A 144,179-nucleotide genomic window follows, 5' to 3' on the forward strand; every position below is an offset into this window, starting at 1 on the left:
GAATGTGTGTGTTCCCCTAAAATTCATATTTTGAAGACCTACTCTCCAATGGAATGATATTAGGATATGTGCCTATGGAAAATAACTAAAATTAGATGAGGTCATGAAAAGTAGAGCCCTCAGGAATGGGATTAGTGCCCTTAGAGGAGTCACAAGAGCATTTGCTTCTTCTCTCTCTGCTGCCATGTTGAGGACACAGCAAGAAGATGGCCATCTAAGAACCAGGTAGCTGGCCCTCACCAGACACCGTATCTTCTGGTGCCTTCATCTGGAGTTTCAGCTTCTAGGACTACGAGAAATACCATTTGGTTGTTAAGTCACCAGTTTTGGCATTTTGTTATAGTACCCTGACCTGACTAAACAAAGATAATCAACATTTGCCATCTGTTGTCTCTTTGTTACTCTAGAAGAACAGTGGTTGCTAGATGAGGATGTATTTTTCTCCCTGTCCCTCCTCCTGAGAAAATGGGGTGAGGAATATATACCAATTTATTCCACTATCTAGAAATACATGTAAATGGAATTGAAATAAGAGTGTTTCAAAGTTAGTGATAAGTCCTCTGACTAGAGAAAAATGAGAAAACAATGGGAATTAAGTGGGGTCATAGGTGGGTCTAGATTGTTAAGGGCTTTTAGAGTCAAACAAAGAAGTTTGAATATAAGCACCTGGGCAACAACCAGAGCTACTACCACTTCAGAGATGGTATATTTAGAAGGCCCTGACTTCCAGGCTCAATTTCTAGAAAAATGTTCTACAGGAAAATACTCTCTGTCTTGCCAACATACCTGTTCTCTTAAACCCAACTCATTCCTTGCTCAGCTCTGTGACAAGAGTCATTAACGGCAGAGTTCAGTCCATTCAGTTAAACTGTATCCTCTGTCATATACTCTTAACAAGGAGGAATTGTCATCTGCCTAAGATTCTCTGGTTGTGGTCTTGGAGTCCTGGGATCGAGCCCCGCATCGGGCTCTCTGCTCAGTGGGGAGTCTGCTTCTCCCTCTCCTTCTGTGCTCTCGCTATCTCTCACTCTCTCTCAAGGAAATAAAATCCTAAAAAAAAAAAAAAAAAAAGTAGGAACCAAGACAAAGGCTAGAAACTTTGGAAAACTGGAAGACCTTTATGTCAACGAACAGCTTTATCTGCCACAGATAAATCTTCGACTCATCTATTATGGAGACAGTAATACTCACTCTACAAAACTGTTGTAGGGATTAGTTAAGGGGAAAATCCCCCTTTTGTTCTTTCCATTGCCTTTAAAGTCAAAGGGAAAAAGAAAATTTAAAACAAAACAAAGAGAGCCTAGTTGGCACATAAACACATTTTATCTACTTAAATGCACGTCAAATCTTCCCATGTAACTATGTCACTCTTCTTTGTTTGTTTCATTTTGCTGTCATAATAGAGCTCAAAATTTCCCCTCAGCCAATATATACAGCACAATGCATTCCCAGGGGACATTTTCTTCAAGCAATTATAGACGTTTTAATATGATATGCTTTTAGTTTGTACAACATGTTTCATGCAAATCACATCCCAAAATGCTATGCAGAGTTAAATAATTCACTTGGAGAATTCAATAATACATATAGGGAAGTGGAAGAAGAAATTAGGAGATGTTGGTGAGACAGAGAATTGAAAACCTAAGGTTGTTAATAAAAGAATTAACTCTGGTGAAGCAAAGAATTAACAGTGAACAAAGCAATTGCTGCAGAATATGCAAAGTGCATGGAGATGCAAGATGCTCTCATAAATTTAATATTCCTTATCTGGATGACAACAGGGCCAAAGTAACGTAAAATAAAATACCATGAACATTAAAAGAAGAGAAGAGATTCCAGAGGCAGAAATGAAAAAGTCTGTGGGACTTAAAAGGAAACAACAGAAACTCCTTTATCCATCTCTCTGAACCCTGGACATGTTGTATTTATAAGATACTTGGGAGTAGTAAAGAATTTGCCTCCTCAGAAGGAAATGAATGGTTGAGAACAGTAATTCCTGTAGCTGCTTGAGATACTGTCATAATTCATAGACAAGTAGAGGATTCGGGTCCAAAATAAATCTGACCATGGGCTTGTAGACCACCATGTATTACTTTTTGCTTGTCTATCTCTGTGCGAGGGACTTAGCTCTATGTTTCAGATTTTCTCATTGGCAAAATGTTGCTTATACAAATGCACAGAGGGGAAGATCTAAGCACTTTGAATTGTGGAATAATCTTAAACAAACATTACTTGATAGCTATTCTAGTGCCCTCTCCTCACTGGTTCCTTTGGGGCTGGACATTCTCCACTCACTCGTACTTGCATTTATTAAACTGATGTTTACTGAGCTGTTATGTTATTGCCAGGACTGGTATCATTGCTTCAAACAGTGTTGAACAAGAAAGACACAGATGTTCCCTTCATAGAGTGCATAGTCCAATGGGGCAAGAAAGACATACAAGTAAATAAACAAATTATATAAGTCCAATGTGGAATTTCATAAATGTTATAAAGAAAACAAAGGTAATGTGAAAAAAATTTAATAGAAGCTGACCTGAAAGTCAGAATATCCAAAATGTCTTTCTTTTGAGGTGACATTCAAGCTGAAACATGAATAATTAGTAGGAGTCCAATCATATGGACAGCAGAAAAAGTATGTTCTGGGCACAGGAAGCACATGTGTGGAGGCCTTGAGGTGGGAAAGTCTCCGGTGTGTATGAGGGAAGAGAGCACATGGAGACAGCTGGGCTTCCTCTGGGCTCTGGAACCTCTGGGCTTCCTTCTATCCCAGTGTGTCTTTCACACTGTAGTATAATTTTTTTTTTGTTTCCTGGTGGACCTCTTCTACAGGACTGAAGTATTAAAATTAGGACCTGGGTCTTTCTTGTCTGTAAATCCATCTTGTCTACTAGAGACCTTAACACACTGTAGGTATTCCATAAATGTTTGTTTAACCAGTGAAAGGATACCAGCCCCTGGTCTAAGCTACTAGCAAAATAAATATTTAATTGGTGGAAAAATATAAAAGTTGAGTTAAATCCCTGTCTTTCAATTATATACCTCCATTCAATATATCAAAAACCTATAATCAAATTGGCAGCATATAGCCCTAAGGCACAGACAAGAAATAGGTAGAGTCCCTGTCACCTATGATCTCAGACTTTGTGGAGAGCAGAGTAAGTAAATGAACAATTAGAGAAGTGAGTATCAGGTTTTATGACAGATGCCACGGCGACAGTCACAAAAATCAGCCAAGGGTAGCTTTGAAGGATTTCTTGGGCTCATTTCTTCTTTTTTCTATAATGTTTGTTTCTTAAACTAAACTTAATTTAAGAAATTAGTTTAAGAAATAGTAATTGCACTTATAAAATGTGCAGAGGCTTGTTAAAAAAGAGGAATAAAATTAAAAATGACGGAGACTGCCCTCAACATTTGGTGGGGGTGTACATAAAGACCTCTGGAACAAGTCATTAATTGGAGGTATGATTGAAATCTCATTGGATTACTAATAGGAAAGAATACGTTAGGATAACATAGAAATCTTCAGGAAAGGGGTACAACATGGGCTGGTCACGAAACAGGGAAGGAATTTTAGAAAGAGTAAAGAGTAACAGGAAGATAGAGGACACACGTAAAAATAGTAGTAGTTATACTACCAGTAGTTTGTGTTCAAGCAGGGATAGTACCTTATTATTCCTATTTACAGATTGGAAAACTGAAGCTCAGATTGGTCAGAAGTAAGTTTTCCAAGGCCACAGAGTAAATAACAAAATTAAAATATGCAACACAAAGTCCAATGCTATTTTCACATGGCTGGTTGAGAATTTTTGGTGTATTACTCCAGACAGATGGATGTATAAGGGGGAATCAGCAAAAGTTCCAAACCATAGATCCAAACAGTTCTGGGATCTACAAATAACTTAATCGAGAAACTCCTGCTAATTCTATCTTTCCTCAAGCATCTTTCCCATGGAGCCCACAGGTACCAAGGAGACTGAATAGATGATGGGAGTAATGAGCTTAATTGTGCTCCCCGACCAAATTCTCATGTTGAAGCCTTAACCCTCGATGTGGCTATATTTAGAGAGAAAGCCTTTAGGGAGGTATTAAGGTTAAATGAGGTCATAAGTGTGGGGCCCGAATCTGATAGAAATGGTAACCTTATCAGAGGAAGAGACACTGGAGAACTCTGTGTGCATGCACAGAGAAAAGACCAGGAGAAAACACAGGGAGAAGGGACCATCTACAACCTACAGAGAGAAGCTTCACCAGGGGCCAACCCTGCGGGCACTTTGATTTTGGACTTCAAGCCTCAAGAACTGTGCTAAAATAAATTTCCGTTGTTTAAGCCACCCAATCTGGCATTTTGTTATGGCAGCCAGGGCAGACCAAAATAGTCAGGTAAGGAGACAGGTGGTAATTAGTTTTTGTAAAATTCCATACCCAGTCACAGAGGGACTGCTGCAACCCAGCATGATGATGTCGGTCCACCAGGTAGATCAGAGTCACTGTGGTGAAATAAATCTATGACATTCCAAGATGCAGAAGAAGAATTCCTCTGAGCAGCCTCATCTTCCATTATGAATCTTTTCATGAATCTTTTCATGAGCCCTTTATCCTCCTCTGCCATAACTGTGAATATTGCATCTTCTTTCTTTTATAGACTCAGACTCTTTAAGTCTTTCTAGAAAACTTTGATGGAAAGAATGGAAAATTCTACTTTACAAATAAACTAAAGACGAGGAGTAAGGTGTCCAAGATCACAGAGCCAGTATGTAGTAGACACCTCATTTATTTCCTGCAGTTTTCTAGCCTGTTAGGTCCTATTGACATATTCCTAATGTTGGCTCATAGGCTACTGGCTGTGGGTTGACATTATTCTCTAATATTTCTCACTCAATATAAGAATCTATGCCCTTTCATCAGATACCAAGTCCTAACCAGACTGGGACAATCACAGGGAAGCCCAAACACCCATTTTCCAGTCTGAATTCATTTTAAACTGAAGTAAGCAAAAGAAAATGGATTTGGATTCAAGCAGAAAGGAGTCAAGTAGAAGAAAACTTAATATTAAGTTGCCAAATCCTTCCTCCCCCAAATATGGAAACTGAGCCCAGTGATTATGACTGTCCTAAGATCACATAGCTATCTAAAGACATTATATTTATGTGCATGTGTCTTACAGGAAAGGAATCTCAGGTTGGAAAAGGGAAAGAAGTATGAAACTATTGTTTTGTTTAGCTTTCAGTTTGGAAATCATGAGGAAAATTCAGTTCATATACTACAGGAAACAAAAATGCATTATGGATTTTCTGTATACTACACAAAGTATTTCACATTAGGGAAGCTATGGCTAAGCAAGCAATTTTAGTCCAAGCCCAAATACAGGAATAAAGCTAACTGAAATACAGCAATAATAATCCTAGGTGTTCTGCAGACACATCCACAGACCTCCCTTCTCCACCTCCAAAATCCTCACACTCCCTCCCAGGCTTATAGCCACACTGCAATCTAAATCAACTGTTTGTTTTTGCAAATCTCATTTCATAAACTGTTATACCCAACATTGACCTCAGTTTGAAGTGTATGACATCTATACTTCCCTGTACCTTCCAATTTTGCAATTCTTTCCAAAATAGCAATCACATTTTTCAAGCAGGATGTATTTTCTTACAAACTCCTGTTGTTTATTGTCCATTCTCCATTTCAGCCAATGCACATGCAGAGCTTCTTGTATTACTTCTTTATTTGTGAGCTGAAACACTGAGAGGTGAATTTACTACTCAGTCAGCCATGAATCCTCCTGAGTATGGAAGAAAAAATCTACTTACCCAGAAACGCTCCATCTTCCAGAGCCTCTGGGGATAATTCCTACACTTTCTTTCCAGGAAAGAGTTGGGGGAGGGAAAAACCAGTGGCCGTCTACTTTTGGAAATTATAGCAAGAAGCCTGGCATTATAAATTTTTGCTTGTCCTGCTTCGTGGAGAAAACCTGACCTCATATAGCCCCAACTTTCACCCTAGGTGAACTCTAATGTCCGCCACTGTGTGAGTCACTCCAGGGGAGCTTAAGTTGGTGGGATGCAATTTAGTGTTACCCAGCAGGAAAAAAAATAACCCTCTCTTTGTGTCAACACACCAGTCCCCTAACAAAGAACTCAGTCAATCAACCAGTCAAGAAGTTTTGCCATAAAAAAAATTAACTAAATAGATTGTGTGTGTGTGTATGTGTGTATGTGTCTGTGTGTGTATGTTTTTCATTTGATCAAACTCTTCCCAATTTTTTATTGTTACCTGTGATTAACTGAAACCAAATGCTCTGAATAGATCAACAAAAGGAAATCACATTAACTGAAGTGCTACTATGAGCTGGTCACTGAGCTTGGATACTTCCATGTGCAATATCTTATTTAATCCTTAGTAGGAATATTCTGAGAAAACTTACTAAATCCTTTATCTGCCTACATAAAATTTGGCTCCCTAAACAGCTGGGGCTGTTAGCCTGCATCAATTAAGTTATCTTGAAATAATCCTAAATAAATTTGATAATTTTTATCTATTGTCCACGGATCACTTTATTTTTTTGTTTTTGGGGGTTTTTTTTGTTTTGTTTTGTTTTGTTTTGTTTTGTTGTGCTTTGCAAAAGCTGGCAGTTCATGTTTACAGTTTGGATAATTTAAAAATATGTACTCTTGATAGTGGTTCTCAGCTTGGGGTGATTCTGCACACCCATGCCCACTGCCCCACCCCCGGTGGGAATATTTAACACTGTCTGGAGAAATTTTTGGTTTCCACAACTTTGAGAAGAGCTGGCATCGGGTGGGTGGAGACCAGGGATGCTGATGAACATCCTACTGAATGGCCCTCCACAAGAAAGAACCGCATAGCCCAAATGTCCATAGTGACTAGGTTGAGAAATCCTGCTACAGATATTTTCTTCCAGGTTTTATTCATTTAACACACATTTATTTAACGTCTGTTATGCACCCGGTAATTTGTTATAAACTAAGGGAAAAAAATCTAAGACAGAGTCTCTCAAAGACTAAAGGACTTCACAATCCACAGAGAAGAAAGAATAAAGACAATACACAGTGGTTGGGGCCTCATAAATGCCAGGCACAGTGCCGGAAGGCAGTAACACACCAGAGACCAGTATAGATCTGGCCCTAACCTCACTGAGTTTATAATTTCATAAGGAAGATAAACACCAAAACATCTGTATTTCAAAGGAGAGGGGTAGGCTGCTTTTAGACTCTTTAACCCGAGGACCAGAAAATGTTGCCCCAGGGGACTGGCATTTAGAGAAAGATCTAAAGGATGAAGAGGGATTCACAGTCTTCAAGAAAGGCATCACAGAATGTATGAAGGTGCATGGACTGAAGAAACCAAAGGAAAGGTAGAAAAGCATGAGGTGTGGCTGCTGAGTTTAGACAGGGGCCATGTGCTTAGACAGTTGCTACTCTGCCATCCTAAAGTATTCTTAACCTAGAATCATTTCAAAGAGGAATTAATATCAGAGCCAGGATGTGAGAGTTGGGTTGCGGCAACTTAGGTCAGAAAAAAATCCGGGCAAAGGAAACAGAGGTTAGAGGTGACGTAGCTCCCTGGAAGGCGGCAAGGGTGCACAGGGTCGGAGCAGGTGAGCGCGCCAGAGCCAGGAATGGAATGTCAGGATTGAAAGTAACTGGGCCTCCTGCTTCCTTCTGTTTCCTGTCTAGATACGTGAATGGTTTAAAATGACTTACTTCTCTTGAATATATGTGTAGGATTCCTAACAGGCTCTTTTTTATAAGCTTTATGAACTTCAAGGTAGACCCTGTCCCAGTAGGAGATTAAATCTGATGGATGAAATGGAATCTTAGCAAGACCTTTTCCAATCCCCTCTGCCCTGCCTTTCTCTAAACTACCCTTTGTAACTGATTGTACTTCCTTAGTTTCAAGGTCTATTTCAGGAAAAAGTCCCAGTTCACCTCGGCCTTGTGCCTTTGCACCTTCACTCAATTCCAGGCTCTTCAGAGCCCAGTGGCTTTCTGATTGCTGGTGTTCTTACAACACTTTTGGCAAATCACTCAGCACCTCCCACACACAGCCAGCTCTTCACGAACAATAGGAGTGCGTGAAATTCAATTCACAACACTGCAGTTTACACATTCCAAACTCACTGAAGAGATAAGCCCTCCAATTAATGATCTCTCTGTGTAATTGCTTTCCCTAGCTTACCCAATTTGCTTTTGATCATGCTCTGTTACAAATTCCCTCACCTGCTTACACGGGGAGTTCCTTTCAAAGGAAACCAGTGGGGGCCGAAGGGAATGGGCTGGATAGTCGGATACACAGTGAGATGGTTTTAAGTGGACTGTTGACCTGTCAGCTTTCTGCTGAAGACTCCCTAAGTGTTGTTTCAGGACTACCTGAGGTCTTCTTCCTCGCACTTCTCACACTTCTCAATTTGAATGCCTCCTGCACATCCAGATCCAATAATAAGACTAATCAGCCTCATGGCTGATTTCCCCAGTGACAATGCAAGCTAGGATGTCAACTATTATAATTTATTCATCTGTCCTCGTATCTTGGGGCTCTGTGTGTGGCACATAGTAGGAGTTCAGTAAATATTTATTAACATAGCTATATGGATGGATATTTAATAATGGCATTAAGCTCAGTTTAAGGAATTTTTTTTTAAAGAAGTTGAAAGACATGAAGACACGACAAAGAAATATATACAGAAAGCAAAATGGGTTAGGAACAACAACAGAAGCCAGAGGTTCTGATTAAATAAGTCTGGTGTGGGCACGATTTTGCAGTTTACAAGTGCCCTGCTGGCCTTGATTTGATAATAGCAGATGGCTCTTTAAACTCTTTGAGAACACTTGGGTAAACAAAAGAGACTGGTCCTAGAGTAAGAAAATCAGGTCTCAAGGCTGGGCTTTCAGTTCAGCTCCACCATTTATTAGTTGAGAATGAACTTCCTGAGATTCCCACTTCCAGAGCCCCTGTCTATGCCAAAGGAGAATGCCAACAGCATCTACCTCCCAGGCTAAACACAAGGGGCAAATGAGAAAAGACTTAAGAAAATTATGTACAAACTGCAAAATTAGCTATAGTTATTTACCAAAACAGAATGGATTAGAGTTCATTAAGATGAGAGGAATACTTTAAAAGACATAGATGACAAAGAAACAGATTAAGAGCTGATGACTGGAACAACTTCTCTATTATTTCTATTTTATTTTATTTTATATTTAGAGAAAATGACTTCAGATGGTCTTAGAGGTCTATGGAAGATATTAGCATTAGAAAATACATGGCATGCCATAGTATTCTTGATATATTTATTTGATCTCACCTGTCATAATCTGAGCTACATTACACACCTAGGGTATGCAATGGTTGGTAGGGTATTCACTCAGCTAACACGTATACAGATGGGGTCTTTAAAGAATGAACCATGAGTAAGAAGAGGTCTTTGGAGTCAGAGCATAAAGGGTCCTAGTCTTACACTCATTTCCGTAACTTGAGTTTTTCTTTGCATGAGAATGATTATCCTTGAACAACCTTCTCCTAACGCTCTACTAAGGAAATGGAAGTAGACACAAGGTACCTTTATTTCCTCTTTGTCAAATTGGCTGCTGGATAGTCACAAGAGGGAACTGATACATTACACAAATGAATGGAGTTTTCTACAAAAATGCATGCAACAGTGGCTGAAGATCACATAGCAGCCACATGGAATAATTCAGTCCAATCATTTCATTTCTCTTTAACCAACACCCTACTGTATGTTTCTAATTATCCAGGAACTGTACAGGACGGCGGGGTGTGTGTGAGGGGAATCCGAACATGAGGGCCTCCCCCAATCTGACAAACAAACACAGTGGGAGACTTAAGATACATTTGTTTCCTGACCCAGGATAAATCCTTCCTCGGCTCTGTTAACATTGAAGAGACAGGCTGAATTTTCAAAAACTGAAGTAAGAGAGGTCAAAAAGAAGATCACCTCAGAGAGTATCTGAAGCAGAAAATTAATCTAACTCTCCAAGGGTTTCTAAACTTCTCACACTGAAGAAATTCTCTCTCTATTGCACCTCCTATATATGGATCAGAGAAATCTACACACAAGCCTCAACATTCAAGATCATTCACCTAGATTTCCTTTTTCAAGTTGCCTTAGACCGCCATTTTTTCGAAGCTAGTCCCTCTACATCTTGATGACCAAAAACCACCTTTCTCAATTCCATGCCATCCACCTCTATATCCATACTCATCACATTCATTCTTCACCCCTCCATCTCTCTCCAGTGTCCAACACAGTAGAGTAACAGAAGATGCAGAAGGTCGGGGAGGCTGCAGAAAAACAAAGTATATTTTAATCAGAACATTTCTGAATTCTCCTGCTTGAGGATGAGCCAGGAAATGGCCTTCCTTAGGCCTCTAGTGCATAGGAATTTCTCACGTCCTCCTATGAATCTAAGAGCACTGTATTTTTTTTTTCTCTCATTAGGCAATTGTGTTTATTACCTTCTGTTATAGATCACCTGCAATTTGTCTGTTATCTTTCCCTGAGCATATTTTAAACTTCTTGCAGTCTGGTTTATATTTTGATTCATCTCTGTTTTCTCCACATAGCCAAACACTGTGGTTTATACAGGGTGGCAGCCAGATTTATGGCTCTGTAAGGGGAGGGGGGTGGTGAATGATACTACAATAGCCTGAGAAAGCTTCATCTCATTAGTGGAGAAAATTCCATACCCGGAATCATCTCTGAAGAGTTCCTCATTTTATGACCTATGTAGAAACATTTCTACCTCCTCATGTCCATTATCATACGCCATTTGCTATTACAATGAAATGTCTAATCATGTGACCTCTGGAACTAATTTGGCCAAGTTTGCAATTCCAGATAACAGTTCACTGAAGCTTCATTACTATACCAGTAACCTAATAAAAAAAAAAAAAAGAATTAAGATCGACTGCAGGAGAACTTGAAGTAGTCTGTCACTTCAGATGAGTGATGCCATCATTAACCTTTAAGGTCACATTAGCTATTATTGAAGTGTCACATATCACTGTGTCAAGATTAAATTAAACAAACTATTACCTCATTATTATGCTAACAAATCTCAAGCTTATCTGAAATAATATTATACAGACTGGAGACCTCCTTAGGCAGTTTACTAATAGCGCACAGATTTAAACTATTTAGATGTAATGTATGAGATCAATTTCCTAGCTGGAAAAAATAATCATCTGAAGCTACTTTCAGTTATGGTAAAGTCATGAACAGATCTGGGACTAAATTACCAGTTGGCATTTAATTTTAAAGCAACATGTTGAAGGAAAGTTGATGCCTATTGATTTTATTCTGGAATCCTTTTTCCTTTAATGCCAGAATTCTCAGACATAATAAGTTTATACTTTATCTAAAGAGAATACATGGCTTTGAAAGCATCAAAGACAACTTGTGATATAAAAGAGCAGTGCACTAGATGTCTTGTTTTGAAAAGGTTATCATCCAATCAATACACCAAAATATGGTGTGTGAGATGTCAGAGACAGCTGGCTGGAGGTGTGGGTTAATTCCAGTTTTATGTAATGACTGGGAGAAAGCCAGGACTGTATCTTGCCTCAATCCAGTAAATATTAAATCTTATAACAATGGCTTTGGAAGGGACTTTAGAGATCAGCTAGTCAAACCCTTGCCATTTTGTGAATGAGGAAATAGGTTCAGAAGGTTCAAGTGATTTGCACAAAGTTACAGAGCCTAAAGCACCATCAGCAAGCAGAATCACTATTATACACAGAGGGCTGGAAGCGAGAAACTGAACAAGAAGGCTCCTTACTTTGTTATCTCTAAAATTTGTGAAAAAGCAAAACTTGTCAGTTGAGGAATAGATACGCTATGTGGTGGAGATTCAATTAGTTCATAAAAGTGCTCTCATCATAATCGAACCTATATGAACAGGCTTATCTTCCACAAGTACCCAGCCAATCCAAAATGAGACTTGTGCCTTTGACATACCAATAGATTATTTATAACTGTAATTAATTATAATGTAATAAGAATCCTTTGTTTTTCTCCCCATTTTTATAAAAATAATAAAGCAAAACAAAATAAAATTTAGTATTAAATTTACATAATTAAATATATCCCTGTGAGGTTTCCAAGGTAGAACTACTGACTGATAGCTAACAACACCATGGAATATTCTGAAATTTTCACTTGTCATTTGTTATAGCAAGGTTGAAACTCAGCATACGAAGGTCAATTTATAGGTGTCAATCTCTAATGTACACAATGAATAATCACTCAAGACTGGAAAGTATTACAGTTAAGAAAAAACTGATGTATGATAGAGAAAATGATAATAAACTAAGCAAAATATTATTGAAATGAAATTAAGGATATGATTACAAGGGGCTCTAGGAACTTTTTCAGGGCCAATGACCCAGAAGATAAAATGAATGGAAGAGAGAACAGATAGGATTTTTGCCTTCCCGCCCCCTCAGAAAATAAGAGATGGAAATCACAATGCCAACACTGAAATTCTAACATTTTTGATATACAGATGTACAAAGAATAAAGAATGATAATGACAGTATTTTAAAAGCATAGACCTGAGGCTATACAATGTCAAAAGTATACATTAAAGTGAAAAATTTCAGGGAAAACAATGGGTGCTTTCAAATATCTAGATGTTGAGGTATGTGGAGCCTGAGGTTGTGGTGAAGTAGCCTCCCTCGGTTGCCATGATGGACAAGGTAGACAAAAAGTAGGCAGAATCCTTGCTTTCCTATTAGCTCAATAATAGAGCAGCTTTGCTTTGTTTTTACCCATTATACCTCCAAGTAAAATTTTATTTGAAAGCAGTAATTCTACTGATCTAGACAAAATGTGCAATGTTTCTCTGGGTTTTTCATTTTCCATTTGGATGTTGGTAATCATGGAGACACCCAAGTTTTCTAATCAGATCAAGTTTAACCACAGGTATCTCACAGAATTCTTTTTTCAACAGTGTACCTGGTGGTAATTATGAACTATGAACACGTTTAAAACCCTGAAGATAATAATTTTCTCATGTAAAGCAGCATCAAGTATAGACTCTGAGAAGCATTTTTTTTTTCCATGATATGCTTTCATGCTCCAAAGTTATTCACTTCCTTAACCAAACCACTTGCTGATTAGATTGATAAGAGTAGATTTTTTTTCCCCTCAGGGTAACTACAGAAAGAAATAGCATTTGCAACATAAAAAATCCTATGGTGCCATATTCCCTCATGCTCTCAGGCCCACACTCAGCTTCCTTTGCCTACTCTGATCCCCTCTCCCTCTAGGTGCCCCAGTCCATCCCCACCCTTCACCAATCCTTGCATGATTCATTCTTCTAGATCAGAGGTTCCTAACATTTTTGTGTATGTTGTAAACCCCTTTGGCAGTCTAGTGAAGCTTATTTATTTCGTCTCAGAATAACCTTTAAAACTATTAGACAGATAGATAGATAGATAGATTAAAGGAATTTTTATATATATAAGCCAGTTATATATAAGTATATACATATAAAACAAAGGAAGCTAGTCATTGACATTTTTTAAAATAGATTTAAAATACATTTTTTCTTCTGTATTAACTTCTTAAATAGCAGGATCTTGCAGCAAATCTAATTACTCCTATAATTTTCAATTAGCGATGAGCTAAGTTATATTTTGCTATTTCCGTAAGAGCTATAATATGATTAAAAAAAATACTATGGCTTTTATCAGCCACAGAGTCACAGATCTGCCAGTACCACTGAGATCTGTTGTTCTCATTCATAGTGATGGGAATGCTAAATTTCAGTTAGATGCTGGTGGAATTAAAGATGTATATTTTTCCAGTCCAAATTAGTGGACTCCCGAATTAAACACCCAGATTAAATTCTAGATTCTATTTAGGAATCACCTTTTCAGAATAAGAAGTTTTTAAACTATTCTCTACCTCCATAACTATCCTTTCTCAGTATTCTGAAAGCAGGAGATATTTGCTTCTACCAGATAACTTGGCCCAGTGGCTTCCCATTTTATTATTAATTTCATTTCAAGAAGCATTTATTTTAAATGCAATGTATGACAGAAATAAAGGCAAAAACTCCGTGGACTAACTTACCCTCACCCCACTACTGCAAATTACTGGTTTTAAATCCTATTCCCTTCTTCTAAAGTAACAAACTATTATAATTTTTGTTTATATCCTTTCAGATCTACATTTCAGGCATATATAAAAACTGTTACTTATTGTTACAATATAAATTGTTGTTTGTATGTGTTTGAGAAGCTTTTAAAAATATTAAGAATAATATAGCAAATGTCTGTATCCCAAACACAGAATTAATAGCTATTAATGTTTTATGATATTTGTTCAAGGTTTTTCAGGCAGTGACACATTTCAGATAAAGGTAAATCCCCCTGAAGCTCTAAGATCCCTTCATTTCCCTGTATACTATCTGGACCATCGAGAAAAAATGCATAATGGATTTAGTGCATTTGTATATATTAATAGTTCATATATGTCCATTTTCATAAATTTATACATATAGATATACATAAAAATAGTTTTGATGTATGTTTAATTTCCATGGATTATATCATATTGCATAATCTTCTATTACTTTTTCACTCAGTTATGATGTTTTGTACATCCACCTATACTTGTATTTACAGATCTAGTTTATTTCAGTATTCACAGTATTTCACTATGACTATTACATATTTTATTCATCCATCCACCTAATGATGAATATTTTGCTAATTTAAACATCTTACCCATTATAGACAATGCTGCAGACGACCCCTCTAGATATTTCTGTGCAAATGCAGGAAAGTTTTCCTTTGCATAATTGGAATATATGAGCTCGCATATGCTTATTTTCAATTTTATCAGGATATGTCAAGTTATAAAATGTCTTTTTTATCTTTATTTTTTTAAGTTTTATTTATTTATAAAATGTGTCTATTTAAATTCTCAGTAGCTGAGGATGATGATCCTATTTCCCTAAATGTTTGTTACTGTCAGATTTTTTTTAAAACTCTGATGACATTATTGAGGTATCATTGAAGTAAATAGCATATATTTCAATAGTACAACTTGAATGGTTTTGACATTTGTATACACATATGAAATCAACCACAAAATCAAGATAATGAACGTTTCCATCATCACCTAAAGTTTCCTTGCACCCATATGCAATACATTCTCTACTCCACTACTGTCTCTAGGAAGCAACTGACGGGTTTTGTGACAGTATAAATTAGTTTATATGGTCTAGCATTTTATATTCATGGAATCATGAAGTATAAACTCTTGCCTTGTTTCTTTCACCCAGTGTATTTGTGAGAGTTATGTTCTATGTATCCATAGTTCATTCCTTTTAAAGGTTAAGTATCCATTCACATATTTGTGCACATTTGAGTCATTTTCATTTTGAATCCATTACAGATAAAACTTCTAGGAACATTCATTTAGAAGTCATTATTCATATACATGTTTTTGTTATCCTTATGTAAAACTGAGTCACAAGGAAGGTATACATTTAATGTTTTAAGAAATAGCCAAACTATTTTGCAAAGTGGTAGTACAATTTTATATTTCTACCAGTAATATTTGAGAGCTCCAGTTATTCCAAATCCTAGTCAATGCCTGGTGTGCTCATTCTTTTTCATTTTAGATCATCTAATGGATATATAGTGGTATCTCATTGTGATTTAATTTGCATTTACCTGATAATTAATGATATTGAGTATCATTTTACACACTTATTTGCCATTCTATCTCTTCTCTTGTAAAGTGTCCAATATTTTGCCCAATATACATTGAATGCTTTATCTTATTGAGTTGTAAACATTCTTTATGTATTCTGGCAACAAGTCTTTTGTCTCATATTTGTGGTAAATATTTTGTACCAGTATATAACCTTTCTTTTTTTATCTTAAATCTTTCAATAGCAATTCTTAAATTTTAGTGAGATCCAACAAATTATTTTTTATGTCATGTTCTATCTAAGAAATCTTTGCCAGTGTGGGGCTAGCAAAGATTTTAACCTCTGTTTTATTTTAGATGTTTTATTCTCTTAGATTTATAATTAGGTCTATGATTTGTAACTCAGATAAGGCCTTTAATTGTTCTGGCTATTCTAAATCCTTTGCATTTCCATACAGATTTTAGGACCAGCTTTTTCTTATAAAAGAAAAACAGGTGCTATAACTTTATCATTGTAATGATTCCTTAGAATAATTTAAAAATTTGACATCTTAATAATTATGAGCATTCCAATTCATGAGTACCATAGATCTATCATTTATGTCTACATTGATTTTATTCATGTTTTGTCATTTTAATAATTATGAGCATTCCAATTCATGAGTACCATAGATCTATCATTTATGTCTACATTGATTTTATTCATGTTTTGTCATTTTAATAATTATGAGCATTCCAATTCATGAGTACCATAGGGCTCTTATTTATGTCTACATTGATTTTATTCATGTTTTGTCATTTTCAGTATGGAGAATTTGGCTATGTTTTGTTAGAACTATCCTTCAGTATTTTGTGATTTTGGTGCTGTTGTCAAAGGGATTTTTAAAGTTTTATTTTCCAATTGTTTTCTCCTTCTAGTAAATACAAGTATACATTATATTTTATATTAACTTTGTATCTAAAACTTTGAAAAATTATTATTAGTTTTAGGAATTGTTATTAAGCTCCTTGGGATTTTCTGTGTAAACAATCATATCACTTGAAGATAGGAAGAATTTAACTTCTTTCTTTCCAAACTTTGCACTGAATTTTTTTCTTACCTTATTGCTATGCTTAGCATCTCCAGCATAATGTTAAATAATTATGGCAGTAGTAACATCCTTGTCTTGTTTCCTGTCTCAGGGGGAAGAGATTAAGTCTTTCACTAGTAAGTATAATATCAGTTGTGGAATTTTCACAGATGCCCTTTATCATTGAGAAAGTTTCATACTATTCCTAATTTACTGTTGGTTTTTATCTTGAATAGATGTTCAATTTTCTCAAATGGTTTTACTGCAACATCTAAAATAATTATATTCCATTTTCACATTTCAATCATATTTTTTAAATGTTCTCATCCTTTTTTGTTAATATGGTTAATTACATTGATTGATTTTCAAAGAATAAACCAATCTCACAAATTTAAGATAAACTCTACTTGTTCATGATGTATTATCTTATTGTTGGATCTGATTTGCTAATGTGTTTCTAAGAAATTAGCATATATGTTCATGAGGGATATGGATCTTTACTTCTCTAATTTTTTTTCAGTTATTAGGGTTATATTGGCCTCATAAAATGATTTGGGGACTGATCCTTCCTCCTCCACATTCTGAAAATGGGTGTGTAAAATTCGGTGTTATTTTATCATGATATGTTTGTTAAACTTCACTGGAGTTTCTGGTCCTGGAAATTTACTTTTGAGAATTTTTATAAATAACAAATCTGATTTATTTAATAGGTATAAAGAGACTTTGATTTTTCAAGGGAGGGTGTAGTTATTTTGATACATTATATTTTTGAAGAAATTTTATCATCCAAGTCATCAAATTTGTTCACATAAATTTATTCATAGTATTCTCTTATTATCTTCTTAATGTCTAGGACCTGAGATAATAACTTCTTTTCATTCTGGATATTTGTAATGTTTCTCCTCCCACCTCATCTCTCTCTGTTTCTCTTTTTAAATAGTCTATTAGAGGTTAATCAATTTTTTGATCTTTTAAAATAAGTACATATTGGCTTTGTAAATTTTTTTTTACATTGTTTGCTTTATATTTCTTTGATGTCTGTTCTTTATTATTGTTTTCCTTCTACTTCATTTGGTTAAGTTTGCCCTTCTTTTTCTAGATTTTAAGGTAAATTTGTCATTAATTTTCCATTTTCCTTCTTTTCTAATGTAGGCACTTAAAAACATATAGTTTTCCCTAAGCCCTGCCTTACCTTTAATCCACAAACCTTGATATGTTATATTCTTCATTGTCATTGATTTTCAAGTATTTAAAATGTTATATTACTTCTTCTCTGCCAATCTTTCTGATGTCATCTGCATCTTCCTGCTTCTTTTTCATTCCTCCTGATGATACTGGCCTATTTTCTATTGTTGAACACCAACGCAGAGAACACCACTCTCACCTTAATGCTTTTGTAATAATTGCCCCCTCCCTTGGACTGAAATCCTGCCCCCAGATCTCTACATTGGTGGGATTTTATTTTCTCCCCCCTGTACTTTATTTTCACCTCCCTATTCTGTCAATCTAATGCCCCAATCTCTCTCAGATCTATCATGGCATTTATTACTTGATATAATCATGCTTGTTTATTGGTACATTGGTTTAATATCTTTTTTCTCAACTAGTATGTTTAGCCAATTAAAGGATTAACCTTGCATGTATTATGTATCCACACAATGCTAGACAGTAGGAGCTCAGTAAATATTTACTAAGTGTATTATTTTTTTTACCCTTCAAAATAACCCTATGGATTAGCCACTATTATGTCTTATTTTTAAAGATGAGAGATGTGGTGTTTGGGAAGGCTAAATAGCATGTTAAAACAGCCTTAAGTAGATGTAGAGTCCAGATCTGAATGTACATCTATCTGGCTCTAGAGTCTGAATTTTTACCCATTAGGCTATGGGGCCTGGGATAAATTCCAGACATCTTGCTTGGACCGCCTAGTAGATGACAAGAAAATCTGGAGAAGGTGCTGTCTGATGGGAGGAAAAAAAATAGGATCCGTAGCAAAATGTTCCATTTCAGATGCTTGTGGAACACACAATTGCATGGTAGGTATGGAGTTGAATGGAGACACATTTAAAATGCCATCATTTGCAACCCTCTCTCAGAATGCCATGTGAGCATGAGAAAGTTCAGACCCTAGCATAGTAAAGAAATGTCAACACATTAGTAAACAGCATACTCTCAGCATTTCAATAACTGAACTACAGTAGTTCCAAATCAAAGTAATTTATTTCTAAATGGTTTAATATGAGCAAAGTACAGACAAATGCTTCTGTTTGTGTTCTTTCATTAGGAAGCAGTGCAGGTATAAGGAACACATCACAGTTTCAGTGGAGCAATTCTCCAGAGCTTAGCCACCATGGTGAAAAACAGACCAATCTCTTCCTCTTAAAATTAAATTTCCACTTGGTGTTTCGATAAAAGATATTTGCTTAATTTTTATTTCCTTGAGTGATTCACATTTTATGAGAAAATAAACACTGACCCTAAAAATAAGTTATTTAATTACCTTATATTTGCCTTTGAGATTTAGTTTCCAAAACTCTCTCAGTTCTCTAATGCCATATGTAATTTGTATTGCATAAAGAGAGGCTTTTGAGTTCTGCATCCTACTGCTTTGAGACTAAGCAAAAAAATAAAAATTAAAAAAAAAAATCCTGCCGTCTCCTCGAGGTGGGTTTTGGTTCGTCAAAACTTTTGACCTTTCCGCTAATGGATACAAAGGAAATTGCAAGTCAGGTAACAGTTGCTCCAAACCAGAATTAAAACTAACACATGGAATTAAATATGACCTGAGGCGCAGGCTGATGCAGTGTAGAGTTAGAAGTTAGGGCACAGCTCATGTAAAAGGTTGCAATAGATCTGATCCCAGCTCAGTCACTGTCTGGTGCCTTGGGCAAGGCACTTTCCTCTCTGACTTCAACTCCTTAATCTGTTTGGAACCTGTCTAGTCCCCATCAGGTATCACTCTAGGAAGTGAAATTCACAGGAATCAATGTGAATCTCTCTCTAGCTAGACTATCAATGAAAGATGTAGGTCTATTTTAATGCACATTCATCTATATAACAAAAGCGCTGCCAGCGCCTTTTGTATTGGAAGCTTCGTACCATGGATCAAGGTCAGATTGGCGGAATGTACAATGGAGCATTTGCCCTGTGACCTCAAATAAGACCCATGATTTTAATGATACTCTTGTATAAACTGTCACTCTCTTGACCCTCTCTGTGTTGTACATACCTGGCAAAGCTCCAGCTCCCCACCTACACTCATGCACTAAATTTGTTCAGATAAAACCATGCTAGGTAGATTTGCTTTAAATGCCTCAACTCTAACTTCACACAAGCCATTATGGATACCAAGAAATTTTAGTATAAATTTATTCTCTCTTCTATTTTCCTGGTAACTTTCATAGTTTCTCTCTCCTCAAACTCCAACACCTCCACCACACTCATTCTCAGCTTATGTCCTAGGATCACATTTCATTGACAAAATGGGAACAATTAGAAGGCATATCAACATGCTGTGACCAAAATACCTACAACAAAACTACTTTTGCATCTACATAGTCCTACTTCATTCCACTTATGATAGATGCACTGTCTATGTGCCAAGGCCAGCCCCAGCTGTGGTGCACTTGAATTCCTCTCCCACCCACTTGTAAATCATCAACCTTTTACTCTTTCTTGGATCGTGCTCGTTAGCATATAAAAGAAAATGTAATCACTCTCAAGTTAAAACAAACAGCAAACTCGCCTTTGACTCTTCAATGCCTTCTAGCTTATATTCTTCTATATAGAAAACCTCCTCAAGAAAGGCACATGTATGTTATGTTCCCAAGTATCTCCCACTCTTCTCTGAACCCAATCTGATCAAGCTTTCAACTCATCATCCACTGAAACTGCTCTTTCAATTATAAGCCCACATATTACTTTATCTACCAGCTATACCCGATATAATTTATCAATGTCTTCTTGAAACTCATTTATTCACTTACTTGCAGGGATAGCTCTCTCACTTGGTTCTCTTTCAACATCACTGGCAGCTTCTTTTCACTTACCTTTGTTTCTCAACATATCCTGATCTCTAAGCAATGGAGAGGGGTGGGTGTCAATACTCAGATTTCTATTCTATCTATACTCATTCGCTAAGTGATCTCTTCCAAACTCAAGTTTTTGAATAATATCCTCTCCAGTCTGACAGCTCCATCCAAGTCTCTCCATAGGACACTAGACTCATAAGACTTCAAACCAAATGTTTCTAAAAGTGGCAAGCTTATTTTTCTTCCCTTACCCAGCAGACTTGCTTCCCCTGCAGTCTTCTTCATCTCATTTAATGGCAGTTCAAACTTTCTAGTTGCTCAGGTCAAATCATCCATGGAAGAGAGGTATAGGTTGAGTTTCTTTTTCTTTTTCTTTTTTCTTTCTCTCCTTTTGTTGCAAATAAATGTCCAATTGTTTCAACATCATTTTTTGAAAAGGTTATTCTTTCTCTCTTCAATACTTTTTGCACCTTTGTCAAAAATCAATTGACCACATTTGGGTGGGACTATTTTGGGGCTTTCTATTCTGTTCCATTGTTCTATGTGTCAGTTCATTCATTTTTATCAACTTTATCTTCAGTACTTAAAGACTGGGAACACAGTACAATAGATAACAGAACTGTTTTCCTTATAAACAGCAGATCTCTTTGGCATGTAAAGGCCTGCTTAATGTTCTCTTAACTTGGTTACATAGCATAAATCCTCAAAGACATGAAAAGTCTCTTTAATCTCTATAAATGTTGTTATATACAAATACAGCTTTCAACAAAGATAAATATTAATATTAAAATTGCTGGAGTAAGTGCCTGATATCTAATTCCAAATACAGTGCTTAAATATTTGAAGAGTTTTGGATAATGAATCAAGCTGGGTAAAAATAAATGGAGTATTTTGAGGCAACTTATATCATCTTTTCTTGAATCATTAATCAAAATATACGATTTCTCTCCTTTAATCTTTTCTTCGCTAAACCAATCTAAAACCCTCTGAAATTATCTTAAATTTCAAGGGGTAGTTAAATTATTAGTGTGTTATTTGGCTGTGGCTTGTTTTGCAGGGAAGCTCTGTAGACTCTCTTAGGATAACCTAGAGCAGTGGCCTTTGAGCTGTCGGAAGACAAGATGGTAAGACCTTGTTTTGATTTGCAAGTATTATCTCCTAGTTTATAGTTTAGAACTTCCTTGATACTTTAAGACATGGGCAACCTAAGATGTAATAGACAGGACTAGAAATGGAAATAGAAGGAACAAAAAAATCTAATTAAAAAAAAAAAAAAAAGTTTGAAATGGCCCTAGTCCATGTCTGCTATCGCCTCCTGCCGAGTTTTTTGTTTGTTTCACATCCCTTGCAATGATGCCAGGCACTGTTCTAAGCCATTAACATATACAGATTCATTTTATCATTACAATAGCCCTAGGACGTAGGTGCAGCATTAATATGGCCTTTTCATAAATGAGCCAAATGAAGCGGAGAAAGTTTAAGTTCCTTGACAAAGACTATACTGCAAGTAGAAGAGACACAAAGCAAACTAGAAAATCTGCTTCCAGAGTCTATGTTCTTAACGTATCTTCACAGCTGCTAGATAGATAAGAGTAAGGAGAAAACATACTCATAATCATGAATCACTGAAATTATCATCCAAAATTTCTTATGGTATAATATGTGTTTGATGGAATTATGATGTATGCATTTAATGTTTAAACTGTTATAACATAAGCAATAATCTATGTGTGAAATATTTACATTATGCATGAAATATTGTATATACAGGTACCTATATCTAATTTAAAATTATTCTTATGTTCTTTGAATATTGTTTCCCCTCTTCCTGCTTGCCTCAACCCTCCTCATCCTTCAAGATCTCCTTGTCCCTTGAAATTTGAAAACTGATTGCTCTTTTCATATCCTAAGATAGAAACTTTAGAATATGATAATAGGGATGCCTGGGTGGCCCAGTCGGTTAAGCGTCTGCCTTTGGCTCAGGTCATGATCTCAGGGTCCTGGAATTGAGCCCCCCATCAGGCTCCTTGCTCAGGGGGGAGCCTACCTCTCCCTCTGCCTGACACTCCCCCCTGCTTGTGTTCACATTTGCTCTATCACTGACAAATAAATAAATAAAATCTTTTAAAAAATAGAATAAGATAATTAAAGCACATAATCTAGGGCAAATATAGGATACTTATGGTATGAAAGTTGAGGAAAAAGTTTGGCGGGTTGAATGGAGTAGATAGAAATAATATTTGATCTGAATCATGTCTAATTAGGATAGATATGATTGAAAAAATCTAGTGAGGTCAACAGGATATAGTGTCCAAATAACCTAACATCGGTATGCATCAGTGTTCCCAAAATAAGAATCTGCTAAATAAAGTCATTACGCAGAACATCTGTTCCTGGTGTACTACAGCCCTAGACACTTGGTTAGACTTTAGAGACAAAACTTGGCTCCCTATGAAGGGAGAATAAAGAGGAACAAAGAGTAGCACAATCCATGTGTTTCTATTTCTCTGAAACAGGTAAAAAGAGAGGGGAATCTGAGGGTTGAGTCTGCATGACAAGATAATTGAACATTTTCACTGAGGCTTGCAGTTTAGTTTTTTCACTGATTTTCCTCACCTGTGGGAGAGAAATGGAAATGTTGTCATGACCAAACTCACCCATCCCATAAACACATTTTTCCACTCTCAGTGAGGAATGAGATTCACATAATGGGATATTTCTAAGCACTGACATTCATACATTAAGAAATACACTTTTACCAGTGTGGAAATCATTCTGAAATAAAGAGTGTCAATAAAATGACTATAAAATTGAAGCCTACGGCCAGATAGAAAAATCTGAAAACAATAAAGAATCCAGTGAGGCAGTAAAAGCATAGGCTGAATCAAATCAAGAGGTGAAGAGAATCAGCTGCAACCTTAGTTGTAAATATTAAGTAATGGTGATAAATGAAAGACACCTAGAAGGGATATGTAATGCATTAGACTGCATAATTAATTGCAGCCAGAAGCCCTAGGAATGGAGAGGTCCAATTACACAGCAGCCAGAACTCAATTATAAGAAGAGGCTAAGTATATTCAACTGTGGCTCAAGTGGACTCAACTGGGTGTATGGAGCTGCTCAAGTTCTATGATACAATCTTGTAATACACTCAGACCAAGGGTATCAGTATGCAATATCAAAAATCTTCCATGAACCTTTTACAAATAGACAAACCAACAGATATAATACACAAAAGGCATGAACAGGTCACAGAATTCGAAATTTAAAAGGATATATATATAATTTTAGTTATAAATATATATATAATTAAATACAATAAAATATTATGTTTTGCCTGAATTATTATCATTTTTTAAGATTTTATTTATTTATTTGACAGAGAGAGAGGGAACACAAGCAGAGGGAGTGGGAGAGGGAGAAGCAGGCTCCTGGCTGAGCAGGGAGCCTGTCGCGGGGCTCGATCCCAGGAACCCGGGATCATGACCTGAGCCGAAGGCAGACACTTAACGAGTGAGCCACCCAGGCGCCCCGGTTTTGCCTGAATTATTAACGACAGTTCAAAGCTATATCCATGTGATACCCTTTTTAATGTTGCTATTAATATCTATAGTGAGGGAATGCCATTTACATTATTTCTGCATTTTATTTTTCTAGTATCCCTTGTATTTTATTTTTATGTGAGTCATCACTGTGTTATTGGATGCATGCATATTTAATAACTCATGTCTTTATTATTAAATATAGCCTTTAACATTATAAAGTGTTCTTATTGGTCTCTCTTTACGTTTCTTGGTCTCATTCAATTTTGTCAAATACCAAAATTATGACCCCGTTCTTTTTTTCTTTTTAATTTGCAATTGTCTAGTACACCTTTGTCCACTATTTCATTTTAAACAGTTCAGAACCTCTTTGTTACAGATGCATTTCTTGTATATGTCATACTGTATGACTTTCTTGGCTAACTGTGATGCTATGTTGTCAAGTCAGCATCATCTTGATCCCACTCCTCCCTGATGCATTTCCCAGAATCCCCTTCTCCACATGGTTCTAGGTAAAAGACCACCAACAAGAGGATGTTATACGAATTTAAAAGATCAAAATGAAAGAGAAGACATTCTTCTCTTAAGGCAGTTGCAGCTGGACCTATGGGCAATGAGAAATTCCTGGCAACTCTTAAGAGTTACCTGCATCTCCCCTACAGGTTGAGATATTTGGTGGGGAATTCTCAGATGCTCAAGAAAAGCAGCAGCTTCCAGTTTGAGAATGATCCACTTCGGTACCTCAGGTTAGGATGTCAGTGTTGACTCCTCTGACTTGCAGGAGACCCTCTGACTTTCAGTAGGAGCTTCCCTGATCTCTGTCCCTCTACCTCTTCCAACAGATATTTAAAACCCTATTCTACATTAAAACAATTAGATCTGAATACAGAGAGTAGCTTCTGTCTTCCTGATGAAAACTTGACGTTCAATAATTGATTCGGCCTTCTGATTTCTGTGATATTTTTCATATTATGTTTACCTCTAAATGTCCTTTTACTATAGTCTCTCTCCCCTCATCTCTGTCTCTCTCCCACCTCTCTCTCCTCTTTCATTCTATTCTCACTCTTGTTCTCTCTGCATATCTTTATTTTTTTTAATTTTATTTATTTACTTGACAGAGAGAGACACAGTGAGAGAGGGAACACAAGCAGGGGGAGTGGGAGAGGGAGAAGCAGGCTTCCCGCCAAGCAGGGAGCCCGATGTGGGGCTCGATCCCAGGATCCTGGGACCATGACCTGAGCCAAAGGCAGACGCTTAACGACTGAGCTACCCAGGCGCCCTCTGAATGTCTTTAGTATTTAAACAAGTCTGTATTATTTTGTAATAGTTACCTTTATACTACTTTCTTTACACTATACTCATTCTTTTTATCTCTTTTTGTTTTCTACTATAATGTAGTGTTGTCTGTTTTCTGCTATAAGCAAGTGTTTTAGGTAGAACTTCTTTCGCTCCCTTCTCTCTCCTTGTACTTAATTGGAGGAAATATACTTTAACTCCCAGTTTATATCCATAAGGCAATCCATAAACTCATTCGAATGCTTTCCTTTCTCTCCCCATTCTTCCGAAACTGATTTTAGTTCTATTGATAAAATTATATTCAATGCTTATGCTTACTGTAAATATTTATGAAAGTACTTCTTTAGACTTTTTCATTATCTTAAGATCCCTCTCTTTAGTATATTTCTTATGAAGGACTCACAAAATATTAACTGACATTATGCATGTTAATAAGAGGATGTGAGCATTATGTAAAATTTATTTACATTTTAACATCAGTTTGGATGCAACTGTTGGCTTATCTTTTCTTTTCTACAATGCCACCCATATTTTACTACATTGTCTTCTGGCACAAAATAAGACTTGCATAAAATTCTGATAACCATCTTATATTATTTTTCTTGTAAATGACTCCACCTTTTGGGGATGATGCCTAAAAAAAAAATGTTGTCTTTCTAAAGCCCATAATTATGCTAAAAATTAATCTTCATGGGTCAATTTTTAAAGGGATATAGTGTATTCTTTCAATATGTAGTTTCAAGTAATTTCTTATTCCAGGAAAATTCAGTTGAATTCTGCTTTCTAGTATTTGTTTCTTCTTCTCCTTCTACTGCTATTACTACCATTATATACATGTTGCCACCATTACCTATTTTTATACTATTATCTCAAAACCTTTTTTCTCTTTCTTTATATTTTCTCTCCTTTTTGTCTTTCCACTACCTATATCCCTATGACATGATGTGTAGTCTTCTTTCCTATTTAAACTTTGATTCTGAAAGTCTCTTTTTTCTTTCATTTCTAATTATTTTATGAATCCTTTTAGTTCTTCATTCGTATTTTCATTTGTTGAATGGATTATCACCAAGCTTTTCTAATTCTGATTTCCATTGTTTCCTTAATTCCTTTGTGGCTGATTTCAAATACTAACATAGGTTTTATCTGTTTTTGTGCATGTCTTTCTGGAAAGACTTAAATGTCTATAGGTATGTTATTTTGCTCATTTTACTCTTTTCTTATCAAAATGTAATAGAATTCCATTACAGTATATTTCAATAGCTGATTTCTAAGCGGAATAGGTTTCCCTGGACTCCTAGAAGGGGAGGGGAAGCTAAAATACCTTCTAATCACATAACTCTAGAGCAATTTTCTCCATTGTTATAAGATTCAAAAACATGACTTTATATTTTCTGAGATGTGCTGGCTCTGTTCCCTTTGCTGTCTTTTATATGAACTATCTCCATCCTTTGTGCTTAATATCTATGTTCCTCTGCTCAGTGTGGATTCTAGTCACTGCAATTTTACCTAAATCTGGTACTTCATTCTAAAAGTATTTCATTAACCATAAGGCTTCATAGTGATTAGACTACCTCAACTTTGTCTGAAATTCCTTCGGTCACCATTAATTTCCTTGCAAAGTTAAACCTCTGTAGACACTCTTCTAGTTCAGCTGCTTAAGATTTGCCCATCAGAATAAATAAATAAAATCTTTAAAAAAAAAAAAAAAAGATTTGCCCATCAGGTTTTCTACAACAAATGGGGCAATCTCTAGATTCTTCAGTGCTCAGGGACATTTGAAGATTATTCCCTGTTTCTGCTTTCTCTTGCAGATTTGTTGAAATCATACAGTTCTTATTGCTGTTTTTGGTGTGACCCCACAAAGGAATAGTTTTCATACAAGATGTTATCTGTAATATTACTGATTTATTATCTCAGTGGTTATATCTATTTTTGAAAAGAGATTCTGGGCTATTCAAACAGGTACACTATCAATTGCCATGCAAATAGGATATTTATATTTGTAACTACTACCCACATACAAAACTTAATTAAAAGTGAAAGAGAATAAAACCATTAGAAAAATATTCTTCAGGGGAGCCTGTGTGGTAGGTGTCTGCCTTCGGCTCAGGTCAGGATCCCAGGGTCCTGGGATCGTGCCCCACATTGGACTCTGCTCAGCGAGGAGTCTGCTCCTCCCTCTTCCTCTGCCCCGCCCCCCTCCCCCCCGGCTTGTGCTCTCTCTCTCTCTCTCTCTCTAATAAATAAAATCTTAAAAAAAAAGAAAAAATATATTTTTCAAATTTTATTTATCTTTGAGATATACAGAGCAACAATGTTATCCAGATTTTATTGTATTTGCATTTCTTTTAGTAATGCACATTGTTGTTATCAAGGGAAGGTTAAAACTTTAAAAAAGTTTTTAAAACTAAGTTTTTTAAAGTTTAAGAAACTTTAAAAAAAGCTAAACTTTAAAAAAAATATCTGATTGTTTTAAGTATAGGTGATTCCAGCGCAAAAGATGAGATTTTTATTGTCCATAAAACCGCTTGAAGTTCTGGAGCTTATTCTAATGTTTCTCTAACACAGAGCTAAATAGTCTACTAGCTCTTTCTCTTTTGGACTTCTAAGATTTCAGTACAATATAGCTTCCCGAGGTGTACCCAAGAAGACACAAACACATGTAATTTGTGTGAGAGACCATGAACTAATCCTATCCCTCTCCCTAGTGCATCAGTTTTTATGTTATGTAAAGTTTTCACTTGATATTAACAATGAGTGATAAAAATATTTAATTTTCAATTAATCTATAGCACTAATAATGTGGATTCTAACACAAAGTATTAAGCTATGTCACTAAAAAACAAAACTATCAACTCAAAGAACAAATCCTTAAACTAGTTTAATGTGTGTCACTCTCTGTATAATCCACTAGCATTAAGTAGAAAGCATTTTTCCAAAATGTTGGCTTTAGAATAGAACCTGGAATTTGCTCATTTTTAATCTTCAATTTTATAAATCTAAAATTCTCCTCCCTACTCACAAGAGAGGGTCATTTATCTATAAGATAACATGTGATTTAAGTCAGCTGTCTTCTGATCATGTGCACTGTGGTTAAATTACAGATCCAAAGTTATTTTTTAATCATGTGAAATGCTTTTAAATTCAGAGAATACAGTTGGAAGAAGATTATGCTGAATTCTAGGAAAAGCCTCTTCCTGGTACTTAGTGAAAAGCAAGGTGAATCAAATTTCAGTTTGAGTACCGTAAACCAAAATACGCAAACTGTATCTTGGCTTTCAAAAATCTTTGCTTGAAGAATCATAGTGTTCAAATTTGGAAAACCTGCTGAGTTTTCCCTATCTGGCATAAGTGGTCAATTTTGGCATTTGTCCCAGAGAAATGCTGCATGGAGGATTTGATAAAGGAGTTTCATATTGGGCTATTTCCCAAATGCTTAGAGAAGATATATTTCCATTCCAGACCAGAGAGGCACAGAGAAAGAACAAGGAAAAAATTAACTGTGTTTTGAAGAATCAGGATATAAAATCAAGAAATATAAACTGAACAACATCACATCATTCTGAACCACAAAAATGTGCTCAGTCCAAAATTCCATTTCTCTATCCAGAAACATGTGCATTATCCTTGAAAGATGCCCCAGAATCCCACAGCACATCCCTTCCTAACTCAACAAGCTCCCCTAAAGGTATTTTTTAAATTAACAACAATATGATAATTATAAATTGATTGAAAATAAGAGAAATGTTTTGCTTAAAATCGGGAACATATTCAGCATCACTACATGAGATATAACCCGTGAGCACAATAATAAAACAAAAGTGAATGGCATTATGTCAGAGATGTGCAGCTGTGAAAATTTCTGCCTCAATACAGCATTCAATTTCTTCCCAGGTTCTTGGGAGAAAAAATCAAAAATAGAGGGAAGCTGATTAGAATGCACATTGCTCTGTGGAACATAGACTACAACTCAGTCTTTTTGTATCTAGTAAAATTCTCTTGACATTACAAACTTAACCATCAATATTAGAAAATTTCAATAAGCAGGTTTGACAAGTTCCCAATATCTCAAGATATCTTTAACATTATCTTATCCTACTTTTGCCCCACTATATTGGTAGAGAGAAGACACAATTTCTTCAAGCTCACACAACTAAATGCAAGAGCACTGACTAGCATACTATTTCCCCCATTGATATGATCTTGAAGACAATAGCACTGGATTAAAGACGATGAACACATTTCTATCTCCAATTCACTTCTTTGAGTCCTCAGTCCTGTATTTCCAGCATCTTCATGAATTAACAATAGGCCTGCAGAGTCAACATATTCCAAAATTAAATTCATTTTTCCTTTCTCCCAAATAAAGCTCTTTCTCCTCCTCTCCTCTGGTAGAGAATGGTATCACCATTCATCCAGTCTTCAGTGGAACACCACAGAGGTTATACTAGACATTCTCTTTTCCTTTATCTCATATGATAATTTGCTCCTTTCTCCTGTCTCTCCTTTTCCCAAGTTTCTCATCAGATGATTAGGCTTCTATCCAATCCATAGCTGCTTCCGAGTTCAAGTCACCATTATTCTTAACCTTTTAATTGAAAATAACTCCTAATTGAATTTTTGTCTCTATTACCTCTTTGATCCATTATCCATTCAACCCTGAAAGTGTATACTTTTTAAAATGTAAGCCTTATTGTGCCATCCCTTGGTCTGGAATGTTCTATAGGGGCATCTCCTCACTGCTTTTCTACCAATTTCTCAATGTCCATTCAATGATCTTGAAGAGGAATTCACATAAAACAACTAGCCCATTATTTGGTGAAGCCATTCTGTTATTTTCTCAAAGCTTGTCCATAAACTATGTAATTTTTGCTTTAAGGAAAGCAAATTAAAATGTACAAATTAAATAGTATTTTTTTAAAATATTTTATTTATTTATTTGAGAGAGAGATGCAGCGAGAGACAGAACACAAGCAGGGGAAGTGGGAGGAGAAGCAGGCTTCCCGCGGAGCAGGGAGCCCAATGTGGGACTCGATCCCAGGACCCCTGGATCATGACCTGAGCCAAAGGCAGACGATCAACTACTGAGCCACCCAGGTGCCCCAAAATTAAATAGTATTAAGAGAGTAAAAGATATAAATGCACTGATTTTCCCAATTGTTGACTCTAATATGTTGGCTTTTGTTTACTGCATTTTTGTGTTATTTTATTTTTTTCATCATCCTGGAAATTATCTCCAAAACCATACATAAAATGTTCATATAGCTATTGCTGATTTTCCACTTGATACAATATTGTTTTCCTAATATAAAATATGGTGGTTATGATTCAATTACCTCCTGTTGTGCTTTTCATATTCCCCATTCTTCCCAAATTATGCCAAATTTTATTTCCAGCTTCCCTATTCATTATTTATATAAATTTGCATATTTACTAAAATTTTGTTTTATTACCTATCCACTGAAGACATTATTTCTTTATTTTTCATGATGTTAGCTAATACAATGCCCCATGTATGTCTATGTTTTATTCACCATTTTCCATAAATGCTTCTGACATTTATTCTTTTTGTTACTGTAAACTGAGTTCAATTAACAATTAACAAATATTTATTGAACATACTATGCAACACAAGGATAACAGTATTTCATCAAGTTTCAAGTTGCTGCTAAAATCCTATAATTCACAGGACAGCCCCCCACACTAAAGAATTATCCAACCCCAAATGTCAAGATTGAGAAAAACTGCACCAAGGTCATATAACTTCCATATTATTTTATTATTACAGTGAATCGACTTTCTTCTTTCATGTCTTTCATCTTTAAACTTTAGACTTGCTGTTCTACTTCAGTTCATTTATTTTCTAAGCCAATTGCACTGTTAACAGCTGGATTTTTTAAATTTTACTCAAGTTTTACATGATGTGTTTTGTATCCCATGTCTTCCTCTTTCCTGTATTTTGTCTTAAGTTTGCTGGAGTACATTCTAGAAAATCACTTTAGGAGGTTAGTGGTAAACTTTAGGAGTCCATGCATATCCAAATATGTGTCTCTGTTGTACTTGCCCTTAATATTTTGGCAAGGAATCGCCTTTTCCTTTGGAACTTAAAATGACTTTTTCCCCCCACTGTCACATTCAGTTTTGCGGACGAGAAGTCAAATACCATTCTAATTCTCATTTCTTTGTGAGTAACCAGCTTGTTGTTTGGTCTCTGTGTATTTTTGGAAACTTTTAAATCTCTTTTCTGCTCTGAAATTTTATGAGGGATGTGTCTAGCTGGGAATTTTCCATTCATCCTGCTTTGTCCTTCATGGACTCTTGTGTGTGGATGATTCACATCATAATTTAGCTCTAGGAAGTTTTGTTTTTCTATTCCTTCCCTTTCTTCCCCTTTGTTTTTTATTATCTTAAGAAAATCTGTTCAACTCCTATTAGAAATTAAATATTGAATCATATGGGCTCTTCAGCAAGGATGTCATTGAATCCCAATTATACCTCTTATTATCAGAGAGACGTTGTACAAGTTACTTTACCTCGGTGTGCTTCAGTTCTTCAATCTGTAAAATGGAGACCACAATAGCACCTACTTCATAAGGTAATTGTCAGGATTGTGTTGGCATGCATTAAAAAAAAAATTAAAAGGGTATCTGGCACAGAACACTTATTAAATGTTTTTTACCATTTTTAGGGTGCCTGGGTGGCTCAGTCAGTTAAGCATCTGACTCTTAATTTCTGCTCAAATCATGATCTCAGGGTCGTGGGATCAAATGCCTTGTTGGGCTCTATGCTGGGCATGGAGCATGCTTAAGATTCTTTCTTTCTCTCTTCCTCTGCCCCTGTCCCCTCACATGCACATATGCTCTCTTTCTCTCTTTCTATAAATAAATAAATAAATAAATAAATAAATAAATACATGTTTTCTACCATTATTTCTATATGTTTTGTATACTATACTATCTCCATAAATAAATAAATAAATAAATAAATAAATGTATGTTTTCTACCATTATTTCTATATGTTTTGTATACTATACTATCTCCATAGGTCAATCAAAAATATTTCTGGGCATTGCAAAATGATAATTACACAACTTTTCTCCCAGATAAGATTAGATAGCAATTGGCAAAAAGAATACACATGTAATTTACTTATTGGTTCTGTGTTTCTATAAATATCAGACTGTCAATATGATCACAGATCCATTTTAACTACTTCTTGGCAAAACCATTCCAGGGGATTGTGAAAAGAAAGCTGGGGTGAATGAATCTCTCCATTGACAGATGCAGATGAGCTAGCTACCAGATGCAGATGAGCTACACATACACATATGTGTGTGCATGTACACACACATACAAAGAACAAAAACTCACACAATTCAACAAACCTCAACAATACCATCCCTTCTACATCAACTGCATTAAGAATGTTCAACTGAACATTCCCTTTCCCCTTTGACACCCATTTATCAGAATGCTCCCCCATCTGAGTAAAGAGCAATCTTTGCATTAAAAGACTTAAGTTCCCATCTTACCTGCTTCATGTACTACCTACAAAGTCCTAAGTAAGTTACCTCCCAAGTATTCAGTTTTCCTGTAGTTTATGAAATGCAGTTAACCCAAATGGTGTAAATGAGATAGGCAGTACACACATGTGCATGGCAGATAGTAGATATGCAAGCTTACTCTCTTCTTTTCTAAGCCTTATTTCATGCCAATTACCTTATTAGAGAAAGAATGAGATGAAGAGTGATCATAGACTATAGCTGAACCTACACATAAACTTATCTAATTTGGTTCTACACCTATAATTCATAAGTGAATATGGTATAATCACATATTTTACATTTCTCTCTTTATATTTCACTTCAACCCACACTATTTAACATTTCTTTCATGTTTCCTCTCGTTAAGTTTTTTTTTTTTAAAGATTTTATTTATTTATTTGAGAGAGAGAGAATGAAAGACAGAGAGCATGAGAGGGAAGAGGGTCAGAGGGAGAAACAGACCGCCCGCTGAGCAGGGAGCCTGATGTGGGACTCGATCCCGGGACTCCAGGATCATGACCTGAGCCGAAGGCAGTCGCTTAACCAACTGAGCCACCCAGGTGCCCTCCTCTCGTTAAGTTTTAAATGCTCATGATAAGCAAGGTATATGGAATGTTTAGGTTCTAATGTCAAAATTTCTATCACTTTTAACCTGTCAGGAATATTTATTTTTCCACAGAATCATAATATTGAAAACATAGGTTTTCTGCTTAAAAGAACTGCTTTTTCTTTTCCTCAATAGGAATTCTTGATATTTTGGCACAAATATATGGAAAAAAATAAAATATATTTGGATGATTCCCAGAAGGAGAAATATTTGACAAGCTTATTCTGTTAATAGTAATTAACTTAAAATGCAAATTTTAAGATCACTCTCTATATAATAAAATCTCTTTGGCTAACCTTAAAGTATTAAGTGATTACAATTTTAATGGAAAATTTCTGGCAAAATATTCACCATTGGCTTGTATAACGTCCCAAAGAAGGTCTTTTAATACCACCAAAGGGAGAAAGTTAAAGTCAATTGAAAGTGCCCTTCATTTTCCTGGAACGGTGCCTAGCTCTTGGAAAGCAATTTACAAAAGGCCTTTCTTTCTACTATAATCTTTTTTTTTCTTCCTGATGACTCTTTTATTTTATTGCTTATATAGAGTGCCAGATAGCCACTTAATGCAATGTTCTGGTGCATTAGGCAGTGTTCATGAATGAGTGAAAAGATCTAAGATATGGAGAATGTGAAGATTGGGAAGGACACGGATACATGACCTAGTATCACTGCCAGTATCATTTATTAATAGCAGCTGAAGAGATCTGTTGCTTTTGCAAAGGGAGGCACTGACCACCTCATTTGTTAAAACAATTCCACTCAAAGTAACCACCAGTTAAGTAGGATGTTTTCACTCCATCTTCTCCCCCTCTTTTTTTAACCTATACCCACAGATCAGAGCATCACAACTATTATAAAATTCCTTAGTTGTCTTCTCTGAAAACTGTCAAATTCCAGATTTGTCATTTTCCTCAACTAACATTTTATTTAAAGAAGGTAGGACAAAAACATACAGAATTTCAGTTATTCACCACAGTGGTGTATTAGTTTCCTACTGCCATTGTAAAAAATAACCAAAATTTATTGGCTTAAAATAATACAAATACATTCTCATAGTTCTAGAGGTCAGAAGTCTAAAATCAATGTGCTGGCAGAACTATGCTCTTTCTGGAGGATTCAGAGGAGAATCCGTTTTATTGTTTTTTTGTTTTTTTATCTTCTAGAGGCTGCTTGCACTTCTTGACTCATGCCCCCTTCCTCCATCTTAAAATGTATCACTTCATCCTATGTTTCCATCATCCTCTCCTCTTTTCCTTCTATGGTCAAATCTCCCTCTGCCTCCCTCTACTAAGGGCACACGTGATTACATCAGACCCATCTAGATAGTCCAGGATAATCTTCATATCTCACAATCCTCATAATCACAACTGCAAGGTCCCTTTCATCACATAAGATAACATAGGTTGAGGGAATTAGGACACGGAACCCTTCGGCCGACCACTGTGCGGGCCACCACAAGTAGAAGTGAATATTTAGAGTCCACAAGGCATTCAGACAAGCTTCAAAAATTACATATTTGCCAGAGCATTAGACCTATTTATGTAGAAATATGAGAACTTACACTATCTACAAGATCTTCCCATAAAGAAAACTACTCATCAAAATGATTAAGCAAGATGAGTACAAAAACATTTAAAAACTTAAGAATAGAAATAAATCCAAAAAAAACTACATACTCACACTTGAAAAGGAAGGATTTCAATATGATTCATATAATTATTTCTTCCAAAGTTCCTTTTTTGTTATTTAAGAAAGTAGTTTGGGGGCACCTGGCTGGCTCAGTTGGTTAAGCTTCTGACTCTTGATTTCAGCTCAGGTCATGATCTCAGTTTTGTGAGATCGAGCCCTGCTTCGGGCTCTGCGCTGGGAGTGGAGCCTGCTTGGGATTCTTTCTCTCCCTCTCTTCGCCCCTCTCCAAATTCTCTCTCTCTCTAAAACAAACAAACAAACAAACAAACAAAAAATAGTTTTCACCTAAGGGCTAGGCTATTTATAATAAGTGATATATGTTAGGGCCTCCTGGGTGGCTCAGTTGGTTAAGCGTCTGCCTTAGGCTTAGGTCATGGCCTCAGGGTCCTGGGATCGAGCCCTGCATCGGGCTCCCTGCTCAGCGGGAAGCCAGCTTTTCCCTCTCCCACTCCCCCTGCTTGTGTTCCCTCTCTCACTGTCAAATAAATAAATAAAATCTTTAAAAAATAATAATTGATATATTTTAGCTGCTAAAATAAGTTATATGAGGGCACCTGGGTGGCTCAGATGGTTAAGCGTCTGCCTTCGGCTCAGGTCATGATCCCAGGGTCCTGGGATCGAGTCCTGCATCAGGCTCCCTGCTCCTTGGGAGCCTGCTTCTCCCTCTGCCTCTCTCTCTCTTTCTCTCTCTGTCTCTCATGAATAAATAAAATCTTTAAAATAAAATAAAATAAAATAAGTTATATGGATTCCATATAAAAATTTAAATATTTTATAACTATTTGAGAATGATTTTGTTAAGGTCTTTTTGGAGGAAATGTCTTAAATGGCTCAGGGTCCTATTTACAAATGTCTGGAAGATCAAATAACTTTTATCAGTCAGTCATATTTTTAAAAAAAATGTATTCAACTTAAAACCAAAACCAGATATTGTGATTGAGCTGAAAATGTTCTGATTTCCAGGAGAGTGCTATGTTTAAGGCCACTGAAATGAATTCTCCAGATAAACTTGGAATTTAAAGGTCAAAGGAAAGAGTTCATATTGAATAAATTACCAAGAGTGTTTCTCTTTTGGTTTGCACAAACTACTATGCTGAATAAAGGTTTAAATTAATAGTATCATAAAATGATAATGATGCTGATAACAATATTACTAGTTGGCATTTTATACATACACATGCACAAACACACACACATGTATATCCATGGAATTTTTAAAAAGATTTCCACATACAATATTGAATCTGGATATGGAAATAATGCCATAGATAAATGCAGTTCAGAGATAGCATATATCAAATTGCATAGTAAATGCAAAGACCAAAGTAACCAGTTGTATGCAGTCTTTTCATCTCTTATAGATCTAATTTGGAATACAAGTTTTTGCAATGTGCCTCCAGCAATTAACTGGAATTGATACATATCAGTATCATGAACACTAAGTTTGGTAGGAGCCTTACAAAAAAGCAGCATATTTGTTGAAAGATTTAAACACCAAAAGACACAGGTTCGGGTCCAATTCCTGTTCTTACTAGCTGTGAACTCAAGAAAATCACTCCCCTCTCTTCAAGTCAAATCTATAATTTCTGGGAGAATTTTATAACTTGACAATGGGTAGAAAAGAGGGAAACATATTAGTCCTTATATTCTTGGTTCAGAAATCATACACTCAAAGATGCAGAGTAACTCAAACATTCAACTGGAAACATAAGTAACTTTTTTCACTAGTCTGCATGCCTCAACTAAGACACCACACATCTACAAAAGTTGAATTCATTTTACTAGTTCAGACAGAATCTTCTGTATGTGTTATCATTATGCTATATATAAACCAGGCTCACTACCCTGATCTCAAGCAACTCGTAGCTATACAGGCAAGTCCAGGTGATGGTTTCTGCAATCTGATTTATACATCACATTGTACACGATTTATTTTAAAGGTTATTATCAGGTATGTGGTTTCTAGATACACAGGTCTCCTACTTCTGCTGTTTTTGTTATTTTCAGGATGGATGTCCCGTTCCACCCCATTTAGATTTAACCATACCCAGAGCATTAATACTTTCTATCTCTTCCTAGCCTCTTCCTATTCTCTCCTTGCACCTCTGTTCTAAAGAAAGTCAAAAGAAAAAAAGCTCCAGCTGAAAGATGCAGATATCACCCAAAATTTCTTCTTCAGTTCATGGCAAACACTATGTATAAAAAGAATCGCAGACATTTTCTGGATGAGATGAGCCTCTGAGCGATTTGCTTTGGATGGAAATTTATTGTACCCAGTCTGTCAACAAAAGTGACAAATTGATGCAGCTGGGAAAACTCGATTCTTTCTCTACCAACAATGTATTAGAGAGTCCAGGCATGGATTCATTCGTCTTTATTTCAAAGTTTCAAGCATACTGTTTATTGAAAGAAACTTCACTACTCTATATGTATATTTGTATATATGCAAATATGTAAACATATATGCAAAATACAGATCAATTGACAGATAAAAATTTTAATTATCTTTATAATAATTCAATTTTATTTTAAGGACTTTCTGACAGTGTTCTGGTAAGGGAATGGGAATACCAAAGTATCAAAAGACATGTTGCCTTTTCAGTCCTAGAATAACAGCTTGCTCTCTTTTGAGAGATATCATAATTTCATTTTAAAAAACTTATGATGAGTGAAGGTAATCTTGTCCAAAGCCCCTCTGATGTTCTTCTGAAGCCAGATATGGTAATATTTATTCTCAGAAGAGAACAGGTTGGGAAGAAATGCATATTTAATCACTTTAATTGAGATGTATCTATACTGAATAGTAATTCCAACCAAGTATTTTAGATCATAATAAGGGTCTTAAGATACCAGTTTTAATCACTGAGTGCATTCATCATGCTGGTTATTTCAAACCAACAAAATTTAGACAAAAGAAGTCAGCCACTTACAAATCTCTTTTGGAAACAATAAACGCTATGGTTCTCATTTATTCCTATTTATAAGCTTACATTTTCAACAAAGAATAAAGAAAGAAAGAAAAAATTATTTTCTTTTAGATGGGTACTAAATCACAAGTTAATCCGTCCCACGTAATGCATGTCTAGGTGTTGGGGCTGATACGAAACTAGATTTCAAGCTTTGCATGATAATAGAGTGTCCTCTCTTATCTGCTACCTTTGTTCTGGATAGAACAATAGCCTTCAGTACCACCAACCCACCACATCAAGTAACAAGGTAGGAATTGTGGTAATTTACTGAGTCAGTATTGAGTGTTTCCGGGATCGTAAACAAAATTGGCTAGAACTGTATGTCCTTTTGAATAAGTTCATGGTTCCTTGTCATAACAGCTGTCTTTGGTAAAAGCTACAGTATCCAATCTCCCAAGAAATCACATTTTTGCATTTAACAAATATTACAATATCCAAAAATCAAAATCTGCTTATAAAACTGAAAATATGAGGCAGAAATATTTGGACTATTTAAAATTCATTCTATTTGCAAAATTGAACTTTTTTTTGAGAGAGAGAGGGAGAGAGGGCTAGCGTGAGGGGAGAGGGGCTAAAGGAGAGAGAGGGGGAATCTTAAGCAGGCTCCATGCCCAGAGCAGAGCCTGATGGTTGCGGGGTGGTGGGCTCAATCTCACAACCCTGAAATCATGACCTGAACCAAAATCGAGTCAGATGGTTAACCGACTGAGCCATCGAGGCATCCCCCAAAACTGAACTTTTTTTTTTTTTTAAGATTTTAATTATTTCAGAAAGAGCCAGAGCAAGAGACAGAGATCACAGGAGAGGGAGAGGGAGAAGCAGACTCCCTGCTGAGCAGAGAGCCCAACGCGGGGCTCAATCCCAGGACCCTGATATCAGGACCAGAGCCAAAGGCAGACACTTAACCGCATGAGCCACCCAGGCACCCCCCCAAAATTGAACTTCTTAAATACAATTCCCAGTGTCCATGTCAAAATCTCAATTGTTAGCCTGTAGTTTATGGCAAAGATAGCCAAATAATGAAGCAAATTTGAAATTGTATGTACTTCTCTGTTGAGACTATCATTATTTGCCTTACAGAAGTGGAAATGACTTGAATTGGATGTCTGAAATATAACTTATGCAGGAATAGTTCTGTAAGTATATTTAAATAAACTGTAAAGATATTTTTAAAAATATAGTATTTATACCAAAACGTGATATTTATTACTTTTGTGCTTCAAATCAGAAACAGAAGAAATAACACATCCTCTAAATGCTGTCCTGAGGCAAACAATCTTGAATTTCTTTATTGACTTTGACACTCTCTTATGTTACTTGAAGACACAGCATAAAAAACAAAATGATATTTAGTTCCAAGATAATTCCTAGGCCACAACATTCAAAAACCATAGGCTTTTTTTTTTTTTTTTTTTTTTGAGAGAGAGAGAGAGAGTGCATACACATGCATGGGCATGAGCACACTTGAGGGGGGGAAGGGCAGAGGGAGAGAGAGAATCTTAAGCAGACTCCAAGCCAAAGTAGGACTCCATCTCACTACTCTGAGATCATGACCTGAGCCAAAATCAAGAGTCCGATGGTTAACCAACTGAGCCACCCAGGCACCCTGTAAATAACCACAGGCTTTCTTAAAACATTTTAACCTTTTTAATAATCAGTATTGTGATCTCTCCCAAATATGCATGTAAACAAGATTGGCATTAAATATAAGTACTCAAGGGGCGCCTGGAGGGTGCACTCAAGTTAAGTGTCCGACTCTTGGTTTTGGCTCAGGTCGTGATCTCAGGGTCCTGAGCTCAAGCCCCACGTGTGGCTTCACGCTAAGCACTGAGTTTGCTTGAGATTCTCTCTCCCTCTGCCCCTGCTGCTTGTGCTTGCACGCTCTCTTTCGATCTTTAAAATAGATAAATAAATCTTTAAAAAAAAATAAATACTCAATTATTTGATAGGAAGTACAAAATCTAATTTTGGTTTTAGCGATGATTTCGTAGTTTCCAGGAGGCTTTCTTACCCACTCAAATCTCTAATATGTTCACCCATTTGATTTAAAGAAAGGAAAGGAAAAAGGGAGGGAAGGGCAGGGAGGTAAAAGAAGGAAGGAAGGAAGGAAGGAAGAGAGGTTGGTTGTATGCCACAATCAGAAATAAGGTTTGATACTCACTAAAAATTGATTATAAATGGTTGTTGTATTTTTTACTTTAAGCATTTTTTTAAATATATGAAATGAATAAGAGAGTACTGGTACATGAAAGACTTTCATGAGCAGTTATAACTGACAGCATCAAATATTGATATCACCTACTCAACAGTTTTGCCTAGGCTCAGGAAGAGAAAAACATCAGCCAATTCTTGAGATTCTTAATAAGATGAAAAAGTAATAAAATTCATCAATTATTTTAAAATACCATTAGAAATTCAGAATAAGCTATTACATTTTTTAATTGCATAGGCATTTTTGGCTTTTAATTTAGAAAATACTTGTTAATGGTTTGCCCTATGTCAACCCAGTGGCCAGAATTGGCATCACATTCATTTGCAAGAATCTAGGATAGGAAGTCCACCTTTCCAGCAGAGCAGAATTAGACATTTCTCTTGAGTGAGAATGTTCACAGGAGAACAGGCAGCCATCCTCAGACCTGCACAGGAGTTACCCTCTTTGTCTCCAATAGATACCAGTTAAAATGTAAGGGCAGAGATTCACATTGGGCAAGTGTGGGAGCTACTTTGTCACAGAAGTCTCATTCTTCACAAAAGCCAATATCGCATTATAGCCCAAGGGATTCCCCCAAGAAATGTGCTCAATTACAAGATGTACTTACACTCAAGGGAACCCAAGGTATGGTTCCTATCACATATTTATAATGCACCCAGTCCACTGTCATGTACCAATCAGATGATGTCTTTACTATAAATACTAATAACTCATTATTATCAGATTTCCAGGTGAACTAGCAAAAGGCGAAAATGCGTTCTTAATCAAAAGCCTATACAGAAAAATATGCTTGGCCACTTGCTGGTATTTATTCTTAAAATCCTTTTGCTATTGATTATGATTGATTGTGTTTTTAAATCATAAAAATAACATATACTCACCTACACTCCAGGGAACCAAATATGTACCATATTTGGGAAGTGAGAGAAAAAAGAATGTATCTACAATCTACCAATTGGATCCACCACTGCTTGGATTTCTTATTTATTTCTTATTTCTTTTTCAGCCCTATTAAATGTATTTTACATAATGGAAACCATTATTCTCAGCATTTTCCAGCTTGTTAATATATTTTAGCTCATTATTACATCATAAATGACTTCTCTGACATTAAAATGAATTATAAATCATTTAATGGTTGCATATTTCATCATGTAGATATATAAAATCTGTTGATTCCTGTCAAATCTCTAACATGTAGGTGCTTTTCTACTATTTTCAATAAATATTTGCAAAATTTCACAAAATATATTCGAGTTCTGTGTTTCATTTTAATTTTGAAATAAATTAACACAAAACTCTTTATGTAACTGTATGTGTGTGTGTGTGTGTGTGTGTGTGTGTGTGTGTGTATTTAAAATCTATAGGTTTGGGCTTAAGGAATGATATTGAATAGATTACCAGTGTACCCACAAAGTAGAAAATCACCAATATACTTCCATCTTCTCCTTCCATACCAAAGGTAACCTCTGTCATTAATTCTGTGTTTATTATCATTTGCACTTTCTTATTGTCTTTGTCATGTTTGTATTCCCTAAAGAATGCATTGCGTAAGTTTGCATGTTTTAAACTTTATATTAAAAAAATAATGTTTTGGGGGTGCCTAGATGGCTCAGTCAATTAAGCATCCAACTCTTAATTTCAGCTCAGGTCATGATTTCAGGGTTGTGTGATTGAGCCCCACATCAAGTGCCCAGTCAGCGGGGAGTCCGCTTGATATTCTCACCCTCTCCTCCCCCTCCTGCTGCTCATGCATGCTCTCACGTGTGTGATCTCTCTCTAAAATAAATAAAATAGGGGTGCCTGGGTGGCTCAGTCAGTTAAGCGCCTGCCTTTGGCTTAGGTCGTGATCTCAGGGTCCTGGGATCGAGTCCCACGTCGGGCTCTCTGCTCAGCGGGGAATCTGCTTCTCTCTCTTCTCCTCCCTCTGCCCCTAACCCCACTTGTGCTCTCTCGCTCTCTCTCTAATAAATAAATAAAATCTTTAAAAAAAATAAAATAAATAAATCTTTAAAAAACAATAATTTTGGGGGGTGAGACTTGCTTTTAGGCTTGTCCTCATGATTTTTATATTCATCGTTATTGATATATGTGTCTAAATTCATTTGTTTTCACTCCTGTTTAGTATGAGCTGCATTATTTTATCATAATTTATTTATTCACTTTGTCATCATGAATATTTTTCCCCAGGTTTCTAGTATTACAACTTTTATTGCAAATAATGCTAAGCTATAAATATTTAAAAGAATTAGAAGTTTTTTAAGTATTAAAAAGTATTTGCTTAGTGTTATTTTCAATTCGTTTAGTTGTGAGCTCTCACTTTGTTATGCCTTTTGTAATTGCCTTGTAGCTGGATTTTTTTTTTTTTTAAGCCCTTACTCAATATCATTGTCTATTAACTGGAGATTACACTCATTTTGATTACTGATACATTTGCATTTAGTTCTATTTCCTGTTTTGCTTTCTATTTATTCTACATCTCCTATGGTTCTTTATCTTTCCTCTTTTTGAGCAAGCATTTGAATAACTAATATTAATTTTTTTCTTATGACTTTCTCCTCCCTTTATTAGATCAGAAAGTATTTCTTTTTATTTCCTCATTTTATCTCCATTGTAACATGTCAATTTTTTAAACAAAGACAACATTAATCAATATCTTTCTCCTGCTCCTCCTCAATATCTTTGACTATAGTCATCTTTTTTATTAAATGCATTCAACAAAGCACTCCAGTATTCTTTTAGCTTATAAAGATGAATAAGACATGGTCTATATCCTCTAAGAATGAGCAGTCTTCTGATAGAGTTATACAAAAAGGTCTTTCCTGTTCATAGAAATAAGCGAAATGAGAGTGGCATGGAAAGTGTCTTAGGAGAAGAATACCCAATCCACCCTGAAATATAAATAATTCCTGCAGGATTTGATGTCTGGGTTGGTTCCTTAAAATGATGGGGAAAAAATATACAGAAAAAGTTCACAAAGAGATGTTTCAAGCAAAAAAGAATGCATAAGAATGAGCTCAGACATCAAAAACTGCCATCTAGGAGTAGACAACATCCAAGTGTATTAAAGGTGCTGAAGCACAGAGAATAGATCATTAAGTGCCAGATTTTTCTAGAAGAAAGCAGAGAGGAAGTAAAGAGACTCCAGCAATTTAGAACACCTGATATATCCAGAGCACCTGGAATACTAGAAGGGAAATTGCTAGGTCAAAGGTATAAATGATGTTAATTAAGGTTTTTGATACATTTCAGACAGCTTTCAATAACTAGATTTTATAAATATATCTGCCATTTTCCTGATGTTCCTCCTACTCCCTTCCAACTCCCCCTTTAAGGCCAACTTTCCTGGCCTGTATTTAAAATATCAGCCTTCTCCGATTTAGTACCATATATTTTAGAGGTGTCAAAATGAATTCAAAATTCCTCCCCTTTCCTAGGAATTTCCCCATCCTCATTCCCTGGAGCAAGGAAGGCCAGCACACCACTTTATAATGCGTGACTCTGAGCACCAAGTCATGGTTGTTAAACTCAGCAAATCATCCAACACTGTCTAAACTGACCATCTTTCCTTTCCCAGAAATCTGGGGTTCAGAAGAATAATAATATGGGTCAGACTCAAATTCTGTGTGTACCTGGACCTATAACATACACATTCATTAACTGTGACACTGTCATATTACACAATGTAGAAGAAGGGGAGTAGGGTGGGGAAAGAATGTCTATTTGGGATGGACAGGCATTTCAGAGGACTCGGGTCTAGTACTATAGTAAGACTGGTAGGTCTAGAAAGCAGATACACAGAGGAACAGAGAACCTTGCCAGACTTAATCCTTTTCCAAGACCACTATCAATCTATTCTCCATAGTGTAGCCAGATTAATTTCCCTAAAACTCAAATGGCCATTTTCCTGCTTGGTAACTTGTCCATGATTCTCTACTGTTACCTTTAGGATAATCGCCAAGCTCCCAATATGTTATATATAGTCCTTCCTATCTTTTTCTTCCTTATTTCTTCCTTATTTCCCAGCCTCAACCCTCAAGGACACTCTCTTCACTCACTAAAATCCAGTCATGCTAAATGTGCCATGCATTCTTTCACTTCTAAAACATTACAGTTTCTGTTCTCTATGCATGTTTATTCATGACATCAATCTCAGTTTACTTTTCAGGACACTGCTCACAACCTCTCCTCCCAGAATCCTGTCCTTAAACACCAGACTGTGGTCTCAGAGAACTCTAAAAATTTCCTTTTGTGGTTACCATATTACACTTATATTTTCTATATGTGTGTACATGCATGTTGAGCTTCTACTAGCCTACAAAAAATCTGTAATACCTAATTTTACTAAATAGATGTAGTTCATACCAGGGTTTATGGATTGATGGGGTGGTGCACTGCATGGTCTTTAGGAACCCATTTGCATCTGAAACTGAGCACTTCATGTAGTGCACAACCTGCACAACCATGCATAAAGGAACTATTGGTCTATTTTTCTCCACATAACTGAGCCCCTTCCTCCCCCCAAAAATGGAAGATGATTTATTTAGTTTTGTAAAAGTAATACCTAGCAACAGTACCCAGCGAAAGCAGGGATTCAGTCTGTTTGTTGAATTACTGATGGGTGAAAATAAGATTACTATTCAGTCTACTTATTTTATTTAGTACGTCTTTGATTAGAAGTGATTTTCTGAAGTTGATAAAACATTTAATTAATTTCTGATGAATTATGGGACTTTTTCCTTTTTGATCAGTATGAACTTTATGTATAAATGATATTAACTTTTAATTTGTCATGTATGTTGCATGCAGTATTTTTCTAGTTTTCTGTTTGCATTTTAATTTTATGATCTTTTCACAGACAAAATATTTCAAAAGCATCGTATCTGGTATTTTCCCCCTGCTTTTATGATGAGAAAGTCTTCTCAACCCATCTTACAGATAAAAGTATATTTGTATCTGTTTCATTCCTTTTTATTTAATCCTGCAACTATCTGGGGTTTGTTTCATGCTGTGCTGCAACTTAAGGCGTAAAATTACTTTTGTTGTGGAGAAAATAATAACCAGTTTGTTTCAGAGTCAAACTAAGAGGGAGACCCTTTATTTGTCCAACCACCTAACTTCAGAATGCAAGTGAAGAGTATGTTTCGCTCTTCCAAAATTGTGTTTTTAAGTTATGAAAACCACCATTGGCTGGACCCTGAGGCTATGTGTTCAAAAACCCAACGTGTTGTACGCTCTTACTGTTTCCATATTCTTTTTAGCACTTTTATTTTTTGTTGTTGTTATTAGTGCTTCTAAATAATTGAATAAAGTAAATTATCATGTTCCTTTGCAAGAAAAAGAGCCTACGTGTGATGTCTGAGGTAGAGCCAAGAATAAAAAATTGTATTTCAGTTCCCTGCTCCTGCCAGGATCACATATTTTAATCTACAGACTGTTCTGCCTCACAACATAATGTTAAATGCTAATCCTTCTGAAATCAGGGGAAGGGCATAATCTTCTAAATTCCACTGAAGAAAAAAGAAATATTCCAGATAGATATTCCAGCTAGGTCAAATGAACATAACCAAACTCAAGAATAAATACTTCAAAATTGTGATTTTTTAAATTAGTTTTTGTGAACTAACATATCAAAATTGGAGTCAAACATTAAAATGTAAGTGACTACATTGGGCTGTTATTGTAAGCTTTTAAGGCTAATCTCTGCCATCAGGTGTGTGCCTGATATCTGGTGTCAGGCAGATTGGGCTTGCTGGTTTAAAATGGGTTCCTAGGTCCTATGTGATGACTGGGTCCTCTCTCCACCTGCCCGGTCATCCTCCAGCAGGCTAGCCCAGGCTAGTCCACGTGGGTAGTTCCAAAGGCATGAGGCTGGAAACTGCAAGACCTCTTGTGGTGTAGGCTTGAAACTGTTGCAATGTCACATTTGCACAATCTCCTGATCAAAGGTTTGACCAGATACAAGGCTCGGGGAAACTGAACCCACTCCTTGACTGGCAACACTGCAAAGTATGATGGCCATTTTGCAATTTACCACAAAGATATGTGGCTTCTGTTTCATCCCAGGAATCTCTTCCTTGTAGGTAGGATGGGGTGAGGAAGTCTTCGAGTGAAGCAGGAAGGATCTCATTATGACTTTGGAAGGCCCTATCCCACATTTCGCTTGTTGGCCCCTTCCTCCACTAAAAAAAAAATTTCTATTATTCTATTTGTGTAAAGATAGATATCAAGAGTATATTCTTCAGTGAGACTGCAGTAAAAATTATCATGGGCCTAAGACACTGTGTATAATGTGGCCTTTTGCTGGGGACAGAGAGAAGAGACTTCCAAATCATCCTCCTTTACTCTTTCACTAATCTCCTTTCTGTCTTTATGAATTTGTCTATTCTGACATTTCACATAAATGGAATCACACAATATGTATTTTGTATTTGTCTTCTTTCATTTAGCAGAACACTTTCAAGGATCATCTGTATTACAGCATGTTTAAGTGCTTTATTCCTTTTTATGGCTAAATAATATCCCATTGTATAAGTACACTGCATTTTGTTTATCCATTCATCATTGTTTATCATTCATCAGTTGGTAAGACATTTAGATTGTATCTACTTTTTCCCTAATTTAAGTCATGTTCAAATAAGCATGCATGTAGAAGTTTTTGTGTAGACATGTTTTCATATCTCTTAGAGATATATATATACAGACATAGACACACACACAGATACACATACACACCTTAGAATGGAATGTTTCACTGTTTTAGGAATTGCCAGACTATTGTCCAGAGGAGCTGCACTGTCTTACAGTCCCATGTGCAGTTTATGTGGGTTCTGATTTCCCCACATCACTTACAATTATTCTTCACCAATACTTATTATCTTTTTTACTACAGCCATCCTAGTGGGTAGACAGTAACTCACTGTGGTTTTAATTTCCATTTCCCTGATCAATAACCATGCCTAGCCTCTTTTCATGTGCTTCTTGCCATTTCTATATCTTCTTTGAGGAAACACCTATTTAAGTCCTTTGATCCTATTTAATTGGGTTATTTATATTTGTATAGTTAACTTATAAAAGATTTTATATATATATATGTATACACACACACACACACACACACACACACACACACACACACACACACACACACACACACACATATATATATTCTGTATATGAGTCCCTTACCAAAGATATAATTTGCAAATATCTTCACCCATGCATTGGTCGTCTTTTCATTTTCTTGGTTGTATCCTTTGAAGCACAAAAGTGTTTTAAATTTTCATTGAATCCAATTTATCCAATTTTACTTGTGGAGTCATATTTAAGAACCCATTGCCTACTTAAAGGTCAGGAAGACTTACTCCCATGTTTTCTTCTAGTTTCAGCTCTTACACTGTGTTTTTGATTCACTTTGAGTTAATTTTTATATATTGTAATGAGGTGGGGGTCCAATTTTATTTATTTGCACATGGATATCCAGTTGTTCCAGAACCAAATATTGAAAAAACTATTTTTTTAATTGAAGTATAGTTGACATACAGAGTTATATTAGTTTCAGGTATGCAAAATAGTGATTGGACAATTCTATACATTATACTATGCTCACCGGGGTAAGTGTAGTTACCATCTGTCACCGTGCAACGTTATTATAATAGCATTAACTGTGTTTCCTATGCTGTACTTTTCATTCTTGTGGCTTATTTATAACTGGATGTTTGCACCTTTAAAAACCATTCTTTCTCTCAGGTAATTGTCTTGAACCCTTATCAAAAACCAACTGACCATGAATGTAGGAGTTTATTTCTAGAATCTCAATTCCATTCCATTGTTATAAATCTCTACGGCAGTACCACACTAAACTGATTACTGTAGCTTTGTAATAAAATTTGAAATTGTATAGTGCTAGTCTCCTGACTTTGTTTCCTTTTTACAGAATTGTTTTGCCTCTTCTGGGTCCCGTACATTGTCATATGAATTTTGGAACAGCTTGTCAATTTCTGCAAAAAAAGGCAGCTAGGAATTGATAGGAATTACTTTGAATTTGTAGATTAATTTTGGGATTATTGCCATCTTAACAATATCAAATCTTTCAATCCATGAATATAATGTCTTTCTACTTATCTGGGTCCTTTAAAATTTCTTTCAATGATGTTTTATATTTTTCAATGTACAAGTCTTATACTTCTTTTATTCTAGTTTATTCTTAATGAATTTCTTCTTCTTTTTTTTTTTAAGATTTTATTTATTTATTTGAGAGAGAGAGAATGAGAGATAGAGAGCACGAGAGGGAAGAGGGTCAGAGGGAGAAGCAGACTCCCTGCCGAGCAGGGAGCCCGATGTGGGACTCGATCCCGGGACTCCAGGATCATGACCCGAGCCGAAGGCAGTCGCTTAACCAACTGAGCCACCCAGGCGCCCAATGAATTTATTCTTCTTGACGCTACTATAAATATTTTCTTATTTTCCTCATGTAGTTTTAAATCTTTTCTGACACTTAGCTGCTATCTAGAATCAGTTACAACATCAAGACAATTTAGTAAGTATCTAATATGTATATACTAACAACTTCTACACACAGTGAAATTTTGAGCTATCATGGAGAATACAGGGATAAATAAATAAAGTGTGAAATAATATGAAAAATATATGTTGATCTCTGGCCCCAGTTCTTTGAACAGAGCTCCTAAAACCCTTGTAATTTCCTGAAAAATAAGAAGAGTAGGAACATCTTTTGTTTGAATCTTTTGTTCTAATATTTTTCCTTGGCCCTGGTTCCTGATACAAAGCTCCTGAATTCCTTGGAATGCCCTGGGTGACAGGAGAATCTTTTGTTCTACTGAGGCAACTCTTGGTAGGCTCCTGGATTGCTTCAGGATGGGAGTTGGTCACCAGAAAGACCAACCATGATTAGAAGCTTAGAACTTTCCATCTTATCCCCCCACCTCCATGGGAGGGGAGTGGGACTGGAGACTGAGCTGACTGATCATACCGATGTGATGAGGACCTCATAAAAATCCCAAAAGCACAGGGTTCAGAGATCTTCCAGGTTGATGAACACATCCACGTGCTGTAACTCCCTGGGGACAGAAGCTCCTGTGCTAGAGACACCTCTGGACCTCACCCTATGCATCTCTTCGTCTCCCTGTTCATCTGTATCCTTTATTCTATCTTTTATAGTAAAATGATAAACATAATTTAGTGTTTCCTTGAATTCTTTGAGCCATTCTAACAAATTACTGAATCTATGGGGGGGTCATGGGAACCCCAAACTATAGCCAGTCAGTCAAAATTGAACTGAATTATAAGGACACCCAGCTGGTGTCACAGAGTATTAGTTGATGTGTAAAACATCCACACATCTGGTTTCAGCAGTATTGAGTATGAGAGTAAAAAAGAAACACAGGAATGTTTTTCCAAACTCCTCTAGGACAAACTCTTCTGTCACATTACATAGCAGAGCATCTGCTTTATAACAAATGTTTGTGAATAGTAAATAGATGAATGACATAATGATGGCAGTGGGGATAATGATGTTTGCTTTAATCAAAGACAGAATCCATAGCCTCTTAGTCTACTCATTAACCCTACTCCCTACTTCCTGTGTCCTCTCACTCTGTACTCCAAGAATTCCAACTACTTACATCCCCCACAATGTACCATTTCGTGCTTGCTTAAGGGCAACCGTACATCAAAGAATATGCCTGGAATACTTTTCTGTCCCCTGCCCAAAGCTCCCCATCTTTGCCTCTTTCTTACCCCTCTAGTCTTACCCCATCCAACTGCCACTTCCATTTAGAAGCCTTTCCGGACATTTTCAACTGGGGTTAGGGGCCCTCCACTGTACTCCCATGGTGACTCCCAATTATCCCCATGGTGGCACCATCGCAAATTTCTTTGGTTGTCATGCCCACTAGGCTGTCAGCTCCTTGAGGTCATGGAACTCTGTCTTCACCATCCAGAACAAAGTCTGGTACATAGCAAGTGTTCACAAATTAATCAAACACAAATGAGTAAAATTATCCAGAGCGGTCTGTGTCTATAGGGCACTGGATTTAATCAACATTTCTTCCTCCTGTCCCTCAATTTTCCTGGGTTTTTTGTTGTTGTTGTTCTTCCATTGCATTTCTATGCTTTTCTTACCCTATTTTAATTTTTATTGTCATGTAGCTATTGTCAAACATGGTCCTTGTTGAAAGCATCTTGAAAGATTCCCTCTGACCTTTAAATGGTCATAAAACCAATTAACTGTACATAAAACCATGAGAAACTACTCTGAAGAGCGATGTAAATCACATTTCCAGACCTACTCCCTATCCCCACAACACCGACATACCAACAGGGGTTGAAATAGTATCATGCATTTGGAAAAATATAATTTTTGACTTACTGGATGAAGTAGTATTTTGCTATTCTAAAACTATATATAAGATAAATATGTCTTCAAGCTAATCCATTGTTTTACTCTATTTTCTTCTTTTCACCAACATGTTCTCTGAATTGCATATCTGACCCAAAGTTTTCTGACCATGAGACATTAGGCATGTCCTTTTACCTCTCTGACTCATAGCAATGACATGTCACCATTAACACCCATTCCTCAGGTCATATGGAAGGAATGGAATTTAAAAAGACATGTAAGCTGTCTTTCCCTATTCCTGGCATGCTGAGTATGTACAATGAATTAGCTCCTTTCTCCATCCTCTCCACTTCCTATACAGACACAGCTATGGTCTTCAGTTAAATGTCTGACTGATAGAAACCCTATTTTTTAGTAAGCATGTGGTTGATGGTCACTTTGGACCATTTGTCAATAAAAAAAAATTAAGCATACTACAAGGAAAATAAAAATAAATTGATTTCTTACATTCCTTTTCTTTGCTAGTTCTATAAGTGTTATTTAAATCTAAACTAAGAAATTATGACATTCTCTTGGGATTGGCTCTGGTTACTCCTCAATATATGTACCTCCCTTTAGAATGTCAGTGTTGTTCATTGACACTTCCATATTTTGCTCAAAGAGTTGAGTATTTTCCAAAACACTGCAACCCATTTCCCCTATAAATTATTCTTATTAATGCTGCTATACTAAAATGCCTACATATTGCATTTTTTTTAGTGCAGGGGGCAATTTCAATATTTCAAAGACCCCTATAAATCAAACATAGTGTTGTAAAAACGAAGCAATTTGGCTAGAAAAGCAAAGACATGGTTCCTGTCTGACATTTGCATCAGAAAGTCAGCCAAGCTTCTGAGTGCATTAGTCCATGGAAACAAGAGTCCTCTTATGATAAACAAGCGCTCTGGGAGACAGGGTATTATCACAAAGAGGATTATTTATGCTAGTTCCAGAAACAAGAAAAGGGGGAAAATGTAATCCCCTTCAGATCTTGAGGCTGCTGATCAAATAAAAATTTCAAAGTAAAATTTTTGAAAATTGGCTCTGAGGGTGCTTATAGTTTTAGTCAGAAAATAAGTGGGCAGAGGGACCTGGGGATGGGAGAATATTGACAAATAGAAGAGCTAATGTTAAATTCTCTTGAAGCAGGATTTTAATTCTCTTAAATATCAGACACTACCCCAAATTCATTACAGACCTCATTGGAAATAAAACCATCTCTGCAGGGAAAAAAAATAGACTTGCATATACTCATACAGAAATGCATACTCATTTGGGAATACAGATATGAAGCTCAGACTAGAAAACATATCCCCCCAAAAAAACACCCAAGTATGCCCATTCACAATATTTGCAGGGATCCTGAGGTCGTAGACAGGCCTAGGGATGAAAAGCAGGACCAGGGGTTTAAGCCAAATCCCTAACATTCAAGAGCATAAAGTGTCATTAAAGTTAAAATGCCAAACAAAAATTAATACCTTCTATTTTTTCTTTAACATGGTTCAGGAAACTTCTAACCTGGATTTGTCTCTGGTATTCTTTTATTCAAGACAAGGAAAACTTCTTCTAATATTATATACAAAGGAGGCATGATTTTTACTTATATCACAAACATATAAAGCAATTTGGGTGTTATAGAAAATAGATGAAAAAGTGAGAACAAATAAATCTTTTATATACAGCAGGATAAAAACTGACTCTAGTGGCTGTGGTCACCTGTGGGAAAGTCAAACTCTTTTCAGAAACCACAGAATAACACTGAAATGTATCAGAAATGCAGTTTGTCAGCCATGGTTTCAAATCCCAACTTTGTCTGCCATTTATAAGTTCTGTAGCCCTGGAAAAGATATTTAACCTTTCTGTGCCTCATTCTCTGCATCTTTAAATGGAGGTAACAAATATTTAACATTCAGACTGTTGTTAGAGATTATGTTTTACATAGTCTCTCATTTTAGTATAATGCCAGGCATATATTAGGCACTCATTCAACATAATTATTGTACATTAATATAATAGTTGCTTAAAATAATTTGTAGTTTACATTTAATTGAATCAACTTTAAAATAATCTAATTCAAGCTACATTAAATGAGTAACAAAAAGTGTTCAAAAGAGATTAAGAATTTGAAAGCACAATTATATGTCTAAAACACTCTTTCATTCCAAACGGTTGTTTAACAGTAAAATTCCTGGGTACTCAAGAGAAAAGGAGCCCTTGATGTAGAGCCACAGTAAGACAGATGAGCAGACTGCCCTGCCCAGGTTAAAGGTGCCCTTAGGGGAGACGACAGGTCTGCAGAAACACTCATGTACCATGTTCCTTACAATGGTAAAAAACAACCTAATGTCAAGTGAAAAATCCACCCTATCAAGCAGTTGTCTTCATTACTCAGCACCAAACAAATGGGTCTGATAGAAGTTTACCACTGAATTGGCCACCTGCTGTGGTACTCTTGTGTCATAAGGACTCAGGTTTGAGACAATCTTCCATTCTCTGTCTCCGTAATTTTATATCCTAAGTTATATCATAAGGGATAGGTACCATCTCTGATTGTGAGACAAGAATATGGCAATATAACAAGGGACACTGGCTAATGGAGTGCTCTACGTTCAATACCCGAAGAGAATAGAGCTAATAAAGAAAATAATGTTGGAGCTGTTATGAGACTACAATGGAAAGATTAATGTAAAATGCTTAGCACATTCTAAGTTCTCAGGAAGTGTCAGCTAATGTTTTTACAGGTAAGTGTACAACAGTATCAACTACTGTACTTAGAAGAGCATATACAGTTATTATTTTAATATTACATCTAACAGGAGCTTCTGTCAACATGTGCGAGGAATGAGAACCATGATTGGGATGGAATGTCAGAGGTCAACAACAATGAGGACAACCAGACAGTAATATCCAACAAGGGGATCAAGATAGTGACAGTAAATCACGAAAGGGTATTACTAAGAACTTTTTGTTAGCAAAGAGTAGAAATGGAGATGGCTTACGCTAGAAAAACACGAATGGGACAAACATAATTCCTATAGCCCATTTCGCATCCCTGTTCCTCATTTCAACTTTCAACTACCTGTGCCCCATGAGACCTTTCCTACCTACCTGTATATCGTCTTTTCCTAGGTTATTATACCACAACCATGTCCCACACTACCAAAACCCTGCTTTGTGATTTCTAAAATGACAGCTGATAAATATGTTAAAGCTGCCCATGTTGAAGAGATTTTAAGTCTCTGGCCTCCCTCTGCACTCAGGATATAGATTTGTTTTCCCATAGTGTTTCAGGGGAGGGCAGACACAGCTTGATATGGACTGAAATGTATTCCCTCAAAATTCCTATATTGAAGCTCTAACTCCCAATGTGACTGTATTTGGAGATAGGACATTTAACCTTAAATTAAATGAGTTCTTAATGTGGAGATTTCTCTCTCTCTCTCTCTCACCCTACCCCTCATGCATACACAGAAGGCAGGCCATGTAAGGACACAACAAGAAGGCAGCCTTCTTCCAACCCAAGAAGAAAGGTCTCACCAGACACCAACCTTGCCAGCACCTTGATATTGGACTTCAAGCCTCTAGTACTGTTAAAAAATAAATTTCTATTGTTGAAGCCACCCAATCTGTGGTATTCTGTTACTGGGGAGAAAGAAATTTTCCTCTGTCCAAGGTTCTTTTAACTGGACTAAGTATTACATTTGCACGAAACAGACAGATGAACAGGAGAAAATCAAATTTAGTTTCCCGTATATAAGCAATCCACAGAGGCATGAAATTCCAAAGACGGTCAGCCAAAGGAGGCTTACATGACGTCCTGAGCTAAGGAGAAGAGTAGGGGTCTCAAAGCGGAGGAAGACCATTAGCAGAAAGGTAAAACAAGATGTCTGAAAAACAAAGGTTGCCCTGTTAAACAGCTAAGTTTCTTAGGTAAAAGGGAATCTCTGTTAATAGCTCTCTTTCTGGTACAGGTTCTCCTTTCCAATGTAAATTTAGGTAGTTGAAGGAGATGTTCAGAGCTTTACCTGAAATTGCTGGGGTTTGACTGCTTTGGACTCAAAATAATCTTCATGCCTAAATGGCCCATCTTGGGGCAGTCTGCCCTTGACCCCCTACACTGTCACGGTAGACCGAACACACTAACATACAGCATTACCCAAAGGCCTGGATACAATGGTGGGAATTTCAGACATTCCTGAAGACAGGATCAATAGAACATACAAGTATGTGGATTTTATAAACTCTTCAAATTAATCGACGTAAAGTCTAATTCCATTTTTCTATTATCATAATTAAAAATGTTGCTTAATTCTGCACACTAGGAATTTAATATACTACAGGGTTCACTGTTTATTACTCAAATATTGACTGATGACCAAAGAGAGAAAACTTTCCGAGAGCTACTTAAACTAGGATTCTGAATTTATTCATCAACTTTTGGTGGGTTGGGGCACTAAGAGGATGAGGAATCTATAGAGGGGATGGTTATACCGTGAGATGCTGAGCGTACAGCACTCCTTGCGTTCTTGCTCCTATTGATCAATTAATTTCACCAAAGAAATCGACTGAGATTCTCTTCTTAACCAGATGCTCAACATACAGGCACATCTCCTATTTTCAAATTCTAGGTTCTCAGTGCGGGGTATTTGTTGCCTCCTATCAAGCTCTCTTCAAAGGTAAGGTCAAGCCCCACATCCATCAGGCTCTGCACTCAGCGTGGAGTCCACTTAAGATTCTCACTGCCTCTTCTGTCCCTCATGCACACTCTCTCTGCCTCTCTATCTAAAATAAACAAATCTTAAAAAAAAAAAAAAAAAATTTAAGGGAGTGCAAAAACCAGTGGACTCTGAGTCTTTCTAATATAATAAAAAAGTCAAAAGTATTTTAAAAGGAAGTAACTCTAATATTAGATAGTTGATTTAACACTTTTAATGCCTGACAGTTTTTAAGGTTGTTTTACAATAATTGAGACTGTTTAGAAATTTCTCCCCATAAATAGGAAGAGTAAAAGCAGTGATTATGTACTGCTGAATATGTCATCTTGATGCATGCATATATTCCCTAGCACTCACGGTTGTCACTGGCCCTAAAGCATTTTCCCTCTCACCTAACTTTTTACTTATTATTTTTCTAGGGAAAAAGCTCAAAAATTATTGTGTAAGCAATCCTTCCAAACACACATTTGTTTATCCAGAACAATTTTTAAACAATTTCATGGCTCATGGACCTCTGACCTCAAAATGTTGGCAAATTGATTGGCTTGTTCAATGTTTTCACTACTACATTTTTTATTATCTTGTCATCCCCATATTTTCAGGGTTGAATTTGTTTTGTGTGTAAACTTATATTACTTGTGTTCCCAGGGTTGTTCTCACAAACTGAAAATTCAACTAAAGCTGATAGTTTTAAAAATGGAGATTTTAACTACCCAGGGAGAATCTTTGAGACCTGTATAATCACATAATCAAATAATTGAAAACAAATCGTGCTCCCCCCACCCCCAAGGGCTTAACTCTAGCTACTACTTTCAGTGATTTAATTTTCTTCCTGTTATGTCATCTCCCACAAGATAGCCTGCAAAACAGACTTGCCAATGTCACATGAACACTGCAGCTGCCTGGTTTCTGATGGGTTGCAAAACAACATTAAGTAGCTATTTATTTTTCTTCTCTTTCATAGCTGAGAACCTAGTATAGTGCTGCTGCCTTGATTATAATCATTCTTCTTCCTCGATCTACATATTTAAGTGACTTTTGACAAGTAATCTCTTCTCTCTTGAATTTCAACTATCCTATCCACTGAATGTAGACAATAAGATCACCCTTAGAGAATTGTTGCAATGACATGCATGTGATACAGATTAGTAATTATTCTCCAGTATCCATTCTTCCTTTCCTATTTTAATAATTAAGCCTCTGGGTTTTAGCAGAGCACTAGCCTCCTGATTAAAGATTATAGATCCCAGACTCCCTTGCAACTAGTTAAGACCCCATGACTAAATTCTAGCCAGCTGAGCCAGCTAATTGTGATGGAAGTGATGTGTTCACCTCCTGGGTAGTGTCCTAAAAGGAAGTTTCTTCTCTCTGTCGTCTTTCCTCCTTCCAGTGCCCAAATTTAACATTATTTCTGGGTGTGTCTGTGAGGGTGTTTCCAGATGAGATTAGCATTTGAATCCTGGATCACCTCCCCTCATATGGTGGACATCATCGAATCCCTTGAAGGCTAGGGTAGAACCAAAAGTGGAGGAAGGAGGAATTCACCCCTCTTTCCTGCCTCACTGACTGATCTGTGTCATCTCATCTCATCTCATCTTCTGTGGCCCTCATACACCAGTGGCTCCTCCAGTTCTTGGGTCTTCACATTTGAACTGAGGTAGCTTTCCTGGGTCTACGGCTTGCAGATGGCAGATCCTGGAAGCTCTCAGCCTCCAGAATCAGGTGAGACAATTCCTCATAAGAAATCTCCATTTGTATCTCCATCTTAGGACACAGATATAGATGTATTAAAAAAGAAAAAAGCCCCAAATGGAATCATTTGCCCCCCAGAAGAGCAAACCAAGACAAACTTAGAGTTTCAGCCTATCCCAGAAAGGTGACCTTCTATTTTCTTTTTAAGATTTTATTTATTTATTTGACAGAGAGAGAGAGAGAGACACAGCGAGAGAGGGAACACAAGCAGGGGGAGTGGGAGAGGGAGAAGCAGGCTTCCCGCTGAGCAGGGAGCCCGATGCAGGGCTCAATCCCAGGACCCTGGGATCATGAACTGAGCTGAAGGCAGATGCTTAAGGACTGAGCCACCCAGGTGCCCCAAAGGCGACCTTTTAACAGTCAATCTGAAATTTCCTAATCAGTACTAGTGAGGTCATCTGCATAATAAAAACTCTGTCCTTGCCTTCCCCCCAAAAAGAGGTCTTGACCTGAAACAATCCTTTCTTTTCTTTTGCTAATAACTTCTTGCCCCACCTCCTGCCTATAAAACCTTCTATTATGTACACCTCCTCAGAATATCTCTCTACTAGGTGGATGGGATGCTGCCCAGTTCATGAATTGCTTAATAAAGCCAATTTTATCATCAAATTTACTTGGTTGAATTCTGTTTTTTAACAGATCCTACTAGTTCTGTTTCTCTGGAGAACCCTAGTACACCTGTAAACATGCAAATTTTGTGAAAGTACTTATCAAAGAGCTATTTAATCATATACTTAAATGCCTGTGATTTCCCTGCTTTGATCTGATTCAACTTCAGGTATCAGAACATATACTTCTTTCTGAATTCTTCTTGATTTTTTTAGGCATCTAGATACTTGCTGTGCCAGATTTTCACATAATGGATTATAATGCTTATCATTTCCTGTTATGTATCTTGGCATTTCCTGGTCTCCCTAAAGTAAAAAACTTGATTTCCCTAACCCTTAGCTCAGGTCCTAATTGACTTATAGTAGGTGTTCAATAAATATTAAAAAAAATAACTAATGCCAATAATATTTCAATGCATACAATGTGCCAACCACATCTTGATCCCACAAGGTAAAAATTATTATTGGTCCCAATGCACAGGTGAAAAGCTAAAGATTAAATAACTTGTCCAAAATTACACAGCCAGTAGGAGTCAAAGAAGATTAGACTCAAGTTTTATATGATGTCAGTTCATGAACAGTTAACCATAACTTTGTACCCTTCCTTTCTCAGGTGACTGAGAACATACACCAACTATGTGTCTCTTAATCGTACTGGACACAAAGGTAATAAAACAGTCATAAAAATCATTACTTCTGGCTCTCAAAAACAGATATCCTAGTTAAATGGAGGGAAAGAGTTTACACATAAATGCCCAATTGTGTGTGGTAGGTGGGGGGAAAAAATTACTAAAACCCAAATAAACATCCCCTAATGGTCTCTTTACCAATTTCATCTAAATTCATGAAGGCAAATGTTGAAGTTCAATGGTCTGCCATATGATGGTGGTGTAAAAATTCTTCTCTCCATAAGCATATTTATTTTTAGCTTCATTAGAATGATGAACTTTCTATTCATGAAAATAGCCTGGTAAGAGAAAACACTAGACTATGAGCTGGAATTAGCATAGATTTTCAAAGAAACAAATCATGCCAGAAAACATGACTCTCTTTGTTGTACCATTTGAAGATAAGTCGATTGAAGAGCATTGAAGAAGTATTGGATTATATTTGATTTATTCAGGCCCAAGTTAGTGTATCAGGAAAATTTGCTCTCATATTAAGCAAAATTGCTATAGGTGTTGAATGACCACTGTCAAATAGATTGCACACTAACTGAAAGGTCATAAAACAAAGAGTAATCACAAATTGCCTGGCATTTAGATGAAAATGCTCTGACTACAAGAGTTTACAAAACAGATATAACCCAAAAGTGATGACTGTACCAGATATTTCTATAAACCTAAAGGCAGAAAATAATAACTCTCTTATAAATGGGAGGGCTGAAATGTCAAATAAAACAATAGCTTGAGAGCTATCCTCCACCTATCTAGTATTTGTTTTTGGATATATCTATATATAGTACACATGTTATCATTTTCATGATTCATTCAACAAGATAGTAAATATCCAGTCTATGGAAGGCATTAGAAATATGGAGAAAGAGACCAGGGACATTGTTTTGTAGAAAGCTGCATATTAAATAGTTATTTTTTAATTAAGAGTAAGCCATGGCTATTATAGGCTGACCATGTCCCCTCAAAAGATATCCCCCCCATAAATATGACTTCATTTGGAAATATGTTCTTTACAGATGTGATCAAGGTAAGGTCATTAGGATGGGCTAATTCAAAATGATTAGTGGCCTTATGAGAAGAGAAGAGACACAAAAACAGCTAGACAGGAAGATGGCTGTGTGAAGATGGACACAGAGATTGGAGTTAGGCTGTCAAAAGCTAAAGAACAATTGGGGCAACCAGAAGCTAGAAGAAACAAGAAAGGATTCTTCCCTGGAGCCCTTGAAGAGAGCGTAACCTTATTGACATCTTAATTTTCAGACTTCTAGACTCCAGAACTGAGAAAATAAACTTCTGTTGTTTTAAGCTCAAAAGGAAAGAAGGAAGGAAGGAAGGAAGGAAGGAAGGAAGGAAGGAAGGAAGGAAGGAAGGAAGGAAGGAAGGAAGGAGCGAATGAGCCTGTGTTTATTTGGTGCTTAATATGTGTCATGCTTTGAAGTAGGGGCTACCCATGATTCATCTTACTTAAAGAAGATGGTGTAGTTCTGTACTTTAGAGCCTGGTCTCACATGTCAGCTGCTTGCCCTTGGCCAAGTCTGATAACTTCTCTGTTCTTCATTTTCCTCACTGGGTGGCTGTAAGGATTAAATATGGCAATAAAGGTAAAGTGTTTACATTATCACTATTTTGGTCTCATGACAACTCTAAGAGGTAGGGAGCCAAAAGAGCATGTGCCTTAGTGTCTGTGAGACCTGAAGTCAGATCTTGTTCCACTAGTTTCTATTTTGTGACCTGCAGCTAGTTTGTTCAACAATTTGCACTTTAGTGTCTTCATAATTAAAATGAGGACCATACCTATTTCTTAGGATGGTTTCAAGGATGAAAGGTAATGAACTCAATTTGCCTATCACCGTGCCTGGCAAAATAAAAATTCTCATCAAATAGAAGCTGTTATTGTTAAGAAAATTACATTGCCCTTGGAGCTCACTGCTTCAATTTCAAATTCCAATGGTTGTTCAGAAGCTATTTATGTTTCAATAAAAAATTCTGATTGTATGTTCATAATCTTCCATGATTAAAAGCATATACATCCATAATCCCACAGCCCACCAAGCTTATATCTCTAAACCCTTGAGCAAGTTTTTCTTCTATATTACCTTTTATGCTGCACTATTTATTAAAGACATACCAGATGTTTGAAGGGTGAAGGGGTCAGTTAAACTACTGTTCAGTGTCGACATGGTAAATTACTTACCCTACACAAACATGTTCTTCACATCCAGAAGCATTTTTCATAGCTGTTGCTTGCTTAAAAACCAAAGATAAACATATTTGAGATATTCAGTTTTGATTTAGGACTTACATGGATCAACTTAAAAATACTTATTTTCACACTTGAAAATGTTAACTTGTTTTGGTTTCGGTTTGTAATTCATTTTATGATCATTTTATTCTGCATAAATTCCATCTGTCTTTAATTTAACTAAAAGCAATTAATATTTACTAAAGACCTACTGTGTGCTAGGCCCTGGGAATAAAAATACAAAAATGGCACACCCCTCGCTCTCTAAGAATTTACGTCTATTGTCAAATATAGACAAATTAAAGAACTGCAATTATCATTAGAGAAGGGTTATTACATATTTGGTTCTCTCAAAGTGTTCAAAACTATTAGTAATTATTATTACAAAAACAAGATTAATTCTATTGATCTTTGACTCAAAGTATACAATTCTAACATAATATAAAGTTGTACACAACTTAAGGTCTTTTTATAATTAGTTATAAGTACACATGCAGGTTCAAATCTTCCAGTTAATTTTGTTTTGTTTGTCTATTTACTTGCTTGCTTTTTTCCATTTTAGTTAATTAACTCCATCAGCGTTTTATGGTTGGGGAAAAGGGTATAGTCTTGAATCTGGGACACTATAGAATTTCTTGCCAATGAAAAATTATCTAGGTTGTTGGAAAATTTGAGTATTTTCCTGAACACAGGGGAAAAAATATATTTTTGGGGGGGGGATATTTTAAAATGGAAAAACTCATCATAAAGTAAACTGGGATATAAGATATCTCATACAGTAAATATGTTCTTGGCATCCAACAGATGTTCTATAAATATTTATTGAATAAAACCATCTGCCATGTTTATTGATCAGAGTGAGGTGTTTGAAAATAGATAATGAATTAGGAAAGTGAATAAAGCAGTTCCAAATGTCATCCAACCTCCCATTTAAAAGAGTTAAAAAGATGGGTGCCCCTTACTTTTCTATACCACAGATTGAGTGTCCCCAGGGTCAGATGAAATTTGTAACTGTTGCATTGATCTGAAAAATGAAGGTTGAGACATAAAGGTCAAAATGACCTTTAAACCAGATAGTTTTCATATGATTATTTCTTATAATCATCTCAAAAAAAATTCTGGAATACAGGACAGTTCTTCTTATATTCATTTTAAAAATGAGAAATTTAACACTCAGAAAAAGAATTTTTACAATGTTACATAACTAGTAACTGGCAGCATAGAAAGTAAGATTCAAGACTTTTGACTCCATAATGTAATCTTCCAGTGGAAATATGGAGGTCATTTTTTGACCCCTTTAACTTCTGGGCTACTTATTCTCTCTTTAACACACTAGATCTGCTTTATGTGCTAGACAATTCCAATATGCTTGTGTAGATTATTCTTCCCCCCCTCTTGGCCTCTCAATTCCTGTATAACTCTCCTCCAGGGTTGATGCCAACTCACCTACCACAGTAACTCATTCCATGACTCCACCTCAACCTTCTCATTTCCAAGTATGGTGACTATTCCATGTCTTCATTCCATGCATACCCCTCTTTGACCACCATCTCCTTTCTTTCCAACTTACTCTGGTATTCCAACTCTATTAATCCTTATGTAGCACCATGACTTAAATCCATTGATCTTACACTCTCTTTCTTCTCCTTGAAGGGCTCAATAATTATAGGCAATATCTTCCTTATACTAACCTGAAATCTTTTGTCTCCCCCTTCTTTTATCGTACTATTACATTGATTTGAAAAAAAGAAGGTGAAAAGTGTTAAGGATTTATAATACTCCCCACTGGCACAAAGAGCTGGGAAAAAAACAGTTCTATCTCCCCAGCATGCTGAGAAGTGGATGACTCAATCCTCATTTTATTTGAGAGAAAACTGGTCCTCATGGGATTAAGTGACTTGCCCAATGCAATGATTACATTTTGTGTCAACTTCACTGAGCTAAGGGATGCCCAGATAGCTAATAAAACGTTATTTCTTGGTGGATCTGTGAGGGTTTCCAAAAGAGATGAGCATCTAATTGGTAGACTGCATAAAGATCACCCTTACCAGTGTAGGTAGCCTCATCCAATCCATAGAGGGACTGAATTGAACAAAAAGGCAAAGAAAGGGTCATTTTTTTCTCCCTTTCTTGAGCTAGGACATCCATCTCTCCTACCCTCAGACATTGTTGTTTCTGGTTCTTGGGTCTTTGGGTTTGAAATAGTACTACACCAACATCTTCTCTGGCCTCCAGCTTGCAGCTGGCAGACTGTGGGACTTCTCAGCCTCCATAATCACACAAGCCAATCCCTCATAATAAATCTCTTTCTATATAGCTATGTGTCTATATATACATATATATATACACCTATATATATATATACTCACATAGAAATATATATATATACACATATATATACATATATACATACACCTATATATATATACTCACATAGAAATAGATTGATTATTGATTATTGATTCTGTTTATCTGAAGAACCCTAACAACACCCAATGTCAAAACAAATAAAGCACAGAGTTATGATTTAAACCTAGCTTCCCTGAAGAGACAAAACCTGGTGAAAACATTACCATTTTAGGAATCCAGAAACCCCTAGATTGCAATTCAAAAGCAGACTCTGTGAATTAGTTTAACAGATTAAAATCACTTAGAAAAATAACTGGCAGATAATAAGCTATGCTGAAATTTTAAAGATAATGTCTTTTCATCTATTTATTCATATAGAAGATAGATTCAGTATCTTTGATTTAGAAATTTTGTGGTTAGGATCTTCAAATTCAAAGCAATTCACCATATGGTAGGAAAAATATAAGATAGATGATAGATAGATAGATAGATAGATAGATAGATAGATAGATAGATGATAGATAGACCAGACAGATAGATCTATAGAACATCTGTAGATATAGACTATCTATAGATATCTATAGATACCCATTTTCCCCAGAAAATCCTGAAAACCCTGATTGATACAGGGACAAAAAAATAATTTTGTAATGAACCAACAAAAGTTTATTGTAGTTTGGGGAAAATTTTTAGTGATAGACTTGAAAGGAAATGGCCATATTTGAAAGAAGTTTAAAAAAGAAGAATCAACAGAACTTGGTCATAGATTAAATGTGGAGGGAGCCTAGGCATGATTGAGTTAAGTTAAAACATAGAGTTTCTGGTTATACCTATTTGGACTATAGTGACACTCATCAAAATGAGTTCCTACTTGATTTCAGAGATTTCTCCAAGGCCTTCTAGAGAAGAAGAGAAGTAGACAAGAGAGTAGGTCAGTCTGGAATTTAGAAGAAAAGTGTGGGCTAGAGGAATAATTTGTGTGCAATGACTGAAGGTACAGGAGGTAACATAGGCAAGAACAAAGAGGGAGGATGAGAAGGGGGCCCCAAATCAAGCTCACAAACTTTTCAACATTAAGAGTTCTTGGGTCCTATACTATTCCTAGTCCAAAAAGGGCACACCACAAAAAGCCCAGGCATCTTTCCCAGATTTCATGCTAAAGTTGGGACAGTTTTAGCTAAAAGGAAGAATTGAGCTTGCTGAGCACAATGGCTGACACTGGACAACCTTATGAAATTTCTAATATATTGTTCTCCCCAAAGATACTTCACAGGTAAAGTAAACTCAATGGTTTCCTCTTCCCTGACATCCGTACTCCATATCACTCCTCTCTTCCTTGGGTGCTCATCCTTTGAGCATGTACCTCTATTAGAAGGGTTGAGGATTTCTACTCTGCCTATCCCAGCAGATGTTTTTGCTCCATAAGGGCAGTAGATATAGCATTTATCTCAGTATCCCCACTATTCATCTGGCATTTATTGGATGTTCAAAGAACTGTTATGAAACAAGTAAGTACATGAAATCTTGTAAGTGTATCTTTACTTTACCATAGCTATTACCACTAGTTTCATCAGAGCACGCCAATATTTCAGCAGTCCTTAAAATCCCACTTCCAAATCAACTTTCTTTTTTTTTTTTTTTTTAAGATTTTATTTATTTATTTGACAGAGAGAGACAGTGAGAGAGGGAACACAAGCAGGGGCAGTAGAGAGGGAGAAGCAGGCTTCCCGCCAAGCAGAGAGCCCCATGCAGGGCTCGATCCCAGGACCCTGGGATCATGACCTGAGCCAAAGGCAGACCCTTAACGACTGAGCCACCCAGGCGCCCCTCAAATCAACTTTCTAAAGGCATTTAAAGGCAAAGTATAAAGGGCCATAAACCTACATTCAATCTGTGCATTTTTCTTCCATAATGCGTTTCCCTTAATGATAACATTTTAATCAGTACTTTGTGGATCCTTCCAAGAAGGTCATTAGCTCCTGATATCAGCAATCCATCTCTTGTGCAACAGGAGACCTTGTGTGATGGACAGCTCCGGTACATCGGAAAGCCAGAGCCCAGGACTTTGGCAATGACAACAGAAAAGACTGTGTACTCTAAGCACTGTGTCAACTTATCACCAACCAAGAAGAGAAGGTAATTTGAAGGCTTTCATTCTGTTCGTGGACACTGAGGTCAGCATTAAACATTTTATAGAACTGCCCCCAAAGTGACCTCCTCTAACAACCTTTCCTAAATCTGTCAGGTTCTATGTGTTCAAAATAAGAATTGTGCATTCTACATCTCTACTCAAGGTTACTGAAAATCCTCTTTTGAAAGTGCATCAATGGTTTTAAAAATACACATGCAGAGAAAACTGAAACATGCATTTTCTAAGAAAAACAAAATTAAAAAGCTTCTTCCTTGTTGTTTTTGTTTTTGGGGTTTTTTTTGTTGTTGTTTTGGTTTTTAAGATGGAATCAGCTTTGATGTGATGGGTGCACTGAACATGTCAGGCAGAATGTTATCAAAAGAAATAGTTTGAAGCCATTCCTGGGGGAATATATATTTTGATGTCCAACTGTCCTTGTCTTACATGAAAGTATTTGGGTTAGACAAAAATTTACTTTGACCCAGAAATGACAAACATGCACAATTAATGTAAAAACAACAAATCTAGGCCTTGGAATAGGGGACTTTGAACTCTTCGATTAAAGGCAGTTCAAACAACCTGACCATATATTGCTCTTTTAAGAAACCCCAATTTGTAAAAGGGGGAAAAAAAAACTGTTTCACTAGGTCCTCTGAGAAAATGGAAGATCTAGAAGTTGAATCTTGAGTGTTCTTTTGGTCCCTGAAAGATCACTAAAATCCATTGCTTCAGCAAAGATAAATGTCCACATCGCTTGACTAAAAATCTTAAGCAGTTAAGCGAATGCCTCTCTCTCTCCCACTCTCTCTCTCCCTCTCTCTCTCCTTTAGCAAAGCAACTGACAAGAAAATGAGAGCAGAACAATTCTTGTTAGAGACCTGAAATAATTGGCAACCCTCGCTGTTTTTCCCCACATTTCTGTTTTGCCTGAAGCTAACCTCAACTGTGAGTAAGGCCCCTTGTGCATGCTAAAGAAATCAAATCCTTTCTGATTATAATCAAACAAAAAAAAATATTTCATAGATGAGATTTTAGCAACCACTGGGCAACAAATATGCCCTTTCAGTGGGCCAGATCATCCAAATCCCAGACAAGTTTCCAATCTGACTTGACGTCCACAGAAGAAAACGATATGGTGCCTTAAACTCAGCCCTGTGGCTCTGCCTGGGGAACCTCAGCTGGAGCCGTTGCCCGAAGGAGAAATGCTTTTTAAAAAGAACTTTTCACCCTCTTGTCTTCTCTCTTTTCTTTAAAAGCAAATTCCTGCTGACCCCTGCTTAGCCTGGAGGCATTTGTCTGACAAGTGGAGGCACAGCTTCAGAAGGCAGAAAGAGAGAAATAAGCCACCCCCTTGCCCTGGAGGATTCCAGAAAGAGATGAGGGAACTGACTGGGGGTGGGGGAACAGGGGGGAAGCTTCCAGCTGTGTGCACAGCCATTTGATAACCTCCAGCAGACAGACCACCAAAGGGCAAACAGACGCTTGGGGGCGGCAGGTGAGGAGGGCACCTGGGGAAGAAAAGGGAGTTATGCTGTGGGGACAGGAGAAGAGGGGACAGGGGCTGGGGTCCCAGGTCACTGTATTTCTTTTGAAAACAAAATGCACATCCAGGAAAAGGGGCCAATGTACAGGGTGAGAAATCCCACTTAACGCCTGCGTATTCTATGTTTGGGGTTTGCATTTATTTTATGTCTCAATACAATGGAGAGGGGCCGGCCATCTGCATCTGGACAGTGCCTACACTTTTAACTCCGTATAAACCATGCCAGTCTTCTCACTGACACGGAAAATCCAAGGCATTCCCATTTGACAAAGCTCCTGCTATCCTAGGAAATGAAGTCACAGAATAGGGTGATAAAAATGGGCTCTATTTTCAATGCTCATGTTAAAACACTGAAAGGACGTAATAAGCACCTCTTCCAATATTATCCAAGCAGACACAGATCAGGAGTGTACATTTAACTTCATTTGCAAATAATGCCCAAGCAGAGAAGAGCAGGCATGGCCAAATTAGGTCTCCACCTTTCTGCTCCAGGGGCATAGAACTAACCCCCCTCCAGCCCTAACCACTATCCTGGGCCTCACACCTAGAGAGGCCCTGAATTCAGGGACCAGGGAAGGCTCGACCAGCTGAGTCAAAGAGAGGATGATGAGATGGTGAGTACTGGCCCCTCAATGTTGCTTCATGTCACGAAGAACCTCCCTGTGGGAACTGCTCACCACCCTCCACCAGAGAAAGTCGCTTTTCGGTAACCCTGCCACCTCACAGTGCAGGGGGTCCTACTGGACGGGACTGGGCTGCACTGAAGGAATTTGAAAGCCATCCCCAGGCGGTGCCTTTCAGGCTGCAGAACTGAATTAATTGCAACAAAGCCCACTCGCAAATGCAAATGCACATTTCTCTCCTGCACACACAAAGGTGATATGAAAAACAGTGCTGTCTGACCTTTATGAAGTTGTGTCGCAGGCCCAGTATGGATACTGGCTGGCGGAAGCCACTGAGAGCCACAGGGGAAGATGTGGATGCTGTAGCCCTGCTGCTGGGTACCCGCCTGGGTCCCGAATCCCACTCCATCACTTACTATAATCTATATTCCATCATTTGGGTCTTGTTTTCTCATCTGTAAGAGAGATCATCACAGCACTTATGATTACGTTTGTCAGGAGGACTAAAGGACTCAGTTCGTGTGAAGGTATCCAGGAGAATGCCAGGTGCATAATGAGTATCTACTAAGAGTTAGCTGCTAATACGACATAGACACTCCTCACCATAACTTTAGGCAGTATCTATTATTAGCTCATTTTTTAAAAGATTTTATTTATTTATTTGAGAGAGAGAGAGAAAGAGAGAGCCGGGGGAGGAGCAGAGGGAGAGGGACCAGCAGACTCTGCACTGAGCACGGTACCTGACACAGGGCTCGATCTCATGACCCTGAGATCATGACCTGAGCTGAAACCAAGAGTCAGACACTTAACCGACTGAGCCATCCAGGTGCCTTTTATTAGCCCATTTTACAAATGCAGCTGTGACTGCCTATGTTACATAATGTTTGTATAAAAAAGCAGGTGGAGTTTCAAACTCAAATGTGTCGGATTTGAATATCTGCTACACTGATTATTTTTTTACTCTCTCTCATTATTGACACTCTCCAAGAATAAGTTGGAACTGATGCCAAACTAAAGTGAAAAAATGCAATACACAGCATTTTTCACCTTTTTTTTAGAAAACAGGAATATAGAAAGCTGGACAGTTTGTTTTACTTCCTCTTATTCACTAGCTTCCCTTTTGTCTCCTTTCATTCTATCTTTCTCTCTTCTCCCTTGTTCTCTTTCTAATGATAAAATGATCTGACATAACACAAAATGCAAATTACGTGCTACTGCCTTAAATTGTTCCAGTTCATTTAGCTCACCACGAGTATTCATTACAGCTAATTATCGTAACAGATTTTTATTATTCATAATTATTTTTTCATGTTGTAATGATCATAAATTTAAAAAATTCTGGCCATCATGAGTCACCATTCATGCTCGTCAGGGTTTTTTTTTCTTTTCTTTTTTCCTTATAGGACATTTGGATGCTCATTATCATCAATGTATTTGTAGGTTGTTATTACTCATATCCAATAAAGCCCTTTTGGGGTATGCAGAGTGACTTCAGAAACGCAATAATTCTGGGGGCTAATGACAAACTGACGCTGTGCTTAATTTTAGAAAATCAAATTAACTATCTCTGATTAAATGTACAGCAGAATTCACTGTGTTAACTGTGTCAGGTTCACGACTCCAGGCAGAGAGAGATACTTCCTTAATTCATCCCTCTGCAGAAAGTATATTTTTTTAAAGATCATCTTCCCAAACTGGTACACTGGGCAAGTACACCCAGTTCCTGGGAATGAGAAAAGCATGAACAACAACAAAAAATACCAAAAACCCCAAACCTTTCTGTTAATGAGGGAAATGCATTTGCACTACCAGTGACCAGAATCAGGGCATAGCAGGTGCAAATCTCAGGCCACATGAAACAAATCTTATTTCATTATTTTCTTTAGATCAGCTTAGTTTGGTTTAATTGCCCCATTCCTTGCCTAGCGCATGAAGAATTACAGCTCTTCCTGGCACATCACATCTTTGAAGGGCCAAGGGCACTTGAAGGGCACATTCTACCTGCTGGGGCTGTGTCCAGATCAGGGACATATTCAATGCTGAGGTGTCAGGTGGGCATCTTTAGTGGCCTATTGCCTATCCTCACTCCCTCCCGCTCAGATGCCTCTTCGCGCAGGGATCTATCGGTTTGGTTTCTCTGCCAAGATTGAGGCAGAAATCTTTGACTTAGTTGGGAGTCCTGGACACCGAATTTGTCCTCCCTGGTGTCCCTCCCAGGGGCTGCCACATCCTCAGATGTTATCCTAAGAGGTATACATCCCCCTCTTCAGTATACCTACTCTGTGCACTCCTCCATAACACGGGGTACAGGAATTCACCAACAGGCGTTCTCTTCTCTGTCGATACTCCCATCTTAGAAGATCTTCAGTGGCAGGACATAAAGTAGCATCTAAATACTCATGATTCCTAATTGTGAATCCCAAGGTCTCACCTGCTCTCCAAGCTTCAGACGCTATACTTTCTCGATATCTCTTCTTATATATCTAATACACATTCCAAACTTTGTATGCCTAAACAAAATTACTGATTAGCTTTCCGAAATGGGCTTCTTCCCAGTTTCTCCATTTCAGTCAATGGCGCCCTGTCCACTCACTCACTAACTTGGCCTGAGAGTCATTCTTGATTCCTTTCTCTCTTTTCCATAGCCCAGCAACCTCTCAGCAAATGCTATCAACATTGTCTCTGGAATGGTCAGCATCTGACTGCTCCTTGGGATTGTCCCTGCCAACACCCTAGCGCAAGTCCCACCACCTACCACATGGGTGCCTGTAACTAGTCTCTGAGCCTCGACTTGTGGCACTCATACTCCACTCTCTGCGCAAGGCCGATCATTCTAATCCACAGATCAGATCATGTCACACTTTGGCTTCAAACCTTCCAGTTAGTTTTCATTACATTTAAAATCCAAACTGTCCTCTTCTACAAGACTATAGGACCTGGCCCCTGGCTCCATCTACTGCCACACCTTCTTCCTTCCTTCCCTTCATCCACAACTTTCCAACTATACTAGCCTCCTTCCCATCCTTAAATAGAGCTTATTTGTCTGCCCGTTAATATTTATTGTTCCAGGTGTTGTAATAAAATACTCTACAGGTATTTTTTTTTTCATTTAATCCTTGCAACATGCATTTAATACTAATTTTTAAATTAGGTACTCTTATTATTGCTATTTTACAGATAAAAAATAGAAGCTTAGAAAACATATACTATTAAGTGATAGATCACGGTGAGGGAAATATGAGAAGGATAAGAATTATAACACAGGTTGGTGCATAGGTATCCCGGAACTATTTCTTCTGAGTCAGACATTCTCAAATAGAGCAGTTTCCTCTATACTTCACCATACTGCAAAGCTTTCTGTCCCAAACGGTCAGTCCTCCTACCCACACTGGCTTCATCAGTTACTCTTCTTAAGCGTGGGCATCCTTTTCACTCAGTCACTTAGAAATTACTAGGCCAAGGACAATTGAAAGAGATTAAGGCAGGGACACCTGGGTGGCTCAGTCAGTTAAGCATCTGCCTTCGGTGTGGGTAGTGATCCCAGGGTCCTGGAATTGAGCCCTATGTCCGGCTCCCTGCTCAGCAGAGAGTCGGCTTGTCTCTCTCCCTCTGCTCCTGCTCATGCTCTCTCTCTCAAATACAAAAAAAAAAAAAAAAAAAAATTAAAAGAGAGTAAGGCAAAAAGAGAGAGTAAAACAGAGAGAAAAAGAAAGAGGGAGGGAGAGAAAAGACAGATTTTCTCTGAGGCTGAATATATTCTACCAAAAACAGAGGAAGGATATGTGCATTATGGTTCCTCTTCATCAGTGGTTCTCAACTGAGGGCAATTTTGCACCCCATGGGACATTTGGCAATGTCCAGAGATGTTTTTGTTTGTCCCATCTGAGGGACAGAGAGATCAAGTGGCCAGACTCTAGGGATGTTGCTAAACATTCTACAATGCACAGGAAAGGCCCCCACAATAAAGAATTATCCAGCCCAAAATTTCAATAATGCTGATGTTTAGAAATCCTGCTTTATGAGAGACTCTTATACTGCTAACAAAAAGTATGTTTGAGGGTACCTGGGTGGCTCAGTCTGTTAAGCATCTGCCTTCGGCTCAGGTCATGATCCTAGGGTCCTAGGATCGAGTCCTGCATTGGGCTCCCTGCTCAGTGAGGAGCCTGCTTCTCCCTCTGCCTCCTCCTCTCTCTGTCTCTGTCTCTCACGAATAAATAAAAAAATCTTTTAAAAAAAAGTATGTTTGAAAAGATTATTTCATCACATGGGTACAAAGTCTGAAGATACATAATGATAGATGAAAAATGAAAGTCAAATTGTATATGCTTTGATTTCAAGAAAAAATACACAACACACATAACTCTTCTGTAGAAAAAGGAGATTTAACAGAGATATATCCAAATAGTAACAATAACTATCTCTGGGCAATAACATGGCAATTATTATTTTATTCTTTGTGCCTTTCCTTAGGCTCCTTCAAATGAACATATATTACTTTAAGCATTTTTTTTTCTTTTAAATACTTCTGAATTTGTATCTCAAGCCTTGCTCAGAAGGCAGCTGAAAACCATCCCCCACTGCCTTCCTGGACCTTCAGTAAGTATCTAGTGAGATACCTGAATCGGCCGTATCTAAGGATTTCTTTATTGTTTGATAATGTTACAGAATTTCACATTCAAAACCTAAGGTTCCTCATAAGGCCTGCACAGATCGGTCTGCAAGTAGAATATGATTTATATAATCAAAACCCACAAAAAACTGAAACAGACAGCTGTCCCAGAGAGGTGCGGAGACAGGACAAGGGAAACAGGCAGGCTTGCTGCACTCAGGGGCCAGGCCTTCAGAGGAGAAGCCCAAGGAGGGCCCAGGCGGTGACCACCCCACAGACTTGGAAGAAGCAGCTGGTGTTCTGGGAGCATCTTCAGTAGCCATCCAGGACACCGGCAGCAGGGGTGGCCCCTGTACTCCTTCAGGATGCTCTGAGCATCCTGAAACTTACTGGTCAAGAGCAGGAAATTAGAGATGAAATTAGAGAGGGCACCATCTCTCTTATTCATGTATTCTGTCCACATTTAACCTGTGCTCACTATGTCAACAAGCATTTTGCAAAGCACTGGAAATACAAAACTGTACGTATGCACAAAATGATAGAACAATGTGAGAAGGCAGAGATAAAATTATTCACAGGGTATTTTGGAAACATTGAGAAAGAGGAGCATCTAACTCATCCAGGCTGGTGTTGGGGGAAGACTTTCTGGAGGAGATGCTACTTGAGTTGAGACTGAAAGCAGATGAAGGGGAGGAGAAGCCAGACCACTGTACACTGACAGCGCAGTACTTGCGAGGCAAGGACATATGCTATACGCCGTACTCTAATTTCAGACCATGAAATCTATGCTGGCTTAACTACAGTTGTTTAAATATCATCTGCATGAATTTTTTCCTCTCCATACATCACAGTTACTATTATGTACTTAAAATTTCCATTATGAATCCAAGTCACATTTTTTTTAAGATTTTATTTATTTATTTATTTATGAGAGAAAGAACAAGCATGAGCAGGGAGGAAGGGCAGAGCGAGAGGGAGAAGCAGGCCTCCCGCTAAGCAGGGAGCCTGACATGGGACTCGATCCCAGGACCCTGGGATCATGACCTGAGCTGAAGGCAGACGCTTAACAGACTGAGCCACCCAGGTGCCACCCAACTAACATTTTGAACAGAAATAAATTTGCTTATAGATTAAACTGTATACCAATTCCATTGAAGCAAAAACAACTCAATTTGCAAGAATATGCATAAAAACCTAATGAAAAGTAAGCAACATTGCTAAATTATAGCTAGATATTGTTGGCTGCCAAAGATTGCTGAGCCAGCATTTCCTTTTTGAAAAGGGAGAGGTGCAGGTATTGAAGAAGTATTAAAACATCTAACTTAGATCTCAGGAACAAACTGAGGGTTGCTGGAGTAGTCGGGGGTGGGAGGGATGGGGTGGCTGGGTGATAGACATTGGGGAGGGTATGTGCTACGGTGAGCGCTGTGAATTGTGTAAGACTGATGAATCACAGATCTGTACTTCTGAAACAAATAACGCAACATATTTTAAGAAAAAAGAAAAAGAAGAAGATAGCAGGAGAGGAAGAATGAAGGGGAGTAAGTCAGAGGGGGAGACGAACCAGGAGAGATGATGGACTCTGAAAAACAAACTGAGGGTTCTAGAGGGGAGGAGGGTAGGGGGATGGGTTGGCCTGGTGATGGGTACTAAAGAGGGCACGTACTGAATGGAGCACTGGGTGTTATGAACAAACAATGAATCATGGAACACTACACCAAAACAAATGATGTAATATATGGTGATTAACATAACAATAAAAAATTTTTAAAAAAGAAAAAAAAACATCTAACTTAGAATTTAGATTCTCTACACAGGAGGAAAAAAGTTGGAAAGAGAATAACATCACTGCAATGTTATTTACTATTATATAAAGCTGGATTCCTAAGAAACCAACAATCTAACTTATTACCTAAAAACCAACTTCTGTAACCCCATCAAGAATTTGGTTGGAAATACTACTGTTCTAGTACAGTGCTTCTCAAACTCTGAAGTGCATTTGAATCATCTGGGGGTCTGGTGAAAATGAGGATTCTCACTCCATAAGTTTGGGGTAGACCCTGAGGCTCTGCATTTCTGACGGGCTCCCAGGTGATGGTCATGCTGCTGTTCGTGGGACCACACCAAGAGTAGCAAGGTTACTACATACATCACTAGGAAGGAAACACAAGAAGGACGTGCTCAGAGAAAGGCATGAGATGAGGGGGCAAAGGAGAGGAGATGGATGGAGCCTTCCATGTAGGCTTCTGCACACTCCACTCCCACTGCTGGGGTTCCACCCCTCACCATAGGACACAGTGACCACAACCTCAGAGCAGGGACTGTGCACTGGTTTGAATACTGGGGGTAGGGAGGGGGAGATGAAGTCGTCTCAGGTTTGGAGTGTTTATCAGCAGAGGAACTAGCTGGTCGGTATTAATACCTTATGGCACCTAATTATAGTGATTTGAGGCCAGAAACCATTAAACACACAAATGCACAGGTGCCTGGGTGGCTCTCAGGTCATGATCCCGGGGTCCTAGGATCAAGTCCCACATCAGGCTCCCTGCTCAGTGGGGAGTCTGCTTCTCCCTCTGCCTATGCTTCTCCCTTTGCTTGTGCTCTCTCTGTCTCTCTCTCTTTCTGTCAAATAAATAAATAAAATCTTTAAAAACACACACAAATGCACACACTTCAGTATGTCCTTTAAATGGAGGTGGGGGGAAGGGGTGGGCCTGGGGGGTTTTCCTACCTCGCCTGTTCTGCATTTCTCAGCTGCAAATTGCCAAATCTCCCCATCAGGAGGCCCTATATTGGTAACGTCACTGGGCTCTAAGAACTCTAAAACGAAACAACCCTGACCTTCTTAAATACAGTTGGCCCTTGAACAATGTGGGAGTTAGAGGCAGCAACTCCCCATTGAAAATCCACATGTAACTACTAACTCCCCCGAAACTTGACTACTAACAGCCCACTGTTGAGAAGCCTTACTGATAACACATGAAGTTGATTAACACATATGTGTATGTTATATGTATTATATACTCTATTCTTGCAATAAAGTAACCTAGAGAAAAGCAAATGTTATTAAGAAAATCTTAAGGAAGAGAAAATTTATTTACAATATTGTATTTATTGAAAAAAAAATCTGCCTATAAATGGACCCACAGAGTTCAAGCCCATGTTGTTCAAAGGTCAACTGTATACTGTTACCCTAAAGAAGTGAGTCTATTTTTGGATTACCCATGCCTCTCAATTGGATCTTGTCTAACCTCTGAGCCTTAGTCTGGTTTAATGCATGTTCATTATACACCACCACTCAGCCTTCACTCGGAACACATTAACTGAACCTTTACAAAGTACGCTGGGGAGAAGAATCACAGAAGATAGAGGTGACAAAGTTCAGATGGGAAGCTTTCTCAATGTTATTGATAGAGAACAGCAATAATGTCCCCCGGGTCCACACAGCTATGCAGCAGCCAGGCAAACCTAGATCTGGGACAGTATGCCAAAATGCAGAAAGCAAAACCAGTTCAGGCCTCCAAAGCCAGGAGTAATAATGTTTGGCCACCAGCGGGAATCTAATTAGCCTCATAATTTCCTCTTCGTGCCCTGGAGTCATGACCCTGGGCACGGTTGTAACCTTGGACAATCATCACAGACTCCATTTCCCTAAATTCAAAAGTCATTTGTCAGCTCTCAGCCTGTGCCAGGTGATGCCAAAACAAGCCATTCTGATCTCCTCAGGCAAACTGCCAGTCAGCTAAATGTAAAATAATCAGCCAAATGGATGTTTAACTGAACTGACTAGGTGTTTGGTAATCTTTTTCCCCCTTTTTCTCTACTGTCAAATCAGTCAGAAGAAACTGCCAGCCCCAGGGAGACAAAGCCTAAATTGTTTCTCTATGCTCTGTCCAAGGAAAGGTTAAAATCACCCACCACAAAGTTCAGTGGCATTTTCACTGCTTTGCTAAAGTCAGACTCAGGAGAGGCAAAGAGCAATTGGTATTGTTTAGCAAATAATTCATTAGTTTACTATGCACTAGGTGCTTTTCTAAGGTCTCTACTGATAGTAACTATTTCAATCCTCTTCACAGTCTTTGAGGTACCTTATCAACCCCATTTTACAGATGAACAAACTGATTCACATAGAGGTGAAAAGCAGAAAGCCAGTGGGTGCTGGAGCCAGGATCACTCAAGGATACCCAGGCTCCTCCTGGCCACTAGTACTACACTCTTTGACCTCAGACCCAATGCAGTGAGATCACACACCTAGGTGCACAGACTCCCAATTCAGAGGTCTGGAAATACTAATCAGCTGGAAGTCATGGAGCCCAGCAGTGGCCAAGACAGTTTGCAGAAGACATCTGATAGGATTACAGTTGCCCTCCACAAAGGATTGACAAGGTCATTATTTATAGAATGAACATAATTATGCTGTTTCTAAAGCAGGACAGGCTAGATATAATGGGGAAAAATGGATATGGAATTTCATTAATTCTGTTTGCTTAGTTTTTCCTTCCTTCATTCAAAATTATTGCGAGTGTGACACAGTAGTTAAGAGCGGGGTCATTAAAGTCAAGCGGATGTGGGTCTGGGTAGTCAATGTTCTCATGTTTAAAAGCTGCAGTTGCCACATTTTCTCTACCCATTCATCCATCAAAGGACAATTATGTTGTTTCCCTATCTTGTCTACTGTGAATCATATTTCAATGAACATGGGTATGCAGATATCTTCGAGATACTGATTTTATTTCCTTTGAATGCATACGCAGAAATGGGATTGCTGGATCATACTGTAGTTCTATTTTTAATTTTTTTTTTAAGAATCACCATATTGTTTTCCATAATGGCTGTACCAATTTATATTCCCACTAGCAGTTCACATGGATTCCCTTTCCTCTACATCCTTGCCAACATTTGTTTTCTCTTGTCTTTTTGATAATAGCCATCCTAACAGGTGTGAGGTAATATCTTATTGTGGTTTTGATTTGCATGTTCCTGATGATTATGATGATTAGTTAAGCAAATTTTCATATACCTAGCCATTTGTATGTTTTCTTTGGAAAAATGTCTAGTTGGTGATATACACACACACACACGTGTGTGCATGCACACACACACACACACACATATATTGGAATATTGTTCAGCCATAAAAAAAAAGAAAAAGAAATCTGCCCATTTGCAAAAACATGCATGAATGTGGAGGGCTTTATGCTAAGTGAAATAAGCTAGACAGAGAAAGACAAAAATTGCCTGGTATCGTTTATATGTGGAATCCAAAAAAAAATTTTTTTTAAGCCAGTTTCATAGAAACAGAGTATAGAAAGAAACAGAATGGTGGTTGCCAGGACTGGTGGAAAGGAAAATGGGAAGATGTAGATCAAAGGGTAGAAATTTTCTAGTGGAGGGAGGCAAAGGCAATAAACACAAACATACGTAAATATATGATGAGTTTTATGGTGATAAGTGCTAGGGGAAAATAAAGCAGGTTAAGGGGGAAAGGGAACATTGTGGTGGGGTCACTCTTTATCTAGGGTGATCAGGGAAATTCTCTGAAAAGATGACATTTAACCTGTAGGTCATGAAATCACGAGGCAGAGAAGAAGCAGCCAAAGACACAGGAGGCAACAAGAGAGAGTCCCAGGAGCCCCACGAAGGTGATATAGCAAAGAGGATGCAGTTATCAATTTTCTTAAATGTTGCTGAGATACAGACTAATAATACATATAGGAGCTGACAATGAAAAGGTAACTGGGGTAGGTCAACTGTAATGTTGCTGTAATGAGTTGTAATGAGTTGCTGTAATGGAATGATGAGGATAGAATCTGATGGGAGTGGGTTCAAGAAAGGACAGAGGAGAGGGAGGGAAGAGAATGAATATAAATAACTCACTGAGGTTTGCTGTAAGGGGAGCAGAGAAATGGACCTTTGGCTAAAGACGAATATGAGGTCAAGGAGTGTTTTTTTCTTCTTCTTCTCTCCTTATTAGATGGCAAATTACAGCATATTTATATGCTTATATGAACAATTCATCAAAGAGAGAAAAATTAATAGTACAGGAAAGAGAGGAAAGGATTGTTGCAACTTTCCCTGAAGTAAAGAAGAGGGTTCAGGATCCAGCACACAAGGGGTGCCCTTGGCTTCAAAGAGAAACATGGATATTTCATCCATAGTGATGGGAGAAAACGCAGGGTAACATGGGCTCACACCCAGAGAGGACAGAAGATGTGATTCTTCCTTTCTGATTTCTTTTGATATTAAAAAAAAAAAAACAGAGAGCAAAGTTAATCAGCAAAGGCTTGGCATGGGGTGGGGAGTATGTGCAGAAGGGTTGAGGAAAGAAAGAAGATGTAAAATAGTCACCCAGGACAGCAGAAGATTGGTCTGGAGAAGGGCCACGAAGCTACAGCTTACACACTGAATCCAGCCCTCTGCTTGTTTTTGTAAATACTTTTGTTGGAAGACAGCCACACCCATTTATTTATGTCCTATCTATGGCTGCTCTCCTGATCAGATAGCCAAAGTGTGACAGAAACCGTATGGCTCCCAAAGCTTAAAATACTGGCTAGCTGGCCCTCTACAGAAAACATTTACCGACCCCTGGTCTAGAGTTGAGTTGGATTTTGAAGCCGTGTTAAGAGTCACAAGGTTATGGTCACAAATTTGAAGGAAGAGTGGTAAATATGGATGTGACAGTGTGCGTATGTGGGGGTGGGAGGGGGGAAGGGGCGTTCTCTCCAGATATCTTTGACTGTTCAGCTACATGTATGGAAGAAGAGATCTGGAATTAACCAGGATGGGTGTTCCGCCAGACAAATGTAATAAACGGAAAGAATGGCAGAGAAGCCGAGGGGGCATAAAAGTTATGAATAATTGACCTTGGAATCAATGCCAATTAAGTGAGGTCACGAGGGGAAGAGTGTCAGGAAAATAAAGTATCAGGGGATTCCACATCTTAGTGGGCTTCAGGAAATATTAAGTTAAAGGGAATGAACATAAAAGGCATGAGGAGAAAGAAGATGCTTGAAATTAAAATTATGGAGGCGTTGCCATTTTGGAAAATAAGGAAAGGCAAGTGAATCAGTTTAGTGAGGTGAAGATAAAATAAAGCAAATGTAATAATGCTCTTCCAAAGGAAAATCACATAAAATGTGAGAGATTATTTCCAGTCTCCTAGATCTGAATTTTGCACATGGTATAGCGTTTCAATTTGGGGAGCACACTCAGGAAGCATGCACAGTGAAGAACTTCCCTTGTTTGTCTAGTTTCCAAGAGATTAGTGAAATTGCATTAGGAAGAGGGAAAATCAAAAGCAGGTAGGAGAAAGCATATGAGTTTTCAACGTATGTCTTATTAATAACTCCATTTCTCCAGGGAAATGGCTCCAACTGAAAGACACTGCCCAGGATTATTGTCCCTGGAATGGTTTAGATGACAGATAGAAAGCAGAAACTGCAGATTTTGTTATTTCCCCACCCTGTTGATGAAATGGAGCCCAGGATGAGTTATGTGAGGTTTTTCAGGTCTTTCCAAACTAAACACAGTTTGTCAGTTTTCAAAATCATAAAGAATGACCCATCTTCCTACCTTTACCCCTGACCTCACTCATACCTTTTTCTTTTTTAATTATTGTGTCTCTACATCAAACACTGAAATGGGGAGATTGCTGGTCTTAGCTGACTCTGTCTATGCTTGCCATCCTTCCTGATCTACCTTCAAAGTTATGGATGCATTCCAAACTGATTAAACGGGTCATAGCCTTTTGGAGAGGTCAAAGCCAGCTGGTTCCAGTCAATTGTATTCCTTCCAATTGACAAAACGATAAATGGAGTTTTTTTCTCAGGAGGTCGACTCTACAGTTGGTGATTGATGACTTGATATTACGCCTTTCAAGCCAGAGTAACATCTCACCCCCAGCCAGAGTCCATGAATCTATCTAGATCTTGGGTTAGCCCATCCACCCACAGTACAAAACACTGCATATGAGTTTATTTGTAAGTTCAGTTACATATTCAAAGAGATATTTATCAATTTATTTTCTTTGATATTTATAGAGTAAATATACATATCAATCTACTGGTTGTGAAGAAATAGAGATGAAAGAAGCAATCTCTCATCCAAGGACATAACAAGCTAATGGGGGGACATAAATATATATAATAAAAAAATTAAATGTGATAAGTAATAACACAGAAGCAATCAAAAGGAAAATAAAAGAGGGACATCTAACCCAGCCTAGAGCAGGGTTTCTCAACCTCAATACTATTAACATTTGGGGCTACACAATTCTTTGTTGTGAGGGCTGTTTTATGTATTACAGAATGTTTAGCATCATCCCCTGATCTCCGTCCACTAGATGTCAAAAGCAACCCCCCACCCAAGCTGTGACAACCAAAAATGTCTTCAGGCATTAATAATTCTCCCTAAGGGGAAAAGGAGACAAAACTGCCCCCATTTGAGAACCACCAGGCTACAGCATCAGAGAAAGTTACCCAGAGGGGGTTATACCAGAGATGGATCTTTAAGAATAAGTAGTCATTCTTCAATAAATAGAATGAAAATATGTGATTTTTTTAAAAGCAAAGGAAACAGCACATGAAGACATAGCATATTCAGAGAATTTAAGTAACTTGATGTGGCTGTAGCTAGACAAAGAACAGGGCATAGAAGGGTAGATTGCAAAGATAGACTGGACCCAGATTAATCAAAACATTCATAATTGGGATATAGTTTGACAGTTCTAAAATAAGACATATTATCAGAATTACCTATGTAAATACTTAAAAATATAGATATCTGATTCCAGTTTTACTGAATCAGAATCTCTGAGAGTAGGACCCAGGAATGCATATATTTCAAAAGCTCTTGGTCTCAGTTTAAGGAATTATCGGAACCTTGTTACCCAAAGATTGGATACTTAATAGAAATGCTGGATCTCATAGCAAACCTGTAGGATCAGAATTTGTAATTTCACAAAATCCCCAAATGATTCCTATACATGTTAAAACTAAGAAGCCCTGCTCTAGTCTAGAGGAAGTCTTTAAGAATACATAAGCGTGTAAAATCAAAGACCAAAAATATACAGTAGGTTTGTTTAGCACTGTTAGTTAAAAAACAAGAAAAATGCATATGAAAACATGCACCTTTGGATCACTCTTTTCAAATCTGTCCCACATGGTACATGAATATTTACCAGTAATATAAAATATGACCAGCTTTCATAAAATCATTTGGGAAAGCAAGACAGGGGTAAATGTCACCATTGATCATAAAATAACCTCTTATGACCCAAAATCCAATCCTGACATAAATCTGCATCTCTCAGGATCAAAAAACAATCTCAATATTTTAGAGCCAAAGAAAGGCATAGGAAAATTTACTCAGTTCTGGTATAATGAAAGGAAATAGATATTACTTTTGAGAGCATTTCACATTTGTCATTCCAGATTCACATACTTTAATTCCAGGCTAAATTGGAAATTTAACCTACCCAAGGACAATGGAGCAATAGCTGACTATAAAAAATCTTCATCATCATCACCACCATTTGGAGAGCATTTGCAAATTGCCAGCACTGGGCTAACATTTCACATAAGCACTGGCTTGTCATAGGAATTATTATTCCCCATTTCACAGATGAAAACACTGAGATAGTGAACGGGAACGGGACAGCTAATAAGCAGTAGAGTCTGAATACAATCCCCTATCATCTGACTTCCTATGCCTTGCTTCTGACCATTCTGACTGAAACTTAATTGTAAGAAGACATGTACGGAAGCCCCAGCCATACCACCCTGCAGACTTAATCATAAAATGTCTGAGTCAATTTTTCTATCTGCAAGTCAAAACCAGAAATATCTAATCTACCAGGTTTTTAATGATTAGCTGAGATCGAGTCCGAGAAAAAAAAAAAAAGCATTGTAGGATGTAAATCACAGTAAGCAATCAGCAGAGAGCTGTTATTCTGACCTTGCATAGCTGTCTCTGAATAATTGTAATTATCCTGTAAAATGTGTTTCTATCAAATGCATGCTTCTTGAGAGTAGGAACCTCTCTAAGGTATCTCTGGAGTGTGTGGTCCGGTCGACAGGTTAGACACCTAGTGAAGGGATTCTGGTTGAAAGTAATGAAAGACAATTACCTGTGAAAATAGAAAAAGACACTGTGATGGTTTGAAAAAAAAGCACTGGATGAGGAGAAAGCAGATCTAACTTTTTTTCCAACTCTTGCTCAGATAAACTGTATGGCACGAGACAAGTCATTCCTCCACTACAAGACCCCACGCTGTCATCAGTAATATGGTCACATTGGGCTATGAGATTTCTAAGCTCTCTTTTACCTCTGAGGTCTTATGAATCTGTGCTTAGGCATCGAAAATGATGTGCTCAGAGACCCTGAGGTGAGTTATACCACTATTACAAAAACCCTTCTGGACAATGGATTAAAAATCATATAATGCCAGGGTCTAGAACTGTGACAGTCAGCTCCAAGGGAAAATGAATCTAGTCAGGTTCTGTCTTATCCTGTGATATATACGTGGATTTTATCTACTCATTTCTGAACAGTGAAAAGGACAGATAAGGTTTCTGCCTTCATGGAGCTTATAACTTAATAGAGGAGACAGAAGAAACAAAACAAACAATGAGGTAACTGCGTTGTGATACGTGATAATGAGGGAAACGGGGTGCTGAAGTCAGGGATCACAGGCTCCTGGTGAAGGAGAAGCTTGGGCGGGAGAAGAGTCCGGGATCTCCATTTTGAACTGTTGACATTCCACTGAAGGGTAAGAAGACCAGGGGAAGAGAATCTCAGGCAAGGAAAGTAGCCAACACTAAAATCATGACATTAGAAAGAAGTCACATGTTGGAGGACCAGAAAGAATGCAGTATTGTTGGTGCTAAGGAGTGAGATGAAGAGAGGCACAAAGGGAGCTTGGTGGGGGGCAATGACCTTGGAGCACCTGTCTAAAGGATTACCTATTATTTAACTTCACTGAAACAAGTTTATAGCAAAAACTGAGTTCTTAGTGTTTGTCAGGTGCTGTCCTAATTGCCTTTCATATGTTAATTTATTTAATCCTCACCACAATCCTGTGAGGTGGGAACTGTGATTACCCACAGATGAGGAATCTGGACAAAGAGAGGTTAATGAACTTGCTGAAGATCACACAGCAAGGACGTTTCTGAGCCAAGATTCGTTCCTAGGCAGCCTGACTGCAGAGCCTGTGCTCTAAACGAATGTGCCCCTGGGGTGTTTTGTTAACTTGGAGGTTTCAGGTGCTTGATTTGTGTAGACTGAAAACATTCCAGAACCAGGTTTCATTTCTCTTTTCCCTACCTTATGAAGAAGCACTGCTTGCCATGATACAACAGTACATGGAGTGTTTGTGAATGCAAAGTGCACCCCTTAAAAGAACAGACTAGTACGCAAGGGGGTGGCTGCTACTGGAAAGATTAGTGTTTTAAACATAGTTCATGACACATTTAGCTTGCGTCTTCAGACTCAGTTAGTGAAATTAACCTCAGTATAAGCTTGATTGATATATTCTGGACCAGTTCTTTGTTGTTGTTGTTGTTGTTTGTTTTTCAGTTAAAACAACTGAATCAGATCTGCTGGCAGAGTTGCTGAGAGTTCTCTCTGCCTCAGTTGGCACACCTACGAGATGGAGATTATATATCTATGTGTAAAAATAGATAAATGGTTCAGAGAGATGGGTAGTCAGAGTAGAAAGATGATAGATAGATGATAGATAGAGAGCCAGAGAGAGAGATAGGCAGGCGGGCAGATAGGGATAGGTATGGTAAGAGAAGGTATCCAAGACACTGCTATTATTAATATGCTAAACAAGCAATAATGGCAATTTACATATATAGAGTGTTCTGTGTGTCAGTTGTGTTCCAACCACTTTATATGAATTCTTTTAATCATTTCAACAATTCCATAAGTTATGTATAATTATCTCCATTTTACAAATGAGGACACTGAGCCAGGGACTAACTCCTTCAAGGTCATAGAGTTAGCAAGTAGTGGTGTCAGTATTCACACCCACCAAATCCATCTTCAGAGTCTGTTCTCTTAACCACTACTCCTACTCTCCCTCATGCATATCTTAATTAGCCCTCCTTTACTACTGTCAGGAAAGACTCTTTCTTACTCCTTTTGCTTTTCCTAACATCACTATATACAGCATAGCAACACTGAATAATATTTCAGATCGCTGTCAAAGAGAGTAACTAATTAAAATGGAAGAATATGTCAGTTTCTTCTTTGCAGGGGAAATCCTTAAAATAACATTTATCTCACCTCTCTGACTTCGTGCTTAAAGAGGCAGGCCAAGACATCTGGGAAGAAGTCAGTCAGCCTTTTCTAAGGTTGGTGCCTTAGGTAGGCACCTGAGGTAGGTGCCCATATCCTATCCCATGTTCCCATGAAACCTCTCTCCTGCTCCCACAGCCCTATCTAGAGTCATTAAAGGGGCACCTAAGAGCCTTGACAATCTACCCAGTCCATATCTGCTCCTGAGTTGCTTCCAGCGCATCCCACAACAGGGTGGCCAAATTTCCATAGCAGGTGTGTGTCCACAGGGAGAACTTAACCCACTGGGACCCAGCTGTGTTAACAACATACCCTTTTTGTTTTGATAGCACCCAAACATGCTCACTACAGAACAATTATATCACAAAGACTGCCGTGCTTCATGATTATACCTCTTTCTTACACTATTGTATAAGTGATTGAGGGTAGGGGCTGTCACTTATTTGTTTCAGAAAACGTTTGAATTGTTTTCTCTGTAAGAAAGATGTAATTAAAGATACTGTTAAGGACCTCTCTTATTATTTTTGTGTCATCTCATATGAGAAATGCCTTCTTTGCTGGAAAAAGCTTCAGTTTTATGTTTTCTTTTGGAAAGAAATCAAAACTGGTCTAACTGGCTATCTTTGTGTATGCATCCCATGTTTTTTGGTCACTGAAAAACTGAAGGTCAATTCTTTCTATCCGTCCATCCATCCATCCATCCATCATCAATCTAATCCAGGAAAGAACCATTTCACTAAACATTTTGTGAACGAAGGAAGAAAGGAAGGAATTGATACCATAGTTATAGACTAATGTCCCTCAATAAGTAACTTGAAACAGAATGTCACAGATGAGTAAGAGAGGGACTAAATAAGAGAATATGTTTCTCTTGACACAAACCATCTGTATAATTGGAAGGAAAACTCAATTTTTATAATATATCAATATTTTTCCTACATATTCATATTTTTTGGTAAAAAAAAAATACAGCTAGATGCAGGGATAAAGAAATGCACACAGCTTTGGCAAACAATATAGCCAAGAGAACACATCAGTTACAGCTACAGTGGCTACGCGACACATTTTGGTAAAAATTCTGGCTATCGCTGCACTCCAAATATAAAACTTGCTATGACAGACGCCTGCTGAAATATGTTCCCTTTTCCTGCTATTCTCTCTGTAGTGAACAACTTTTGTCTAACATTCCCTGTTCCTTGGGGAAATAGCTTCTTTCTAACTTCATTAATTTGATTTGATTACAACTACCCACTACCCATAAGCACCCTCCACTCCTGAGCAGAAAATTTGCCCTGGACTTAATGAATCATAATAGCCCATTTTACTAGCCACAGTGTTTGATCCACGCATGGACAAATGAACTATGTTGAGCCAATGAGTCTTTCTCTTGGGTTATTCAGTTTGGAGCTGGAAGTAAAAAGATCGCAAAATACATTAAGGTAAACTGCAAGCGGCTTACCATCATTTTCTCCACTATGTAGAAAAGAGTGACAAGTATAGTGCTGGAGAAAGAGAGAAGAAAAAGGAGTGGGAGGGCACAAGAAGGGGAAAAGGAGAAAGACACAGACCTAGAGACTTCACTGGGATCATCTGTCCCTTTCATGCTTAAAGTCAGTTCCACTTCTGGACTCAGACTGCATTAGTATTACCACACTTAGTATTCGCACAAGTGTTCTAACTAATATAGTTCCCCTAGCATTCTTTCTTCAGCCACACTAAGCTATTAAACTACTCGCTCGTTGGGTTAGAATGGATTTTTTCATACCTACCTCTGCATCTTGCACATATACCCTCTATTCCAGTTATTGACTGCTGTATAGCAAACTACTCCAAAACTTAGTGGCTTAAAACAATCTTTTATTTTGCTCTATTTATTGAGAATCAGGAATTTAGAAATGGCCTGGCTTCATGTGGCTTCAGGTAAGGTATCTGGGGCTAGAAGACATGCTTCTAAGACAGTCTCTTCATGTGCACATCTGGTGTCTTGGCATATGGCTCCCTGGCCTCCCGTTCTCAGTGTGACGTCCCATCTTCTGAGTGTCTCCCCAGGGCTCAGGCTTCTCACCACATGGGGGCTTCAAGTAGGTTTTCTTCTGAGATTCGTTACCAGAGGGAACACCCTAAAAGCAAGAGTTCTGAGGGGGCCGGGTGGAAGTGTAAGGTTTCTTAAGATCTAGCCGCAGAAGTTAGCACCAATTCTGCCACAGTTGCGTGACCAAGAGTGAATCAAAGGGCCAGCCCAGATGCAAGGACTGGGGACTGCACAAAGGCAGGAATACCACGAGGTATGGCTCATGATCTCAGGAGAGATCTTTGGAAACCAGATATTACCCACCCTTCTCTGTCTGGAATTGGATGTCCTTGTTGTGCTGGTTACTCCTACACATCCCTGGGTTCTTAGCACAATTCTCCCTTCTCTGAGAAATCTCTCTTTCTTCACATGTACATGCTTCTGTCATAGTGCATGTTACGTCCCCTTGTAGTATGATTTATAAGGTTGTCTCTATAGCAGACTTTGAACACCTTGAGGGGGTTAAAGATGTCTTAATTCATCATTATATCTGAGACCTTAACTTATCGCTGGTGCTCAATAAATGTTGGCTGGGTGAACAAGCATATATATGTCAACACATTTATTCCTTAGGTTGAGAAAAATTGCAATAGATGGATTCAAGTGGAATTCTTGCTCCCAGAGAAGTTTCTGGGTCAGGACCATGTCAGCTTGTGGACTATTTCCCCCCATGATATATTCACACATGATGTCAACTAATATCAGGTTATAAAAAAATTGACTCAGGTGAAAGTAGCCAAAGCAACTGATGTCAAAGTCTTTCAAGATCCTGTCAGCTCAGTGAGCCCTGTCTTTCTCAGACACTTTAAGAAAATTTGTGAAGTCATACATTTATCTAGACAGGTCCACAAAAATGTAGTGCAGGACAAAATGCAGCTGGGATTTAGTCAGAGGAAGATTATTTTCCATGATTTCTCTAATTTGATATTTCATAATACGTACTGGGTCTCCATTTGACTATGAGCTATGAAGGTATTGCCTTTATAAGGATGCATTATTCAACCTTTTGTAGATGAGAAGATATAAGGTGATACAAGCAAAAATATAGACACTTGCATTTAAGTTCTAATAACCATTAGGGTGAGGTGCTCATCCCAATCATTGCAATAGAAAATTAGATTATCCTAAGCTTCCTTTACTTTCACCTTACTGTTTCAACCTAAGAAATCACAGGAATGTGTGTGTGTGTGTGTGTGTGTGTGTGTGTTGATAAGAACACTTCACATGAAATCTACTCTCTTAACAAATTTTGAAGTATACAATGCCATATTGTTAACTAGATGCAATATGCTGCACCAAAAATCTCCAGAAATAATTCATCTAGCATTACTGAAACTTAATACTCACTGATCAACAACTCATAAAAAAGAAAAGATGAAAACAAAAAACAAAGGGACGCAAGAACATTCTGGAAGGTGTTCTATATGTATCTTATTTTGATTGTGGTCATGATACCAGAGGTGTTAGCATATGTCCAAACTCATCAAATTGTATATATTAAATAGATGTAGTTCTTTGTATATCAATTATACCTTGATAAAGCTGTTTTAAAAAAGAAATCAGTTAAAAATTATTTTCTTTTTCTACTGTTTTACTTTTTGTTACTATAAAGAAAAAGAAGGGACACACCTGAAGGGAGTAACCAAGAAGATCAATGAAAGGAAAAAAACACAGAAGATAACTGAATGCTGAAATCAGTGAAATAAATAAATAAATAAATAAATAAATAAATAAATAAATAAATAAAAAACAAATCCTTAGAAACAAGGCAAAAGAAAGCTTAATTTGGGATACAGCATGTGTTGAATGAAGGCCCCCACAGCTCTTTGGAAAAACTCTGTAATAACATTTTTTTTAATTGTGGTTTGAACCACCCTTCCGTTTAACTAAATGTTAACCTCCAGGTACAGCTCAGCAAGATGTTAGAAATAAGATAAGCAGATGAATCTACAGAAGTATTTAGAGAAAAGCAAAAATACAATTAAACAGAAAGTGAGAAGTGTATGATAGAGAATGAGTGTGTTTAATGAAGCGGTTTGATAACTGCCAAGAGGTTCCAGGCACAAAGCGAGACCCAGAGTGTAACCTACTTGGACATTTACGAATTTGGCTCACATGGCAGGCAGGAAACTGTGTGTTCCTACACCTGCTGACTCTGAAACCTTATTGATGTCACTTCTCAGACAGCTGTTGTCAGCACCTGTCATCAGAGGCTTTCCGTGACACTAGAAATGGGTCACATGTGTCCAAAATTTCTGAAAATTATAAACCAGAATTTGGATCCCCAGGAGTATAGCTACAAACCGAGAGACACCACACACCAGCACCAGACTGTAAATATCAGAGACTCTGCAGGCCATAGAGTCTCGACACCACACACCAGGACCAGACTGTAAATATCAGAGACTCTGCAGGCCATACAGTCTCAACACCAAACACCAGCACCAGCCTGTAAATATCAGAGACTCTGCAGGCCATACAGTCTCGACACCACACACCAGGACCAGACTGTAAATATCAGAGACTCTGCAGGCAATACAGTCTCGACACCACACACCAGGACCAGACTGTAAATATCACAGACTCTGCAGGCCATACGGTCTCGACGCCACACACCAGCACCAGCCTGTAAATAGAGACTCTGCAGGCCATACAGTCTCAACACCACACACCAGCACCAGACTGTAAATATCAGAGACTCTGCAGGCCATACTGTCTTGACACCAAACATCAAGACCAGACTGTAAATACCAGAGACTCTGCAGGCCATACAGTCTCGACACCACACATCAGCACCAGCCTGTAACTATCAGAGACTCTGCAGGCCATACAGTCTCGACACCACACACCAGGACCAGCCTGTAAATATCAGAGACTCTGCAGGCCATAGAGCCTCGACACCACACACCAGGACCAGACTGTAAATATCAGAGACTCTGCAGGCCATACAGTCTCGACACCAAACACCAGGACCAGACTGTAAATATCAGAGACTGCAGGCCATACAGTCTCTGTCATAATTGCCTGTGTCTTGTTGCATGGAAGCGGATAAATACAGTATTTACACAAACGGGTATACCTTGTGTTCCAATAAAGTTTATGAATGATGATGCATTTTGAATTTCCTCTCATTTTCACATGTCACAAAAATTAATTTTTATTTTTGTAGTAATCTAAAAAATGTAAAAATATTCTGAGCTTGCAGGTCAGTACAAAATGGGTGGCAGACTGGATTTGGTGCACTGTAGTTTGGTAAACCCTAATATAAACTAACTCTAGTTAGTGACAAAATAAAGGGTCGATTCTTCTTGAGTATATCCATATCCAAAGGTGTCAGCAAAAGTTAGCTTATCTTGCCCACAAATCGGATTGGGTTGGAGTACTACCCTTTAAGGAAAGCACAAGGCCAAAGTCTTCTCTTTCTCTCCCTCTTCTTCCTTCTTTGTGTATATGTGCCTTTGTCTCTCTCTAACTTCAGTCTCTATTCTATCTCTGTGTCTCTCTACGTCCTCCTCGCTCACCCACATCATTTATCTCTCTTTCATCTCCACTCATCCCTCAGTTCCAACCAGTTATAATGTAGTACAATTGAACAATATCTTGTTGACCTACATTTGCTAACATTTTTAAATGGTCAGAAAATTTTAAAAGGAATAATATTTTGTGTCATGGGAAAATTAAATTCAAATTTCTGTGACAATCAGTAACATTTTTTTGGAATACCATTACATTATAATAAATACCTTCTTTTATGGAGTAGAAAAAAAAAAGTTCTAAGAATCGGATAGTCCTGAGTTCGAGTTCAAGTTCAAGCCATACGAAATAAGGTAGTATATATAAATAATCATTGCTAAGCAACAAAACTAAATTCCGAGGCAATTTAAAAACACTTTTTAAGGAACATGAATTAAGTCCTATTTTAATTAAATCACGCACCCAGCATCTAGGCCTGATAAACGACACAGCTGAGATTCAAACTCAAGTCGGATTCTGGAAACTTTCTTCCCCTAACAATGATGCACTGCAGTTATCTATCAAGCCATTTTTTCTTGTGTAGGCAGTGCTAGAAATAATCACGATAGAGAATGATTTCCTCATGGAGTAAAATCTCAGAAGAGGAAACTGAGTCTCAAAGAGCTAAAATGATTTTCAGAACAATCCTTACAGCTTCCCCATGCATTGCCACAGGGAGTCTAAATGGGTATGAATGAAAAGAAGTATAATAATTACTTGGAGTTTTTTTAATCAGAAAAAATGTGATGATCAACAAACAGTCTTAGGAAATGGTCAAGACAGAAACCACAATGTGAATGAATGGAGAAAGTTCTGGCTCTGAGAGTCCAGGGAGCTGCAACATTAGCTACAGGGTCTTCTTGGCTCCTTTCAGTGGAGGCAGCACCCACCTCTTCTTCCACATAGAAAGCTTTATTACTGATCTTAGAATGAATAAATGAAATATCAAAAATCACAGAGCAAAATATAAAAATCTGAAACACTGAAGACAATGAGGGGAAATTCAGAGTCTAGATCCCTGTGGTAGACACAGAGGTCATCCACCTAGCTCTTTCTTAATTGATCCAGCTATAAGTCCCTTCAGGATTTGCTACAGCTGCAGAGATCCAGGGCCAACCGTCCTTGGGGCTGTCCACATCTAATGACTGATCAGTACTTGGGTATTAAGGCCCATCCATTTGGGCCCAACATTAGACCACTCTGATGGTCCGTGTTTGTTCCAGAGCTCCTTTCAAGGTTGGGAGAGGCTTTGTCAGGCCTTGCACATGATTCAATGTCGCCTTTGACCCGATTTTGTTTTCCTCCCTTCTCTTCCGAAGGAGTTGATGCCTAATAAATATCCTGCAGGCTAAACCCCATCGTAGCGTCTATGTCCAGTGATGCCAACCACCAAGAACTGATGCTGAAAGTGGTCTGAGAAAGCAGGTACTGTGAGGGGTTCTGGAGATGGATCACTTGATGCCCAGCTGCCAAGGAGGATAGCCCCCCTGTGGCAGGTGGAACATCATCAGGACCTGTTACCCAAAGAGAGCACATTTTCTTCAGGAGACACAGCAAAGGTCCTATGGAACCACTGGCTACAAGAGGTGCCTGGGCACACTGGGACCCTTTGTCCAGGGACCAGCATTGAAGGAAAGGAATCACCATCTTGGCAGAAGTTACTGAATGATTATCAAGGAGAGGTGAGACTGCTGTCACAAAATGGGGGCAGAGAGGAACAGGTGGGGCACCCAGGTGATCCACTTAGGTGTGTTTTGGTAGTTTCTTGCCCAGACTGTAACTTCTCAAATGCAATTTCACAAGAACAAAACATGAAATCACATTTATATTTTACTGTGGGAAAAAATCTGCAATCCAAGAACCTTATCTCCAGCCCCAGTTTTTTTAAATTACACATCAGCAGTAAAGAATCAGAAAATTCAATTTTAAAAATATGACTTCACAACATGATAAAATAGAAATAAATCTCCAAGAATGTACGTTTTTCCACCATGAGACACCATTTAATACATTAAAAATATTAAAAATTGAAGTCCAATGATATTAACTATTGGAGAGGATATGCCTGAAATTTGTCTCAAAGTTATATTTTGTGGTTCATAAATTTGAAACTGCTAAAACCTTTAAATTCCTCTATGTAGACTCTGATATTTGTATTTGAAAGACTATTCTTTCTGTAGGTACCGAGATAACTGGAAAATTCAGAGTAAATTCTACAAAATGAAGAATATTCTCAATTATTTTTTGTATGTTAAACTACACAAATTAAAACTCAAATTTTCTCCCAGGTATTGTTTTATTCTCCATTCAGAATATATTTCCTCAACAAATATTTTAACAGGGCAAAACTCATCAAATAATTTACTCAAATTTTTTAATGTTTCAAAATCACATCCTGTAAAATTAGGCCTTATAAATGTGTTTCATTCTGTTATTAAATATGATTTCAACCAATAACAACTCCAATGAAGATTTTTTTTAAAGTTTGGTTATTTGAGAAAGAGAGAAAGCACACGAGAGAGAGCATAAGTGGGGGGAGGGGCAGAGGGAGAAGAAGACTCCCACTAAGCAGGGAGCCCAATGCAGGGCTCCATCCCAGGACCCTGGGATGGTGACCTGAGCTGAAGGAAGACGCTTAACCTACTGAGCCACCCAGGCACCCCTCCAATGAATATATATATATATATATATATATATATATTATTTTTTTTTTTACCAAGATATTGCAAAGCACAAATAGGGAATTTCAAAATTGTATCTTACACATATTTGAGCACTCATTCTTCAATTTGTTTAAATTCCTACTTTGATTTTGTTGCGATTAATGTCATTGACTTCTCATTTGCAAGCTTTGTTTTCAATAATTATAATTCAATGAAAGTGTCAAAATCTGAAGTTTCATGGATTCCATTCATTAAATATCTGATTAAAGTATTCCAACAGATGTTGTTTTTTAAAAAAGGCTATCAGAATTAAGAAGATTCAGTTACAGTAAATACATTTCAATGCAATAAATTTCAATGTAGGTCACATATGATGACTTTTAAAGTAATAGGTCTAAGGCTCAAAATTTCTAAAATCTAACTGATGATGGATAGCAATGAGAAGCATTTACACTGTTGAAAAATAAATTTATTTGTTATTATGATTAAATATAACAAAAAAATTACTATCTTAACCTTTGTAGGTGTACAGTTTAGTAGTGTTAAGTACATACACAATGCTGTGCAACCAACTTAACTCTTTCATCTTACAAAACTAAAAGTTTATACCCATTAAATAATTCACCTCCCCTTCTCCCCAGACCCTGGCAACCACCATCCTAATTTCTGTCTCTATTAATTTGACTATGCTAGGGACCTCACATAAGTGGAATCATACTATACTTGTCTTCCTATGACTGGCTTGTTTCACATAGCATAATGTCCTCAAGGTTCATACATGCTAAAGCATGGATCAGATTTTCCTTCCTTTGAAAGCTGAATAAGATTCCATTATATGTATCTGCTATTAACCTTAAATATAAAACTGTCGGAGGAGGAGCAAGATGGTGAAAGAGTAGGAGACTTAAATTTCGTCTGGTCCCAGGAACTCAGCTAGATAGGGATCAAACCATTTTGAACACCTACGAACTCAACAGGAGATCGAAGGAAAGAATAGCAGCAACTCTCTGAACAGAAAAGTGACCACTTTCTCGAAGCAAGGGCCCAACAAAGCAGATGCGGGGAGACGCCCCTTCCTACTCCGGGAGAAGTGTAATGGGAGCACACTCCAGGAATCTGCTGGGTTTGGAGACCCAAACGGGGTCATGTGACAGGGATAGAAATGCTAGGTCAAAGGTCAGGTGAGAACAGAGTGCAGCCAGAGACCAGGGAGACAGGAGTGATTGACTGCTTTTCTATGGGGGCTCACTGAGGAGTGGGGCCCCGAGTTCTTGGCTCCTCTGGAGAGGAGATTGGGAGGCCACCATTTTGACCCTTGTCCTCCAAAGCTGTACCGAAAGCTTGCAGGGAACAAAAGCTCCCGAAAGCAAACCCAAGCAGATTATTTAGCTGGGATGAGGCAAGGGCGGGGCAATTCCGCCTCTGGCAAAGACATTTGAGAATCACTGCAAGAGGCCCCTCGCCCAGAAGATCAGAAAGAACAGCCAGGCAAGACCAAGTTTACACATCAATGAGAACGACAGAACTCCAGCGCTAGGGGACTACAGCACATAGAATTCGTGGCTTTTTTCCCACTGATTCTTTAGTCTTTCAAAGTTAATTTTTTTAATTTTTTTTCTTTTCTATTTTTTTTAATTTTTCTTTTTCCTTTTTCAACCAACATCTTATCAATCCCTTTCTCAAAAACATATTTTATCATTTTTAGAGTCATATTCTATCCCCTCATACTAGTTAACCTTATTTTTGGTATATATATAAGTTGTTCTCTCTTTAAATTCTGAGATCCAGTTGCTTCTAACATACCAAAATGTACCCTAAATCTCTACTATATGGCTTTGTTTTGGTCTCCTGCCTGCTCACATTCGTTCCTTTTTTTTTTTTTTAATTTCTTTTCTTTCTTTTTTCAACCAACTTCTTATCAATTCCTTTCATAAAATATTTTGTAATTTTCATCTTTACAGTCATATTCCATCCTTTCATCATATTTATCCTTATTTTTGTACATACATAGTTTTTCTTTCTTTAAAAGTTTGGGAGGCAGTTTCTTCTAATCGACCAAAATACACCCAAGATCTAGTGTATGGCACTGATCTATTGACCAGCATGATCATATTTGATCATATTCTTTTTTTTTTTCTTTCTTTCTTTACCTTTCTTTTCCCACAGCTTCAGGTCTCTTCTGATTTGTTTAGTGTATATTTTTCTGGGGTCGTTATTGCCTGTTAGCATTTTGTTCTGTTATTCATCTATTCTCTGGACAAAATGACAAGATGGAAAAAATTACCTCAAAAAAAAAAAAAACAAGAGGCAGTACCTACTGCCAGGGACCTAATCAATACGGACATTAGTAAGATGTTGTAATTAGAGTTCAGAATGACGATTATAAAGATACTAGCTGGGCTTGAAAAAAGCATGGAACATACTAGAGAAATCCTTTCTGGAGAAATAAAAGAACTAAAATCTAACCAAGTCAAAATCCAAAAGGCTATTAATGAGGTGCAATCAAAAATGGAGGCTCTAACTGCTAGGATAAATGAGGCAGAAGAGAGAATTAGTGATATAGAAGACCAAATGATGGAAAATAAAGAAGCTGAGAAAAACAGAGATAAACAACTACTGGATCACAAGGGCAGAATTCCAGAGATAAGTGATACCATAAGACAAAATAATATTAGAATAATTGGGATCGGGCGCCTGGGTGGCTCAGGTGGTAAAGCAACTGTCTTCGGCTCAGGTCATGATCCTGGAGTCCCAGGATCGAGTCCCGCATTGGGCTCCCCACTCGGCAGGGAGTCTGCTTCTCCCTCTGACCATCTTCCTTCTCGTGCTCTCTGTCTCTCATTCTCTCTCTCTCAGATAAATAAATAAAATCTTTAAAAAAAAAAAAAAAAAAGAATTACGATCCCAGAAGAAGAAGAAAGAGAGAGAGGGGCAGAAGGTATATTGGAGCAAATTATAGCAGAGAACTTCCCTAATGTGGGGAAGGAAACAGGCATCAAAATCCACAAGGTGCAGAGAACCCCCCTCAAAATCAATAAAAATAGGTCAACACCCCAACAACTAATAATAAAACTTACGAGTCTCAGAGACAAAGAGAAAATCCTGAAAGCAGCTCGGAACAAGAGGTCTATAACCTACAATGGTAGAAACATTAGATTGGCAACAGACCTATCCACAGAGACCGGGCAGGCCAGAAAGGACTGGCATGATTATTCAGAGCACTAAATGAGAAAAATATGCAGCCGAGAATACTATATCCAGCTAGGCTGTCATTGAAAATAGAAGGAGAGATAAAAAGCTTCCAGGACAAACAAAAATTAAAGGAACTTGCAAACATGAAACCAGCCCTACAAGAAATATTGAAAGGAGTCTTCTAAACAAGAGAGAGCCTAAAAGTAACATAGACCAGAAAGGAACAGAGACAATATACAGTAACAGTCACCTTATAGGCAATACAAAGGCACTATATTCATATCTTTCAGGTTACCCTGAATGTAAATGGGCTAAGTGCCCCAATCAAAAGACACAGGGTATCAGATTGGACAAAAAAACAAGACCCATCGATATGCTGTTTGTAAGAAACTCATTTTAGACCCAAAGTCACCTCCAGATTGAAAGTGAGGGGGTGGAAAAACATTTACCATGCTAATGGACACCAAAAGAAAGCTGGGGTGGTAATCCTTATATCAGACAAATTAGATTTTAAACCAAAAACTATAATAAGAGATGAGGAAGGACACTGTATCATACAAAAAGGGACTATCCAACGAGAAAATCTAACAATTGTAAATATCTATGCCCTTAACATGGGAGCAGCCAATTATATACACCAATGAATAACAAAAGCAAAGAAACACATTGACAACAATAAAATAATAGTAGAGGACTTTAACACCCCCTCACTGAAATGGACAGATCATCTACGCAAAAGATCAACAAGGAAATAAAGACTTTAAATGACACACTGGACCAAATGGACTTCACAGATATAATCAAACATTCCATCCCAAAGCAACAGAATACATATTCTTCTCTAGTGCCCATGGAACATTCTCCAGAATAGATCACATCCTAGGTCACAACCAGTACCAAAAGATTGGGATCATTCCCTGCATATTTTCAGACCACAATGCTTTGAAACTAGAACTCAATCACAAGAGGAAAGTTGGAAAGAAATCAAAAACATGGAGGCTAAAGAGCATCCTACTAAAGAATGAATGGGTCAACCAGGAAATTAAAAAAGAATTTTAAAAATTCATGGAAACAAATGAAAATGAAAACGCAACTGTTCAAAATCTTTGGGATGCAGCAAAGGTAGTTCTTAGTGGAAAGTACATAGCAATACAAGCCTGTCTCAAGAAACAAGAAAGGTTTCAAATACACAACCTAACCCTACACCTAAAGAAGCTGGAGAAAGAACAGCAAATAAAGCCTAAATCCAGCAGGAGAAGAGAAATCATAAAGATCAGAGCAGAAACCAATGAAATAGAAACCAAAAGAACAGTAGAACACATCAATGAAACTCGGAGTTGGTTCTTTGAAAGAATGAACAAGATTGATAAACCCCTGGCCAGACTTATTATAAAGAAAAGAGAAATGACCCAAATCAACAAAATCATGAATGAAAGCGGAGAGATCACAACCAACACCAAAGAAATACAAACAACTATAAGAACATATTATGAGCAACTATATGCCAGCAAATTAGATAAACTGGAGGAAATGGATGCATTCCTAGAGATGTATAAACTACCAAAACTGAACCAAGAAGAAATAGAAAACCAGAACAGACGTATAACCACTAAGGAAATTGAAGCAGTCATCAAAAATATCTCAACAAACAAGAGCCCAGGGCTAAATGGCTTCCCAGGGGAATTCTACCAAACATTTCAAGAACTAATACCTATTCTTCTGAAACTGTTCCAAAAAATAGAAATGGAAGGAAAACTTCCAAACTCGCTTATGAAGCCAGCATTACCTTGAACCCAAAATCTGACAAAGACCCCATCAAAAAGGAGAATTACAGACCAATATCCCTGATGAACATGGATGCAAAAATTCTCACCAAAATACTAGCCAGTAGGATCCAACAGGACATTAACAGGATTATTCTCAATGACCAAGTGGGATTTATTCCTGGGCTGCAAGGTTGGTTCAACATCCGCAAATCAATCAGTGTGATACAATACATTAATAAAAGAAAGAACAAGAACCACATGATCCTCTCAATAGATGCAGAAAAAGCATTTGACAAAGTACAGCATCCTTTCCTGATCAAAACTCTTCAGAGTATAGGGATAGAGCCTACATACCTCAATATCATAAAAGCCATCTATGGAAAACCCACAGCGAATATCATTCTCAATGGGGAAAAACTGAGAGCTTTCCCCCTGAAGTCAGGAACACGGCAGGAATGTCCACTGTCACCACTGCTATTCAACATAGCACTAGAAGTCCTAGCCTCAGCAATCAGAAAACAAAAAGAAATAAAAGGTAACCGAATAGGCAAAGAAGAAGTCAAACTCTCACTCTTTGGAGATGATATGACACTTTATGTGGAAAACCCAAAAGACTCCACCCCAAAACTGCTAGAACTCATACAGGAATTTGGTGAAGTGGCAGGATATAAAATCAATGCACAGAAATCAGTGGCATTCCTATACACCAACAAGACAGAAGAAAGAGAAATTAAGGAGTTGATCCTATTTACAATGGCACCCAAAACCATAAGATACCTAGGAATAAATCTAACCAAAGAGGCAAAGAATCTGTACTCTGAAAACTATAAAATGCTCATGAAAGAAATTGAGGAAGACACAAAGAAATGGGAAAACGTTCCATGCTCACGGATTGGAAGAACAAATATTGTGAAGATGTCAATGGTACCTAGAGCAATCTACACATTTAATGCAATCCCCATCAAAATACGATCCACTTTTTTCAAGGAAATGGAACAAATAATCCTAAAATTTGTATGGAACCAGAAAAGACCCCGAATCACCAGAGGAATGTTGAAAAAGAAAAGCAAAGCTGGCAGCATCACAATTCCGGACTTCCAGCTCTATTACAAAGCTGTCATCATCAGGACAGTATGGTCCTGGCACAAAAACAGACACATAGATCAATGGAACAAAATAGAGAGCCCAGAAATGGGCCCTCAACTCTATGGTCAACTCATCTTCGACAAAGCAGGAAAGAATGTCCAGTGGCAAAAAGACAGTCTCTTCAACAAATGGTGTTGGGAAAATTGGACAGCCACATGCAGAAGAATGAAACTGGACCATTTCCTGACACCACACACAAAAACAGACACAAAATGGATGAAAGACCTAAATGTGATACAGGAATCCATCATCAAAATCCTAGAGGAGAACACAGGCAGCAACCTCCTCGACCTCAGCTGCAGCAACTTCTTCCTAGAAACATCACCAAAGGCAAGGGAAGCAAGGGCAAAAATGAACTATTGGGACTTCATCAAGATAAAAAGCTTTTGCACAGCAAAAGAAAGTCAACAAAACCAAAAGACAACTGACAGAATGGAAGAAGATATTTGCAAATGACATATCAGATAAAGGGCTAGTATCCAAAATCTATAAAGAACTTATCAAACTCAACACCCATAGAACAAATAATCCAACCAAGAAATGGGGAGAAGACATGAACAGACATTTTTCCAAAGAAGACATCCAAATGGCCAACAGACACATGAAAAAGTACTCAACATCGCTCAGCATCAGGGAAATCCAAATCAAAACCTCAGTGAGATACCACCTCACACCAGTCAGAATGGCTAAAATTAACAAGTCAAGAAATGACAGATGTTGGTGAGGATGCGGAGAAAGGGGAACCCTCCTACACTGTTGGTGGGAATGTAAGCTGGTGCAGCCACTCTGGAAAACAGTATGGAGGTTCCTCAAAAAGTTGAAAATAGAGCTACTGTACGACCCAGCAATTACACTACTGGGTATTTACCCCAAAGATACAAATATAGTGATCTGAAGGGGTACCTGCACCCCGATGTTTATAGCAACAATGTCCACAATAGCCAAACTGTGAAAAGAGCCAAGATGTCCACCAACAGACGAATGGATAAAGAAGATATGGTATATATATAAAATGGAATATTATGCAGCCATCAAAAAAAAGAAATCTTCCCATTTGCAATGACGTGGATGGAACCAGAGGGTATTATGCTAAGCGAAATAAGTCAATCAGAGAAAGACATGTATCACAAGATCTCACTGATATGAGGAATTCTTAATCTCAGGAAACAAACTGAGGGTTGCTGGAGTGGTGGGGGTGGGAAGGATGGGGTGGCTGGGTAATAGACTTTGGGGAGCGTACGTTCTATGGTGAGCGCTGTGAATTGTGTAAGACTGTTGAATCACAGACCTGTACCTCTGAAACAAATAATACATTATACGTTTAAAAAAAAAGAAGAAGAAGAAGATAGTAGGAAGGGAAAAATGAAGGGGGGGAAATCGGAGGGGGAGACGAACCATGAGAGACTATGGACTCTGAGAAACAAACTGAGGGTTCTAGAGGGGAGGAGAGTGGGGGGATGGGTTAGCCTGGTGATGGGTATTAAAGAGGGCACGTATTGAATGGAGCACTGGGTGTTATACGCAAACAATGAATCATGGAACACTACATCAAAAACTAATGATGTAATGTATGGTGATTAACATAACATGATAAAATAAAATTAAAAAAAAAAAAAACTGTCAGTTATTCTACCAGAAAAAAAATGGGTTTATTTGAGTATAGCAGAGAATTGCAATTTGGGGCAAGCAAGCTATGGCAAAATCATAGGCAAGTCCAACAAACAAAGGAGAGAAACATTATTTTAGGAAGAAATAAGAAAGTTGTGAGGGACTGGTTTGAATGAAAGTCCACTGGAGTTCAGAGTGATAACAGTTTCTCATTGGCTAGGGGTATCTGACTCCTTGTAGGAGATGGAATATACATCTTTCCCTGTTGAGGTCTATAACTGATGATTCTTTTCCTTTGATGATTCTTCTGGTGGGGTCTTGTAACTGACAATTCTTCCTGTAACTGATGTCAAGTGGTATGGCTCCTCCTAGCCTGCCAACTCCGCTTTAGTGTGGTTTCCCTTTAATAATTTTCACAATACCACTAACAAAGACTCTCGACTTCACCAAACTTTACTTAGGCTCCTCTGAGCCCTATTCTCAAATAGGCCTCAACCTTGGCCTCTGACCTTGCTCAGGCTGCACAGCCCAGTCTTAGCAAGAATCCTGCTAAGTTAATATGGATATAATACTCAACTCTTGGTATCTGATTAAGTTCCTCATCCCCCACCCTGATATTTTAGCCTTTGGCCTCCTTTCAGCATGAATCCTGCTAAGTCTAAATTGGCTAAGCAAGAATACCCTCCCTTGATGCCTCCTCTTTCATAACTCACTGACTACCACACTCTGCTCATTGACTATAAATCCCCACTTGTCCCTATATTCCTGATCTCTTTCCCTATTGAATGCTCCTATTGCAGTAGTCTTGAATTTAAGTCTACATTACTGTTTCAACAAGTGTCAGAATAATTTTATCTTTAATATCACATTTTGTTTATTCACTCATCAGATGGACACTTTGGTTGCTTCTACCTTTTGGTTGTTGCAAGTAGCACTGCTATAAACATATCTCTAAGAACTTGGCTTTCAATTCTTTTGAGTATGTATCCACAAGTGGAATTGGATGGATCGCCTGGTAATTTTTTGTTCAGTTTTGTGAAAAAAAACCCATACGATTTTCCAGAGTGACTACATCATTTTACATTCTGACCAAAAGTGCACAAGGGTATCAATTTCTCCACATCCTTGCAAACATTTATTATTTTCCAGGGTATTTTTTACCTGTTTCTTTGTTTGATTTTCAGAGCAGCCATCCTAATGGATGTGAGGTAGTATCTCATTGTGGTTTGATTTTATGTTTCCACAGATTAGTGATGTTGATTATTTTGTCATGTCTTTTGTGGCCATTTGCATATCTTCTTTGGAAAAATGTGTATTCAAGTCCTTTGTACATTTTGTAAAAGCCCATTTGCTTTTGTTGTTGAGTTGTAGGAGTCCACTACATATTCTGGATATTAACCCCTTATATAAGGGCTCAATATAACCCCTCAGATATATAATTTATAAATATCTTCTCCCATTCCAGAGGCTACCTGTTCACTCTATTGATTTTGTACTTGGATGCACATAAGTTTTTAATATTGATGTAGGTTAATGTATCTATTTTTACTTTTGTTGCTTGTGCTTTTGGTGTTATATCCAATGAATCATGGCCAAAACCAATGTCATGAAGCTTTTTCCCTGTGTTTTCTTTTTTTTTTTATTATTATGTTATGTTAGTCACCATACAGTATACTCATCATTAGTTTTTGATGTAGTATTCCATGATTCATTGTTTGCGTATAACACCCAGTGCTCCAAGCAATACGTGCCCTCCTTAATACCCAACACTGGGCTCACCCACCCCCCAACCCCTCTCCTCTAAAACCCTGAGTTTGATTCCCAGAGTCCATAGTCTCCCATGGTTCATCCCCCCCTCTGATTTCCCTTCATTTTTCCCTTCCTTCTCCTAATGTCCTCCATGCTGTTCCTTATGTTCCACAAATAAGTGAAACCATATGATCATTGTCTTTCTCTGTTGGACTTATTTCACTTAGCACAATCTCCTCCAGTTCTATCCATGTTGATGCAAATGTTGGGTATTCATCCTTCCTGATGGCTGAGTAATATTCCATTGTATATATGGACTACATCTTCTTTATCCATTATCTGTTGAAGGGCATCTCGGCTCCTTCCACAGTTTGGTTATTGTGGACATTGCTGCTATGAACATTGGGGTGCATATGGCCCTTCTTTTCACTACATCTGTATCTTTGGGGTAAATACCCAATAGTGCAATTGCTGGGTCACAGGGTAGCTCTATTTTTAATTTTTTGAGGAACCTCCACACTGTTTTCCAAAGTGGCTGTACCACCTTGCACTCCCACCAACGGTGTAAGAGGGCTCCCCTTTCTCCACAACCTCTCCAACATTTGTTGTTTTTTGTCTTGTCAGTTTTTGCCATTCTAACTGGTGTAAGGTGGTATCTCAGTGTGGTTTTGATATGAATTTCCCTGATGGCTAATGATGTTGAACATTTTTTCATGTGTCTGTTAGCCATTTGTAAGTCTTCTTTGGAGAAGTGTCTGTTGCACAGAAATCAGTTGCTTTCCTCTACACTAACAATGTAACTGTAGAAAGAGAAATTAGGGAATTGATTGCATTTACAATAGCACTAAATATCTTAAGATACCTTGTAATAAACCTAACCAAAGAGGTAAAGGATCTATACTCTAGAAACTACAGAACACTTATGAAGGAAATTGAAGAAGACACAAAAAGATGGAAAAACATTCCATGCTCATGGATCGGAAGAATAAACATTGCTAAAATGTCAATGCTGCCCAGAGCAATCTATACTTTCAACATCATCCCGATCAATGTTTCAGAGTGCTGAAACAAACAATCCTAAAATTTGTATGGAACCAGAAAAGACCCCGAATCACCAAGGAAATATTGAAAAAGAAAAACAAAGGTGGGGGCATCACGTTGCCTGATTTGAAGCTATATTATAGTGCTGTGATCACCAATATAAAGCTATATAAGAAAACTGTGATCACCAGCATGGTCCTCGCACAAAAACAGACACACAGATCAATGGAACAGAATAGAGAGCCCAGATATGGACCCTCAACTCAACGGTCAACTAATCTTCGACAAAGCAGGAAAAAATATCCAATGGAAAAGAGATAGTCTCTTCAATAAACGGTGCTGGGAAAATTGGTCAGCTACATACAGAAAAATGAAACTGGACCATTCTTTTACACCATACACAAAGATAAACTCTAAATGGATGAAAGCCCTCAATGTGAGACAGGAATCCATCAAAATCCTAGAGGAGAACACAGGAAGTAACCTTTTTGACATCGGCTGCAGCAACTTCTCTCAAAACACGTCTCCAAAGGCAAGGGGAACAAAAGAGAAAATGAACTTTTGGGACTTCATCAAGATAAAAACCTTCTGCAAAGCAAAGGAGACAGTCAACAATACAGAGACAACCGACAGAATGGGAAAAGATATTTGCAAATGACACTACAGATAAAGGGCTGGTATCCAAGATCTATAAAGAACCACTCAAACTCAACACCCAAAAAACTAATAATCAAGTCAAAAAATGGGCAGAAGACCTGTGTTTCCTTCTAAGAGTTTGGTAATTTTAGCTTTTATGTTCAGGTCTTTAACCCATTTTCAGTTAATTTTTGTATATGGTGTTTGGTAAGGGTGCAACTTCATTGTTTTACATGTGGCTATTCAGTTTTCCTAGCACCATTTGTTGAAAAGACTGTTTTGTCCCCATTGAATAGTTTTGTCATGTTTGTTGAAGATCATTTGACCATATATGTGAGGGCTTATTTCTGGGCTTTCTATTCTATTCTTTTGGTCTATTATATGTATGGTTTTCACCACTAACCATGCTATTTTGATTACTTTAGCTTGATAATAACTTTTGAATTGACAAGTGTAAGACCATCAACTCTACATTTTTTCAAGATTGTTTTGGCCTTTTGGGACCCCTTGAGATTCCATCTGAATTTTAAGGTAGATTTTGCAATCCTATTTGAAGAAAAAAAAATGTTATTGGGATTTTGATAGGGATTACAAAAAATCTGCAAATTGTTTTGGGTGGTATAGAAACCTTAACAATATTAAGTCTCATTAAGTCTCCCAATCCATTAGCACAGGATGCTTTTCCATTTATTTGTGTCTTCTTTAATTTATTTAATATTTTGTAGTTTTCTGTAGATCTTTTGCCTTGATGGTTAAGTTTACTCCTAGGTATTTTATTCCTTTTGATGCTTTGTAAATGAAATTGTTTTTTTTTAATTTCCTTTTCAGATTGTTCACTGTTAGTGTATATTACGATATATAGTATAAAGAATTTCAACTGATTTTGTGTATTGATTTTTTATCCTACAACTTTGCTGAATTCTTTTATTAGTTCTAACAGGTTGTGTTTTGTTTTTTGTATGTGTGGAATCTCTACGGATTTCAACATATAAGATCATGTTGCTGCAAACAGAAATATAACTTTTTCCATTCCAATTTGGATTCATTTTTATTTCATTTTGCCTAATTGCTCCTTCTAGGATGTCCAGTACTATGTTGAAGAGAAGCGGCAAAAGCAGACACCCTTGTCTCATTCCTGATCTTGGAGGAAGAGCTTTGTCTTTCACCACTGAGTGTGAAGTTAGCTGTGAGTTCTCATATATGGCCTTTATTCTCTTGAGGTAGTCTCCTTCTATGCCTAATTTTTTGAGTTTTTATAAAAGGTGTTGACTTTCACCAAATGCTTTCTCTGCATCAAATGAGATGATCACGTAGGAGGTTTTTTCCTCCCCTTCCTTCAGTTAATGTGGTGTATTATATTGATTGATTCCACTCTCTTCTTTCTGTCCCAAGGGAGGAGCTGGGAAATGGGTGCCATATTAGTTTTCCCTCCAATACTACTTACTAGGTTTCCCCAACCCAAACTCAAATGTAGAAAGCCAGAAGGGTACTCCACTGAGATATTGGTGCACTTGTCAGAAGGGATACTGACATCAGGCTTTAATTTGCTAAGCTATAGAATTTCACAGACCCATCTTATTCTGTTACTAAGTCAGAACATATTGAATGGTTTTTTTGCAAACTTTGACTAGCATCTTTGGTAAGGCAAAAGGATTTGGTGACAGACACTCTCTTTGGAAAGCTTACATCTAAACCTGGCTGGAGCTGCTTAGAACTGCACTGCAAAGAGCAAAGAGATTGAAGTCTTAATGTAGGCCTGACTGGACTTTTAAAAATATCTAGAAATGAAACTTTGTTTATATATGAAAATGGCCAAAAAAGCTATAAATCAGTTCAAAAACAGATGCCCAACTTACAATGGTTTGACTTAAGATTTGTTTGGCTTTATGATGGTATGAAAGGAATATGCATCCAGTAGAAACTATACTTCAAATTTTAACCTTTTATCTCTTCCCAGGCGAGCAATATGCAGTACATACTCTCTTGCGATGCTGGGCAGGGGTGGTGACCCACAGCTCTCAGTCAGCCAGTAATCAAGAGGGTAAGGAACCAACACACTGACAACCATTATGTTCCCATACAACCACTGTGTTTTTCACTTTCAGTACAGTAGTCAATAAATTACATGAGACATTGAACGCTATTATCATATAGGCTTTGTGCTTTTAGATACTTTTGCCCAACTGTAGGCTAATATAAGTGTGCTGACTACATTTAAGGTAGACTAGGCTGAGGTATGATGTTTGGTAGGTTAAGTATACCTCGTGAATTTTCTACCTACAATATTTTCAACTTATGATGGTTTATTGGGAGGTAACCCCATTGTAAGTCAAGGAAGATCTGTACTGGGCTGGGAAGGGGGGGGGGTGATGTAGCAAAGTGAGTGACAAGGAAAGAAGTGAACTGATTTCTGTTTGCACTCCTAAGTCCAGCACTTCGAGGGTACTACAGGTAGATGTGTAAATACACTGAAAGGTATCCAGGATGCACTGCCAACATTTTAAAAAAGGAGAGTTCATTTCATCTTGAAACTGTCATAGACAGTTTTGTAAAGGAGGTGAGATTTTGGGCTGTGAGCTGGTATTTAAGGGAGGTGGAGTGGGATGGGGGCAACACTGCAGATAGGGACAAATAAGAACAGTGAAAGGAAGAATGTTTAAGATTTTCCAAAGGAAAGTTAAGTACCTAGTTTGATGGACAGACAAACATGATGTAGAATATAAAATGTTGAAAGATCTGGAAAAGTAGATTGGTGTATGATACTGAAAGTCTTTAGTTGGAGAGGCTAGAATTTTGGTGGGGAGGGAGATGGGGGTTTGGAGGAACAGCAGTGAAGTAATTTCCTCAACAGAACATGAGATGATCAAAGTAATGTTTTAGGATGTATAATCTAACACGATGGAAGCCAAAGGCGGAAATGCATCAGGAAACGACTTTAAGATTTCAGTTACACCACCTGCTCCCTCATCTTTGGGTTTCTTTAAAGCATTCCTCATGCAAAGATAACCTTCCACCAACCTTGTTCATTTTTAGCCTATAGAAAATGCATTAATTGTAAACCCAGAATTAGAATCCCGGTCATATGACTCCCCAAACTCACATTATTAGCCACCATACAGTCAGTTCACAATCAGATCTATTATGAATACTCTTACATCGCTACCATTCCCCTTGTGATAGTGGGGAGAGGGGAGGATTCTGTAAATTAGAGACTTTATTTTATTTCACTTTATTTTCTGCTTTCATCTCATGATCATACTAACATGATCTTAACTTAAAATACTGCTGATGGGGCACCTGGGTGGCTCAGTTGTTAAGCACCTGCCTTCAGCTCAGGTCATGATCCCAGGGTCCTGGGATCGAGCCCCGCATCGGGCTCCCTGTTCAGCAGGAGGCCTGCTTCTCCCTCTCCCACTCCCCCTGCTTGTGTTCCCTCTCTCGCTATATCTCTCTCTGTCAAACAAATAAAATCTTTACCAAAAAAGAAAGAAAGAAAGAAAAAGAAAAGAAAACACTGCTGACTCACCAGAAGTCCAAGAAATTAATCTGCACATCTCTAAAACAATCCAAAGTGAGAACCAGAATTTATATTGGTTCCCAAACTGGAGCTATCTTTGGTAATTTAATTCTTTTCTCTTAAGTGCTCTGTGTTTATTCTTCAGTGGGAAGTCCTCAGAGAATACACTGCATATATTTTGAAAATGGTCTTAACTAGGGTCCTTTGCCTTCACAGAATAAAATCAGCCATTCCACGTACCATGAGCCCAAGAGTCAGGTTTCCATTTTATCTTTTTGTAAAACATAATGCTTTAAACTATGAGAACACGTGTGAATGTACCACTGGACGTGGGGGCCTTGCTGGGTCTCTTTGGACCATTCTCAGGTCAGCCTTATAAGCAACTATTGTTCATAAGGAGAGTGACTAGTCTTTTTTTTTTTTCCCATGTTAATCTTGCTTTAATGGCAACACTCTTTACAGAGACCTGTTTAGCACTTGTGATTGTAAAATACTTGAATTGAATTTGTTGCTTTAACATAAATTAAATTCTTTAGGCAAGAATACTCTTTTATTTGACAAACATAAATGTATGACAAGATTACTGTTCATAACCACACCTTGCAATTGTGTACATAACTTGTACTGGAGCTTCTGCTTACAATAAACTCATTTTAATATTTTTCTCATTTATACATTGTGCTCGACTCATGTTTTTCATTTGGGAACATGTAAAATCATATGCATTTTAGTTTACAAAAGAAGTGTGGCGTTTTCCCCCTTTGATATGAAAACACTTATTAATGTTTGAATGGAGCTTTCAAAAGTCAAGAAGATTTAATTTGAAACTTATGAATAAAAGATTTGCACTTGGGTTAAATTTTTCTCCAAAGCACCTGTGTCTTTCCTTTATTGATCATTATGTTGCACAAGAAAGCTGTGCTAATTTACTGTGTTGCTATTTTAATTAATGCTCAACTGAATTTATTCATCCAGAGATACAACACCAGCATCTCCACGCATGGGTCAGTGCTTTGAACTCTTTCTTCAACATGCTTTTCTTTTTAGAGAGGACTTCATGCAAATGAGAACAAAAATCCTCTTAGTTTCAAGTCATAATCAATTTAAATAAATTATTTTAGAATCAATTTAGGCAAAGACCTAAAGAAATTAGCCACATCATTCCACATTCAGGTTCAAGACTACCCAAGATTTTATAACAAAACTAACTCACAGTCTTCAACACTTCTTCCACATAGAAAGTATAAAATGTTGAGGAGTTAGGAGATTAAGGAGGAATTTTAGGAAAGCCACTGGGATGTTTTAAGTCCTTCCATCCCTAAGAGATCAGGGATGAGAGCGCCTGCCCTTCACCTCAAAACTAGGGAAAGGAGTTTCCAATGAACACTCAGGGCATTTATGATATGTCCTGGCAACTTGGGAAACAGAGTGGACTCGCTTATGTCTCTTGCCTGAAAAATATAAAGAGGGACAAACTGACTCAAAGAGGCCACTTGAAACAGCACCATGGAAACAGCAGTTTGGGAATCAACTGCATTGCCTAAGAAGATGAGCCAAAGTAGCTGGTTCCCATAGCAGACGTGACACAGAGTGAGTTTCCTTCTCCCACACATGTATAGGCAAAGGACCTCAGAAGATCCCCTGAAAACAAGAATTGTATTTTCTGCCACCCAAACTCAGGAAAAAGTCACAAATGACCAGGCAATAACTTAATACCCTTCTCCGTTTAGAGAATTAGATTAGAGAGTTCCCAGTGAGGAGAAAAGGGTCTAAAAAGAACTCAGGAAACTTCCCAATAAGTGAATGAGTCAACTTTTCAAATAGCTCCTAGACCCAGAGAGCACCAAACCCAGCCCATTCACGTTACTTTCTGGAATGATGGAATTTCCCTGGTCCTTACATAAAGATACGCCTCCATTGCTGAAAATTTCCCAAGTTTCACTGGTCAGAAACCGCTGGAAGAACAAAAGTTCTGGTAGCGTAAAGGGAAGCACTCTTTGGAGTCCTACCCCTATTCCTGCACACAATCAGCTTGAATCAGGCTCTAGCTAAGAGGTGGAATGGGAAAGCTGGCCCTCAAACAAAGTTTTAAGATTTTGATTATGATGCTATACTGGACAAATTATGATTGAATTGATACTCCTTTGTGGGAAGAAGTTACAAAGAACTTTTCGTTATCTGAGAGTGAACAGAAGATTCATGAGTCCGGACTTCAGCTAACTTTTTTACTCCGGTGGACAGAAGAACCAGTCCCAAAAATTGGGTTTGAATGGACAGTAGGGGGTGTTGTTGCTAAAAAGGGAGTCACTTATTTAACATAGTAGTTTTACTTCCCTCACAGCCTTTGTGTGGCACATACACACTTGTTAAAAATCTTTAAATTTTCCACCAACTGGTCAGTTCTTCATCTTCTTAAAGTTATTCCGTAAACCCAAAGGGCTATGATTATTGAAAAAGTGATCTTGCCATCACCACTAAGATTATATTTACTATTGTCCTTGCTCCACCTGTTCAATGTTCTGTAATCTGGCTTCACCTCCTGCCATCTACATGGAATGTTTCTTTTCAAGATCACTTATGGCTTCTCTTCCTAGTTATTAAATGCAGTGCAAAATGTACAAATATTTTTTTAACACAGCTAAACTCTCCCTTCTCTCTTCCCACTTTTCTAACAACTCTCCTCACTTTTCTAACAATTCTCCAAGTTGGATTTACTTTATAAGAACTCAAGCTCTGCAGTCAGACATCCTGAGCTTCAAACCCACATCCATCACTTGTAGCTGTGTGCCCTGGGAATCATTTATTCTCCCTAAACCTTCATTTCCCCATATATAAAGTGAGAGCATAATAGCATGTTATTTGGCACAGAGTATTATATAATGAGCACTCAGTGTTAACTAGCCTTTACTATTTTTATTGTCAGAATCGACCAGTCTCTCCCTCTGAGTCTCCACATTGAACTCCATTCTTCATCCTACACATGAAATACTTGTATTTCCTGGAGTTATGTATTTGGCTCTCTTCTCTGTGTAATGTATATATTCAACATATTTTATTTCTTTCATTTCCGTACCTGCAACTATCACCTATGTTCTTAAAATTCACAAATTCAGGCTCATGCCTCTCTTCTAAACTACAGATCAAAATATATAGCTGCTTTTTGAAAATTTCTAGTTGTTACCCATTACCTCCCCAAACCCAACATTTCTAAAATCAAACTTCAACCATTCTCACCCTCCAATCCAATATGCACACCCACATGCACACACATATACAGACACACGCACACATGTACACTTTTTGGACTTTCATTTCCTAGGTAGGTACTAACATAACAAACATCCTAGTCACTTATGCCAGAAATGGATGAGATCTCCTACATTTCTTTTTGTCCCTCATTTCCCATCCCAGTTTGTCACTAAACACTGTAAACTCTGTACCCCAAGTATTTCTCAAATAAGTCAACACTTCTCCATTGCTAGTCTCATAATTAGGAAAAAATAAAGGCCAGAACACACATAGCTCTTCGTGATTTAGCCAGTGCTCATCTTTTCTCTCACGATTCCTCTCCCTTAAAGCTTGATTGTCAGCTACGTCTAACTATTTCAGTTTCCTGAATGCATCAGATTTTCTCTTCATTTCTTGGCTTTGAATATTGTGTGCTCCCTGCCCAGCCTGTGTCCACTTAAGTATATATTTGATCTAAAACCAGTACAGGGGAGCCTGGGTGGTGCAATTGGTTAAGTGACCAACTCTTGCTTTCAGCTCGGGTAATGATTTTAGGATTGTGATCTCTGGGTCCTGAGATCAAGCCCCGCATGCAGTTCCACACTCAGCAGAGAATCTGCTTAAGATTCTCTTCTCCCTCTGCTCCTTCCCCCGCCCCAACGTGCATGGACATGTGTGCTCTCTTTCTCTCAAATAAATAAATAAGTCTTAAAAAAAAATAAAGCAAGTACAAACAAGCTGAGCACCACTGACCACATTATCTCAACAACCGTAGCATGTAAGTATCATCACCATTCTCTTTTTAGAGAAGAGACAAGAAGTTCAGAAACGTTAAGTAACTTACACCTGGTCCTTCAGCTAGAAGTTGTTAGAGCCACATCTGGAATTATTTAGGGGCTAAGTAAATGGTAGGTTGGTTGGTTGGTTGGTTGGTTGGATCCTGGGAATTATTATTCCTGTTATTTCTAAGGATATCAAAATAAAGAATCAGATATTTTGAGTAATTTATCCAAAATCATATAACTGATTCATAATAAAGCAGGGATTTAAATCTTTTGTTATATTTGGTTGCCTTTTCCACGTCTTCAGACAAAACGAAAAATACATCATCATGGCACAAAGTGACCACAATTTTGTTCAAACAGTTCCCCTCACCATTCTGAACTCGCCCCCTTTCCCTCCTTTCACCAATGGACTTTTTCAAGACCCGAATAAAATACTATACACTCCTTCTGATCTTCCAGTCGATCACTACAGTGATTCACTCCTTTAAACTCCCATAACATTTACAATCTATATCATCTGGGCTCAAACTTAACCCTATGTGACTTGCATTATTTCTTTTTATTTTTTTTTTAATTTTTTAAAGATTTATTTATTTATTTTAGAGAGAGAGAGAAAGCGTGCACTGGAGGCACAGAGGGAGAGAGAAAGAGGCAGAGAAGCAGACTCCCCACTGAGTGCAGAGCCTGATGCAAGGCTTGGTCCCACAACCCTGAGATCATGACCTGAGCCGAAATCAAGAGCCGGACGCTTAACCAACTGAGCCACCCAGGCGTCCCCATTATTTCTTTTTTAACTCCTCTTTATATTAATTATCTTTTATTAAGGTATAAATTACAGAGTAAAATTCCTATTTTTTGTATATAACAGATGCTCTGAGTTTTGCAAATGCATAGTCATACTAAATCACTAAAATCAAAATATAGAAAAATTCCATTAATGCAAAAAACGAACCTCCCCCATTCCCATGTCATCATCCTTCCCTCTTATCCCACCTAGGCTCTGACAATAATTGAACCATTTTGGGGGTCTATAGGTTGGTATTTTCCAGGATGTCCAATACATGGAATCACACAGTATATAGCCTTTGGGAGCTAGCTTCTTTCACTTACTGTAACACAGCCAAGATTCACCCACATCGAGCGAGTATCAGTAGTTGGTTCCTTTACTTTGTTGAGTAATATTCCATAGTGTGATGTGCCACAGTTTATCCATTCACCTGTTAATGGACAAGTTATTTTCAGTTTTTGTCATTTATGAATAAAGTTAACACAGATGTTTACATATGATTTTTACATTAAAAAACTGTTTGTTTCATGTGGCTATATTCCCAGAAAGGGATGGTAAGTGGATATTTAACTTTATAAGATATTACCAACCTGTTTTCCACAGTTATTGCACAATTTTGCATCTTCAACAGCCAATTATGCACATTCCAACTGCTCTCTATCCTCACAAACACAATGTATTATCAGTTAAAAAATCTTTGCCATGTTAATAGTAGTATCTCATCATGCTTTTAATTTATATTTTCCTCATGATTAATGATGTTTAGAATTTTTGCATGTGCATATGTGCATATTTATATCTTCTTTGGTAAAGTATCAGTTTAAAATTTTTTCAAAAACATATTTCAATTATTGTTTGTTTTCTTTCCATTGAGTTCTAGGTGTTCTTTATTTATCCTAGATACAGATTCCTTATCAGATATGTGATAAAAAAATTTTTTCTTTCAGTCTATGATTTGTATATTTTTTTAAAGATTTATTTATTTTGGTGGGGGAGAGAGAGTGAGGGAGAGACAGAAAGAGTCTTAAGCAGACTCTGCACTGAGTGCACAGCCTGATGCAGGGCTCTATCTCACAACCCTGAGATCACAACCCGAGCCGAAACCAAGAGTCAGACACTGTACCCAGGCATCCCTATCACTTGTATTTTTATTTTCTTAAGAGTGTCTTTCGAAGAGCAGCAGTTTTGAAATTCTCTGTGTTGATAAATTCCAATATATCATTTTTTTTCTTTTTTTATTGTGTTCTTGTGGTCTAACCAAAGAAAGCTTTGCCTATCCAGGGTCACAAAGATTTTTCTCCTATGTTATTTTCTAAAAATTTTACATTTTTAGAATTTATTTTTAGGTATATGACCCATTCTGAGTTTAAGGATCAAAGATTTTGTTTTGTTTTTGGTATATGGATGTCCAATTGTTCTAGGATCACTGGTTGAAAATAGATACCCTGTAAATCTTCAGACAAGCTATAGGCTTCGTGTTTAATGAGATAAAGGATATCCAATAGTTTTTCAAAGGACAGCACATATATGTGAGTCACTGATCTATGAGAATTTAGGCTATGAAAATCACTGGTCATTTCAACTATGAATTACCTTTACTCCTTTGTTAAAATTCCATTGATCCTATACCTTGGGTCTACTTCTGGACTCCATACTCTGTCCCTTTGATCTATGTATCAGTAATTTTACCAACACCACACTGCTTTGAATACTGTAGCTATAAGTCTTAAAATTAAGTAGTTCAAGTACCCCAGAAATTTTTGAAAAATTCTGTTTTCTTATTTCAAATAAATTAATAAATAATAAATAAATAATTTTAATATATAGAAATGTGATTAGTTTTGTACATTGACTTTATATCCTGCAATCAATACTAAACTCACTTTTTAGTTCCAGTAGTTTTTTTTGTAAATTCTTTAGTATTCTCCAAATAGATAATTATATTGTCTGAAAATAGAGATTGTTTTACTTCTTTCTTTATTTCCTATCAGTATGAATTAATTAAAACCTAGAGTATGATATTCATGAAAGCATTAAGAGTGGGCAAACTTGTCTTGTTCTCTGTCTTAATAGACAAGCATTCAGTTTTCCACCATTAAGAAGTTAGCTATCTTTTTCTATAGATGCCTTTTATCATGTTGAGGAAGTTTCCTTCTGTTCCTACTTTGCTATAAGTTTTTATCATGAATGGATATCGAATTTTGATAAAGTCATTTTCTGCATCTTCTGGGAGGATCAAATGATTTTTCTTCTTTAGATTGTTGATGTGATAATTTATACTGATTAATTTTCAAATGCTGAACAATCACCAGATTCCTAGGATAAACTTCACTTTATCATGAGATATATACACACACATAAACATATATTATATTTACATATATTTCATTTGTGAAAATTAAATTCTCATCCGGGAAGATTTAGCACAGTGTAGCCTATTCTGTTCCACCTTTAAATCAGCAGCTGGAACAAAGCGGTAGAGTTCAAGGTCACCAGTATACTAATGACAAATAGCAAGATTCATAATGACGCTAACAAGATGGATACAGGTTATGTAAAGTATTAATTACTAAGGTCAAAAACATACAGGTATAAGATATATATATATATGTATATATATTTCTTTTTTTAAAGAAATAAAACAACCTTTGGGTTGTTCCTTGCGTGGCAAACCTAATATACAGAAATATTTATAAACTCCAACTTAAGAAAATAAAAACAAGTCCAACTTAAGGTTTTGATAGTTTTATACTACATTAAAGTATGAAAAACTAACATATGAAAAGTGACAATCTTGCTATGAGGCCCTCAAAATATGTCTCTCTCCCATTCAGACATAATCTATAAATACATTTATATTTTTATACATATATATACTAAGAATTTAAAACCTTATTCTGTTTGGAAAACTTTAAATGTTTTTAAAACTATGAAATTTTCTATATTTTAACAATTAACACATAATAAAACACCTAATCATTAAGAATTAAGTCAACATTGAATTTTACATAAATTTCACAAAATGTAATAAAATTTAAAATTTGGGAAATATTCAGAGGAGAGTAACCAAGAAGTTAAAGAGAAATAACATCAAAAAGGAACTAGGAGCATTGGTAATATTTTCCAATACCAAACAACCTTTAGTTTGAAAGTAGATTGTACTTGTTCTGAGAATTAAAAATCAGAGTCTATCACTAGGCAAGTGTTCTCTCTAGAAGTAGTGAATTCCTCCATCACTACGGTTGTTTATGCTTAGAATGTATGGCCACTTCCCAAGGATGATGCAGACAAGATTCAAGCATAGAGGTGAGAATCTGGAGAGAGAGAATAAAACTATCACATAAATGACCCACAGGCTGTATTTTATCTCCTCCATCTGGAGGCTACAGTTCCTGAAACAGACAATAATATTGCACCAGGCGGGCTCTGTTCTCTTGATTTCCGTGGCAACCAAGAGCACAGTATACTCTCAAAGGTTACAATTGTTGGTGTATTCTCCAATGGCAACATCAGGGCTACCTTAAGGACTCTTCTGGGTCAAAATGCAAATGTGAATTTGTTTCTGCATTATGTGATAGTAGGGATTGTTTAGATTGTTTAGAGGGCGGTTTAGAAAGAGGATCTAGGTCAAAGGAACCAAAGGAAACAGGATGCTCTCCCAACGACACTTGTGCAGTGGCATCATGACTAGCACAAAGCTGAGTCCCGTATAAAATCAGAGCCCAGAATCAGCTCAACAATCCCCTCTTCCTTCTCTTCCTCTCAGACCAGAGCTCATATTGAAAGTCAAGTGCTTTAATAGACTGAAGCCAGCTGGAGAGTGAGTCATATATGTGAGTCACTGATCTATGAGAATTTAGGCTATGAAAAACAAAAAAATGTGACAGGTTCGCTAGGAGACTTCCCTTCCGTAGATGGTCTTGGAGCCCTATGGAGAACCACAACTCCAGGTCACACCTTTCAGAAACCAGCACTTTTCAAAGTCCCACCTCTCTTGGGTCTCTGTCTTGGTCTATTGCTCTCCTCCCTCTGCCAGCATAAGTCTAGGCTACCCACCCCAATGAATGTTCCTTGGCCTATTTATGTAGTGTTTAGGGCCAGAATTGTTTAGTTTTATAACTTGTATTCCCTCTTAGCCTTGAAATCTTTAAGAGTTGTCCCTGGCCTTAGAGAAATGTAAGAATGTAACATAACTTGTTGGTAACCCCAGTTTCCTTGACTCTGGCTAGTGTATACAAGCAGAGAATGCGAATCGAGGTTAGTGGGAGAGTGTTCTGTTGTGTTGTACTGTATAAAGGCTATTTTTTCCTCTTGGTTAATAGGAAAATAGATACCCTGTAAATCTTCAGACAAGCTATAGGCTTCGTGTTTGATGAGATAAAGGATATCCAATAGTTTTTCAAAGGACAGCACAGTTGGAATAAAATAACCCAAGTATTAGCAATTTGCATGCTCTATATACAATTGGTGCTGTTTTTACTGAGTATTTAAACAATGCACTTAAAGCATAAGGTTTGAAACAAAGATAGACATACTCACTGCTTTCTAAGTGTTTGTGGTCCTTACAATGATCGGCATAAGCCTCTTAATAAGACAGAAATCCTATTTGACTGAACTGTCTCGTTTTAGCAAAGACATCACATCACTCTGTAGCCCTATTTTAGAGGCTGCCACACAATTCCTTTATTTTTGTTCTGTATCTGAAGAATGGAAACCTCCAAATGTGATTTGATCTATCTTAAAATCAACTTAATTGAGTAAACATCATTGTACGAGATGCTGCACAAGTCACATTTTGCACCCTGCTTTCAAGGAAATCATACTATTTAGAAGGAGAAGAAAATAAGCAAATAATAACTACAAGTTGACAAGTGACCATGTAAGGGCGGGTTTTATGCAGCTGGCTCTGAAGGGTCAAGTTAAAATTTCACAGAGGAGTCATGCCAAGTTGGATTTTGAATGACAAATGGAAATTCCCCCCAATTGAAAATGAAAGATATTTCAGAGGGAGAGATTTATAGCTTTGTTCAGGAATCCATAAGTAGCTCAACATGGCTGTCAGATAAATAAAGCGTTGCTTGAGGGGATGGGATGGAGAACTGCTAGAGAGAAAACTGGACAGATGGATGAGGGAGAGATCAGAAAGGACTAATATGCAATGCTAAGAAGCTTGGACTTCACTCCATACAGAATTGGAGGCCTTCATTGGATTTTAATCAGAGGAACAGTTTGATCAGATTTTATTTTAAAAAGAAAGTTACATGGAGGCTAGATTAAATTGAGACAAGACTGAAGTGGAGGTTGGGGGGGGTCATTCAAGATACTATTGAAGACTCAGGAGAAAAACAATTCGGGTTTGAATTAAAGTGGGGGGTGGATATGTGGGGGTGCACTAAAGAGGTAATTTAAGGGTGGAAATTATAAGACCAGTGACTGGAAATTGTGGCGGAGGGCAAGAGAGCTCAGGGGAGTAGGAAATGTGTGAGTGAAAGAGTCAAGGATAATTTCAAAATTTCAGAGATCTCCTATTTGGATTTTTCTCCCCAGAAACATTGTGCCTGACATCCCTGCTGCTCCAACTGTGGTCCAGGAAATTACTGGAAGCTCTGGCATCAACAAGAAGTATACCGGAAATTAAAATCCCTAGGCTCCTTCGCAGAACATCTAGTGGCAACGTCTAGGAATCTTGCTCTCCGGTTGATTCTCACACATGCTGAAGTGTGAGAAGCACTGTTGCCTGTGATTAAAACCAAGATCCTGCACATCCCTCCCAAGAAAAGTCCTCCTTCCTCTCATCCATTTCTCGTCGCACTCCTGCCTGAAGGCTAAATGAAAGCAGCCCATAAGCGTGGTGTCAGAATTTGGAAGTGAGCAACCTTTCCCTAATACTAACTGTGAGGCTTATTCCATATGGCTGTGGCAATGTAATGACAGGGCTGAGGCGCCTCACAACCCACTTGGTGTCACCCCAATATGGTATGTGCCTACTTGTGAGTGCATGAGACAGAAGCACTCACAAAGAATAGACACTGCAGTACTTGAACTTATGTCTATTTGCTCTCCATAGTTCTCATTTCGATACTACCAATGACAGCAGTATCCTACTGTGACACCCTTTATTATAAATGCCTCCATTGTAAATAGTGCAGGAAAGAGAAGCTGAACTTACAAGGCAATCGTGAAAGGATGGAAAACCTTGTTCCTAATTAGGCTCTTGAGTTTGAAAAACTCTATTCTCTTCATGAGAGGAAATACTTCAGACTGAGCATCAGGAGAAAGAGATGGTATATAAGAATTGAGAATAGGAGATTGACAGACGAAAGGGAATGTCCGATTTGTGGCATTTCTGAATAGCGGTTTTCAGTGTTCTGCCTCAGATTGTTTCACCCTATCTACTATTCTTTCCCTTTCTCTCTCCCACAATTGCAGCGTTTTGAGTTGTAACTTTCTCGATTCATCTCCTTCCTCTCAATTTATTAATCTCTGTTTTGAATGAGAAATACTTCTAAAGGAGCACACAACTTTCTTCTTTTTCAAAGAAACATCCCAGTGAAATGAAAATGAAGATACCTGCAGAAAGAAAGGAAACAAGGGGGGAAGGCAAGGAAGACCACACTTAGAAAAAAGATAATGAAAGCCCCCTGCTGGGCTCTTACACAAACTCCTAGAAGCGGCAGTCCTGGGAATGCAACAGACAATAAAGGCGGAGCAATAACCTCCACTTACGATCTTTGAAAGAAGAAAAAAATCACACCCTTTCTGCTCCCATGAAGGAACAACAGGACCACCTACGAGGAATCAGAAGAGATGGGGCTCCCCCTTTCTTTCCACGGGGGAAAAAAAGAGAGAATGCAAAAAATCTTGCAAATTATGTAAATTCTAATACACTGAAACTATTTCTATATGAATATTTTGGAAACTCTCCATTGAAATGAGCGCTGCCTCGGTCACATTTGGTCCTGGAAGTATAAACGTAACCCAAAGATGCTGCCACTGACTGATGCAGCTTGGGATACCTTCTGCGAGGATTGTCTTCAGGATGCTAATGTTCTTTCTCTTGCTCTGCAGTATATTGGTGGGTGGGTGGGTTTGTGTGGTAGGATATATTTATTGTGTTTTTTATTCTTAAATAAATAAACCATTACAGTGATGTGCAATACAGAGCCCATGGTTGAATTCTGAGACTCTGGCCTGAGGAGGCTCTTCTAGAACCAATCCATAACAGTCCGGCACTCATGCAGTCAGAGGCAGTAAGTCGCCTCAACTCACCAATCACCACTGGGACCTTCTTTTTGTATTTCAGTCCCAATTCCAGAAGTTTCTTCGTGAGATATATAGTTCCTGCCACACACCACCAGTCTTCCTTCCTTTCCAAGTATCTCAGAGTGTTGGCTCATCAGTCTTCCCAGTTAGATTTAATGTGGGTTTTGAACAAAAATCAGGCAGGATATTTCTACCTACTTTCAAGTAAACAGGCTCAAGATGTTTGGTATCATCGTATTTCTGGTTCACTATTCTGTTTTTATTTTTTTTAAGATTTTATTTTATTTATTTGACAGAGAGATAGAGAGCACAGGTAAGCAGAGAGGCAGGCAGAGAGGGAGAAGCAGGCTTGATCCCAAGACCCCAGAATCATGACCTGAGCCGAAGGCAGCCGCTTAACCGACTGAGCCACCCAGGCGCCCCCACTATTCTGTTTTTAATCCATCTCTGTTGCTCTTGCAGGTAATGGAAATCCTAAATTTTAGTGGTAGTGTATTTTTAGCCTTTCCCCCTTTTCTTTATAGGTAATTACTTCAGGTAGATAAAAGCACTGTGCATTCAGATTTTTTATTTCCTTATACTTGCATGTATACAGCATCTTCTTTTATTTTTATAGAGTAGGCCATATTAAATATTGTCCTACCTCCTCCTTGAGGCTAAGTAAAATAGGCAGGAGTAATAAAAGTGCTTTTAAAAATTTTGCTTTCGTTTAATCCTCATTTGGTTGTGACAGCAAACTCCCTAAAGGCTAGGATTTTTGCATAGGCTGGCGACTGCCCTAGAGGCTTCCTTATCTGTGCAGGAATGCTGCATCACCTGTGCCCCCACCTGCTCAGTCCCACTAGAAAAAGAATCACTTGGCTGCCTTCCCCACTGGTGAGGGGCATGCAGACCCTCGGTCTCACCACCCTGAGAAAGAAAACCAAGACTTTCCTGAATCTAAATAGAGCTGAGAAGGGTAACTTGGCTGTTATTCTGGTAGGAAAATCAGGACACTCTCAGAAGTCAGACCATATGGACAAGGATATGGAAAAATTTAACAACATGCCATGTTCAAAGAAGCACGAGATGGTATTGAAATGCGGTGTGTGAATGACAGGGATGTGTGTACCAAATACAGCACACAAATTCAAAGTGCAGGTACTAACTGTAAAGCCCAAGACCAGGGTTTTCTCAAAGTATCAGGAGTACCTGGACTGACAGCTAAACATGTAGATTTTTGGGCTTTGCTCCCAACTAATAAAATTATGAATCTCCTGGTAACAACCTTTCTGAAGAGCTATCCTAATGATTTTGAAGTGGGCTAAATCTGAAAAACCAGTATAGGGTTCTAAAAGGCTAAATGAATCAGTATATTGCTTTTCAGGTTACTTTATAAACTAGATAAGCATTATGTTAAATTTGTAAAATATATTTTCTGGGTAGTTAGAGCAAATATCAGACTATGGAGAGGCTGTAAAAATAAAAACAATATATATGTTAATTTCTCTTAAGGACACATTCCTAGAACTGTTTATAAACTGAAAATTCTAATTTTTTTTTCTAGTCACTTTATTTCAGATGAACAGATTACTGGAATTCAGCAGCTATTAAAATAAAGTCAATTTCCTGATCATTATCAATTAGACTTGCATGCTTCAGGTTCAAAAACTTTTAGTGTTTCCCAGGCCATATCCCTAAGTTTAGTCAATTTTTAATATAAAATTCCTCTCTAATAGATGTTGATTTTACCACACCATTATTCAGGCCAGACCATTATTATTACATTATACCTGAAAAGCTTCTTAGCTCCTTATCGAGTCTCCAAAATTCCACAGCATTTTCATCATTCCAACTAATTTGTACAAAGACCTACATTATACCCAATCTATTAAAGCAAGAAAAAGACATGGGTTATAACAACTGGAATGGAAGAAGAAAAAGCACGCTTATTTGTAGATGCTATGATTGTACACCTAGAAAACTCAGCAGGCAACACTAAAAAGCTATTACAACTAATAATTAAGTCAGTAAGTTACCCAATAGCAAAGTAAATGTATAAAAATCAATAGCTTTCCTACAGAACAAGAAAAGGAAGTTCGAAGAGATAATGAAAACATCATTCACAAAGTCATCATCTCTGCGGTGCAGGAGCAGTGCTAGGACCCTTACAGAAGGCGAGCGGTCTATCCCCAGATCCAATGAGGAAGTGTAATCCCATAGTGCTGGAGCCACACCTCTGCACTCAAATTCCAACTACTGCTTACTAGCTGTGTGACTTTAAGGAAATTAAATAAGCCTATCCCAGGAGCCTGGGTGGCTCAGGCCATTAAGTGTCTGATTCTTGATTTCGGCTCAGGTCTTGATCTCAGGGTAGTGGGATCAGGGTCCGTGCTCAGCAGGGCGTCTGCTTGAGATTCTTTCCCTCTGCCCTCCCCCCCACCACTTGTGCTGTCTTTCTCAAATAAATAAATATTTAAAATAATAAAAAATAAATAAGCCTATGCTTGTTTCCTCATTTCTAAAGTGGAATAATTTAAAAAATACTTCAAAGAGTTGTTGTGAAGGCTACATGGGTTTTATATGGATTAATATAGGCTGTGACGCTCTCTACACACACACACACACACACACACACACACACACAAACAATGGGCTATGATTATTATAGGACTATTATGGGTAATTCACTTATAACACTATTTGGCACAAATGGGAAACACTGAATAAATCTCCACTGTGATTATGTGGCACATAATTTTCTGAAACAACATCAGTCTTACGCAAGCACCTATTATACAGTGTAACTTCAGAAATAACCAAGATTGAATCTGACGATTTAAGATTCCTTCCAATCTTGGATTCTACGGTTCACTGAAATTGTAACTTGGTATTTATATTTCTCATCTCCTCTATGGTTTGGGTTAGTTTGAAGACTGGAGGTTTAGTACTTATGTATTCATGTTCTCTCACCTATAACAAGATAAATTGTAAAAGGGGATAGGGCACTTTTGGCTAAAAATGTGCAAAACATGAGTCTGCTCTTTTTTCTTTTATAAAATGAACTGAGAATTATGAAGGGCCTGGGTGACAGAGATGAGGAGGAGAGCTGAGCTGTGACAGGCTTGCTGAGCCAGCCTGGCTTAAAGAGCATTTAGAAAGGCACTGTGTTCAATGCAAAGAATGTGGGCTCTGGTGACAAAGGGCAAGATTATAATCTAAACTCCTACATTTCCCATCTGGGGCAACTGAGTGAATCTCACTTAAATCCTTAGCCTCAGTTTGTTCATTTCTAAAATGAATCTGATTCCCAAGACTGGTGTGAGAATAAAATTAGGAGCTTCCCGAAAACAAAGTGCCCTATGGGTATCAATAGTCAGGGGTTCCTTACCTCATGTAAATTTCTCTCTGTTTTCTAAAATGCAAAGCCTCCACAGGTATCATTATATCTGAAATTATACCATTATGGATTCTTCTGTGGGAGAGAACGCAATCTCTCCCAGGCATCTTCAGCTGTTATGTCTCTTTCCCCCTGATAACGAGGAAACCCATGTTCCATGTGAACTCTGATCGCTTGCAGTGAGAAAGGGATATAAGTGGCCCAAATCTGAAATGAAGGGGACAAAACATCTCCCGAGCCAATTCCATGATTCGCCCAGCAACAGAGGCCCATAAACACGACTTTAAAAATTTATATGGTTTGTCCAAAAAATGCATTTGAGTCCTGAAATAGATATAGTAACCTCTCCCCAAATTACACTTCAATGAAATTCTTCTAGGTGGGGATTTATATTTCTATATCCTTTCCTCAACTGTGAGAAGAACCAAAAGATCAAGATGGTAATTTATGTAATTGTCAAGTCAATATTTTAGGTGTTAAACACTTAATGAAGGATCAGGTATAAAAAAAGTTCTTTTTGGGTGCGCCTGGGTGGCTCAGTCATTAGGCATCTGCCTTCAGCTTGAGTCATGATCCCAGGGTCCTGGGATTGAGCCCTGCATCGGCTCCCTGCTCCGTGGGAAGCTTGCTTCTCCCTCTCCCGCTCCCCCTGCTTGTGTTCCCTCTCTTAGTGTGTCTCTCTCTGTCAAATAAATAAATAAAATCTTTAAAAAAAAAGGGGGGGTCTTTTTGCATTTTAGCTACAACAAAACAAAATAAATGTATATGGAACTATTTATCTCAATCTATGCTTTAAAGCAGCTTAATAAACTTCCCTCCAGTACCCTTCAGCCTCTAACTATTCTCTTTCTCAAAACCTGAAAACTCAGCATTGTTCATGTCTATCTCCCAAGTCAACTGCATTGAAACTGGTAAGAGAGAGAGATCCTGAAATCTGTCCAAGGACTAAGGGATGAACATTAAAAATTAATAGGACCATTGTATTATTGCTATTTCAATAGCCATTATGTATTATAAATACATAAAATAGCAATGCTGTAACTTTTTATTTAATGTGTGTCCTTGTATATTTAAATAAATTTTTAAAATGTGTGTTTGTTAGGGTTCTTTGGTTGCAAGCGACAGAGACTAAATCTGACTAACCAAAGTGAAAGAGAGTAAGATCTCACAAACCATGAGAGACTATGGACTCTGAGAAACAGACTGAGGGTTCTAGAGGGGAGGGGGTTGGGGGGATGGGTATTAAAGAGGGCACATTCTGCATGGAGCACTGGGTGTTATGCACAAACAATGAATCATGGAACACTACATCAAAAACTAATGATGTAATGTATGGTGATTAACATAACAATAATAAAATTTTTTTTAAAAAGAGAGATTTAAAAGAGCACACTGAGAATTTGAGGTCTCTCATAGAATCAAAGGGAAGGATGAAAAACATTCCTTAATGAAGCAGTAATGGGGGTGGGAGGGTAGAAGGAAATAATGAAATTTTCCTAGGTGAACTGCCTATGGAATACATGTTTGGATCAAATGGTTTAGGACCGGCTTTTTTTTAAGATTTTTATTTATTTATTTGACAGAGAGAGAGTGAGAGAGCACAAGCAGGGGGAGCAGCAGGGGGAGAGAGAGAGCAGGGAGCCCAATGCAGGGCTCAATCCCAGGACCCCGGGACCATGACTGAGCTGAAGGCAGACACTTAACTGACTGAGCCACCCAGCTGCCCCTTATGACCTACTTTTCTGGGAACTACACTAGCTAACCAGAGCTTAGAACACATGTACACCTTTCACCAGGGGAAAAGTGGCATCTTGATTGATGGTTTCCAGCAAGACTGTAGAATGGGAAACGAGAGTTCCTTAGTGAGAAATCAGAGGAAGGAAAATAGCATGAGGGCAGCCAAAAGTCCCCAGATGGACTTCCCTAACAGATTTCATGGGTTTACCAGAGGCCTTAATTTTCCTTGTAGTCTCAAATTCCTCTCCCCAACATCATAGTGTTGTTTTAAAAGCACAACCTTCAGTGATGTGGGTTTGAATTCTGCACATAAGCCACATTCTCCATATGGCCCAAGGTAGATGCTGTGGAATTCAGACCACAGCTTAGTCCAGGTGAATAGCATTGTATATTTTTAAGCTCAGAATCTCTATTCATTAAAATTTCCATAGTGAGTGAATAAAATTAGACTATGTGTTTTTCCATTTGCATGGTTTTAAAAATAAACATAAAAATGTATCATTTTTAAAATTAAACAGAACAGGTGTTTTTTCTGCTATCCCTTTTTTTTAAGATTTATTTATTTATTTGAGAGAGAGAGAGAACTGTGGGAGGGGCAGAGGGAGCGAATCCTCAAGCAGACGCCCTGCTGAGCACAGAGCCCAATGTAAGGATCTATCGACCCATGAGATCATGACCTGAGCCAAAACCACGAGTTGGATGCTTAACCGACTGAGCCACCCAGGCGCCCCTCTGTAATCCCTTTTTTTAAAATGACTCACCATTTCTCTCTTTTACCAAATGAAAAAAAAAAAAAAAGGTATCTAGATATATGCCAGAGGTGCTAAGTCAAAAATAAAGGATCATATTAAATAAATTTCCACAGTGACCACTCAACAGATTTCCTTCCACTTGAGAGAATTTGCTTAGAGAAATTAACTTTTAGAATAAAAATTTTTGGCTTCATTTTGCTCTAATCTTTCTTCCAAGTCGAGGCCTTCACCTTGATTTAGAGAACCAAAAGTAATAGTCTGTGTAGACACAAGATAAAAGTCTTTGAGATTATAGCGTTCCCCTTCTAACACACCAATATTTGGTTAGCAAATATTTAGATGATTAAATGACAAATAGCTGCCTTAGGTAATTTTTTCTAGTGAACTGGCAAAAGTTTTGATCAAATAGATAAGATATTTTGATGCTAAGAAAATATAACTTAATAAAGTCTCTGAATTTCTAATGCTAGCTCCTTCGATGATACCATCAGGTGGGTTTTATTTGTTTAGGTTTTCTTTGTTGTTGTTTTTTTTTTCTCCCCCCACCCAGAGATATGGGGAGGAAGACAGAGAATTGGAAACATATATTCTGATTCCATTTGTTTTACCTGCCTATGAGAAATGTGCTATAGAAATATGAGCTGAAACCTAGATCAGCTCATAGAGGACTCAAGTGGCAAGCTCTAGATAACTTTGAAGTCTTACTGATAGGTCAAAGTGTTTGTTGTTCATCAGCTGCGTGTAGAAAGAAGCATGGCATACTGAGCAGGGCACAGACTTCGCTACTTTTATGCCAGATGTGTAACCCTTGTGAGATAATTAATGTCCTAAACCTTAGGTTCCCTAACAGTATCCTAAGAGCTTTCTGAAAGGATTAGAAACAAATCTAAAAGAATAAGGAATCAAAAGTAAACTACTGGGATTACACCAAAATAAAAAGGTTTGCACAGTGAAGGAAACTATCAACAGAATGAAAAGCCAACCCACTGAATGGGAGAAAATATTTGCAAATGATATATCTAATAAGGGATTAATACCCCAAAATACCTAAAGAACTTATATAACTCAGCACCAAAACAATAAAACAAATCTGATTAAAAAATGGTCAGAAGAACTGAATAGACATTTTTTCAAAGAAGACATACAGATGGCCAACAGACATATGAAAAGATGCTCAACACCACTATTCATCAGGGAAATGCAATCAAAACCACAATGAGATGTCACCTTAAACCTGTCAGAATGTCTAAAATCAAAAACACAAGAAATAACAAGTGTTGGTGAGGATGTGGAGAAAAAGGAACCCTCTTACACTGTTGGTGGGAATGCAAACTGGTGCAGCCACTGTGAAAACAGTATGGAGACTCCTCAAAAAATAAAAATAGAACTACCATATGATCCAGTAATTCTGCTACTGGGTATTTACCCAAACAAAATGAAAACACTAATTCAAAAAGATACATGCACTTCTATGTTTATTGTAGCATTATTTATAATAGCCAAGATATGAAAGTAACCCAAGTCCATCAACAGATGAATAGATAAAGAATAAAGAAGATGTGGTGTATATACACCCTCCCTGACACACAGGAATATTATGCAGCCTTGGAAAAGGATCAGATTGTGCCATTTTACAACAACATGGATGGATTTAGAAGGTATTATACTAAGTAAAATAAGTCAGACCAAGAAAGGCAAATACATATGATTTCACTTATGTGTAGAATCTAAAAACAAATCAAATGAATAAAGGAAAAAACAGAAACAGGCCCATAAACACAGAAAACAAATTGGTGTTTGCCAGAGGGAAGAGGGTGAGGAGATGGGCAAAATGGATGAAGGAGAGTGGGAGGTACAGGTTTCCCATTATGGAATGAATAAGTAAGGTACAGCATAGGGAATATGGTGCACAATATTATAACAGCATTGTACGGTGACACATGGTAGCTACACTTGTGGTGAGCATAGTACAGTCAATGTCAATTCACTGTGTTGTATACCTGAAACTAATGTAACACTGTGTCAACTACACTTCAATAAAAAAATCAGATAAAAATAGAAGAATAGGGAATCACCTAGCATGCAAAAGTACTGTATAAATGATAGCTGGTATAAAATTTGTTCATAATAAAAGAAAATTCTACAATGGAGAGGTGAATTTTGATCCTGATTTTACCCAGAACCCCAATATAAAAGGAAAACGTGGAAGCAAAAACATACCCTGTCTTGGTCTACGTTTCTAGGGATGCTGTTCATTGGACTTTTCACTCCAGGCACAGGAAGTGACTGTAAGTAACTGAATTAAACAAGTATGAGTTTCTTGTATTAAACATAACTGCTTGGATTTATCCAACTTGGCAGTACATAAAACCTACAGAAGTATTCCCTGAGGAAGAGGCGACACCACATGATAGGATAAACTGCTTACAACATGGTTATATGAGGAACTCCCTGTTTCTGGTTTGAGTTCTCTACGTCTTTTGATGTGTGACTCTGTGTCCTCCACTGATCATGTCTGTGACCCTCGCCCACGACCTCATGCCCCTGCTGTGAGTCCACGTGGGTACCAGAGCTGTGATAAATCAATCTGCATGGATTCTCAACTCCTATGTCTGCAAATTATAAATTTCAGTTTTAATTTTTTTAAAAAATCAGTTATGTTTCAGATATTCAAGCCAAGTTTGACCAGGCAATTGTTAACATATTACTATTTTGAACTGGAGTTCACTCTATTGCTATGTGACTACAACAACTATAAAAATGGCTTTTCCTGACAGGGTGCCTACCGTGTGGGAGGCGCTGTATGTGATGCTCTCACTTCACTTCATTTAATCCTCCAAACAATCCTATGAGCTATGTGTTTTACCCACAACTTAAAGATGAGGAAACCAGATTGAATAGCTACATGAATGAGGTCCTCCAAATCATGCAACTCATGAGAAACAGACCCCAGGTTTGAATTTAGATCCATATGACTGCAAAGCCCATGCACTTTCTCAAGCAAACAGCCTGCTCCACAGAAATCCCCATCATCAATGTGAGGACCATGTCTTAAGAGCATGGGCTCTGGAATCAGATGGCTTTGGTTGGGATCCCAATTCTGCCACTAAATACGACTGTATGAATTAATAATTATAAGCATTATCATTTAATTTATTTAATATTATCAATATATTAATGCTAATGATTATTAGGAAACACTACTAATAATAGGGTTATCACAATGAGTATATGAGTAAAGTAAGTTAAGAATGCCTTGGATGAAAGCAAATTCGATCTAAGTATACTACCGAGTGAAGTACTCTCTCAGGGTTACCAGGACAGTTCTTACAACTTGTATCTTGGTTTTCCCGGTTCTCCTAACAGAGATCCCTTTAGTTAGAACAGCTATGGTTACCTATACAGTGTTCCGCATTTTAATTATTCTTTGCTCATTTGCCCTGACTTACATAGACAATTACAGTTTAAAATGCAGATCACAGGAAGATCTCATTTGCATTTTAGAATATGATGTTAGACTCTATATTGCCTAGATGGTTCATTTATTCTGTATGTAAATTGTATTTTATTCATGAAAATTTGCACCGGACTCTATGCTGTGATATCAAAGCCATGACACTTACCTGAAAGAAATCTGCCTATGAGGCTGCTAATGAATCTCTTTTTCTTTCCTCTCTGGGTTATAGCCAGTTAGGGACATACAATAAGCCAAATCAAAACTAAAATATAGTGCAACTTTATTACTGATAAGACGAGGCTGTGTCCTTCTCAGAACCTAGGATTTCAAACCAAAAGCACTCAGAGTTGTCCACCCAATGGCAAGAGGAGAAGTCAAAAGAAAACAGAAATATGAAGACTTTTATCCATACAGGAAAAGATGATTGTGCCCTACACCCTTGTGGTAGGTATAGAAGAGAGAGGAGGTATGTGTGATGACCTAACAGATGTCAAGTTTTCCCCAATTTTCCAGGTCAAATGCCACTCTCCCTCAAATAGGGGCCCCTGTGATTCAGCCCCTGCATATTCTCTGACTTTCCCTTTTTCCACCTTGCCTTTGCTCACAACATACCACCAATGATGGTTCTATAAGTTCTTTGTACTTGCTGTTGGTGTTTCCAGAAACACTTCACCACCTGGTTCTTGACATGACTTACTTCTTAGGGTCCCAGTCACAGTTCAAACCACCTCAGAAAAACCTTCAATAATCACTCACATATAAAGATTTCATTGCTTCTATTACATAATCTGTTTTTTTTATTCATAGTATCTAAAATATTTGTTTGTTTATTTACTTATTTATTGAATGGCTTATCCTACTGGATGGGATGGACACACATTTGTTGTAAAGGTCCAGATGGTAAAAGTATACTAGGCTTTGAGGTCTACAGGGTCTCTGCTGAAGCTTCCCAACTCCACCATTGTAGTGCAGTAGCAGTCACAGGCAAATAGAAATTAGCACAGCTGTGTTCCAATTTAACTTTATTTTCAGAAACAAGCAGCAGCCAGATTTGGATGGAGGCCATAGTTTGCTGACCCCTATCTAAAACATTGCCTTCATGAAAGTAGAATTTGCCTGTCTTGCTCACTACCTCACTACTCACTACTACTCTCTCCTCTCTACCTAGAACAGCATCTGGAATATAGATTTCAAATAAATATCATTGCATGGATAAATGTCCATATGCTGAGGTCTGCCAAAAAAATAATAATAAAATCTCCTCATGAAAAACAAGAAGGAAGGGCAGAGGTTTTCCCCTAAAAGAGCCTAAAATAAAATGATATACATTTTCTTCCTTTACATAATAATTAATAAATATCTTCAGAATTGGATTAAATTGATTTTTATTTCATCTACACAGAAAACTTCTGTTATTTCTCACCTACCAGAAAAATCACTGACTCAATGGATTTTGTTTAAAAATTAATTTAATTTGAAAAGTAAGCCAAAGTGACTTAGGGCTTTTGAGAGTAATTAAACGGGATGACTAAAGCAACTAAGTGGTTTTACACCATTCTCTGGAACGAAATTGTTGAGGAAAGGGAGGGATAATCAGGCTCAAAACCTGAATCCAGTTGCTGCTCTATCATTAATTTTCTGGAACTTCCAGGTCAGGCATTTTAATCTCTGAGTCTTAGTTTTCTCATCTGTTAAAATGCTGGATAACCTAGGAATTAGAAGAGCAAAGTATAGCGAGTGCCTACTATACAATAGACATTGTTTTTAACTGCTTAACACATATTATCTTACAGTATCTCTACGAAGGTAGAGACGCCATTTTACAGATGAGGAAACTGAGGACAAAGGGCTTAAGCAAGTGAAAAGGGGTAGAACCAAGATAATTATGTCAGTCTCGTGACTCCAGATCCATGGCCTTAACCCTACACTGGGCTGCCTGATATCTAAGTCCCCAGTGAAATCAGCAGATTCTATGAAACCATGGTCAACGTATTTCAAACATTTCAGTGTTTTTCTTGAAATCTTTTAGACATCCTGTAAGATCATCTTACTGTGACTCTCTGTGAAATTTGGGGCGGTGGCAGCAACTAGCATAAAGAAAGAACTACTGCAATAAGGGAAAGTGTTATGCAGCACGTGGAAATAAAAATGTTTATTCATGGCAACAAGATGCCCATTATACCATTGTTGAATTTTTTAAAGTTGATTTTCCAAGTTTTGGACAAGAGGAGACCTTTTGCATCTTGTGCGCATTTCACAGGTAAAGAATATAAAAGCTGGAGAGAACCGATTCCCCGGGGCCTCTCAAATGGGCAGTCCCAGAACTGGAGCTACCACTCTGATAGCCTGATACCCAGTGTGGTGTCCTTTCCAAAGCCAAAAAGCAAAAAGCAGTAAGATGGAACACTGGGTGAGGCAGCCACCATTCAATATGATTTTAGTATTAGTAATGTTGTGTGCGTGTTAGAGAATGGCAGAGGGCAGGGACTTCAGGTTGAGACTGAAGTGTGTGCTGAGGACTATGCCAGGCATTTCACATGGACTATTCCAGCTCTGTAATCATGCTGGGAGTAGGCATTATTGTCATTATAATCATTTTATAAATGAGGAAACTGAGCTAAGAGATATTAATTTAGTCAAAGACGAAGAGTTTGTACTTGTGGAGAAGTAATTTAAATTCCAGGCAATGTGATTCTGGAAACTGTATTTTTAATATCTACGCTAAAATACATCCCTAAAGGGGATGAGCCTTTCCCTTCGAAACGAGTGCTTTGTCTGAGGTTCTCATTACTAGCTGTAATCAGTTTGGGTCATTGACTAATCTAGAAAAGCCTTCTGTGTAGAGAGACATTCCAAGATGATGACAGTTTTATTTTGTTTCCCATACAGAGGCTATGAAAAAGTTCTACAACTTGGCTCTCCTCAGTGTGTGTCATGATTAAATACATTTGGGAAAGGCTGACTTAAACCAAGCTAAACATGTTTTGTTGTTTTTGTTTGCTTATGGGAATTCTCACAAACCTAAATATTCTAAAGACCTTGCAAAACTAGAAATGTGGATTTTGAATTTTTGGCCTCCAGAACTATGAGAAATTTAGTACACAATGTCTCCTAAATTTAGTCGTCCATGGAGTAGTTTCTCTTCACATTTTTAAAAATATCTCAACATCTGCCTGAATTAATGTTCCATATTTATTTCATTTCAGAAGTTAATATAGAAAGTTTAGAAAAGGAGGATCCATCCAAATGACTCCCATCATTTTATACAATCAGCAGACTGATACACAAGACAGGAAAGTTGGATAAGAGGAAAGAAAGATAAAGAAAAGGTTTGAGGCAGAGGGCACAATTAGGAAATTATAGAATTCTGGTGAATGTTGCACCCTGCATACCTTAGGCAAAGGAGAGGTAGGCACAGGCAGAGAAAGGGATGAGGAAGTCATCAGATAAACTTAGAAGGCACACCCGATGCCTACAGGGGCTCTATCAGTATTTAACATGATGCACTGTGAACTTTTCTTAGGTGTGATGGCACATGTCAACCAATAAGTAAAAGCAATTTTCCTCAACTGAGGATGCTTACTTAGTATGACAGTAGCATCTGTCACGTTGGTCTTGGATGAGAAAGCTAAGGGTAGAGCAAAGTATACATTTGTTATAGGCTAAGTTGTGTCTTTCAGAAAGATATGTTCAAGTCCTAACTTGCAGTGTTTATAAATATGACCTTATTTGGAAATATATCTTTGAAGATACAATCAGGTTAAGATGAGGGAATACTGGATTAGGGTAGGTCCTGATCCAATATTACAGGTGCCCTTTAAGAAGAGGGAAATTTGGACACAGAGACACACAAGGAGAAAGCCACGTGAAGATGGAGACAGAGATTAAAGTGATGAGTTGACAAGCCAAGAAATTCTAAGGATTGCCAGCAACCAGTAGAAGCTCAGAAGCAGTAAAAAAGGATCCTTCCTTGGGCACCTGGGTGGCTCAGATGGTTAAGAGTCTACCTTCAGCTCAGGTCATGGTCTCCAAGTCCTGGGATGGAGCCCCATGTCAGGCTCCCAGCTCAACAGGGAGTCTGCTTCTCCCTCTCCCTCTCCCCCTGCTTGTATGCTCTCTCTCTCTCTCTCTCTAATGAATAAATAAAATCTTTAAAAAAAGAAGAAGAAGAAGGATCCTTCCCTAGAGCTTTCAGAGAAAACATGGCTCTGCCAATTCCTTGACTGGGGATTTTTGACCTTTAGAACTATGAGAGATTAAATTTTTGTTTTAAGCCACCAAGTGAGTGGTAATTTATTTCAGAAGACTTAACAAACTAGAACAACCTTGATTTTAATTCTAGGCATAAAGCAGATCATAATTTTCAAGCAGCACCACAAATGGCATGTATGGACTATAGAGCTTTGCCTCTTGTGAATATAAAACCGCAATGTCCAGACAATAAAATTATATTCCCTGCACAAGTAGTGAAACAGGCTGAAAAGTGAATAAGTAGCACAGTAGCTATGAGGGCAATTTAAGCTCTTCAAAGGCACTGCCAGTTTCTCGCACTTGAAAGTTTACTATGCTCACACAAAAAAAGGTAAGGATCAGTGAGAGAGGGTGTTAAGTACAACCATATGCCTAAAACATTCTGAAACAACAGCAAAAACAGAAGTCAATAAAGGATTAAGTGCTAAGAAATGTGGCTCTAACTCTAAGACCCACAGAAGTTCACGGCAGAAGGGAGCTCAATGACCAATGGTGGTGTCATGGATAAAATGTGAAGTATGGGGTTGAGAGCAGTGAGGTTACTGACCTGACCCTGCAGAGAGTATTTATGGGTAACCATCAGGGATATTAACATTTTCATTTTTTTTAATCCAGTTATTGTAGGTAGGACGTCCTGGAAAAGATACTGAGTGCAAAATTTGCAAAATTTGCAAAATTTGCATGAATGAGAGGTTCTGGTGAGTACTCAAGAGAACAACATCTCTGAAGGTGAGAGATGCAAGGTTGGGCTGAGGGAGAAGTTGAATGCCATGCGGTTGAACTAGGATACCCTTTAGCATTATCCTTCCTTGAGAAAAAGGAACTGGGCCTTTCTACTCCTGCCTCAGTCAACCAGGTATTGGATGTGGGCCATCATAGGGATGGGGATGTACCCTTAGGAAAGAGGCTTTTTTTGACTGAGAGCAATTACCAAAGAGGGTCTCAGCTGAGAGCCACTGGCCACCACTACTCCAAGCGGCTGAGAATGAGTACCTCAGTCTAGCATGCAGCCTCTGGATGACTCCCTTTTCTCTTTCCACAGGAGTTTGGGCCTCCTTACAAGAAGTTACAGGCAATAAAAGAAAGCTATATAATTAGAAATAAGAAATCAATATCTGAAAATACTACTAAGGCAAATATGCCAATACTTGAAGATGTCACTGCAATTTAAGAATATGGCACCAGTCTTCCTGGGAGGGTAAAAAGAGAAATGGGATGTGTCATATCCTTACCCTTATCAGAAAGGAGGAAGCAAACTAACTCCTCAGAGGAAACAAAACTTTCTTTAGTAATACATTAAAAAAAAAGCTGGCCACATAAACCTTATAAGGTGGAACAGAATGACATAAAGGAATAATGCCCTCAACAGCATTTTCTTTATAGCACATACAATAGTACATTTTACATAGTTGTTTCTTGTAAAAAATGGGGAAGAGGGATAATAAATAAAGATAGAAATCAGTGAAGGTTTTCTTCCCTCCAAAGTACAAGATAATGTGACCCAATATGCAGAATTCTGGTGCCAAAGTTAAGGTCCATGGCTAGACCTCAAATTTGCAGAGGAGTCCATGTACCTCTTGGCCTTTCGAGGATCAAATAATGTTTCCTCTGGGCAAAATTTTCCATGGGAACAGACTCCTGAGCCTTTTTAACTGTGTATCCCCAGGACCTACAGCAGCACCTACAAGCACCTACAGCAGTCCACAGTAGAAACTCAGATATTTGTTGATATTTGTTGAAAGAGTGAATAAGTAATATGAGTCTCTCAGACTGATTAACAGTCTAAGAATGCATGCGTGCATGCGTGCATGCGTGCATGTGTGTGTGTGTGTTTCACGAACAAGTATGGAGTTTCAAGGATGATTTTAATACAAGTTGGAACGTACACAAGCAGAAGGCAGAGTAAGGGGGAATAATTTTTGATGGAACAGAATTATAGAAGGCCTTGAAAAGCCGTCAAAGAGATTTCGACTTGAAGGCATAAGAAACAGGGAGCCAATGAGGTTTCCAACCAGGGCACAAGATAAAAGCACTGTCTGAAATGATCTTGGCGGTGGAAAACTGAAAAACAAATTTTTCCATCAAACAAGTTGTTTTCAAAAAGGGCTGTTTAATTTAATTTTACATTTTATTTTTTAAAGCAAATTCAGTCAAACTGGTTTTTCTTGTGCACAAAATTAATTTTAGGGAAATTTTCTTTATTATAAATAAAAATTTTTAATTTGGAAGTATAAATATATTTAAAAAGGGAAAAAAATCAAATTATCAAATCACCCCTCAGAGGAATTCATTGCTGACATCCTTCAAGACAGACTACAGAGATAATTTTGTTACCTCAATTTTCATTTAAATTATAATATGTGTATTTTTCATATTATTGAAAACTCTTCAGAAACATAATTTTAACAATGTTGTAATATTCACTTATATGAATTGTTCATATGTACTTAACCATTTCTGTACTGTTTAAGGTTTGCTTTCATACTTTAATATTTTAACTTCTATACTTTAATAACTACTGCTTCAATAAGTATCCTATGCATAAATCTTTATGGATATTTCGGATTATTTCCTTAAGCAAAATATTTCTCAGAGTAGAACTACTAGTTCAGAAAACATAAATATTTTGATATATATTTTTTAAATGTTTCCCCAAAAAAGGTTGTATCAATTTGAACTCTCTCTCCACTAGTATATGAGTATACCACTTTTCTATATATACTCATCAGCATGAGGGATTTCTATTAAAAATGAAAATATTACTGATTACATGGCCAACAAATTACGTTTCATCACAGCTTTAATTTAAATTTCTTTCATTTCCAATGAATTTGAACATTTTACTCAAATGTTTATTACCCTTTTTTTGTTTTGTTTTTTACTCTATAAATTCTCTTCTCAATTCTCTATTTAACTCAAGCTTTCAGCAACAATATTTGTTTTCTCATAGGTCTTATATGAGTTTATTATATAATAAAGCAATTAAGCTATGGCATATTGTATTTGTTGGAAATATTTATAGAGATAGAAAACAATTTCCTATGTTGATTTTCCTTTTGTGATTTTTTTACATTTCTTTTTAAAGTGAAAATGATTTTTCATTCCTAGATTTGACAGCAATTCACTTTCACTTTTGACATATACTTTAAAAATATAAATTTTAAAATGTAACTCTTTAATCCATCTGAAATTTCTTTTGGTCTACAGGGCGAAATGATGTATCAGTTAGGGATCATGATTACAAAGAAAAAGTCAGGTGTCCCTGCCACCATCTCTGCCAAAAGATCAAATCTAAGCACCACCCACTTCTTCACTTACTAGTTTATGACCTAAGTCATGAGGTAGTAGATAATAATTTTTGAAGCCGAGGTCAAATGCTCTGATATACCTTTGAAGGAGGCTGGGAGACAGTTCAAAATTTTGACTTTGAAAGAGTGGAATTTATAATGTGGGAAGCTCTCCAAGCATAACATGGGTGTTCAAAAGATGAGTTGCCAAAAAATGACAAATATTCCTATAGATAAGGAAATAAATCAGCCATTGTTTCAAAAAGCTTGCCAATTGTGCCAATATAATTTATTAAGTAATCTTTCATTTCTTCATGAATGTGTTATACCTTCATTAGAACATATTAAATCCTTATGTCTAGTAGAATGGGTTTCTGGTGGGCACGATTTTTAATAGTAGTACCCTGAGCATTTGCGAAGTTTAATATAAGACCTAAGCTAACCAAAAGCACACACACACACACACACACACCCTTATGTCTCTTTACGTAACAATGACTTTTATATAAATGCATCTTATAATTTTAATTTCTGTCTCCTCTATTACATTATTTAGCCTCTCTTAATCCTCAAATAAAGCTAATCATTGTATCCAAAGCCCACGCTCTTAACCACTGATGTGTTATCTCCGCATTACAGAGGAAAGGAAATCCAATATTGTAGATGTTATTGACTAATATACACAGATGAGAAATCAGTTGCCACCCGATGTTAAAAAACAACCAGATGTGTACTTCAGTGATAATTCTTTCCTCCCTAGGCAGTTTATATTCTGGTTCATTCAGAATGTGGAATAGTCATCCTCCTGATTACAAAAGTCACTTAGCACATTCCTCCAATTCCCACCAAGACCACAGAATCAGAATATCAGATGAAAACTTCAGCCCTCAAAAGGTTTACCAAGATTTTTTGGTAAAGTTGTTTTACTTAGTTCTTATATCTTAACCTTGGAAGTGCAATTAGCCCAACGCATAAATTCTCTTATGGTTCTAATTACAGAGATGATGGTGGAAAAGGGAGCTGAAGGCAGAAATTAAAGACTGAATGTTCGATGGGGTTGTGAATGATGCACATCAAAAGGCTACCTTTAATGTGGGAAAATAGATCTATACTGCCTGAGCTAAGAATAAGATTTCCTATATATTGCTGTAGAATAACAGTTCCAATCTACAGCATACCTAAGGAGTATGAGGCACCCTTAGGTTCCTTTCAACTCTAAAGAATAATTATCATTGTTCTCAGTTTTAAAAAGGAAAACAACGGAGCACTTTTTTTCCAACTAATATGCCCATCTTCAAAGTCCATGTTTTTCCCCACCCTTTCAGAGGTCAAAGAAGCAAATGTTTTAACATCCCCTCATTGCTCATCTCTTTCCCCATATCTTTGTTACCAATGTGTCCACCTCGGCCATCAATGTGGGAGTCAGGCCTCTTTGTGAGATCTCAGGGACCAGGAAAGCCAGTGACTCCAACGGTCTTAAAATTCCACTTTTCTAAGAGTTTTATTATTAGAAATGAACATGCTGAAAACTTACAAGTTGTAGGGTGTTAGGAAAAATAAAAATATTGGCAAAAATATTCTCAAAATTCCTATAATTTTCCAGAGAGCATTTCCCAAATTTTATTATTTGTATTAAAATATAAAAATATAAACTAAAATGATGATTTTAGCAATGGGTCATTGGTAACAAGGGTGTGTCACTGGAGTATGTCTACTGATGCTCCATCTGCTTCATTCCAAGCCATAACCTCACAGTCCCCATGCACCCAATCAGAACACACAGATTCACAGATTAGCAGCAACCAGCAGGGAAACCAGCATATTTTTCTCCTGTCTGGAAACATCACAGGAATAAACAGGAGAAATTGATATGATGTGGAAAGTCATCAATATACCAGGGGCCACAGCCTTTTCCTTGTTCTTCTCACATAACTTCTCTTTCTTCCCTGATCTCTGAGGAGGGCTACCCTATTTTCAGGCCATATGGGCAAGGTAGATGATATTCATGAAAGAATGCTATGATAGAGAGATGGAAGAAAGCAAGTCTTAGAAATCTGGAGTTGTAGGAGCATGGAAGAGAAAGGAAATTTTCAAACAGGCCTTAAAGTATATGATCCCCTTAAGTATTTGACAGCTAAGAGTCAAGACCAAAATATAGAGTTGGGCCAAGTACCACCATTTTAGGGACTGAACAGAGCATGGACAGTCATGGCTTTATAAACATAAAAGGTAAAATTAGCCTCATCCCTGCCAGATTAAATATTAAAGTGTTTTTTTAAAAAGATGAATTGGTGAAAGTATTGGAATTCCTACAATGCTTCTGAGTGGTAATGTTCTTTAGAGCACTGACTCAGTATCCGCGAATTTGTGACTCTCACTGTTGTTACTTCATTAGCTGTTCACTTAAGCAGAGATTCAGAAGCTGAATAAAGCTTATCATGGTGCTATTTAATGTGATCAAGTGACACGTTATTGTAGTTTTCAAGTATAATTTTTAATTAAAAAAATAAAAATTTGAAAAAAAGTACTGAAATTAGTATTTGAGTATTTTGTTGTTTTCATATTTTAAATACACTATCAGTTTTCCCCACTAAATAAAAGTTTAACAAGTGTTAAAAGAATATGAGTTTTTGATCATTAATCATTAGCCAGCTTGGTGTGTCTATTCCAATTTGTTTTTGGTGAAACAATAAAGACTGCATCTATATTGAAAAGAGTCTCTCCTTCACCAACCTCTAGTCTTCTAAATCCTCTTCCCAACAATCAATACCAAAATAACATATTTATTGATAACGTATTTTTCCCAATTATATGGTGATGTCCCAGACTGACTATATTATAGCCTTATCCAAACAGGTCAAACATCAACAGAGAAATCCAAAGCAACTTGAGAAATGTCACATTTTATGTAGGGAAATGAAGCAGAATTTTTACACATTTCTCTCACCTGGTTTTTTTCTGCGGTCAGGTTTTAAAGAAATACGCATCGAGTGCCTAACATAGCACTATGCTACATAATGAAGGGAATAACGAACAATATAAATGACAGGAATCAAATGTGTTAGAATCATATTGATGTCATAGGACTTACCTTGAGAGAAACAGGTGAAATTAGCCAAGGAACCAGCAGAACTGTGTTTTTACAGAAAGAATTTCTGGGGCAAGTATACAAAAACATAGAAGTGGCTAAACATATTTGGGAAGCAAATTTTTTATGAAACAACATTTGGCCAGGGGATCAGGGGGCTGTCTTTACAGAAGGACATGCCAGAACTTTCAATATGTTGGTAACACTGCAAATTTCAAAGAAGGTACGTGGCATGGAAAGTTTTTCATAAGAATTTTCTTTAAAAAAAAAAAACCGTTGTTAATAGATTATCGGGAGTCACAACACTTTGGGAAAGTCAAAGTCACACTAAAAAGTCAAAGTCAAAATTACGCTAAATATACTATTAAATTCTCTCTCCTTTAGAACTAAGGAGAGATAGACTTATTCCAACATTCTTCTATTTTAAGGCACCAAATTAAAGCATAAATTCTTTCCTTGACAAAACTTGGAACAAATTCCTTAGCCTGGGAGACTTTCCCCTCAAACATGAAGAAATATGTGTTAGCTATTTTTGAGTAGTAGGAATGTAAAAAATGTGTATTTTTGAGAATTGGAGACTTTTTTGTCCTTGAATAACTCAAAATTTCTTTGTTCTTCTGAATCAAATTTAGCAAGTAATTAGTGCATAATGAGAACCAGTTGTAGCATCAAACTCTATTTAGTCAAAGTGCATTTAAAAATACATAGGAAGACAGATAATCTGAATTTTCTTTCTAATGACGCTAACCTCATGAATGTTGTTGAAGAATGTATCATGGGCTCAAAACTCTGTTTTGCTGATTTCCAGAAAGGCCCCTGGGGATTAATTTTCTCTCCAAGCTTTGTCCAACAATACATCTGAAGAAAATGGGAGTTCTGAATCAAAGAACAGCAGCATGGAAGCAGAGAGCATCTCTAACAGAGCCTAGTCAGATGATTGTTCAAACATTGGCTCACTTGCTAGGTTACTGGCCATGCTTTAACTGCTGAGGGCAATGCTGACTCCTCCTAGAATCCTATCCTGGAGACAAAAGTCTCACTCCTAAATTCACACAAAGCAAATAAATTATAGGCAGAAATTAATCAGTCACAGCCAAAGCAAGCGAAGCACAAAGACTCAGACTATTTTAGCCCTGCTAGAAAGTTTCTAAAGGAAGTAGGTGTGACAGTGAGCAGGAAGGATAAAGAGGAAGACATGGTTAACACCAATGCAGGAGTGTCCTGAGTGACAGTCATTGCAGAGTTGGGGTGTGTTAAGGTTGTGCCAGCTTCTTTTTCAATAACCACTCAAATTTCATAAGTTTATTTACCTCTCATGTGAAGTCCAAAGCCTGACACATGTCTTCCCAGCAGGTGATTCAGGGACCTAGGCTCCTACCATCTTATTTGCTACACTATCTTTACAAACAAGGTTAACAGACATATCTGCATGAAGTTACCAGAAAGAGAAAGAGCATGGAGAATAAAAATATGTGGTATTTTATAAGCCAGTCCTTAAAGTGGTGCACAACTAGTACTAGTTGCATGCCCACATCACAAAGCAAGAAAGACAGAGGAACATAGCCTAGAAGTGTGTCTAGGAAGAAGAGACAGCTTAGTGCAATAGTAGGGAGAAAAAGCATGTATTTTAGAGAGAAATAGCCCTACATTCTAATCCCATTATAGTGGGCAGGTTACTTAACCTTTCTGAGCACTGACACACATGTTCACTTTCCCCTTCCGATTCATTCCAGCTTCTACATCAAATTTCACAGAGTTTTCCAACCAGGAATATGGTGTGTATGGCAGTTCAGCTTATCTGCAGTGTCTAAGGAATACAAGGTTAACAACTGAATAAAAAGGACAAAGCTGTATATACCAGGAGCAGACAAAGACAAAATGGAAGCAGACACAGGAGGAAAAGGAGGAGATGAGGCGGATCAGCACAACCACCCTTTATCACTGACCTGTGGAGGTATCCATCCTCACCTTCATTTTCTTATCACACAGCTTCTGTGCAAAGCTGACAATCTAGCCTTCCTTCCTCCAAATACACCACCGAAACTCTATACTAATGCAATGGTTCTCATTGCATTAGTGTGCATCAGAATCATCTGGAGAGCTTGGATGAAATGTTAGGCCCACTCACAGTATTTCTAATTCAGTATGTGTGGGGAGTGGCCAGAGAATTCACATTTCCAACAAATTGAAAGGCGATGCCGATTCTGCTAGTCCAAGCCATACTTTGAGAGCCATTCTCTAGAACATGATTCCTAACTTTGACTGAAAATTAGAAGTCACGTGGAAGTTTTCTAACATGCCAGACTACTCAGACCAATTAAATAAGAATCTTGGGGGGCGGTGGTGAAACCCAGGCACAGGTATTTTTTTAAGTTCCCTAGGTTGAGAACCACTGCTCACACAGGACGCAAATAGTTTTCTTTTTAATATCTTTAAGAAATGATTTTCTTGGTTGTAAATCTGAGGACATGATTTGGATCTGCTAGGTTTGTCTTGGAGCCATGGCCTGGAGCAGTGCTTAGTGCACAGCAGACACCTCTTCACTTAACACAGTTAAAGTTCTTACGGAAGTAGTTGATTTCCTTAACCTTTCTACTGTGATGAAAATACGGACATCCTTTCTTTGGAACACATCTCTCATTTCACAATTTGCATACTGAGTTTTTCTATTTCTTATGTGACATTAACAACTGTTCATTTGCTTATTTGTTTGTTTACCTTGCTAGTTCCTTCTCCTCCACTCAACTCCAAGGCTTGCTGTCGGTCCTGTGTATTACCTCCTCCATATTGGTGTTTCCGTCATGTCCTCCCTCTAGGCAAGTTCATGTTATCATGCTTGTGACCCCTTAATATTAGAAGGGGATTAGATTACTCCACCACAATTGTTATTTTGAGAAGGTAACTATTAAGAGGTGTCATAACAGGAAGTAAAAGTGTAACTAGAGATAGATCATTAGAGCAAAATAGCTAACATTTATTGAGCACAAGGCATTGTACTAAATAAAGACTTCACACAGGTCATACCACTTATTTTGCACAAGAAACTATGTTTTGGACACGATTCTTATCCCCATGTTATAGATGAGGAAAGTAAGGCACAGGGAGGTTAAATAACTGGCCCAAGGTCATACAGCTGGTGAAGTGCAGAGAAAGACTGTTCTGGCTCCAAAAATCAAGATCTAACAATTCTATTATGAAAGAGAGTGACAAAGAGGTTCTAGAAATCAGAACAAGATTATCAAATAAAGTAAAAAATCCCTACATGGGAGTAGAAAACAATACTCAGATTCAATATAATTGAACAAAGGCATTGAAATATAAGGGCTCAAATGAAGAATAAAGAAAAAATCATCATAGATGTTCACGGAAAAGGAGGGGCAGGGAAGATCACATGTATCAGGAAAAATTAGAAGGAAGAGGGGTGGATGGCTGTGGTCCCTGAGTTTGTCAGTGAAAAAGGATTCATGGGTGTTTCTCATGGACCTGATGTGGGCAAATCAAGAGACAGAGAGCTGACTTGTGATCATTTTAGTACCTTTCCAATAATTCAGTTCATAGGAACAGAGGGAACCCAGCATCCAGAAGCTACATGTTATGTTAACACTGGTGTGTGAGGGGTTCACAAGGAACCAAAAAGCTGGACTAGAGATGCACCTGCACCTAGGTCAAGGGGACTACAGTTAGAAGAGTCTGAGAGAGACCTTTAAAAAGGCCAAAACAGTAACCCTATGATAAAGAAAGACTTAGCTTTAAACACAAAACAGAACAGGGGTGCCTGGGTGACTCAGTCAGTTAAGCAATGGCCTTCGGCTCAGGTCATGATCCCAGGGTCCTGGGATCCAGCCCCATGTTGGGTTCCCTGCTCAGCGGGGAGTCTGCTTCTTCCTCTGCTTCTGCCCCTTCTTCCTGTTTGTTCTCTCTCTCTAATAAATAAACAAGATCTTAAAAAAAAAAAGGACCAGAGATCATAAAGCCAGTTACATAAGAACAGATTAAAGTTATGTCCTTTTTATGTTACCACTTCCTTTAAACTTGAAGCTCTCAGAATCTGGGAAGCAAACCAATGGGAGTGAAGGAGGAGAAGCAGGCAGAGCAGTAAGACAGAAGACAACCAATTACGGGCTTACCTACCCTGAGGCAGGTTACAGCTTGAGGAAGGGAGAAGACTGACACTAAATCATGGTCAAAGTTTTAATTAATAATCTACACTAGCCATCAAATTTCTGAGTTAAAGTAGTATTTATTTTTTAAAGTGACAATCAGACTGTTTTATCTAAGATTCAGTAAAAACATGGAGGAAGACCAACATACGGGTATGTCTGATGAAGCCCTGAGTTATACTTCTTTAATATACTGTTCGGACACATGTAAGAGAATTCTCAGGTGACATTTTCATTGTTTTCAACCTAGAATTCTTATGTACTTGTCTAGAGGAGTTACAGACAAGGCCTGTAAGAAGTTGTTTTCTACAAGGAAAAGAAATGACCTCTGGAGTACGGAAGCCATACTCAAGAAATCTTGAATTTTCAAAGGTCTGGTTCACAAAATGTGTGCCATGGTGGATAGGAAGAATGTCTCAGTATATGCACCTGATTTTGTCACTCAAATTGTCCTTTAGTCTACCATGAGTGCTGATATGAGTA

This window comes from Eumetopias jubatus, unplaced genomic scaffold (genome assembly GCF_037043125.1).
Source record: "Eumetopias jubatus isolate StellerSeaLion01/CBP00866 unplaced genomic scaffold, mEumJub1_p1.0 scaffold_2, whole genome shotgun sequence".
NCBI classification, from domain to species: domain Eukaryota; kingdom Metazoa; phylum Chordata; class Mammalia; order Carnivora; family Otariidae; genus Eumetopias; species Eumetopias jubatus.